Source organism: Dermacentor variabilis, chromosome 1 (assembly GCF_050947875.1).
Source record: "Dermacentor variabilis isolate Ectoservices chromosome 1, ASM5094787v1, whole genome shotgun sequence".
In the NCBI taxonomy this organism is placed as follows: domain Eukaryota; kingdom Metazoa; phylum Arthropoda; class Arachnida; order Ixodida; family Ixodidae; genus Dermacentor; species Dermacentor variabilis.
In genome coordinates, this window is record NC_134568.1 from 289,233,139 (window position 1) to 289,377,317 (window position 144,179).

At 45.3% G+C, this 144,179-nt stretch overlaps 4 protein-coding genes and 1 long non-coding RNA gene across 8 annotated transcripts in view; 2 read left to right on the forward strand and 3 right to left on the reverse strand.

The window, feature by feature from the left end:
- The first annotated feature begins 1,985 nt into the window (after nucleotides 1–1,985).
- Nucleotides 1,986–27,700, forward strand: Prim1 (DNA primase small subunit). The gene is made up of 10 exons (XM_075677806.1): nucleotides 1,986–2,328; nucleotides 2,410–2,564; nucleotides 2,657–2,828; nucleotides 6,202–6,338; nucleotides 11,643–11,701; nucleotides 11,772–11,884; nucleotides 15,365–15,456; nucleotides 17,015–17,211; nucleotides 21,717–21,898; nucleotides 27,582–27,700. The coding sequence occupies exons 1-10, from the start codon at nucleotides 2,217–2,219 to the stop codon at nucleotides 27,599–27,601; spliced, it is 1,239 nt and encodes a 412-aa protein (XP_075533921.1). The 5' UTR covers nucleotides 1,986–2,216; the 3' UTR covers nucleotides 27,602–27,700.
- On the reverse strand, nucleotides 9,180–33,499 carry LOC142567009 (uncharacterized). Its single transcript, XR_012825175.1, has 3 exons — nucleotides 33,382–33,499; nucleotides 24,112–24,226; nucleotides 9,180–9,917 (listed from the first exon to the last, which is right to left on the reverse strand). It is a non-coding gene; the product is annotated as an uncharacterized LOC142567009 (long non-coding RNA).
- Nucleotides 33,009–37,491, forward strand: LOC142566973 (uncharacterized). 3 transcript variants are annotated; one of them, XM_075677808.1, is made up of 6 exons: nucleotides 33,009–33,569; nucleotides 33,631–33,739; nucleotides 34,423–34,575; nucleotides 34,683–34,757; nucleotides 35,555–35,667; nucleotides 36,784–37,491. In XM_075677808.1, the coding sequence occupies exons 1-3, from the start codon at nucleotides 33,481–33,483 to the stop codon at nucleotides 34,570–34,572; spliced, it is 348 nt and encodes a 115-aa protein (XP_075533923.1). In that variant the 5' UTR covers nucleotides 33,009–33,480; the 3' UTR covers nucleotides 34,573–34,575; nucleotides 34,683–34,757; nucleotides 35,555–35,667; nucleotides 36,784–37,491. The 3 variants fall into 3 exon arrangements, with proteins under 3 accessions (XP_075533923.1, XP_075533922.1, XP_075533924.1); XM_075677807.1 differs by having other exon boundaries at nucleotides 34,683–35,667; XM_075677809.1 differs by lacking the exon at nucleotides 34,683–34,757.
- A 25,216-nt stretch (nucleotides 37,492–62,707) lies between these two features.
- LOC142567020 (uncharacterized) lies at nucleotides 62,708–84,314 on the reverse strand. Its single transcript, XM_075677810.1, has 5 exons — nucleotides 84,226–84,314; nucleotides 81,612–83,664; nucleotides 68,476–68,666; nucleotides 66,787–67,117; nucleotides 62,708–66,180 (listed from the first exon to the last, which is right to left on the reverse strand). Exons 2-5 carry the CDS (start codon nucleotides 83,223–83,225, stop codon nucleotides 65,122–65,124), a joined length of 3,195 nt encoding a protein of 1,064 aa, XP_075533925.1. The 5' UTR covers nucleotides 83,226–83,664; nucleotides 84,226–84,314; the 3' UTR covers nucleotides 62,708–65,121.
- A 50,322-nt stretch (nucleotides 84,315–134,636) lies between these two features.
- Nucleotides 134,637–144,179, reverse strand: part of rau (RA domain-containing protein rau) — an 80,769-nt gene continuing 71,226 nt past the window's right edge. For both annotated transcript variants that reach the window (XM_075677812.1, XM_075677811.1), the window contains 5 exons: nucleotides 142,937–143,199; nucleotides 142,005–142,068; nucleotides 140,353–140,485; nucleotides 137,950–138,068; nucleotides 134,637–137,428 (listed from right to left, as the gene is read on the reverse strand). In XM_075677812.1, coding sequence (XP_075533927.1) covers nucleotides 137,285–137,428; nucleotides 137,950–138,068; nucleotides 140,353–140,485; nucleotides 142,005–142,068; nucleotides 142,937–143,199 — 723 coding nt within the window. In that variant the 3' untranslated portion in view covers nucleotides 134,637–137,284. The remainder of the gene's footprint in view (nucleotides 137,429–137,949; nucleotides 138,069–140,352; nucleotides 140,486–142,004; nucleotides 142,069–142,936; nucleotides 143,200–144,179) is intronic.

Genomic DNA, 144,179 nt, shown 5'->3' on the forward strand with positions numbered 1-144,179 from the left:
CTTTTCTTCCTTTTTTTTTTAAAGCATGGACAAGACAAAAAACTTCACACGGCTTACCGGCCAAAGATTAGCATAATGGCTGCCAAAAACTGTTTCCCGCGCCCGAGGTCCGACCGCAATAAAGGAACCCGTACCAATTACTCCTCATTCTGTTACGTGAGGAAGACGGAAACGTGAATGGAATGTTGCACTGCAGTTTTTTTTTTTTCTACAAGAATACTTCCCGTAAATCTGAGTACAGGGTGCCGGATGGGGCAGTTACGTTTTTATTTGTTTGAACCGGCAAGCAGGAAGTTTGCATGTGTTTTTTCGTCTGCGTTTCGCAAGATCTACACATGGAAAACTATATATGCGCAAAACACACTCGAGAGATACATGCTGCTTGAAGAAGGAGAAAAATATTTGTTCTCCAAAGGGAACCGTACAATCCCATAGTAAAATAAAAGCCGACACCGCGGCCGCAGTACAAATGACCCTTCCGAGAAGTATCCCCAGCATTTTCCAACGGCGCGACCTTGATGCGGCCATGCCACTTCGATCGCAGCGCTGCCACAGTATTTTTCGTCGTCGCGCGACTCAAGCAAAAAACGCTGAAATTTGCAGCGGCGCTGCCATCGCCTTTTTCTGAAGTTCCGGCCAATCCGGTGCCTCGCGGCCCGGCGGAACCGCGCGTACCGGCGGCGCCGAGCTGTCGTCTGCTCGTCACGTCCTCGTCTTCTCGACACACCGTCGTGCTTGCGTTTTTTTCCCCGTAATTTTCGTTTGAGTTAATTTTTTGTACCTAGTACGTGCGAAAAAAAAGAACAAAATAAAATTGCTGCTTTGCCATGAATGGAGGTATGCCGCTTCCTTCAAACTGCTTCAAACGATGCCGTCAGCACGATGTATACGCGCGCAGACGGCCCGCGCAACTTTAGAAAAAAGGGGCGTTTACTCCTCCAAGGGGGATGCACATGAGCCTCCACCAATGGGCGCGCACTCTAGACTGACGTCACGAGCACCCCGAAGCTTACAAATCTTTTTGAAAGTTCAGGCGAAGCATGGCCAAGCTCTCGATCGCTAGGCGCTGCATGCGGGTGCGCAATCTTCACCGCACCGATCGGCCCTTTGGAAACCACCGACTCCATTTGTGAGCTGCACTTTGAGGCAAAATACATACTGAGGCATTATGTACATATCATTGAAGGCCAGGACGTATCTACACAGGGCGGAAAGCCTGTGCTTCAGTCTGATGCGGTACCCACATTCTTGCCGTATCTTCCAGAGTATGTCTACGAGCAGCCCACACGTACGCGAGCAGCCCACGCGAAAGACACAAGCAACAGATGAAGGCTGGTCATCAAAGAGAACGCCTCCGCTATCAGTTGAACCGTCATTGACATTGGAGACATGTGACAATGGAAACCTGCGCGAGCTCGAAGACATAGACAACCTATAACATGATTCCCAATTCTAGCAAATAACAATGTGTTTTGCTTTATTCACCCAGAGGACCTGGAAAACCAACTTCGTCTCAGGCGTATGATGCATAAATATAGAAAAAAAATATTTTTTCAAAACACACAATTCACCTACAAAAAAAAAAAATGCTGCACGTAACGTTCTCCCTAAAATTTCAAATTGCCGCCGTTATTAGGGCATCGGGAAAATTTTGTTAGTATTCAATACATCGCCTTGAGAATCTCTGAATTACGTTCCCTCACGACACAGTGAAAACACGCACATAAGGTTTAAAAAGGAAATACAAACGCGATCCATCTGATTGCATGGCTCCGGCTGCTCCAGGCACGGTCACGCTCGAACGCAACTGTAACGCTGCGTTCGAGAGCGACCGTGCGACCGTGCTACTGTTCGGCATGTTCCGACGCTGCCGGCCGGTGCCTCCGGCGCGCGCGATCGTGGCGCTCAGGACATGCGCTTAGGATAAGGCGACGGTGGCGCCACCTGGATTTTCAATAAAAAATGCCTCAGCGCGTAGCCCTTGTTGAATCCACTCACCCACTCTAGTACGCTCTACAAGAACCTTTTTACGCGCGCGAATTTCTGGCGGGAGATGCGCCAGATGCTCCCATGGATGTGAAGCTGGGCAAGAACTCTATATTGTAAAGTGCTCACTGTGGTTGTGTTACATTCATAGCTGCTCCTCACTCAAAGCTACTGGTCAAAGCGCCCTATCCTGCGGAGTTAATAGGTTTTGTCTCGGTGTAAAAACTGCCATGGCACCTATGAGTGGCGCCTACAATCCAGAATTGCTCGATGATTTCTTGCCGTTGTACTATGGAAAGTTGTTTCCTATTGACACGTTTTACAAGTGGATAACGTACGCTGGTAAGGCATCTTACTGCTGCTTACTTCATATTTTCTCTTTTCAAATTATTGCTTTATTTAATTGTTTCATTTGTTCTGCAGACAAGTCAAGGGGTGCAAACCGCGAAATATCCTTCACTTTGAGAGACGATGTTTACATCAGGTTTCAGTCCTTTTCAAGCATGCAAGAACTGCAAAGGGCATTGAAGGATAAACGCCCGCACAAGATTGATATTGGCGCTGTCTACAATTACAATGTAAGCTCTTGTTTGCACAGGTTTCGCATGCGAATACTCGTTTCGATAAGAGTTGCATAGAATTCTTATCTACTTCACGTTTCTCTTTGCAGCCGAAGAACCACCACGAGCCTTCGTTTGGACCAATTGAAAGGGAACTAGTGTTCGACATCGATATGACAGATTACGACGACGTGCGAACGTGCTGCCAAGGGGCTGAAATATGCAGAAGTTGCTGGGCCTTCATGACTTTAGCCATGAAGATTTTGGACAGGGTATTAAGAGGTATTTTATTTAATTTATTTTCACCTTAAAGGCCCGGAGGCATTACATAAGGGAGGGCTTTAATCCTTGTAACAATGTTAGAAGAAATGTACTGAACAGTAAACAAACAACAATAAACAAATACAAGCCAGGAACAATTGCGAAAAAAAAAAGGAACGTCGTGTTAGAGTAAAGGTAAGTGGGATCGGTAATTAAGCAATGTGGTTATTTAACATTTCGCGGAACGTTTTACGGTCAGTGCATGACACGATATCTTCGGGGAGATGGTTCCGATGGGTTATTGTGTCGGGAAAGAATGAAGTGTTCATGGCAGATGATCGGGTGTTAATGTTTGCTATGGGACGACTGTGGCTTAAGCGAGAGGATGTACGTAAGTGTGAATTTAACAGGGAATGCCTGGAGTGTGGATGGTAATAAAAGGTGTGAAGCAAGCAGAGACGAGAGATGATCCGGCGGGAAGCAAGTGATGGTAGTTCAAGTGTACGTTTTAGTGCGGTTATGCTGGTATCACGAGAGTAATTGGAGGTTATAAACCGAGCAGCGCGATTTTGTATTGCTTCTATGTCATTGGTTAGATATGATTGGGAAGGATGCCAGATAGATGAAGCATATTCTAACTGCGGACGTACGAATGTTAGATATGCTAGCTTTTTTTATTTCTGGTGATGCGGCTTTCAGGTTGCGTTTTAAATATCCAAGGGTGCGTGAAGCATTAGAACAGATGGTGTCAATATGAGTTGCCCATGATAGTGTCGATGTCATGGGAACGCCGAGATATTTGTAAGACGGGGCATGATTGATAGGAGCTGAATTTATTGTGTAGGTGTGACTGGTTAAGCTGTGGTTGCGGGTGAATGACAGAGCTTTGCATTTAGTAAGGTTAAGTGGCATGTACCATTTCTCGCACCATACTGCGATAGAATCGAGATCCTGTTGTAGTGCGGCGATTTCATTCGAGCCTTTTATTACGGAATATAGGACACAGTCACCCGCGAAAAGACGTAACTTATTCTTAATGTTAGCAGGTAAGTCATTGATGTAGATGAGGAAAAGTAGAGGTGATAAACCAGCGCCCTGTGGCACACCCAATGTTACGCTGATAAGAGATGAATTATGGTTATTTGCAGAGGTAAACTGTGTGCGCCCTTTTAAGAAATGTTCAAGCCAGGTAAGCAAGCTATTTTGGAATTCCGATAGATACGAGCTTTTGAAGTAGGTGATTATGGGAAACGCGGTCGAATGCTTTTGAGTAATCCAAGAAAATGGCATCAATCTGCAAATGAAGGTCCATGAAATGTAGAATGTCATGGGCGAACTCGGCGAGTTTCGTCTCGCATGATAATAGTTTTCTGAAGCCGTGCTGGTGAGGGTAAAAGAAGTTGATAGATTCCAGGTGAGACATTAGGTTGGATGAGATTATATGTTCTAGAAGTTTAGAAGGAATGCTGGTGAGAGAAATTGGGCGATAATTTATAGCACGGGAGTGGTCGCCAGTCTTGAAGATTGGTACAACATGGGCCTTTTTCCAGTCGGGCAAGCTTTCAGTTTTTAAGAATTGCGTAAATATTAGATGTAGTACCTGGCTAGAAATGTTACTGGTGTTAACTAGTATTTTGGCGTTAATTCCATCACACCCGGCTGAGGTGGTTAGTTTGAGTGAATTAATGAGGCTACATATGCCATCAGGGTTGATCTTGATGTCTTGCATTAATTTTTCTGGGAGTGGTGGTATTGGTTCAATGAGAGTGTCATTAGTGTTGGAGAAAACTGAGGTGAAGTAGTCGTTAAGAGGTGACGCGCATTTCTCAGAGTTAAAGAGATTACCATCCAGATCTGTTAGTTCAGTCTGTCTAGAATGTGTCTTTACTAAAAGTAAGCGCCAGAATTTGTTGGGGTTTGATCGTAGAATCGTCAGAAGGTCATGATTAAAGAAGTTATCTTTGGCTATTGTCAGCTCCTGAATATATTGGTTAGCGCACAGTTCATATTTTCCCCATGTTTCTGAGTTATTTGTAAGTTTAGCTTTTCGGTATAGCCTTTTCTTTTTAGTAAGGAGAGCTTTCAGTCATTTATTAAACCATTCATTGTTAGAGTCGGATTTCACGAGAACTGTTGGTATGTATCTAGCTTTCAGGTTGAGCAATATATTCTTATAAAGTTCCCAGTTGCTATCGACAGTTCTTGATAAGTAAGACTGCTGAAAATCATTAAAAAATTTATAGAGTTCGTTATTTATGGCGTCAAAGTCCGCCCTTTTGTAATCTTTTATTATTTTTGTTGTGGGTGACTTTTTCTTAAGCGCTATTGTCATGCAGATATGGATGAGGTTGTGATCGCTAAGACCGGGTAGTGTGGTAAAACTCTTTAAGCTATCAGGGCAAGATGTGAGCATAAGGTCAAGGGTGTTATCCCCTCTTGTAGGATATGATATCACCTGATGTAGGTTGAAGTCTAGAATAAGGTCAATAAATTGTTTAGCTTTGGATAACGGTGACCTGTTGGTTTATTGAATGAATCTATCCATTGTAACGCGGCCGCTTTTATTGATTTTACTGACACATTTTCTGTCAAACAAGTGCATAGCAGGACTGATGGGAACAAAGGCAAAGTCTACCTCTTTTGTAGTTAGCGGTGCAAATTTTTACTGAAGCATTCTTTTGAAGCACATGTGAAAATTTTAAAAGGATATAATAAAAAGGCTATTCGTGATGCACTTATATGTATTAGTAATGTTATAAATTTTCTGCAAATGTATTAGAGAATTGAAGATGGCTAAACATGCTTGTTATCACAGTGTTCAGTTGCTAAGTAAAACTGTTTCTACATTAGGTCCCCCAGATGTAGAAAGCAAGGTGAGAACCTGACATATTATTTAACTGTTCAGAGCTAGGTAATTGCACCTCTGTTCTGAAACTTTACTTATGCTACTGGCAAAGTCTATTTCGAAAACTGTTGGTTGTGAAATGAATGTTAATTACTTCAACTATCATGGCAATGCCAGCTCAGATGACTGCTTCCTGTAGCCAGTGGCAAGTGCGGCCACAATGCAAGCATGCGGCTTCCCTTCGCAGTACATCAGAAGCTGCACAAAACAATCTATATACGCTTGCCTAAGCAATGGAGTGGAGGTTGTTAAAATGCCACCTGCCAACCAGGTGTCGGCACATGCAGAAGCAGCAGCACTGTCATTTCCAGTGCAAGCCAGATGCTGCACTGTACGAAGCGGATAGTTGGGAGCCTTGCGCCTGTGTGGCTTTGCATTGCTCTGCTAGGAGTAAAACGTGCACTGGCATCATCAGATCTCATAACGTCTATCAAAACTGCTGAACCAACTTATCCCTTTTCTTTATGGTTGTGTACTTTATTGTTGCAGAGGATTTTGGTTTCAAGCACATTCTGTGGGTCTACTCGGGGCGCCGTGGAGTGCATTGCTGGGTGTGTGATGCAAGAGCAAGGAGACTTCGAGCAGCAGCACGGGCAGCCATTGCCAATTATATTAGTCTCTTAAAGGTCTGTATTGCCCGACATTACTACAGTGAGATAGCCAGTAAGCTTTGTAAATGAAATAATAAAGCTTTTATTTGATGAAGTTCTATTAGTAGCCAGAAACTTATGGGGCACTACACTTGCTGCCCTTTGAAATGTCAGATGATGCTATGGTATGTAACTGAATGTAGCATGCTAATGCTCTGCTGCACTGTAAAGTGTAGGAGCATTGCACACCTATAGCAAACTGCCTCAGCTTATGTACCATAACCAGAGGCAGTTTGGTACAGGTGCGTAATTCTTTCGTATTTTAACACACCTCAGCCCATTCTTCTTCTGATTATTTCAGTCTCATAATCCGGATCCGCGGTCACTACCTGCCCTAAGTAGATGTATTCCCTTACCACTTCCAGTGCCTCGCTACCTATCGTAAACTGCTGTTCTCTTCCGAGACTGTTAAACATTACTTTAGTTTTCTGCAGTATAATGTTTAGACCCACCCTTCTGCTTTGCCTGTCCAGGTCAGTGAGCATGCATTGCAATTAGTCCCCTGAGTTACTCATCAGCGAATATCATCAGCGAATCGCAAATTACTAAAGTACTCTCCAAGAAGCAAGTTATGAAAGGCTTAATAAACTGTCATTATTTCTCTCGGTACTACCAATTTTCTGTTTATTGCTTGCCCTATACTTTATCTGCTGATTGGCTCACTATAAAACCTCTCTCTCTCTCTGTTTTAGTTTGGACAGACAATTTTTTTTTTTTTTTTGACAGATGACACTTTGCTGCCTATCCAGGTGCATTTCTGGCAGATGCAGTAACAGCTTCTATAAAAAATATCACTGCCCAAGCACTCCGTACAGATGGTTAACCAGCTAAGCCAAAACATGCAGCCCCGGTGTTTGTCACTGGGTTAATCCCCACGGTTCATTAAATGACGGCTTGGTAGGCTGGCAGATCCTCGGTATGCTGTTGCTTCTTGCACTCGGCTGCACGAGCCTGCTCTTGTGCCCGGGCTGCAGCATTGGCACGGTGTAGACGAAATCATTCCCGGTTCTGCTCACGGTGTTGCTGATTGAAAGCTGCCTGCTCCTCAGGAATACATATGATGTGTGGCCTAGCCATTTCGGAGCCAGAGAGAAGCTGCTGTGCGTGTGCTCGCCTGCGGCGGAGAGCAATGACGCCACTACTGGCGCATCCAATCGCACGCGTCTTTCTTTCTCTCCCTTCTCTTTCTTTTTCGCGCATGCGCATGGGTTTGCGCCGGAGTTTTCGGCGTACAGGCGACAGATAGACGGACAAATTGGCTAGCCACGTACAGCTCTGTAAAAATTGTGTTGTCCATGTGGCTAATTAAAAAGATTTGCTAATGAACTTATTCACTTTATGGCACATACTACAATTGTTAAATTGAAGCCAAGCAGTAATAAAATCATGGTTGCTTAGAATAAATTGTAATTCACCACTTTAGAGATATCCAGCTTTAAAATGTGCATATTTAAGATATTGAGAGCAAATATCTCAAAGGTGGTGCCATTCGTAGGATTTCTGTTCACCATATGTGACTTTACTACTCCTTGGCTACAATTTTGCAATGGGAATGTGTGTCCTAAAGTAAATAATTAAAACATAAATTAATGAACCTCTTTAATTAGCCACCTGGACATTGCGATATGTCATGCAATTAATGCGTGCCTCTTAAAGGTGCCTCACCAGGTCACATACAAAATTTTGGTTATGCACAGGAAGTTGTTACATGCCCTCTCAGGAGTGTTCTGCACCAATTTTTCAAATGATTTCATAAATAGCAGAAATAGAAATATTTGAAGTGGCACAAACCCATGATTTCTGGACGCGAGCGTCATGGCCAACATAGACACTCTCTCCTCTTGCCCCATCTAGCCTCCTCAAGCAATATTCCTTCCCTACGTTCTCCCATACCGGAGCTGGAGGATCGCATGGCGAATACATCACACGCCACTCTCATCTTTCTTTTTTTTTTCCATCTCACATTTTTGTTGAGTGGCGCACATCCGGTGAGGGTCTCGCGCAAGCACGAGCAGTTGCATTTGGCTTGTTTCGTACAGTAGACAATTTTGCGTGCTCTGCACAAGAACATCTGATCGATGCCACAATCATAAGTAATGAGGCAGGCATGAGAGGATGAAAGAGCATGATCGCAGCGCTGTAACAGGGTAGAAAATGGGATAGTTCAGTTCTTTGTGCACGTGCCAAAACGGAAGTACATATTTCTTGCTACGGTAAGAAGTAAAACAAAAAGACGTGGTCATTTGGTTTGAACATTTCATTATTTCTGTAACTTTAATTAGTCTATTGAAGCCACAGATTAAACAAATAACTGATGTTGCTTTGAATAGCTCTCGAAGTCGCTTGTCACTATGAGTGATGTCACAGCATTGCCATGTGCGTATTTGGACTTGCACAATATATGTTGATTCTCCGACTGGAAGCACGGCAGCCGCGAGAAGAAGGGCAAATGGTGTTTGGTTTGTCATTTAAGCTGTTTCTGCGGTGCGTATGGGTGCAATACTTAGCAGATGCGATTGTTAGCGCACATTGTATGCACTGTGCTTGTCAGCTCAAAATGGCCTGAACTGACCAAATTGCTCTATATGCCCCATGTGGCCTCCCCCCCCCCTTTTTTTTTCGAACTAAAAGAAAAGAAACAGTTCGTATAGCTAAACCTCAACAAAGTAGTACTTGCAGCCAAAATCTTTGTTAAAGCGAGCTTTCTTTGTTTCATCAGTGCAAAATTCTTCACTGCCTCCTGGTGGTGGCTAAAGCCGTTTTTACATTTATGACTAAAGCAACATGGATAAACCAGTCATTAACTGCATGATTAGGTTCACCAGCAGTCCTTCTGTGTGTTACAAGCAAAGCTGAGGCGCACGCTGTGCCTAGTGCTCGAAACCACCATTAGGTCAGCATCATATACAGCATCTGTCACCGGGAGCGCTAGACTTCATTCTCTGCTGCAATTACAGCACTGTAGCAAAATATGCTATTCACATTTGTAGTAGCATTACAAGTCTGTGACACACATTGCATTGAATGACCGCTACTTATTGGTGCGAACAACAGCTTTTTAAAAATAGAAAGAAAAGGTTATTCCACCCACATTTCATTCAGAGAATTGTACCGCATAAGCTGCATTTAATAGACAGCTTTAGTTTGACGTTAAGGGAAATAGCGTTACCGTTCCACAAACAAACTTTGCAGGAAGCAAGTTTTAGTATAGCATGGCAGCATACTTTCCGTGCCAGACGCTGTTTAACTATGCTTTAAATTTCGCATACAAAGTCCACAAGTAATTTTATCTGTTTGCAAAGCCTTGCATACGCGTCCGAAAACTGCAAGAGAGCACAGCGACAGCTGGGAGCGCATTGTATTTGTACCTTCCATGTCTGCCTATCTGGAGCGAAATCAGTGCAAACCTTTTGTCCATGGCCTCCGAGATCTACTGATCTTAGAGACCATATGCCACCACGTCCATTTGTCGACTTCGCCAATAGGTAGTGCAACCATCCCGGAAGTTCCTCTCGTTGGACCTTGACACGCTCAAAACAAGCGATCTCGAAAAATCTGCAAGGTTATTCATAATACTCTGTGATCGAAGTGGCCTGAAACTAACCTAAAGCCGTTTACACATTCATTTGCTACGAATGAAGGGAATTCTACAAAAGCAATGCCAAATCAACTTCTAAGCAGGTGGCCGGGATTACCGCCATATTTGTATGTAAACCACACATAGGTGGTAATGTTAAATCTAAATAGCATGCATATGCTAAAAACTATGGCTTGTTAAGCATTGTACAGATGCGCATTTCAATCCTGCTAAAGCCCGCTGTTACGCTAAACTAATACTGTCTAACTTTTCGACAGCAGCTTAAACCTCGAAACAAGGTTTGCTGTGTCTGTCCTTTCTATTACATTGCCGATGGCAGTGTCAGGCCACCTAATCATTCTCAGCTTCACCCTTGACATTGAGCAAAAAAAAGTTAATAAATAAAACTGCCCACAATCACACTCATGTCCCTGCAACAATGTGCAGTTGGTAGTGCAGTTGGTAGATGAGCCCACTAACCACTGCACTATTGCAAAGTGGTTGAGGTTAACATGTGCATTGTAAAGAAGTTCTTCATAAGATGGTGCTGTTCACTGCGACAAAGACTTGCCCACCACCACTGCCTCTGGGATTAAAACTTGCACCCCTGCAGCAATGTGCAGTTGGAAACATGAATCGCTAACCACTGCGCTATTGTGCAGCTCTGGCACTTAGTATAATTTGTTCATGGTTTTGCACCTCGCACAAACTCGTGAGTTGTAGTGTCTGGGCCTGATGGTCCCAGTAGGCTACGCTGTAGCAGAAAACTATGTCTGCATTGCAAAGACATCCTTTAAAAGATGGCAGTGTCCACTGTAAGAGCCTGCTGCATTTGCAGTAAATAAGGTCACAGCTGCCAGAATTGCTGAATTCTGTTTTCTTTGTGTGTGCGTGTGTGTACGTGTGCGTGCACGCCGTTTCCTCTTAATTTTGTTGCCTTCCATGTCACTAAGGTGCTTGAGCGTGGGAATGAAACCTTGCAAAACAAATAAAAACAGAGCAATACAAAACGTCCTTGCGATAGATTTCTATTGAGATGACTATGACAATTCTCTCTGGTGTTTCACTTATGGTGTTTCACTTGAGTTGTTTGCCTGTGATTGGCAGCAGTGTTTGTTTTGAACTGGAAAAAAGACATTTTGAATGCTTAATGTGATGGCCAAGTCCTGTAAGTAAGTGTCTGTCACTTAGTGATCCTTTTATAGCCTTTCATTAATGCAATTACACTTTGAATGATATAGCCTCGTTGGCCCTCAGACACCTTAGGTGGGCCCTGGCAGCACTCTGGACCTAGTTTTCAGCATCAGAGTGGTTACTGAAAATTATGGTAGCAGCAGGCAAGCCAGATCATGCATTTTGCCTTTTAGCAGTGTCTTGCCTCCTGCTGGTAGTTCTTGCCGAGATGCCTGTGTTTTTGTTCATTGTGACACAGCTCGGAGTGAGGCAGTGGCCGTACGTCTTGGCACCCTGTTAGAGTAATTTGTTGTGACTGCTGTTGCATTTGGTAGTGGAATATTCAAGAGGAGTTTGTAATAATATCTATTTCTTTTTATGAGTCACATGAATTCATAATGTGGGACTTAATCATAGCGGTGTCTAGATGCTTAACGGGATCTTTTATATCTGCTTAATATGTATGTTGCAGTCTTATGCTCGGATATGCATTGTTTGCGGTGCTCTTTTATGCAACTTTTTTCTTACAGTCACAAGCTCAGAGCTCCAAGAAAGTATCTTTGTTCAAAAGTATTCATCCAAGTGTGAGGTAAGATGCTGCATGCAAAGGCAGTGGTTTCATGTGTTATGTATGTGGTGTGTGTCTACATTTATTTCAGGGAAACATTAAAGATTGTAAAGGACTACTTTCCAGCGATTGCCCTCCAGAACCAAAAGTTGCTTGAGGGTGACAAGTTTTGGCATGATCTGGTTAGCGCCTCCTCTGATAGCTGTATCCTTTTACATTTTTCTGGATTTGTTGGGCAGTAAGACAACTGTAAGTAAGTGCTTTATTTCCCACATACAACATATATTTGAATATGGACAGGTCTTGAGGAAAAAAGCTGCTGACGCAGCTTTTTTCATCACGATTTTTCAATCGCAATTGTATGGTAGTTATGTAAAATTTGTGTAGAACAGTGTTCTTATGCTTGCATGGTCAGGTTTCATGGGCTAAATGCACAATCTAAGCTGCAACATGATGTGAATGGACTGGTATTTTTTTATCCTTCTCACTAGTATGTAGCAGGTAAGATACAGTCTATGTATGTATGTTGTGCACTTAATGTGTTGCTTTTACGGAATTTATTTTAGAGATATTCATAGACTCGTATGGCAGCAGTGCACTTGTGTACCAGCTAATTGCTTTTCTGAGCAACTGCTGCACTCTGACTGACTTTTTGGTTCAGAGTGTCATGTTTTGCTATAAGGAAATGGCCAACATTTATCTATATAATGTCTTGTATATCAATATATGTCAGGCTTGATTTTAAAGAGCCCCTCACCAGATGTAGACATTGCAAACAAGTGCATTACTTAGACCACGTATCATAGCTCTCAACCACCAGGTTATGGTAGCTGCCTGCAGCACACAACTAGCCAGCAGCACTGCAATTAACACGGGCAACCCCATGAAACACGGAGCTCACAGAACTGCTCTTAGAAGTGGGTCGTCGTTACAAGTGCGGCATGCAGCAAAGAAAAATAGAGATGGAGGAAAAAAGGAGCAGCACTTGTGACATTGTCACATTGACCTTCTGTTCCGATTTAGAAGGCGGACGAGTGTTGATTATAGATTATGCTCAACACAATGGGAGAGAGCCTCTGCTACGGGGAGTGTATAGCTCATCTCCTAGCGCCATTGCCTTGCAACATGTCGTTTCTTTCTATCTCCAAAATTACTGAACCCTTTTTAAATATTATTGCAGTAAATTGCTGCCTGGAAAGTGCTCTAAACTTCCAATGTACAACTAAAATTTCTAATGGGGTCTGGTGAGATACTCTTCATGCCTATTTCTAAAATGCTGCGAGCTGCACACTTTATAATAGTGTCATAAGCATTCAATGGCATAATTTATCGGGATCTGTCTCTCTCTCTTTTGCTGTTAATAAATGTTAAGTTCAGCATGTTCATGTAAGGCAAGTGACATGGGGAGAACAATGAAAGAATTTTATAACTTTGCTTTGAAGAGGCAAAAAGGCTGTTTAATGGAAAGTAGTAGATGAGTATGCTGCCTTAAATTCTCATTGCAAACTGTTCACTGAAGGACTGAGATGCAGGCATTGAATCCCTTGAACAGACCAGTCTCTTTCAATGAGAGCAATCATACTTGATGTAATGGCATCAAAATAAGGCCATCTCTACTGCACTGGCTTGGCAGTGCTATAAAAAGAAAAGGTTTGAACTCGCAGGCAAGCTGCCTTTTTTTACATCAGTAGCTGCTTTCTATTTCACGATGACCTAGCAGTGTAGAGGACGCTACATGGTATGCTGAGCTATTGCCAAATCAGTCCTGTGGAAGAAGTTTCATGAAAGGGTAAATTCTCATCCACCCAACTGTAGCACAAAGCTACAAAGGAAACCCACACAAGTTTCTTGGAAAGAAAGCTTTGCATTAGAAAAATTCATCCTGGTTCGGGGATTGAACCCAAGACCAGCACCTTTCCAGGGCAGTCACTCTACTATCTGAGCTTACCAGGAGGATCACAAATCTCGGAGTGAGGCCAAATTAGTAGAGAAATTGAAGCGTAGAGATCTTGAATATGGCAAATTTTTACTGCAGGAGTCTGCAAGGTAGAAGTAGGCTCGTGAAAGGAAAATTGTTTGGAGCTTTGTGCTGTATTTGGGTGGATGACAATTTTCCCTTTAGGCTGGTTCACATGGCGTGATTTTCGGTCTGCGACAGTGATTTTCGTCGCAACTCTCCACAGCTGGGTTCCGTCAAGTCATAGCGATCGCCGTGATTTTGGGAAGGCCAACAGCAAACACCGTGGAAGTAGGGGCTTTTCTGCCATAGTCTATTTTATTATGTGCGGTGTCTCCGTAGTCACCAATGATGCAGTTGTAGTGGCACAACGCTATTAAAGATCTCAAAGCATTCTACATATTCTATTTTTAAATACTAAATTACAAAATCAAACCCATGAACAGTTTCCATGTTGTTTTATTCTGGTAATAGAAGGGTGAACATGTTCAGAGCAGGGGGCAACCTTGGGCATCACTTCGATGGAAGTCGCACCATCGCTGATGTGTGTGAAAGCTCTCAGCAAAAATCGCTTAGCGACGTGCATGGCAGCAATGATATTTTTTGCCCCAGTCGCTGCAAGTGAAACAGCCTTTTCATTAACCTTCCTCCACCACAAAAGCATTGGTCTTGGGTTCGATACCGGGACGAATTTTTCTTCATATGTTACGTTTTTTTCTGAAAAACCTATTTGGGTTTCCTTTGTAGCTTCATGCTAATTGGGTAGATGACAACCTTACCTTTCCTGTGCTATTGGAGGCTGCACTTGAGCAAGTACTGCTGACTGTGAACTCTTGTACAACTTGTTGCTTATTGCACTGCATTTATTTACGTGCAGCAGTGTCACCATATCGTCAGAACCAAGTTCTTTGCTCCTTGTCTTTTTCTCAACAGCATCACTTTCCATTTTCTTGACAGTGGCAACTTTCAGTGGATGCAGCCAAAGCTACAGAAAGAATGCGCACGTCTCTTTATTTGATCTTACACTATCACCATATCTATTACAAAGTTATATTGTCATCTGGAATTTATGGGGGGGAAAATCAAGTATGTGTTCACCTGTTTTTCAAGCCAGCCCAAACGTTCGGTTTGGGTGCATGTGCACACAAAACAAGTAGCATCTGGGAGTTACCACGAAACTGAGTCTCGGTCAGCCTTCCAGAAGCCAAAATGAAAGCATCTGGCAGTGTTCCTCAAGATGCAAACAATACACAAAGTGCACGTAGATCGCATGTGGTAAACACCTAATGCGTGATGACACGTACTCTCCAGCCATATTGTCAGCAGTATTGTAAATCTGTAAGGTTTTATGTGGCAACAACTTACCATGGTGGTAGTACTTTTAATGCTTTCCAAGTGGCCGAAAACAGGCATCTTTTTTTTTTCTGAATGTTCAGTCTCAAACCAGATGCAGGCAGCATTTTTTGGTAAAATGTCCAGCATTATGTGCTATGGCAGGCAAGTTGCATATTTGGAATGGGGCCTTTACAGGTGTTGTATATGGCCAACATAAACCATCAGAGGTTATGCAGTGTATAGTCATAGTTTTTCTCATTACTGCTGTTTTTTCATTTGTGGGGATTTATCATATCAGGTTTCAGCTCTCTTGTTAGGTTGCAAATTTAAGAACATTTTTGTGTCATGGAAGTGGCGCACACTGTGGAAATCAAGCTTGACATACTCTCCAGCTTTTAAGGACGACATCGAAAAGAATGTTTTGTCGCAAACATCATCCGAGAAGCGCTGGGAAGCTTTTGTGGCCATAGTTGAAAAGCAGAAGGTACTTCCTTTGCTTCATAGTTCTGATTCCACAATTAAAGGGTCCCTGAAACGGTTCGGACAAAGGTTACAGCTAAAGTTAATCATTCGCACCACAATTTGTGTGAAATGTCTCATATTAAGAGAGCTACGGACGATTACAAGTTACCCTCCTCCATAGTCATGCATTTTCTCCTCAACTCGTTCGCCGAGTTATCGGGGCTAAGCTTCACTTTCACTGGCTCTGTGTCACGATGGCACATCGTATCGTCGACTTCCGGTTCTCTAGGAGCGCGCGCGCTAAGCCTCTCCAAACTCTCATGCCAGCTGCTTGGCAGGTGACTCCGAGCGAGAGCTATCGATGCAGCATGCGTTGCGAGCATTCTGTCGCAGCGCTGAACGTGTCTGGTATCCCGGTAACCACAGGCAAGCTGGGCGTTTTGACGAAACGGTGGAGGCATAAACTCATGCTGATGAAGGAACTTTAGCGTAGACGTATGTGAGCTGCCTGATCGGTCTCCACGGTCCAGCCACCCGTTGGTGCAGAGCTTAACCAGCCAAACAAAGAGCTAATATTGCTCTAACCAAGTGTAAAACATTTTAAACGTTTACAAAAATGTGTTAACGATTACACTCCTGCAAAAAATTTACACCAGCAGCAAAGAAGAATACATTTCGTTACTGCCACTGTGTGTGGTTGAGCTCTGTGCCACCAGGTGGCTGCACCAAGCAGACCATTCACATTTGTGCTTCTGCTCATCCCGCGAAGTGACACGGTCAAACGGCCAGGCCCTGTCCCCTTGCGCCTGCGTTTACCCTAATACCGGACATGCGAAACGCTATTGCGTTAGTAATCTTCCGGTGTAAAGTGACGGCCGCAAATGCGCAAATCCTGGCGCCGATCGGATAGCAGCAGTCCGATGCGCTGCAGCCAGTCCGCTCGTCTGCTGCCTTGCAGAGGGACACGACGCCGCAGCTTGACATATTGCCAGTCGCTACGTTTGCAGTCCACAACACAACAAAGTCGAATCATAGTGCTCGCGAAAAGACTGAGGCTGACTCTGACTACGGAGCTCTCGTTGAAATGGAGCACGTTGTAACACAAGCAGATGACACTTTGATTAAGTGTAGTGAGAAATTGTTCTTGTGCATTCTCCTTCTGTTACTTTCTTTTTATAGAAACAAATTAACAAACATTCCAACTATTACGAACATCATTTGTTCACCATAAAGGTGGAAAAATTATTGGTGACGTGCCCTGGGCAGCCATTCGGATAGCTCGCCCTATTGACGTCAATTGGGTGATTTACGTCGTGGATAGGGGCGGCTGAAGATTCCGCCTAGCAGTATGCTGCGATTGGCAGCAATGTACATCTTTAAGTCCTTATAATAAATTACACGCCTTACGCGGAGCACTTAGATGCGTCAATTAATGATCAGAAAGACGTACTCTAAAGACTCGGTACGTTTGTAGAAAATCATCCAAATCGTTTCAGGATCCCTTTAACTGCTATGTAACAGCCAGATATTGGAATCTGCCACATTTCTTACTCCTATTTCCATGCTTTCGTCCATTTCAGAGTACTAAATATCAGTTTATTTTGGAAGAAGTAATGCTTGAACTATGCTACCCAAGGCTTGATGTGGCTGTTACAAAAGGCACTCAGCATCTGTTGAAAGCGCCATTCTCCGTGCATCCTAAGACTGGTCGAGTTTGTGTGCCCATAGACATCACAAATGTCACTGCATTTGACCCTTTTGCGGTGCCAACTGTCAGGTAAGCTTGATAATGGAGCATTTCTCTCAGAAAGCATAGATTAAGCCAGCAATTAAGCCAGTCCAGACCTTTCATTTCAATTTTATTATCTATTTATTTAGGTCAAGAAATACGGTGGGGTAAGGGGGACATTTATGGTAATAATGCAAGCTAACATTGAATGAAGAAACTGCATTTGTTGGCTTAGAATAGAGCCTTCCAGCACGGCAAAATCAACAAGTTGTTACCATGTTGCAAGGCATGCAATGTGGCATGGTAATGGATCACCCATCGCTCTATACTGAAACACCTGACAAGCATGGTGCCCTGCTCTGAGTGGCAAATCCGCAAGCATCAGGATGGCTACATTTGTGTAGTGAAGTTGCATCAATGTGCATCACTAGTGGATCAAGCCGTTGAATTTTAAGTTTCTAAATAAGCTTTCTTACTGTAATACTGCTGCTACTACACCTTAGCTCTCATTCCTCCTCGTCATGCCTCTGTCTGTTGCGAGGCTGGATTTCCTGCAGAGCTAAATCTTGTAGTTGAGCTTGCTGCATTTATACTGTGAGCATAATTTCTAATACAGTCAAAGGTTGTAACAAACTAATCATAATTGCCCATCAAATTCTCTTTTAAACTCATGCATTCATAGTCTCATTTTGGTGAACCAACCTTTTTTTTTTAGGTCCTAATGAAGATTTACTGATTGTTTAGTGCCGATTAGATTGAAGTCTGGTGGCACACAACACTGCTAGTAGCTTTTCTGATGTAGCATTCCCAAACTCCCATGCACCGTTGGCTGTCTGGCAACGCACCAAACCAGCAGTCACACGCACACTCAACCACTCCTGCCACTGCACTCTACCAACACCACTCACTCCCACACTCTTTTGCACTGTGCACACAACACACTATGCCACAGCTGAGGGTCATGTAGTATTATGCCAGAATGAAACATAAAGCGGTGCGCATGGTTTGCAGTTTGTGGAAGGAAGGGTGCTTTGGTATGTGCTGCTCTGCCTGACCACAGCCACGATAAACTCCTGTGCTCACTCAATCAAGGAGCTTTCCTGGTCATTAGACTGTATTATGATGATCCATTCTGTTTTCCATTCTTTTCACTCTGTCATTGACTTATGTTTAATTCTAATGGCGGAGTCGGAGCAGCCGACGAACTCTGCGAGCGAGCACTCGACTCTGGCATAGAGCAACACTTCCAAATCCGCGATTGGAACACAACCTGCGCTGCCGGAGCAAGGCGGAAGCGGAACTTCTATCACCGAGTTACCCAGGATACCTTGCATGTTGTCATTTCCTTCCGCTGTTTGCTCCCAGCACCGCCGCACCGGCCACTTGTCTCTTCAGCGCCGTGCACCTGTTGTTCTTTAAAAGTGCTGAATGGATATCTCGCCAAGCGTGCAGCAGCGTTTGCTTCCTCGCGAGTCGTGACCGGTGGCGCCTTCCAGCAGACAAACGCGGTAAAGGAAATACGTCACGCAGAGTTCCGGTCCACTCCGCCGATTTTGGCGGAGCAGCTTTTTCTGCTCCACGGAGCGACTCCCGCTCTGAATCCCCTCCGACTCTCTCATTGGAACACCTTACTCCCGCCCTCACTCTGTCATTGGAAAAAACTTGCTCCAAAACGAGCAGAAATACTTCCTCCGACTCCGCCATTGGAATTCAACATTAGAGCTATGCTGCTAGGATTGGCCACTCGGCACAGCAAATTATAAGAACAGAGCATGAAATGGATCATTATGAAGTACTTCTACTCTCATTTTCTTGGCACTTTCTCAGCTGATCGGTATTTCGTTAACAAGCTGGTGGATCTCCGCAATTCTCTGTTGAGGTCCTGGTGAGGCAGTAGTGCTACTCAAAGATTATCCCCGATAGTATGTTTTTAATTTATCATTACGTTACTATATGTTATCTATGTACACAGCAACACCTCGCTACAGCCAGCCACTGTCATAGTTAAAACTACAACATTTATATGTTTATACTATATATATATGTTTTATGCACTTACAATGTGACTGATTTTACACCTCTTTACAGTCACGTTACATCTACCCACCACAATTCATTGATCCATCGACTGCTCAGCACCATTTCTTGGCACCCTTTGGCCATACCTGGCCCTTGTGCCATCAAACCCCGTATATCATCATTATTTCTCTGATAAAATTACTGACTTTGTGCAATGCTCGTCGCTGAACGCCAGCGTTAAGGGAGTAATGACATATTTTAGAAGTTGTAGAAACTACTGCATGCTTGCTGCACACAGAAGGAAGACACTTCTCAACTACAGTCAAACCTCAATATAACCAACCTTGATTTAGCGAAATTCGCGATGTAACTGTACTATTTTCGTTTCCCGATCTTAGTTGCATTAAAAACCGTATAATTTTTTTTCCCCCCGCAATTTAGCGAAGTAATTTTGTGACACGGTTTCAATTTACCGAAGTTTTCGGCCAGTTCAAGCATGTACTTGGGAGCATGTATGGCTAGTAAATCTAGCAAAAAGCTATGCTAAAAGTTATTTTAAATGTCCTTCCACATGAAAATATTGAGTGGTAAAAACGCCATCAAAGTGGACACGGTGGGCAGGAAACACCACTGCACCATTTGTCGCATCCGTAAACAACTTCTGGAGGCTGTGGGGCGCACTACAGCTCGCAGCGCTTAGAGAAACACAAGAGCTAGCTATTCCTTCTTTGCAAAGGAGATGGGGAGGGAGTGGACGCATGGTAACGTGATCAAGCTATGGTGTCCAAGATGTACGGTGCCATGCAACGCAATACTCGCAAATCTTGAACGCTATGAGCCACATCGATGCATCAGTCTCTGCGCGATCTGCACTGCATGCGCTGGTGCTCATAACTGCTCTTATGGCCCGACCTCCTTGCCATTTGTTTATAAGTGCTTGCTGACAAGATACTATCCACCATTAATACTCTGAATTTGTGAGTGTGTTAATGCTGAAACCGTAAAACCTTGATTAAACAAAATTTGTAATTTAACAAAGTTTTTCGGTGCAAGTGCAACTTCGTTATATTTGAGGTTCGGCTGTATGACAGGAAATATATTTTAATTCGATACTAATGTTGGTCTCAAAATGCTGCACCTGGTGCCATTAACATTATCATAATGCAGAGCAAATTTTCTGGCGTCATGTAGCAATGAGGCAAGAAATGATCACGTTCATCAAAAAATAGAAGTGTTGCACGGATTCCTTCTGGGTGCATTCTCGTGTGGCAGCTGCAGCAATTGCAGGAACAGAGCGAGCCAATGTATCATGACGTCAAGACATACACCTCCTCGGTCCCAGAACTAAAACTGGTTCATAGAAATGCATATTATATGAAACTGTTTAGAGTTCCTTGGTAAATGCGAAAACACCCGTGTACTTAGATTTAGGTGCACGTTAAAGAACCCCAGGTGGTCGAAATTTCCGGAGTCCTCCACTACGGCGTGCCTCATAATCAGAAAGTGGTTTTGGCACGTAAAACCCCATAACTTAACTTAACTTAACTTAGAGTTCCTTGGTGCTTCGATATTCACCTCAAGAAGAAAAAAAATGTCAAGTCAAAAGTCTAGTATCCGTATTCTACTAACAAAGGAATTTGTTCTTCTTTACAAATATCCACTCGCATACAACAATGAGCGCTGTACGAAATCAGATAGTACTTGAAGTGCTTTCCCAGCACCCACAAAATGCTATGACCTGTTTCGCCACTGCTCTTGCACATACGACGGCAATGAAAACGGATTAGCGCCAACAGCTAAATTAGACAAGGCTGACTGGCTGACCAGTGAAAAGGAATGAAGTAATACACAGTATGACTGACTACTCATAGCTGACTGGTTATCACTGACACCTCAGGTGTCGCCAAACCTAATGAGTGCATTTGCAATGTTGAAAGGAGAGGAATTGTGATGGGACAGGCAAACACTTATGTCAATGATAGGTGTTGCAGAGCCTCGTTTAAACTATTATTTTTGCCACCCAGAATGAATTAATCACCAACACAACCACAAAGACATTTCATTCTGCAGTTTTATGCATGCTTCCTGCTTGCTTGGCAACCATTAAGAATTTCAGAGGTGTTTCTTTGCCCTTATTGATTAATAAACTGCTTTGGTATTTTTATACATAACAACGCTGCATGCCAGCTTTTCTCAATGATGAATAAAGCAAAGAAAGTCAAGGAGCATGTTTGCTATGTACACAAATTGATACTGCTGTCGTTGATTGGACGACTGATACTGCTGTCAGGCCACCAAACTGAGGTTCAGTCTTCTATTCCTGTACATGCAAGGCATATCATGCCTGTAATGCATGATGTGCACCTCTATTCTGGATGTTATCTCATGCAGAAATGAAAGTATTAAAGTATAATAGAGAAATAGCCTGTGTAGACAGTTTTTCACTTGTCCTTCAGTTGCCCCCTTGTATTCAGATTGTTAGACCCAATAGAAAATTGGTGCAATATTTTCTTTTCTGCGTGCTTCCTATGCAGCCAACTCTCCAATGAGATTGATGAGTATGATGCCCAGCACAAAGGGGGTGAGGCCATGGATGTTGGCAATCCAGCTGTTCAAGAATACAAGAAGACTGGCCTTGCATCTAGTGTTTCATTGTTTCAAGGCTTTGTGGACAAGATTTGTCTTGCAGAAGCAGATGTAGTCATTAAGAAAATAGGTAAGCACCTACTTTCTTTCATGTGTGGCCTTCTCATTAATTGCAGTGTGCAAGCTGCAACCATCATCTATGGCTAAAAACAAAAGCCCCTATTATAGAGAAGCTACCACTTCAATTGTTAGGGCAAACAGATACACCTCTGAGGTGCTGTCTTGTGCACATCTCGTGCATGCTTGTGCATGCATGCTCCCCTGTAAGCATACTTCAGTGGACTACTCGAAGTCAGCTCTGCTTGGTTACATGACCTACCATGCACTATGATTTGTACTTGTTTTTTTCCATCGAGCTCCATTCAAGATTTATTGATCAGATTGAATACAGCAGGATACTGTATACGATAAGATAATCACAGCGCATCTGTGTATTCTGATGATAGTTGTCTTGACAGGTGCACAAAGGAGATGGATCAGTAGTGGGGAATTGCTAGGGGTGGTGTGAATTGTAATTTTTGACACCAAATCAAATAGTGGTGGAAGCAAATAGTTTTTAAATAATGAACAGCCTTTTCTATTGTTCATATAAAACAATGTTCACCTAGTATTCACAGCATTATCAAGTTTGGTATTGTAGTGCATATTATAAATAATGGTTTATTAAATGCAAACTCAGCATTAGAAAAAAATATTGTTTGCACACTGAGGACTCCTTTAAGCATCAACATCATCAGTTTATTTATGTCCGCTACAGGATGAAGGCCTCTCCAGTTACCCCTGTCTTGCACTAGCTGACCCCATCTTATGCCTGCAAATTTCTTAGTTTCATCACACCACCTGATTCTCTGCCATCCTCGACTGTGCTTTCCTTGTCCAGCAGCTACTCTGTAACTCTAATAGAGCATCGGTTATCTACCCAACATATTGCATGGCCTGCCCAACTCAATTTCAATACATACATGGTCATAATTTATTAGAAGTTTAAACAGCAATCTTGTGGGCCAGTTACCATTTGTGTATACTAGGGCTGGTAATTGATTAAAAAATATAACCCTATTGATTAGAATCTTAATACATCGAGTGACATATCGAAAGGTGGGCATGCAAGAAGACGATACCCTGAAGCTCATACAGGCCTTGGTAATTAGTCGAATCACATATGGCTTGCCTTACCAAATTCTCAACATGGAAGAGGAAAGGCAGGCCAACACGATAATTCGAACTGCTTTCAAGGCGGCCCTGGGCCTGCCTAAATGTACCTCCACAGAGCGCATGCTAGCTTTGGGAGTACATAATACTTTAGATGAACTCAGGCAAGCCACTCTGATGTGACAGAGGGAACGCCTCAGCTTCACAAAAACTGGTAGGGCAATATTGGCTCAACTCAAAATTCCCGCATACCCCATTTATCTCACCAAACAGGTGGTACCTCTCCCTCCTTCAGTGAGATCCAAAATCACAGTAGCTCCAATTTCCAAGAACATGCATCCTGAGTACAACAAGGAAAGGTGCAAAGCATGTGCGCAACATATTCAGTCGATGTACTCTAATAATCCTAGGTACTATACATACTACACAGACGCAGCTGCATATGCAGAGGCGACCGGGCAGCGCTACCAAAAGAGGTACGCCATGGAAGTGGTGAACACGATCTGCCAGCAGCAAATAACTGCGTCGACCACGGCAGGATCCCTCACCTTGGCCGAAATGTTAGCAGTGGTGATCACCTTCGCTCACGCAGAGCGTTCGCAAAGGGACTCTGTCGTGGTCACCGACTCCCAGGAGACATGTCACATGTTTCTCAAGGGGCACGTGACTGCGGCTAGCTTCGCAATAATTCCCAAATCTTTCAACCACCGTCATCGCCTACTCTGGTACCCGGGACACCCGAGGGTACCAGGGAACAAACAGGCTAATGCGTTAGCTCGAGAGTGTACCAACCGAGCGACGGCATCCTCTTCTAACCCTAACCACTCGCACTATTCCTCTCAAAATCCCATCAATTTAAGTGCCAAAGATATCCTTGCTCATCAGCGCAAAGTCTGCAGAAAATACCCACCGCCTCACCCACAACTTAGCCGGGAAGAGGCTGCCGATTGGCACAAAATGCAGACTGGGGTATTCCCCCTTCTGAAATTGTTAAACGCCATGTATCCCACTCGCTAGCTGCCCTTGGTGCGGTAGCATACTTACCCTAATACATGTAACCTGGGAATGCACTAAGCGCCCTCATAGGACAAATAGCAATCACACAGCGGAGCAGTGGGAGGCACAACTCACCCGTTCCAACTTGGCAGGACAAAAGTCCTTAATTAGCCATGTCAGGCAGGCGGCAGAGACCACTGGGAGGGGCCTGGACTGGGGGGCTCCGACCACTCATCGTTCAAATGTCTTCCTGACAAATAAGTTTTATATGTACATATATATATATAATTAGTTTGTTGATTATTCGCAGTTATTTATATAGGTGGGTTAAAAATCAAAAGTGGGCAAATTATGTACATAAACTTAAAAAAAGAAATTACGCAGATCCAACCCATACGTTGGAATTTGAGAAGCTAAACTTCCCTGAAGCGGTTAAAGAAATGTGATTGAACTGATTATTTTCTGCAGAGCGTATTGCACCATAGCAATTTCCTGCCTGCCAATGAGAACAGCAAGACGCAGAGACCACCACATGGTCGTGCATTATACTGTCTCCAGGATTAACCCACTTTGCTATGACACTGTATCCAGGGTCAGCACACCAACTAGAGCGGGCCAATGCTGGAGATAGTGCAACAGTAAACTGCACTTTACTCTAAGGCAGAAGACCGACCAAGCAGATGAGCCAAACCCTAGGAAAGTAGGCAGGGAAAGATTTTCTCTGTTGAAGGAATTGTACTCTCGATGACCTGTATTTGTTGCAGTGAGGACATTTAGGTACCATTTGTTTTATCATTGAGTAATTTCATAAAGAACAAGGCCAGCAGCCAGGACACCTGTATGGGTAGTAAAGATGTTAGTGCAGTCCTGTGTGTGAGCTATTTGGCAAAAGCAGCAGCACCCAGCCGTGGTCAGGAAAGTCCAGAACGATCTGCAAGAACAGCTTCGCTTCAAAGAAATTGCACCACAAATCAACAGCAGTTGCCTTTAATATCACGTCTCAGTCTACCTGCAGAGGCAAGGTAGCATGTTAACATTCTCTAGCAGTCTCATCACAGAACGCTCAAGCCTTCTTAGCATGCCACTGGACCTTTATTCAAAGCCTACGCTTTGCAAGTGTTGCAGAGACTATTAATGCAACAGTGTTAAGGGTCCTGTGTCGCAGAAAATCCGGCGTTGGCGTCTCGTGTCCAGTGTTAACCTTCGTTTTGGCAAAAATTATTCTAAACCATGCTAACGCAACCATACCTACCTAACCACGCAGACCCTCCGTGTAGCGCAACGAAGTTACTGAAATAATTAAATTTCTCAAAGTAAAATATGTCAGAAAAATTGTAAAGTACAACTTAAAACCTACGGAATCATAACATTGGATTATAATTTGAATATGTGAGAAAACATAATTCTGTTACGCAGATACTCAAACACAAACCCCTTTTCCGACGTTTCTACTGTACATAGACCGGCCACGGAGTGGTGTGCCTGGTTCCTTGCAACACCTCCAGATGGCGCTCACCTCCACCGCATCACTGCCCATGCAAGAGGTTATGTTTCTGCCATAAAGCTCGCCTACGTGCGTAGCGTTCGCCACCAGTGTTTCCCGGTAAACATTACGGTTACATAAGCTGCAGTTGCCAGGAAGCGTGAGAAGCAGTCGGGGATCTTTGAATGCTATCGCGTTCCACTCTCAAAGGCAAACCTTGAGCGTCCTCCAAATTTTTTTCTCTCCACCGGCTCAGTGCCAATGCTTGCCAGATTTTGCTCCTGTGATCTCAACCGATTAATTGTGATAAAATATTCCATGATTAAAGCATTGATCAATTAATCAGAAGGTTAACTGATTAATCGCCCAGCCCTAGTGTATACCGCCGAGGTCAAATTGAATGTACGCATGATCTGCAGTGACAACAAATTGAAGAAAGGTGACTCTTTTGTTGGAATGGTTGCAGCAGATGGTGCCACTAATATGTCACATAATGTTGCAGCAAAGCGTATTCAGATCTGAAGAGAACATGTGCTGCAGCTGTAAACGGTACCAAACAATACCAACTACTGAATAAATTGCATTATCTGAACTAAATTTGTGCGCAAATGATCACAATTTAAGCTGAAAGGGTCTAGCTCCCTCCCAGTGTGATGTTGCGTGTTCTACTATCGTACTTTTTATGTCTATAGATGGGAGTATTATTAAAGTTGCTCTTTTCTTTTTTAAATCATTTTTACATTAATGATGTACAGTTCATTTGTAGAATGAAATTTACAAATAGAAACTGTGATTACTCAAGGACCGGTTCAAATAGGGAAATATGTTGCGACTAATCCACGAAAATGAAAACTCGTGTGATTAAAACGCTTATGAAAAAAAAAAAAATATTCCAGCATGTTGGTCCAAACTGAAAACTGTACCTGAGCCGGAGTGTTTGACTGGAATGGGACAAGCACATGTTCCAAATAAAAGGTGCAGTCAGTGCATTTAGCGCCCGCATCGTCCAAGACCAATTCTCGCATAAAGTTGTTGATCAGTGTATTGGTGCAGAAGCTAACTGAATTTCTTTTTTTATAAAGCTTCATAGATACAAATACAATGTAAGTATGCTTTCTGTGAAAGTGGAATGAAACAGTTGAACTGAATGTTGGCACAATGACTGCATCAACCTACTACTTACCCGCCGTGGTTGCTCAGTGGCTATGGTGTTGGGCTGCTGAGCACGAGGTCGTGGGATCGAATCCCGGCCACGACGGCTGCATTCCGATGGGGGCAAAATGCGAAAACACCCGTGTACTTAGATTTAGGTGCACGTTAAAGAACCCCAGGTGGTCGAAATTTCCGGAGTCCTCCACTACGGCGTGCCTCATAATCAAAGTGGTTTTGGCACGTAAAACCACATAATTTAATTTTTTAATCAACCTACTACTTGCATGTTAATGACTCATGGCTCACAGGGGTTCATGCCAATGAAATGGCCAGCTGTCTTCTTTTTGCATTTCGTAGTTGGAGTTGGAGGCCCGATGAGGATGGCACATTAGCGACCTATAAATTAAGATGGTTTACAACATACACTGAAAATTGAAACTCTCTTTACTAAACCTTTAACTGAAGTTTGGAACAAGTCTGTTAAAATAGGGATGTTATCATAGGAAGGATCTGTGTGCAGTAGCTAATGACAAAAGCCTCCTTGAAAGCAGCTGATGAATTGCAAATGTCTAAGTCGGCTACCCTGCAGAGCTGTAATCTAACCTGAAGATACAGATACAGTTTACATTAATGAAAGGGGAATGACGCCATATCTATGAGGCGTTTTCTCACCCATCACACTCTTTAAGCCCGTTATTGGCTGTTCAAAGGTTATGCACAAGGGTGGTGAAAGAGCTCTTGAAATTAGCAAATATACTTGCTATATCATTCTAAGGATATGTGCAGGAGAATGACAAATGCCAATTTAAATGAATGCCTTAATTTTCACCTGGGCACTTCGCACTTGGATAGAAACATAGCTTGCAGATGAATTTTTAGCTAGACTGAAGCTTTGCAAAGCAGCCTTCAGAATTTTGAAAATTGGCCATTTTGCCTACACCTTGAAAGTTCATGGTTCTCTCTTTTTCAGATCAGTCAATGGAGTTCTGAAGCCTTCGAAAATGAAATGTTTTCTTAACTTAACGCATGCTCATTATTTTGCCGTCTGCATTAAACCAGTGATACAGAAGTTTTGCTGCAACTTTTCCTCACTGGGCAGCAAGGCAATAGCTGTCCAGTGTAAGGCCGCTCTATACATGTTTTCACCGACCAGGTAAAGTACCGCCAACCTACTGCTCCTCTGCACTCATCTCCCCTCATCCCCTCAGCGTCCGACGTCAAGCACACTGTCGCAGCTTCTGGTTCCGAGCAGAAGCGATGTCACTGCCACCTGCTACTGCTGCATAGAGGAATGAGCGCACAAGCGAGAATTCAGGAACTGGAAATCTCGGAAGTGGGATTAACGAGAACCCCAGAAGCTGAATTGCGGAAGTGGAATTGGTGTGAGTGAAGAGACGGGAAACAGCTATGCACATCAGAGGTTGGCATTACCAGAGGCATAGAAGGACTCTGGCACTACTCAGCAAAGGTGGTGGTGGCACGTGAATACAGTCTTTGTCCAGTGAAGCTCTTTTGGTCTCTTGGGACCATTGGCATGGTCAGGCAGGGGGGGACCCTCCCTCCCCTTCTTTTTCCACGGAGCTGAATGTTTCAGGAGGTGGGCTTCGAAAGAGCGGCATGGATGAAAGGGAAAGCTTGAATGTAAAAACAAGTCGAGTGCTAGTTACAGTCTGATGGGGGTGGCAGGGGGCAAACCCCCTCTCCCATGCGCAGAACATTGCAACGCCACTCATGGCACGCCTCCCAAATCGTGTTAACCATAACTGCTGAGGAGGGGATCAGTGCTAAAAATTCCACATACAATTAAAGATGGGACGGGCAAGTGCATAAAACTTGGGAGGCATTGTTGCTCCCCGCCAGGCGTTTGTGTCGTCAAAGAGCTTCTCAATTCTGGTGCTTGATCGAACCGTCGACCACGCTGCGCGGAAGGAAAGCATTCCGAAAATATTGCCACTTGCTTGTCTGCGAAGTGCATAAGCACACACACGCCATTTCTTTATTCTTTTTCTTTCCCGTGTCTCTGACTTTCATTATGTTAATAAACTTGGGAAGAGCTTGCTGTTAGGCTAGTTTCTACATGCTGTGAAGAATGAAAACGGTGCAGGAAACGAGACAAGAAGACCTACAGAACACTGGTTTCCACATGGCAAAATATACAGAGGACGGGAGTAGTGGGCCAGGGAAGCTAAGATGCCGCCACTACAAACAGGTGGGAGGGCAGGTAGATGAACGGCCTTAAAGTCCACGCAGAGACAGAAATGTAGAAATGTTAGGGGCCGCCGCACCATTAAACAAACCAGTGAATATTTAAGAGTGCGACAGTGGTTAACGGAAAATGATTTTAAGAAGGCAAGTGGGGTGATGGTACGAGGAGGGGAGCAGGGGGGGGCATGCGTAAAAGCTGTCAAGAACGAAGTTCATAGATAATTATGGACATAGGGTCTCGGCCACTGCCTGAACTCTCAATACCAGAAAGCCGTGGCCAATCGCCTAACAGGATCGCCTACTCCATCGTAACATGTGCTGCTTAATTGCTGCGGAGAGTTAATGTCGCGGCAGCATTATTATAGCAGCCATAAAATATTTCAATTTTAAGAAATACTTAAGCAAGATTCACTGTTTATAAATGTGTTCTTCATACCAGATATGCAAGGAATGTTTTAAGTACACCAAGAAAATCCAGTATTCTCTGTGAACTGTAATGGGAGGTGAGTCATTCCAGAAATTTTCCTGGTGTAAATACTGTCAAAAAGGACAAAATAAAAGGTGCAGTATCACCACACAGGCACCTCCAGCAACCTCTGAAGCATATATCTTCACTTTTTTTTTAACACACTTGTAGCATATTAGACAGTGTTGCATTTGGGCACCTACTCCTCTTCTTGTCATTGCTCCTTAAATGCTCGTCTCTGTGTGGGACAATTCATTAATGCAAGAGACAGGCAGTGGCTATATTTATTATTATTTTTTTGTAAGATTCTAAAACCAAACAACCGCCACTATTGCTTAGTAGATGTGGCATTTCGCTGCTAAGCAACATGTCGCAGATTTCTTGGCTCCTGCGGCCACATTTAGATGAGGATGGAATGCAAAAATGCTGGTGTGCTGTGCTTCTGGTGTACATTAAAGAATTTGTGTTGATCAGACTACTCTCAACCCCCCGCTACAGTGTCTGTGACCCTTTGTGTTGCTTTGAGATAAACAGTTAAATCTCTTCAATTCATAAATGTGGGCCAAAAATGAAACCAAAACAAGTACCTCTGGCTGTCGGGCAGTTGGCACTTTTGCCCACCCCCGTTTCCCGAAAAACAACATCCTGGCTATGCCGCTGATGACCTTGAGGTGCACCTATGTGCACCGTTTGTCAATGTATTTGTTCATAAAGAATCACACTGCCAATCTATGCCTAGGTCGCAGCCGTGATAATACAAACACAGCATAAACCAACTACATATTGTGGCTACTCATTGATCTGTTTTGGTCTCTGCAACCTTGTCCACACCACAGTGTAATGAATTGGTCTGCCATTTTCATTTTATGATTTGAGACTACGCAGAGTAGTAAGGGTGTACAAATAGTAACTTTTAAGGCTGAAATGAATATGAATTGAATATAACCAAATAGTGATTTTTTTTTCACTGTTCAATTAAATGATGCTCACATCCCTATATACGTAATGTTGGAATGTTTGTGCCATTACACTTCATATTGTAAGTCATGGTTTACTCATAAACAAATGGAGCATTAGGAACAAATAAGCACTTTGCATACTCTGGACTTGGAGCATACTTATGCATTATCAGAACGGAGCTTAAAGCAGCAGCCTTCTGGGCTGGTTAGGACCTGTGCATACATTCAAGACAATAAGAAAGTGGCTCAACAATATGGCTCCTTGGGCAAGTTGGTACTCCATTTCTATTATGTGTCAGCATAACAGACAAAGGGGGAGATTTTTCCCCTTTCTTTTTTTTTTTTTCTGTCCTGTTTGCTGTGCTGACACAATTCGAAGTGGGCAACATTTCTGACAGTGGGAGTGCAAAAAATGGAGACATTATCTCAAATGGTCGTGACTACTGGTGCCACTATTATATCTAGGGTACAGAATTCAGTTTTAGCCTAAAATAATCAGTGAAAGCAAATTTATGAGCAAGCTAAGACAGCATTAATGGGGAGCTGTGAGCCGCCTTGTGCCCTGATGCAATGAGGCCCCATGCTGTCCAAGTAGTCATTACTTTTATTGTTTGCATCCGGTTTGTCATGGGAGGAAAGAAAAAATCAGTTTTGCCCAAAAAGTGAATCATTGATAGTGATAACTAATATTACAAAAATCCGTGATTTTAGCAAAGCATTGGACAACTACACGAAGTAAAGTTTGTGATCTTATCGTGCATATAAATTGCAGTAAACATTCGCTTGCTAATGAAATTAAGCATGGTGTTGTGCGCAGCAGGAAACATGAGCAGATCCCACTCGATGACTGCAAACATGCCGTCACAACGCTGGGGAGGTATTCTGTAAGAGTCCACCTAGTGGACATGTCCATTTCATCTGCCGTTGAAGTTCTGATTGGCTAGGCTTGGCTGTGCGTCCACAGCAGCGATGCGCCACAGCCAATAAGCACTTTAGTAGCAGACAAAATGGACATGTCTGCTAGGTGAACTCTTACAAAATACCTCCTGTGGTGTTATGAGCGCCGGCATACAATGGGGAGCGAATTTTTCACGCTGCCTCGCTTCAAGGCGTCTCCAAAACAAGGTTCGGGAATATGGCGCACGTGAAGCCATCTCCGCTCGTCCATCATTTGCACCCGCCACCTCCAAGGGACTTATTCTCAGGTGGTCGCGTTCGTTTCGATCACTTTCGAATCGGATTTCGATACAAGTTTGCGTGTATTCACGAGCTTCTCTCACGATTGGAAAAACACTTTTATGTAGCACGTATCGAGCAACAGAAAACTGTAGCGTCAGTTTTTCATGTTGCTCTACAATTGTCTTAGTGACACTTTTCATATAATTATAGTATTTGCGAAGTTGATTAATTAAGACTAGTATAATTAGGTGGAATGAAAATAATGTGGGGCTGAATCTTATAACGGTTCGGAAAACGAACCGTTCACTTCGCTGCTTATGTCACTAAATGGGCCACTCACAAGCCGGAAGTGGAAGACGGGGAGGACGCGACCATCATAGAGTTTGATACAATAATTATTGTATGAAAGTCTATGGCGACCAATATACGAGAGTGTCGCCTCCGAAGTGTACGTCATCATATGACAAGCTAATCGAGGAATGCAGAATGTTTCTCCTTGTTAATTAAACAAGTTAAATATACGGCAAGTGCGGTGCATTCATTTTAATTCTCAGCTGACTGGCGGTATCGCAAGCGTAAATGAGTTGGCAGAGCGTAACGTTATGTCGTCTGCTACCAGGAGCTTGCACAATGCACGTACCAGTAGCGGTTCGCTTTGGAACCGGTTCGGTCTGGCTGTTACGTCTGGATTACGTCACTCGGAAAAAGGGTGGAACGGTGCGGCGTGAGGGGAACCAATCAACGAGCGGCGGTCTGCCGGAAGATCACGTCATCATTTTTGTTTGTACTTGGGGGACGGTATAGCAATTGAAGGAAGTTGCTGGTTTGATAAAAAAAAAAACATTGGTTTGTATAGAACACTTGCAAATATAATTTTCAGTAATAAATGTGAGCTTGCGGCGCAGACAGCTACTGGGAGTTGTAATTTTATTTGTGTAGTTTTCTTATTTAGTCGCTAGGTGGTGTGCCATACGTTATGCAAACATGAGTAGGCTCGCTCTGGGAGCACATGGCAAGACACCAAATCTTGGAGTGCAGGGGGATCTGGGATGGTCTTCTTTCGAGGGCAGAGAGGCTAGTAGCAAGATAGTATTTGAGGAGCGATTGAGAAAAATGGGGGAAATTCGGTGGGCTAGGAAGGTTTTCAGTTACTTATACACGAGGAATGTTGACACGAGGTGGAGGAAGCGAACTAGAAAATTGACAAGCAAATACTTGGGCAGTAGCGGGGGAACAAGTAAGGAATCATCTGTCAAGAAAAAGGTTAAGGAGGCAGAGAGGGGTATGTGGAGTACAGAGATGCAAACCAAATCGGCATTGGAGACATACAGGACGTTTAAGCAAGAAATAGCCAAAGAAAATATTTACGATAACTCTAAGGGAAGCTCATTGTTGTTCGAAGCCAGGACAGGTGTACTGAGGACTAAAACGTACCGAGCCACATACCAGGAGATAGATTTGGTGTGCGAGGCGTGTAGAGAGGAGGAGGAAACGGCGGAACACCTGATACTTGCTTGTAAACAACTTCACCCTGCAGTTGAATCTAACGGGGAACTATTCAAAGCCTTGGGTTTTAAAGACAGTGAAAGTAGAATAGACTTTGAACAGGTAGAAATAACTAAACGGAGGCTATCTGATTGGTGGACAATATCAACGCAAAAGTAAAGGAGTAAATACATAGGTATGCATGCATATAGAACCATTAAAGGCTAGGTGGCGCGCGCCGCCGCCGCCTGATTCAAAGGGTTGAGCCACAATCATCCATCCATCCATCCAAACAACTTGCCTCGCTTTGTTTACGTTTTGGACTTGTTCGCGCGCCGAAACCGAAACGATGTCGTCGCACAAGGACAGGCGGATGGGTCCTCATGTTTCAGCGAGGCAGCGCGAAATACTCGTTTCATTTGTCGAGGAGCACCCAGCACCCAAAGTTGTTTCTTTATTCTATGGAGCACCCCTACCTTGCAAAGGCGTCGTGTGTGTTGAGCTAGCAGCTGACGGCGGCGAGCAAGGAGGACTGGCAGCAAGTCACGGCTTTGCTGAACGCTGAGGGTCCGGCGATGAAAACTGCAGCACAATGGCGCGGCGTATGGAAAAAGGACGTTTACAACGCCCGCTGCGATGCAGCCGCCTTGCACGCCGAAAGCAGGTAAGCACACTCGTTGACGGAGCTTTTGCGCACCATATTCTAACAAACGTGTTAATCACAGAGGAACTGGAGGAGGCAGCCTGCTCGGACCGCGAGGGCGCATCCTCTCGTTAGTTGGAAGGGCGAGCGCCATCGGCGTCTGCCCGCCGTTCTTCGAGCCCGACGAAGAGGTGAACAGGCGCATGGGTTTCAAAAGGTCAACGCCAAGTCGACGCGCTGTCGCGATTCGCTCAGTCACCGCCCTTATGGCTGATGTGTGGTCGCGCGCTAGTGTTGCCGCTCAGAAAATGGCCCGAGCTTGAGCGGAAATCGTCAAGCTATTTACTATCGCTTGCTTCTTTCTCTGAAACATGCGCACAAATGCTTGCTCAGTGCCTGTGGTTTTATGTAAAGGCAATGTTCTCTGCATTTTAATGAGGCATATAAGCCATGTTGGTGTAGTCCGTTTAATCATAATATAGTTAGCTTATGCATGTCTGCATGCAGTGATATGCTGTTCTGTTTGGTAAATAATTGGGGTTGAGCCGATGCAGATTTATAAAAGTGACATAATAGATAACTTCTTAGTGTAGAAACACCAGTAGCATGCCACCTTTTTACTCAATAGGTAAGCAAACACTTAGAATAGTTTGCAACAGGAACAAAAGAGCTTCATTTATTGAGCAGACGTGCACCAATCATTCGTCATTGATGGTCATATAAAAGAACATAGCGCAAGCTTTTATTAGTGTAGCCATTTCGAAATCCAACGGTTTGGGATGCCATTGAAATATGACTACAATATTTCCTGTACATGACAGGTATCACAACAACAAAACTGTTATCATTAATGATGCCAATTGCCTATGTGCAGAAGGAAAGTGCTGCTGACCGCGGTGCTGGCGACTCGGCAAGTTGTGCCGCGTCGCCAGCACCGATTGATGCCTTAGTCGCCAGGCTGATTGATGCCTTAGTGCTGAATCCCATGTGTCTGTCGGCACAGCGCCTGGGACAAGCGGCTTAAGAGGTAAGTTGGAAGGCATTTCTTTCGTTCATTTGTTATCACATCTCTACAGTCTTTTTCCAAACGTATTACATGTACTTATTTTCCTTATGCGTCGTATTCATTCTTAGCGAGACCACTCCAGCCCGCAACAGTGGAGAGGCATCGCGAGGACGGAAGTGGCCATAGCAGTCATACACTTAAATGTACAACAGACGTCTTCACAATTTTTTACTTACTTATTGTGACCACATACTCTTCAAAAACATAGTCATTACAGAACGTGGGTTGTAGAATCATAGCCATAAGTAGCATACTAAATTCACAAAACTAAAGAACAAACACGTAAACACATTCAAAATTCCCTAGAACAATAAAAAAATGGAAAGATTTAGGAGCACAAACACAAGTGATGTTGAACATGTAAATGAGCTGTATTACGCATTGACTACAAGGACTTGATTTGGATTGTGCTTGCTGATGGACAACACAAGGACGTAATTGTACAAGGGGAACAATGAATGTGTTAGTATGTGTATGTATATGCTGTATGATTAGTGAATGATCTCGCCGTCGTATGTTACGTACTTCAAGTAACTTTGGTAATAAAGAAGTTGCACAGAGGAAAAAGGTATTTCTCATCGTTACGCAAGAAGGGTTGTGAGAACGAACAGAGTGGCTAGGCAACAAATAGCACTACATTTTTGGTGCTATTTAGAAAAGGAAATTATGCAATGCCGCAAACACTGGTTTTGTTTGGTGCCAAAAGGTGCAATAATGCTTGGGATTGCTTTGAACAATAGTGGCCCGATGTGAAATGCCTCACTCATTAACACTGCATTTCCTTGATTTTCCTTAAAGAAAACATTTTGGTATATGTGATCTCTGATACAAACAGTAGTTGCAATGAGATGTAGTAAACAACTCACAATAACGCACAAAAAAAAGTTTTGCATTGCATGTGAGGGAATTAGTAATGGTCCCCCTTTTGCCCTACTTTTAGAGCCACGGCAGGCAGGGAGGAGCAGAAGGTCAGAACCGAGAGTGGACGACCTGCTGTCCTCTGTCGCTGGCAACTATGCCAAGTCTGTTGCACTCCCGCAACAGCACAACAATGTAAGCATTCCTACTAGGTTATTATTCTCATGATTTCACTCTATACATGGAAGGCATTCCTGAGTGAATGAAAATGCTTAGTGTTTCTTACAGCAGTTAGCCGATTTATGTTACTGCACTACTTCTAATAATACTGTTTCATAAATATTACTCATTAGATTACCTATGCAAACGTAATATTAGCAGGCGACATACGTCTTAGAACCTGCCGATGCGGCCATTGTATTGTATAATGACGTTATGCAACACTGCAAAAAAAATTGGGGTGGCTCTTGCGCCATCTGCTTGTGGCCTTGTAAGATACCGTATATGGGGGGTTAACCGAGGGGCCCGATTTTTATTACTCATATCATAAGAAGCCAACAAACACTGACACCAAGGACAACATAGGGGAAATTACTTGTGCTTAATAAATGAAGTAATGAAACGATAAATTAATGGAAATTAAGGTGGATGAAAAAACAACTTGCCGCAGGTGGGAACCGAACCCGCAACCTTCGCATTTCGCGTGCGATGCTCTACCAATTGAGCTACCGCGGCGCTGTTTTGCCATCCACTTTCTTGGGTATTTATGTGTCCTAGTAGAACCCTGGGAGTGTTAGCCAGCGCCACCATCACAGACCTTGGCGGCGGACGTGGAACGTCCTTCAAGTCGCCTGCGGCTTACTTCATTACTTCATTTATTAAGCACAAGTAATTTGCCCTATGTTGTCCTTGGTGTCAGTGTTTGTTGGCTTCTTATGATATGCGTATATGGGGGGGTTATTACATTTGACGAAGTTCTTCGGTGCTGTACTTGAAGCAGCCAAAAAGGGCAACTGTAAGGTCCCTGAAGAAGTTCGCGCAATCTAGAGAGAATGTTTTGCTTACCAGTCTTCACTGTTCAAAGTGTGGATTCTTGTGCACTTCATCTAAAAGTGCGTGCATATGCCACATAAAGTGCTTCTTCAGAGGAAATTTCTAAAGGACTTGTGCCATCTTGTTCATTGTGGTTGAGTTCAAATCTTAAGTGAGTGTGTTAAAAATTGAACCTCACTGTTGCATAGAAGGTACACTGCACAATAAAGAGTTAAGACGTTCTTAATCATTGTATGGTTATAACTTGTCCCTATACAGCAAATACAGGACCTCCTCCAGTCGGTTGAGCGGCTGAGAACGGCAGTAGAAAGTCAAGGCGCGACGACGTTGCGCCAAGCAGTAGCCACCGAGCGTCTCGCTTCTGCTGCTGAACAACAAGTGCAGCAAAACACTCAGCTGCTGCAGGAGCTCCAAAAAGTGCTTGACATGTCTCGTTTGTTGCTATTTGTTTCAATATGTGCTATACAGATTGCTCTGAACGACATTTCAGTTGCTGTGTAACTCATGCTGTGCTTGCATGTCACGCATGAACAGATATCTCTAGCTTTGGAACTATGCATACTGTAGAGTAAAATAGGCATTGCAAAGCAATATTCAACAATGCAAGATTACAAAGACGGCGCCGAATAAAACAACACACGAAGAAGGGGGACACGAGACAGCACGTAGGCTGTCAATGCAAGATTGGTTGCCGTTCACCTTTGAAATAACCTTTATTTAAAGAAAATTCCCTGGCGAGACAATTGTCAAAAGCACAGTGAACAAAGCAAAGGAGTAACATAATGACACATGGTTATTTGTCACTGCATGTGTATCTGTCATGCTCAACATAGACAAATTATGTGCTTTTCACTACTGCAGTATGCAGCATACTATGATTAGCCACATGTGAGCACGTGCAATGTGTTATGTTGAAGTGCACGGCCTATTTACTTTCATGAAAATAAAAATAAAACATTACACCTGCACATGTCCCCTCCTCATTTGCCAGCGAATGCGCCGGCGCACACTTTTCAGGTAGGCAACGCGCAAATTTCTGGGCAGCCGAAACACACCAACTATGGATTCGCGCACCGCACGGCCTCTTTGAAACAAAGCTCGAGAAGGCTGTACCGGGTGCCCCTGCGGTGGCACCTGTACTTGAAGCGGCACTTGTGCCTGGGCTGGCTCCTGTGCGCTGTCGCCATTGTTATGATTGGGGGCTCAATCCCATCGCTCGTGATCCGTTGTCAAGATTGGAGTCCGGCATGAATTGGAAGGTAGCTGGCCCATGCCGTCGTCCAACTTATCCACGCTGAGGGCGTTGATGAAGGGAAGGACTGCTTCTCATCGAGAACGAGGAATATGGGTTTATTTACAGTATTTATATCAGTCGAACATGACTGTTTGAGAAAGTAGATCAGTCTAACATGACTGCTTAAGAGAAGTGTGTCGAGCATCCGCACAACAGCAGTTTTTAAACACTCGGTCCTCCCGCGATACAAGGTGACGCGAACGTTCGTTTAGTCTTCGCAAACTAGCCGCCTCACCGCAGGACGGTTTACGCACACGTGTTCACGGTCCGAAATCGACACCACACGAATTTCGTAGAACTCGGAGCCGTCCCGGGTAGCGCGTTGTCTAGCGTCTAGGTCGGTGCGTGGGAAGGAGCCTCCGTCGGCGTTTCCGCGGCAACTCCCCCGCCCGTAGGAGGTCAGGTCCGCGTTGTCGTGTTGCGCACGACGCCTCCTTCGTCGAACTCCTTCAGTCACAACGCATCCTAGCTGAAGCGACGCAGAGTGGAGGATGCGCGTATTGTTACCGACATAAAGTCGACTTAGTCATGCCGTGGCTTGAGGTTGGCGGCGACGCTCCCGGAATGTTGCCTCCACAGTCGCAACTGGTTGGCAAAACTTGCACTGCAGCTGGCCGTTCTTAACAGCGCCTCCATGGCCCGGAAAATCTCGACTGTCTAGCGCTGACAACTGCTGGGCAGGAAGAGAACGGCTGGTGGCCAGGGGGTGATTGATGCCTTGGCTCACAGCGACCACTTGTGCAATGATGTCACCGCCCCAAAACATCCAACAAGGACAGGCAACTGCAAAATGAACCCCACAACACGGCTCTGCGCCGAGATGATGTACCTTGGCTCTCACTTTAGACTCGCTAGGCTTCCAGAAAAAAAAAAACATAAGTGCAGAAACAAAAAAGAAATGCTGCATTTCGCTATGCCAATTTCTGAAGCAATTTCGTGCTGACAAATTCAGCAATCATGAAGGGAATCCTGCTAAATGAGAGGGGATCTTCTTGGCTTAACAAAATTAACACTAGTAACCCTAAAATTTAGGCGGGACCCTCAAACGCAGAATTCAAATTAGTCTGCTCAAACCATCCGCATTGCTATGCAACTTTCCCTTCTTGTATCTAACGGAGAAGTTGTACTCTTGGAAAGAGAGGCTCCATCGGAGCAAGCGGCCATTTTTGTGTGGCATTTGATTGAGCCACGTCAGAGGACAGTGGTCGGTCTCGTACAAGTAACATACAAGTACAAGTAACACGACAACTCCGTACAAGTAACACGACAACTTCTGGGCTGCCCAAACCAAACAAGCACATTCCTTCTCTGAAGCGCTGTAGGCTTCATCTCTTACATTTAGTTTACGGCTGACATAGAGGATAGGATGTTCCTCTTATCGTCGCCGACCTGACTAAGTACCACCGCCCATACCCCTGTCGCTTGCGTCGCACTGGACTATGAATTCCTTTGTGTAGTCTGGCGCGCGGAGCACAGGACGAGAAACCAATAGCATTTTCAAACTTTGGAAAGCGTTGTCTTTGTCCTTATCCCAGTGCGCGCTATTCGGTGCTCCCTTTCGGAGGGCGTCCGTTGAAAGACTTGCTATTTGCGAGTAATTCGGAATATACCGTTGATAGTATCCCGCAAGTCCCAAAAGTGAACGAATGTCTGTTTTCGTGCGCGGCAGTGAAAAATCTCCAATCATAGCTGTTTTCAGCTCGGCCGACCATCTCGTGCCCTGGCCGACAACATGGCCCAAATGAGTAACCCGTGAATTCAGCCAAACCTACAATTTTCCGCCTTCATCGTTAATCCGGCTTCTCTCAACAGTGAGAACACCTGTTTGAGTTGCGATATGTGCTGTTCCCAGCTGTCCGAAAAAATCGCTACATCATCAAGATAGGGCAAGGCGAACTCCTTCAAGTCTTTTAGGACAATATCCATAAACCTAGAGAAGCTAAACGGCGCTTTCTTCAGCCCGAAGCTGAGTGCGAGAGGGCGAAAAGTGCCTACAGGTGAGTTGAATGCGTCATAGCGGCTGGTACTTTCTGAAAGGGGAACTTGCCAGTACCCCCGCACGAGATCTATAGGCTGCTGAGCACGAGGTGGCGGGATCGAATCCCGGCCACGGCGGCCGCATTTCGATGGGGGCGAAATGCGAAAACACCGGTGTACTTAGATTTAGGTACACGTTAAAGAACCCCAGGTGGTCGAAATTGCCGGAGTCCCCCACTACGGCGCGCCTCATAATCAGAAAGTGGTTTTGGCACGTAAAACCCCATAATTTAATTTTTATAGTTCAAATGTATTTAGCAGCGCTAACCCTTTCAATTCGTTCCTCAATGTTGGGTATCGGGTACAGCTGATCCCTAGTGATGGCATTTAACTTCCTGTAGTCAACACACGGACGAGGGTCCTTGTTAGTGGTTTCTACCAGTATTAGCGGTGACGTGTAGTCACTCTCAGCGGGCTCAATAACTCCCAACTCTAGCATGCGGTGTATCTCTGCCTCCATAATCTCTTTCTGTCTTGGAGACACCCTGTAAGGCTTTGATCTTACTGGTTCGGTTGATGTCAGCTCAATTTCATGCGTTATTAGTTCGGTTCTACCCGGCCGATCGCTGAATCTGTCGAGATATTCCCCTAACACCTCTTTTAGCTCATCTAGCTGCTCGGGTCTTAGAGCGTGCGAGCTTATCGAGTGTTCTAATACTTCTTCTAAGCCGATTTCAGAGGTGGAGGTCGCCCTATACTCCTTAAACTTGGTACTAGTGCTATCCTGCTCTTTGATGGTATAGTTAACGACTCCGCTCCGCTCTACATACGGCTTCATCAAATTACAGTGATATATCTTCACTTCCTTCCTGCGACCGGGCATTTTCAGAGCATAGTTAGTATCTGAAAGTTTGTGCAACACATTAACGGGCCCGTCCCAGTGAACTTCAAGCTTGTTCTTTCTTGAAGGTTTGAGGATCATTACCTGGTCTCCGGCGTTAAACGTACGAAGCCTCGCATTCTTGTCGTAATAGAATTTGGCGTTCTTTTGCGCTACTCCCATGTTCTTTCCGACTAGTTCTTGGGTTGCGCTTAGCCGTTCCAGCACATTTAGCACGCATTCAACCACTGTTGGGCTCTCCCCTCTTTCCTCCCACATCTCTCTTAACATTCTCAGTAGAGAACGGAGTGTCCTCCCATACACTAGTTCTGCTCGCGAGAACCCTGTCGCTTCATGTGGAACCGTTCGCAAAGCAAACAAAGTTGCCGGCAGACAGTTCTCCCAGTCCTCCTTGTGCTCGTAACAGAGTGCACGCAAAACTCGCTTAAGCACCGAATGCCACCTCTCTACACTGTTTGACTGAGAGTGATAGACAGAACTGTGTACTAAATTTACCCCGCACTTTTGCAAGAATGTGGAAGTCGGTGCGCTCGTGAATACTGACTCTTGATCTGCCTGAATTTCGGCTGGAAACCAACTCGTGCAAACACTGTCAAAAGCGCGTCTACTACTTCGGTGGAGCTGAGCTCTTTCAGATGGATGGCTTCTGGAAACTTTGTAGCCGGACACAGCATGGTACCTGTAGCCCGATTTTGTTTTGGATAGAGGCCCTGCTGTGTCTATCACAAGTCGTCTGAAAGGTTCTGTTATTAAGAGCAGTACCTTTAGTGGAGCTTTCCATGTCTCTCCTGGTTTACCCGAGCGCTGGCAGGCGTCGCATGATCTTACAAAGTTTTCTACATCTTTGTTTATGCCTAGGTGGCTGGAAGACTCATTTGCATGACAGAGACTCAAAAAGTCCTCCCTGTAATTAGTAAGTACGACTAACTGATCTAAAATCCTACCCTTTTGATCTCTGTAGTGCCGATACAACAATCCTCCTCTCTCATGTATCGTCACGTTGCGCCTAGCAATGCATTCTTTAGCTGTGTGATGTAACTTAGCTAAGCTCTCATCATTCTTTTGCTCGGCTGCCAATGACTCTCTATCCACACGTAAGAGCTGATCAAAGTTCTTTGAGGCCGGTGAAAATAACGACCCTGTCTCACTTGTGAGTGCGTCAGCTTGCTCTTCCTGCAGGCTTGAACTTTGACACTAGTGCTACGCTCTCATTGAACTGGTCAGCTGGCAGGCTTTCCTCAACTGTTTTTTTCATCACTCGAGCCTAGCTCGGATTCGGTTATTGCAATGAGCAGCTTGTGCATTTTCGGCCGAAAGCGACGCGATTTTACGAGCTTGGCCTCGCGTCAATGCCTGTACTACGCCCTCTCCCAGTTTAAGCCCTTTTTCACGCAGTAACTGATTTGAACGATTCGAAAAGATGTAAGGGTACTGCAGTGACAAAAATTTGGAAACTGCAGCCTCAGTCTCTAGCTCCCCGAATGGTCCACTGATTTTGACTTTGGCCATGGGCAGACACACGCTGTGTTCTTCTACAACCTGTTTGATCCATGCTACTTCTCCGGTGAAGTCACCTACCGTCACGTAAGACGGATGGACAATGCCCATCGTGGCGGCACTGTCTCTTAGCACTCGGCATGGTTTGCCATTAACTTGCAGGTCGTGAAGATATGGACAAAAGTTCCACATTCTCGTCTTTTTCCTCTATGTAGGAGAAAACTACGCTAGGCTTCACGCAGTTTACAGCTATATGCCCCAGTTTGTGACATTTGTAACAGCGAATTGGTCTAAGAGATTCGAATTTTCTTTTCTGTTCTTTTTGTGCGGTTTCTCCGTTAAGTTTCTCCTCGCTCTTTTCTGCGGGCTTTTCCTCCATGTCTACAGGCTCCGATCGTCTAGTCTGCGAACCCCTTTTGAACGGAAAGGGTTTCCGCGGTCCATTTCGACCGTCCCAGTTTCCGTCCTCGGCGTTCAACTTTCTACGCGTTGCGTACTCTTCGGCTAATTCAGCCGCCCTTTCCATAGTGTTTACATTTCCTCTGTCTTGCACCCACAGTTTCACAGCTTGGGGGATGGTTTTGTAAAACTGCTTTAGACACATGCATTCAATGATCATGTCTCTGCTGTCGTACGCTTCCGCGCTTTTCAGCCGCTCGACTAGGTTGGCCTTTAAGCTATATGCAAACTCCGGATATCCCTCGCTATCTTTCTTGCTTGTGCTCCTAAACCTTTGCCGAAAAGCTTCGGCTGAAAGGCGGTATTTCTTCAGGAGACTAGCCTTGACTTTTGCATAATCATATGCATCCTGTGCACTCAGTCTGGAGATTACTTCCGCCGCCTCACACGGCAACATAGACAGCAACCGCTGTGGCCATGTACTCTCGCCGAAGTTCATCTTCTCGCAAGTCCTTTCAAAATTGCTTAGGAACAAGCCTATGTCGGTCCCGACCTCAAATGGCTTTAATAGCCTGTCCATGCGGTACGATTCTGCCTCACTTGACCGTCCCAGAGCGCCTTCACTTCCTTGAGACAACTCCAAACGTTTGCTTTCAAGTTCCAGTTGCATTTTTCTTAACTAGCGATCTTTATCGCATTCCTCTCTCTCTCTCTCTCTCTCTCTCTCTCTCTCTCTCTCTCTCTAGTTTTTCTCTGTCCCGTTCTGCTCTTTCTCTTTCCCGTTTCTCTCTCTTTTTTAGAAGTTCCAATCCCATTTCAATTTCTTCTTCACTGGCCTGATCGGAAATTAGCTCCAATAACTCCGATTTTACCATTTCCTTGCGTACATCTAGGCCCAGTTCCTCACCAACAATCAACAACTCGTCTCTCAGCAGTGTCCTTAACTCCATGATTGCTGCTTTACTGCCTTGATCCTGCTCTCTAAATTTAGCTAGGAAAACACAACCTAGCTAACAATCAACAATCTAGCTTCCCTACTGTTCTAAACAGAACAACCACAATATGAAGCCTAGAGAGTCAAAGCAAGAACCAAGCACTCACCGCAGTCACAGCACCACGTCGCAAAGTCCATCTCACCGCTGTCAGCCAGTTGTTATGATTGGGAGCTCAATCCCATCGCTCGTGATCCGTTGTCAAGATTGGAGTCCGGCATGAATTAGAAGGTAGCTGGCCCATGCCGTCGTCCAACTTATCCACGCTGAGGGCGTTGATGAAGGGAAGGACTGCTTCTCATCGAGAACGAGGAATATGGGTTTATTTACAGTATTTATATCAGTCGAACATGACTGTTTGAGAAAGTAGATCAGTCTAACATGACTGCTTAAGAAAAGTATCTCCGTCCAACATGACTGCTTAAGAGAAGTGTGTCGAGCATCCGCACAACAGCAGTTTTTAAACACTCGGTCCTCTCGCAATACAAGGTGACGCGAATGTTCGTTTAGTCATCGCAAACTAGCCGCCTTACCGCAGGACGGTTTATACACACACATGCACACACACACGTGTTCACGGTCCGAAACCGACACCACACGAATTTCGTAGAACTCTGAGCCGTTCCGGGTAGCGCGTTGTCTTGCGTCTAGGTCGGTGCGTGGGAAGGAGCCTCCATCGGCGTTCCCGCGGCAACTCCCCCGCCCGTAGGAAATCAGGTCCGCGTTGTCGTGTTGCGCACAACGCCTCCTTCGTCGAACTCCTTCAGTCACAACGCATCCTAGCTGAAGTGAGGCAGAGTGGAGGATGCGCGTATTGTTACCGACATAAAGTCGACTTAGTCATGCCGTGGCTTGACGTTGGCGGCAACGCTCCCGGAATGTTGCCTCCACAGTCGCAACTGGTTGGCGAAACTTGCTCTGCAGCTGGCCGTTCTTAACACCATGTGCACCGTCGTCATCTGGGTCGTCTGGCAGAGGCACGCCTGCTGCAAGGCAGAGGTTGTGCAGCGTTGCACAAGCTGCAACAATAGTGGCTGCTTTCTGAGGCGAGTAGTGGAGCGCCCGATACCTCTGCAGGCATTGGAAGCGGCTCTTGACGACTCCTATGCACCGCTCGACGGCATTTCGCATTGATGCCTGTGCCTCATTATAGCGCCCCTCTGTCGTGAGGCGATTTGGGTGACCAGGCACAGGAGTAATGATCCATGGCTCCAACAGGTACCCAGAGTCCCCTGTAAAGTGTTCCATGTCAGTGAACGAACTCCAGTTCGTAGCGAGCCTGCAAAAGGTCTACTTAGAAAGCCGGCAGGGGCAGTGCAAATAATTATCCGTCGACGATCTCTTCGAACGCGTATTGCACTTACAGCTGTGGTCGAGACCGAAAGAGCAACGCCAAGCAGACGACACGGGCAAGTGATAGCCTCCGAAGTAACCAACGCACGCGCGCGGGACACCCGCGTGTCTGGGTCGTGCGACCGGCGCATGCCGCCAGGGTCGCAAGCCAACAGCCAATCCATAGCAACGGAACCCAAAGGGGACTACCTCTTCGCCGGTTCCGCTCTTCACCAACGACGGGTTCACTTTGAAGGTGACTGACAGATGCGGTGACGTGTCATAATTTGCGGTGCCGCCCCACTGCCTCTGACAGCCTCTGACGCAAGCAAAATTTTGACCAATCGGGTGAGGCCAAGTGAGCGGTTCCCCTTCCGAACCGTTATAAGATTCGGCCCCTGGGTATCTCCAAGCAAATGCAAACAACACAACTTGGTTCTGTGCAGCTACGTCTCATTCGCATATTTTTAATGTTTGGCTCAAGTTACGTGGACACCCTGCATAATGATCTTGCAATCTCTAGACTACACAAAAAATTCCATGGGCGTTATAATGATATCCGTACGTCCCACATCGAAATAACGTCCAGTACATCTCGCAGCGACTCGCTTCGGCAAGGTCCGGGAAACGCGTCATCACGCACATAATTAGGATGTGCCATCGGCATGCAAAATATTTGCTGTGAATGTGTACCAGGCGAGAGACTGCTTGGCAGGCGGCTACGTGTCAGCTTGCCAGACGGCGCTCTCTCAAAATTTACATAAAATTTTATGTTAGCTACTAAGGGCGTCTCAGGACATTGCACCCGGACTTTTTTTCGGCCCACACATGAATGGCCGACTTCCCATAGGTGCGATGTTTTAGTTTCCTAGAAAGAAACATTTCTTTTATTTTCAAATTATAACAATGCTGTAACGTCTCCAGCTCGTAAATGCACTGTAAGTGCTTCATGTATTTTCTTAAAGCATTGACCTTTAGTTGAATATCTCACCTGTGCCAAGCGGAAGGTCTTGAAGAAGGGAACTGCTCTGTGCACTTATATGCGGCCACGCGCGTGCGCCTTCGTTCGCACGCCACGTACTGGCGCTTCCTTGCACGCGGAATACAAACGCGCAATACAGCAAGAAAGTCTTCTTTTCGCGCTGCTTCCTTCCTTCCTCAAGAATGGAAATAGTCGCCTAAAACCATCGTATGCCACAACAGCCAAATAACGCCCCATGATATCATGAACCTCAGACGTTCGAGTGCTGCATCTCCTTGGTTGACGTTCCCCATATGTTTTATATAAAATTTTCACTGACGATTACAATATGTGGTCAACGAACGCATTGTTTCTGCGCTGGCCGCATGCCTGGTCGCCGCCGGCACTCCGCTTTCCCCATCACCCTTTCGTCATATCATCCTCCGCTTTTCTCCTCGCGCCTCGCGATCTTCACTCTCGTCGCTTTTTTCATCCCAGGCTTAGCGCCGCGCTCGCTCTCATCTTTCGCTACGTGCTCGTTCGCTCGCCGCAGGAACGGGCAGAGCTGTAAAAGGAACAGATTTTAACGTCCGATGAACGTCCCTTAGATGTTCTAGGGAGAAATTGAATTTTAAAACCCGGTGAACATCCGAATGTTCGAGAGCGACGTCTGTAGGACGTCCAGTCGGGAGCTTTTTCGCTTTCTCTCGCTTATTTTACGGACGGTTCAGGAGACATTTGCAATACGTCATCATTATTTGTAGGTATCTCCGTTGCACGTCGTAACGTCCGGAGCGGCAAGCGCACTTCCGCTACTACTAGATGGCGAGAGCTGCGCGGTGACCTCCGATGCAATGGTACATCCGGGCTGTGCACGAGTCGCCGGCTGTGCCTGCACTACGGTACCATTTTGACCAGACGGTTCGGACCCTTTGTAGGGCCCGTACCTCGTCAAAATTTTGGCAAAAAAAGTTCGGCCCTTACACGAGTCCATGTGCTATTGTAGCTTTCTTCTACTTATCTGCTGAGCATTCATTCACTTATTCTTCATTCACATTGTCTTTATTCTCTTCTTGATAATAACCTCTTTCAAAAGTTTCCCTTCAGTTAGTCTCACTGCTCGCCCGCATATAGTCTAGTAATTCCAGTGCCCCCCCCCCCTTTTTTTTCCTTTTAATTTGCGTTTCACCTCTTCAAGTAAGAATTCTCTTAAGCTACCTCCTGCTGCCCGATTCTTGACCTTACACCCCTTGTGGGGACGAGCCATAAAATAGGATAATCATCATGGTCTCTTTGGCTTGAAGTAAGGAACATGTTTTCTCGGATAATCAACAGGGCAGATGTCGACATAGCGTCAGAGGAGGCATCAAGTAGCGAGGAAAAAACGCCTCCGGATGTGCCGAATCTTTCAACGATGACGAAGCCACTTGTTTGCCGGATAATATACTGTTTCCACAGTTTCCTAAGGTCGCAGCTTTATGCAGACACAATCATGGGCAGATCCGTTGCCGACCTGAAGATGTGTCCAATATCAGAAGGTATGGTTGTCTTTTTAGGCATGAAATGCTTTTAGCTCCCGTTGTCGAGGACTTTCAAGTGACCTTGAGCCAAAAGCCAGAGCCGTTGTGCGGGCACTCAAACGAGAACATCCGGGCGAGTTGCGAGGACAAAATGAGATCACCCGAGCAACCATCAAAGCAAGAAAATAAGGTCGCTGGCCCCCAGCCTTTGTACAGGACCGCATTACATACGCTAGTTACTATCCAAACAAGTTACAAAAAGTATTGCTTCCGAGTTATTCCTAATGTTTGTTCACACTAACTCAAGCTGTAACTGCTAGTACGCTGAAGTTTTATTTGTAAGTTCCAATGGCGACGTTCAAAGGGCATATACAGGGCACCATACACTTCATTGTCATCTTCTGGCGCTGAGACAGGGTTGCCTGTGCTGTTTTGAACGCCAGCGGTCCGTGAGTTCCGCGGCGTGGGTTTTGCGTCGCCTCGAGAGATGGCGCCACGCGGCGTGGCGCCTCCTTCAGGCTATTCTAGCTGGGCAGTGCGGTCTGTCTCCCTGGCGTCTTTCGCTGCCTGTCGTGCCGCTTTAAGTTGGTTTTCTTCTAGCTGGGCAGCGTCCCTATGGACCAGTGCACAGTGATATAACCTCGACCAGGTGAGGCGGGCCTTCACCGCAGGAATCAGGAAACGACGACGAAGCCGGGCATAGTGAGGATGAAAAAAAAATAGAAAACATTGTATTCACTTCATAGGTACGTGGATGTGACTCTCATCTGAGTCTCGAGCGGTCTTATTAACACGTGGGCCCGCACAGCCTTAACCACTGGCGGTCCTGTCGTCGTCGCCGTCTTCTTCCGGAGCCTGTGAAATAGTAGTGCTTTTTACCGTCCACCCTTTTGTGTCAGCTTGTGGAGAGCGGGAGGGGGGGCTTTCTTGCCTTTTGGTTTGCCTTGCATCCTTTTGTGTCAGCTCGGGGAAAAGCGTGTCGTCGATTCGTAGAAGAGGGCAATCATGTCTACGTGGGGAAGCCCGCCTGGACGCCTCTCACACCCGACAGGTCGATCATAACAGCAGTATGGCGTGGTGTGGTGGGATGTGCCATTGCGAACATGCACTACACCCATTTTAAGATTGTGGGTAGTGCCATCTCCAACCAATCTGCGTTGCCGGTTGCCGTTTCATGTTTACATCTACTCTCGATTACAGGAAAGCCAGCATTTTTTTTTCGTAAATGTAGCGTACTGTACCACTAGCAGTCTTTCCTTTAGGGATGGCTGAATTAACGCCTAGGATCGATTGCGTTGTTGCTGAACGCTGTGTCTTGTTTTTGCTGCTAAGCTTTTTAGTTTCCACATGCACAGCTTCGCATGACAAGCGCCGTTGCTTGGGTTTATTTTCGTCTACACCTTTAGGACTTCAAAGGCTCCGTGAAATAACACGCGGGCTGCCACCACGATCGACTACACCACCCGATTTAGGTCCCTGTACTGTATAACACTGAGTCATCGTGCAACGTCCTGGTGGTGCGCGCGAACATGTCAGTGGTTACATGAGGCTATAAGCAACGTCTCCTCTCTGAGATTATAGGCAACTGGTCACAAGTTGACGATCGAGACACACTGCTCTTGGCTAACGGCTAGAGATACGTGTGGTCTCGGCTTGCTCGCACAGACCATCGATCCGCAGGACCCACAGGTCGCAGGAGCGGCGGTAGCATTGGCGTGCTTCCTTGCATCAATCTTTCAAGTTATTGTCTTGCTGTATGCGCTTTTCGAACACGGTATAGACGTTTTTTTTTTTTTGCATGGGCGCTGCCATATTACGTAGGTAGTGACGCCATCTATGGATAGTCTGCATGCTGGATTGGGCGAGCCATGGCCTCCGAGATAATTGCGCGCGCTGGGAGGTTTTGCTCCGATCATGCCAGTCGGCGTGCTCCCCAGGAAAAAGAAAAGGGTAATGCGCGGTGCGCGCCCGCCGGCTACAATGTGGCGCTTTTAGCCCAGGGCTCTGGCGGCTGCAGGGACGGCCGTAGAAGTCAGTCCGCGCAAGATTTCAACGTGCGCATTGCGTTTCTTTTCACGTTTTGCGGGAAAATGTTGACTTGATAAATCCCAGGGAATTTTTCAGCTCTGCCTCAAACATTTTGTCATCTCAACCGTCCGGTCCCTTTATTTTATCTTGTACCCGCCTGCACCTTTCAATATGCAATATCGAGCGATTTTGTAGTAGCTATAGTCCGCACTTATGGTATTATTTCATTTTTTGTAAAATAATGTGTGGGCTCACACCATTCATTGTCTGCGAACTTGTAGCTTATCGGAGATGGCAGAGTTTAATTACTGCCTGCTTACTTTTCTTTCTTCTTTCGCTTTACGTTCTGGCGATTGAGCAATCGATATGGCTATTCTCACGTTTGTACGGCAAATCTGTAGTGGAATGTTCTTCGTGTAGTAGTATCTTCCCGAGCGTACTTTTTCTGTTTTATTGCGATGGCAATTATACGGACACTCCAGGCGCATTTCTGCCGTCGGCATCGCCGTGAGGTTCCATACAAAATCCAACGGCGGTAAAATCGTCGCCGCGCGTCGTATGCTGTATATGTGCGAGTGAAAGCGTGCAAGGGTGCACGAGCCGGCGATCGTGGCTCAATCTCGCGTACGGAAGGGAGTAAAATGGAGAGAAAGCGCGCCGTCTTCCGTCGCACGCAAGGCTCCCGGGGGGGGGGGGGGGTAGAGGAACAGCGTTCTACTCCGGGCCGCTATATCTTGAACCTGCTCCGGGGACAGAGTCCCCCGCGTGCTGTGTTTTCGCGATTTCGCGTTGATGCGAGACGCAGCACGAAGGTCAAATTGGTCGCTGCTGCTGCTGCTGCCGTGCTTCCTCGCGTCAGCGTTCTGACAGCGAGTTTCCACGATCATCGAGTGAGATTTGTTCGTTTGCTTGTGCGCGCGTGACACCATGCTTGTTAATTTAGTTAGTATGCCTATGTTTACAAGTTTATCCGCCGTGGTGGTTAAGCGGCTATATATGGTGCTGCGCTGTTAAGCACGAGATCGCGGGATCGAGTCCCGGCATCGCCGGCCGCATTTCGATGGGAGCAAAATGCAGAAACGCCGGTGTCCCGTGCGTTGGTGTTTTCCAGGTGGTCGAAATTTTCGGAGTCCCCCACGACGACGTGCCTCATAACCATATCGTGCTTTTGGCACGTGAAAACCCTGAATTAAAATAAATTTTTACAAGTTTATGCGGCGGATAAAACTACGATCCCTAATTCGTATAGCTGTCCACTAATTTGCTATCGCAATTGATGCTTCGCCTCTGAGGCGAAAGTGCGACTTTTTTAGCTTTAATTAATTTGTACTTTATTGTATTCACTATTGATGTTGCGTGCTATTGCGTTGTGCGAATACAATGCTTTTGTTACGTTCATGCTTCTTTATTTTTTGGTTTGTTGAATAACGCTTGTCTTAACGTTGATGTAACCGAATTTTCCCCCTTAGTCATTGCCGTCCTGAATGCATGTAAGGTATTCATAAATAAGTGCATTAAAATAAATAAAATAAACGTGCCTAAGCAGACACGCGGAAAAGTGACTAGTATTTTTCAGTAAGGTGCAATTAACATATTAGTCATTACTGTTTATAGTTATGCAAATGCCTGCTTAGGTGGCATCTACATATAATTATTAGTAAACGAGTAAATATATTGCATAATTTATCATTTCACACTTCGCACATAATTTCTCGATCCACCGAGCCTTGAGGCTGCGACACTCAACAGACAATCACATGCACGCGAGGCGTGACGTAAGCGCGACGCGAGTAAAATGGCGCTGATGGCCCCGTTTTGCTTTCGTCATCACCAGCCTGGTTACGCCCACTGCAGGGCAAAGGCCTCTCCCATACTTCAACAACCCCGGTCATGTACTAATTGTGGCCATGCCATGCCTGCAAACTTCTTAATCTCATCCGCCCACCTAACTTTCTGCCGCCCCCTGCTACGCTTCCCTTCCCTTGGGATCCAGTCCGTAACCCTTAATGACCATCGGTTATCTTCCCTCCTCATTACATGTCCTGCCCATGCCCATTTCTTTTTCTTGATTTCAACTAAGATGTCATTAACTCGCGTTTGTTCCCTCACCCGATCTGCTCTTTTCTTATCCCTTAACGTTACACCTATCATTCTTCTTTCCATAGCTCGTTGCGTCGTCCTCAATTTCAGTAGAACCCTTTTCGTAAGCCTCCAGGTTTCTGCCCCGTAGGTGAGTACTGGTAAGACACAGCTATTATATACTTTTCTCTTGAGGGATAATGACAACCTGCTGTTCATGATCAGAGAATGCCTGCCAAACGCACCCCAGCCCATTCTTATTCTTCTGATTATTTCCGTCTCATGATCCGGATCCGCCGTCACTACCTGCCCTAAGTAGATGTATTCCCTTACGACTTCCAGTGCCTCGCTGCCTATTGTAAATTGCTGTTCTCTTCCGAGACTGTTAAGCATTACTTTAGTTTTCTGCAGATTAATTTTTAGACCCACTCTTCTGCTTTGCCTCTCCAGGTCAGTGAGCATGCATTGCAATTGGTCCCCTGAGTTACTAAGCAAGGCAATATATCATCAGCGAATCGCAAGTTACTAAGGTATTCTCCATTGACTTTTATCCCTAATTCTTCCCAATCCAGGTCTCTGAATACCTCCTGTAAACACGCTGTGAATAGCATTGGAGATATCGTATCTCCCTGCCTGACGCCTTTCTTTATTGGGATTTTGTTGCTTGCTTTATGGAGGACTACGGTGGCTGTGGAGCCGCTATAGATATATTTCAGTATTTTTACATACGGCTCGTCTACACCCTGATTCCGTAATGCCTCTATGACTGCTGAGGTTTCGACAGAATCAAACGCTTTCTCGTAATCAATGAAAGCTATATATAAGGGTTGGTTATATTCCGCACATTTCTCTATCACCTGATTGATAGTGTGAATATGATCTATTGTTGAGTAGCCTTTACGGAATCCTGCCTGGTCCTTTGCTTGACAGAAGTCTAAGGTGTTCCTGATTCTATTTGCGATTACCTTAGTAAATAGTTTGGAGGCAACGGACAGTAAGCTGATCGGTCTATAATTTTTCAAGTCTTTGGCGTCCCCTTTCTTATGGATTAGGATTATGTTAGCGTTCTTCCAAGATTCCGGTACGCTCGAGGTCATGAGGCATTACGTATACAGGGTGGCCAGTTTCTCTAGAACAATCTGTCCACCATCGTTCAACAAATCTGTTGTTACCTGATCCTCCCCAGCTGCCTTCCCCCTTTGCATATCTCTTTGCATGGAAGAGAAATTAGTCCAAAGGAATTCGAAATCCCAAAGGTAACGCCGGAAGAAGTAAAGAAAGCCTTGGGAGATATGCTTTCGTAACGTGACGCCAACTTGACGTTTTTCCTAAGAAACTGAAATGAAGGCACTGAACGTAAGGTTCTCGGTAAAGCAAAACAGTTTTCCTCCACAGTAAAAATAAAGCAGCTAGCTCAAAGCCTACGATTACTCCGTCAAAAACGCTTCTCGCTTCCGTCGTCTGCTGCGTACAAGCCATCGTCCGCTTGCCCGGCAAACGGAATGAGTCATCGTATGTTGGCGCCAACGCGCTTGTTTTCTTGCTTGAGACAACGTACGCGACCTACCAGTGGTGATGCGCGCACGTTCTAGGCCACGTTATCGCTACCTCGTGAAACGCAAGTGACTCAGCCCGACTGGGCTGGCTGAGAAACGGCCGAATATCACCGATAACATTGCGCGCGCCGGAGGTATCCACTTGCGCGACACAAGCGCCGGCGCTGCCATCTCTTGTTCACTTCGCTGGTTACTCGCACCGCGGGAGGAAACTTCAAGGCGCCGCTTTGCGCACATTTCTTTTTATAAATTAGAAAGACGCCGTTGTCATAATTTTTATTGCGCGATAAGGCATTGATTCTTGATTCAATATTCTGATTCTGATCATCAATCAATTCTGATCAATTCTGAAGCAGCAGAAGCTTGATGTGGCCGAGTTGGTTTTGCATAGTTGATGAAAAGAGCGCTACGAAGACGCGGACTAAAAGAACAACATGTACGACGGACAAGGCGCTACTTCCAACTAAATGTTTTTTTGAAGAAACAGGACTTTAAGTAGATGCAACCAAGAATGGCCCATCGTGACATCACGACCTCCCTATCTCATTAGAAAAGCTATCTCTTTTTCGGTAAGCGTCACTGAAGGGCAACTAATGAACGTGCCCTCGGCCTTTGCAATGTAAAAAGCTTCTAATATCTCCCGTTCTAGTCTATCTCTAGACCATGCCAGAAACCTGGTGTCGCGAAGATACGGACGACAATTGTGACGTTTACAGTGTTCTGCCAGATGGCCCCCCGCATTGTTATTTACGGCCCAATTGTGCTCACGCGCCCTTTCATTAAAACACCGTCCGGTTTGACCGATATAAACCTGTTGGCAACTTAGGGGTATCTCATATACGACATTACTTTTGCAAGCAGTGTATTGCACTGCATGTTTCTTAGAGCATGGTTCGGGTTTTGCTTTTGTCATCATAGGGCATACCTTGGCCAGCTTACATGGTGCACTGAAGAGAAGATTGATACTGTGCCTTTGTGCCACCTTCTTGAGGTTGTGGGACACCCTGTGCCAATAAGGAATCACATGTAATCTCTTCCTATCAAATGGCGTTCTTGTGTTAGTGCCCTCTCTTGCCTGTTTGGTCTTTTGAAGAAGCTTATCGCAAACGCTAGAGATCAAGACTGAAGGGAAACCGGCTAGGCGTAGCCTTGAAGCTTGGTTATTGAAACTGATTTCTATTTTGTGGTTGCAAGATTTGTTTAGCGCTTCTTTTAGACAAGTCATTGCAACTCCTCGTTTTACTACCTTGGAGTGCGCAGTGTTGTATGAAATTAGCTGCTTGTTCAACCTCGGCTGGTATTCGAAACAGACATGCGTGTTCATCAGAGTGAGATTGAGGTCCAGAAAGCGAATGCTGTTATCACAAGGCCTTTCGCACGTGAAGTTTAGAGCCTCCGATGCATTTCTAAATGTGTTAATTATCGATTCTACAGTGTCATCTAGCCTAGACCCTGGAACGTCGTTAACAACCACCAGGTAGTCATCGACGTACCTCATTATGGAAGGACCACATGATTGATTCAGCATGCTGTTTACACACTTGTCAAAGGCGCTGAGAAAGATGTCTGAAAGAATGGGAGCGAGCGACGATCCAATGCAAATGCCCTTGCGTTGTACACAGTGTTGGTTTTTGAAACTAACGACAGTGGAATGAAGATAAAAGCTTAACAGTTCTAAAAACTGGCCACTGTTCACTCCGGTTGCACAACTGAACCTAACTTCACCAAAGTCTTCGATTTTGTTCCTAATGGTACTGAGCACTCCGTCATGAGGAATCGCATAATACAGGTCTTCAACGTCCAATGAAAACGCGTACACATTGCTCCAAGTTCCTTGTTCTAAAGTCAGCACGACTTCTCTAGAGCTCCGCACAAGGAAAGGGTCATCCAGGGGTAACTGGCATAAATGGCGCTTCAGGTAGTGCATTTAGTTGGAAGTAGCGCCTTGTCCGTCGTACATGTTGTTCTTTTAGTCCGCGTCTTCGTAGCGATCAATTCTGATTCACCTTGATTACAATAGAAACGCAGCAGCGAAAAGTGGACAACGTTGCAGGAAGTTTGCTATGTTCAAGCAATATTATTCCGTATAAACGCGTTCTTTTAAAAAATGATGGCCCCGAACACAAATGCCAACACCCCCCGGGAGCGATGCAAAACTATGAGCACGCGTTATGAACAAAAGATTTTCATGGAGCCAAACGATGGGGAAAATGTGGCGATACGCATTCCTCTCGGCTGCCATTGCATATGGCAGCTCATTAGCATAATTCGCGCGGCTCGTCGCACCACAAATTATGGCGGAAAATCTCGGCAATGGCGGTCCAGCGCAACGTCAACCATCGTCAAAATGACGTTTACGAAACAGCCCTTCCTGTGACGCTCCTCACGGGAAATTCCTTCAGCCAATCAGCAAGCTGGCATGGCGCATACCTTGGATTGCCACCACATATTCGCGAAATTGCAGATGTATTGCACTGTCTTCTGTACGCTACCACTCACATTCTTTTTGAAGCGCTAACATCGCATAACTACCAAGGGCTAAAAAAATGTATTAGTCCATAAAATTTGAAGCTCCACGTCACGTTTCGTCATCTTGATGAAAACGCAAAATTGCATTTTGTAGAACTTCCGCTTCCCGGCTTTCAACAGTGTATTGCGTAATAAAGAATTAAATATCATTAAAAGTGCCAGACTTCAGGATTCGAACACAGGGACTCTAGCGAAGACGCCTGATATTGAAACCATTAAGCCACGGACGCATGCATCGACACACGAATGAAACGCCCTTGCGAATTGATCGCGGGCATGCCAGTGCCTTGAGACGCTTGGCGCGTTTCGATTTGACCACCTGGACAAGCTCAATCCTTGCAATTAATAGCAATGGTACGCGTTCCCGGCGTCTTCTGCACTTTGAAGAATATAGATTGCGCTGAAATATACGACAATAAGATTTATATAGTGTAATAAACAAAGCCACAAAAACATCTGAATCCACGAGCACGAAGATCAGACAAATCCATGTACTTCCCATCATTCCCATGGTAGGACAACGACTGCAGCGCCAGAGTTCCCTCTAGTAATTTTTGTATGAAACTCTATGGGAAACTCTATGGTATCACCGATAGCGTTGCGAGCACCACAGGCAGCCGCTTGCCCGATGCGAGCGCCGGCGCTGCCATCTCTTGTTAATTCTGCTGCATACTCGCACCGCGTGAGGAAACTTCAAGGCGCCGCACTGCGTACATTTAATTTTAAAAAGTCGCCGTTGTCATTACCTGTGATGATGTGAAAAGTCATTAATCTTGATTACAATACGAACGCAGTAGTGAAAATTGCATATAAGTCGAAGGTTTGTAATGTTCAACCAATGTTTCAAATTAATTCGTCTTTTTTTAAAATGATGGCTAAAACACAAATGTGAACACCAAGCGAGAGCGATCCAAATGGTATGAGCACACGTTATGAACAAAAGATTTTCATGGGCCCAAACGACGGGGAAAATGCAATACGCTTGCTTCTCGGCCTCCATTGCATATGGATGCTCAATACCATAATTCGCACGGCTCGTCGCACCACAAATTATGGCGGAAAATTTTTGCGATGGCGACCCTGCGCAACGTCATATATTTGACGTTTACGAAACCGCCCTTCCTTAACGCTCCTCACGGGACATCCCTTCATCCAATCAGCAAGCTGACTGCCACCACATATTCGCGACATCGCAGATGCTATGATACATTGCACGGGCTTCCGCATGCTACCGTTCGCTTTATTTTTGAAACGCTAAAGTCGCAATATAGCTGCTAAGGACCAGAAAAAGATCAGCGACGATTACGACACTCCCTAACGCGAAATTTAAGCGCAGCTCTATGCGTGTTTTCATTTCACGATATATTGGCTGGCGCGGTCAATGTCTCGTATAGCACATTCCAAACGGAGCGGTGTGGCGTGACTGCCTCGCTCATCAGGCGATCGCGAGGCAGCACATGGGTGCGATTCAAAGCAGCCGCCGCAGACAGACCAAACCAAGCGCTGCTCATGCAGCACTTTGTTTCCATATATGGTATCGGTGGACGCGCTCACCGCATGCCATAAGACGACGGCGCTAAAGTCCCTTGATAATTTGAAAGTAACGACACTCTTTGAACTCTGCCGCCGCCGCGCGACCTCCTCGCCTCCTCCTCGCCCCTTGTGCGTTCCCCCGCGGTAACCAGTTTTGCCCCCGTTTTTTCTACACGCCGATTGGTCTCCCTGCCGTTGCCCTTGGAAACGCGCGTATCTTGGGTTTTGCTTGTGTTTTTCTTTTTCGTTCGCGCCATTTTCCTCCTGAGCACGGCTGGCTCGGCGCTTTAGCTCGGCGTAGCGAACGTTCTACGCTGTGTTTCCTGCTCTCTGTGCTAGCGCTATGCCGGGCTGTTGCGCATATAACTGCAGCAAGAAGCCTCAAGATGGCTATGCCGTTTTTATGATACCACAAGGAAAGCGTGACCGCTTGCGCTGGAAGCAGTGGCTGCGTGACATTGGCCGAAATAACTTTATTCCGACAAGGAACAGCGTTGTTTACGAGCTGAGACGTCTTTCTTAGAGCTCGTAGCATAGCATCCCGTAAAGATGCATTTTTTTTTTCGTTCTTCCAGCCTGCTCACCAGCGCTTTTGTTGCGGTTGTCCTCAGTATGCTTAATATTCCCCTCGCACGTCGCTAACTGTTATTCAGTCGGAAGTGCAGCATTATAGATTCTGCTTTGCGCCCTGAAAAAATTAGTGGCAAATATACCCGTATATTGCAGGTGATAAGCGTTAGCTAGTCAACATAGGGTTGTTTTTTTTAGTTTTAAGCCGAAAGCCTTTAGATCTCTATATTTCAAGGTCGCGTTGTAAACTGGAAGTATCACGTGACCCAAGGAAGGCCAGAGGTGACCCAAATCATGTCCACCCCTGTATAAGAGAATGATCACCCAATTAATGGATCATTAGTGATTGACATAAGGTGGATTAGGGAGGATTAATGTGATTAGAGTATATTAAAGAAGATTAAGGTGGATTAGAGTGCGTTAAGAAGGATTAAGATGCATGAATAATGATTAAGGTGGTGGAGGATTAAGGCGGATTATGGTGGATTATCGTGAAGGGTTGATTAAAGGGTATTCGGACTGATTAGGGTGGAATAGGGTGCATGAACTAGGATTAGGGAGGATTAAGGTGGATAAAGTAAGATTAAGGTATATTAATGTGGATTAAGGTGAATTATGGTTGATAAAGGGGAATTAAGACCGATTAGGTTGGATTAGTGTAGATTAAGGTGGATTAGGGACCATGGAGCTGGATTATGCTTGATAGAGGTGGATTAAGGTGGTTTAAGGTAGATTGGGACTATTAGGCAGAACAACGTTGGATTAAGGTGTATGAATAAGGATTAAGGCGGATTATGATGGATGCGGATTGATAAAGAGAATTAAGACCGCATATGGTAGGCTAAGGTGCATTAGGGGCGATGTACGTTGATTAGGTTGTATTAAAGTGGATTGGGAGTACTAAGCTAGATTAAGGTGGATGAAAGAGCATTAAGGTGGATTAGGGTGGACTAAGGTGAAATAGGGTTCATTGAGTATTAAGACCGATTAGACTACCACAATCCTCCTAATGCACATTAATCCACTGAATCCACATTCATCGACCTTAATCCTCCTTCATTCACTTTAATCCTCCATAATCCACGAGAGTCCTCCTTAATGCACCCTAATCCACCTTCATCGACCTTAATCTACTCTAACCCTCTTTAATGCACTTTAATCCTCCTTAATCACCCCTACTGCTTCCTCATTCACTTTAATCCACCCTAATCCACTATAATCGTCCTTAATTCACCTTAATCCACATTCATTTACCTTAGTCCACCCTAATCCTCCTTCATTCACTTTAATTCACATTAGCCCACTATAATCGTCCTTAATGCACCTCAACGCACTTTCATCCACCCTAATACACCTTCATCGACCTTAATCCAACCTTGTCCTCCTTTATGCACCTTAATCCACTTCCATCAACTTTAATCTACCTTAACGCTCCTTAATACACCCGAATTCATCTTAATCCAATCACTAATCATGATTACTTTGCTAATCATTAATCATCTCCTATGCGCGGCTGCACATGCTTTGGTTCGCTTCCCGCCTTTCTTCGGTCACGTGATGTTTTCTGTAGCTCACAACGGGACCTTGAAACAGAAGTCTAAGGCTTTCGCTTAATAAACCACGCACAAAGGGATGTGTCACAAGCAATACTAGATCAGACGCACGAAGTAAAGCATCTGATCATGTGGCAGAAAAATTGTCTGGAGCATAGAACTCGCCCCAAAGCTCCCTTTACATCGGTATACCCCGTTCATACGGCTTTAAGAGAAAACCAACCTCCTCATAAACGTTGCCTTCAGCAATATAGATGCTTTCATTAGCATTTCTCAAAATTTTGAACCCCAGTGGGGCGCACAACTGGCCCAAAAGAACACGCCTCCATAGAATCCTGCGGCCCGTCCGCGGGAGCCCAGGAGGAATAGCGTGCCGTGCGCAGCCGGCGGGTGAGGAGAATCGAGGAGGAAAGCGCCGTGAGGAGGAGAGTGTCGCTACTTTCATATTATCAAGGGGCTTTAGACGGCGCGCTACTCTGGCGCCATCTCGTAGTGCTCGTCGCCGCAGAGCCCGTCTTGCACTGCTCTACACTTCACGCTCTCGCCAGGCTCCTCCTCGCGCTCTCTTCGCTATCGCCGTCTTTCATCCTTCGCTGTGCTAGTTCGCTTGGTTACGGCGAGGGACGCCATACGCAGGAGCGGGCGCCTAAAAGCTGCAATCTAAAAAGTATTAGTCTGTATAATTTGCAGCTCCACGTCACGTGTCATCTTGACTAGAAAGCAAAATTGTTTTGCAACAATTCAGCTTCCCGGCACAAATTTCAAAGCACGTGACCTATCGACCGCCAATCAGAGTAAAAAAAAATAATAAAAAAGTTCAATACAACGAACAGAGGCGGAAACCAGAGAGGCCTACTGCAACGGAACTGTGGCGCCATTTGTCACCACTACGGTCAAAACGACGCAAGGTAACAGATGGCGCCACCGTCGGCTACTAGAGATCGACGCCCTTTGAGCCATGTCGACATGCACTTGCCATAACTTTAGACTGGCGTTCCTTCAGGCAAGCACATAAATGTTCTGACGCGTCAAACCCGTATTATATTATTGCGGTAGTAATTATATGGACACCTCAGGCGCGTTTTTGCCGTCGGCGTGATGTTCCGTATAAAGTCCAAGGGCGATAACACCGTTGCCGCGCCGTATGCGCTAGTGAAAGCATGCAAGGGGAGCCGACGATCGCGACTCAGCATTGGCGCGCGCGAGCGAAGCGCAGAGCAAACGGGCAGTCTTCCGTCGCGCGAAAGGCCGTGGGGGATGGGAGGGAGAGGGCAGCGTTCGGCTCCGGCACCAACTGCGTATTTCGCAACCGGGCGAACGGGGAACTTAAGATCGCGGCTCAATCGTGCGCGAGAGCAAAATGGGGAGGCAGCGCGGGTGGGAGGGGAGAGCGGTTTCTACTCCGTCAGCAACAGCGTACTTGGCCAGAACCACCTAGTCTATGTGGTTCTGACTTGGCGCGGCGGCGCGCACGCCGTATCTTGAAAGCGCTCGGCAGCCGATTCATACCTTTGTACGTACTGTGTTCTCGCTGCTATTTACGTTGAAGCGATAGACGTCACGGAGGTCACTTCGCTCGCTGATGCTGCAGCGCTTGCTCAGGTCAGCGTTTTGACAGGTGTCCGCGGTCAAGTGTTATGTGTTTGCCTGGGCGCGCTGACACCGTGCTTGTGCTCTGACACCGTGCTTCTCACTGGTGCTGTACAAGTCGCGGGTCGCTTTTTTCGCCGCGACGATAGATCGGATTTTTTACAAGCACTGCTCCAGGAAGGCACATGTAACCGGCAAACGGAGGCCTCAGAAGAGCACCTGAGGTTATACTAAAGCAGGCGGCGCAGGATCTCCGGGGCACCCAAGCCAACCGTAGCAGTGGGATCAAAGCTGAAAGTAGAGCGGACCGTGGGTTGGGGCCTCTGCGAGCACCAACCCACGGACCAGTTAGACTTCTAGCTTTGATGTCCCCGTTGCCGCTTTGGTGTCCTGGAGGCGCCGCCAATAATGCGAAATAATGACACGTTGTTTTCATCAGTAAAAACATGATCGAATATAATTGCGTCGAGCCGCCAACTTGCGATGCCGCGCCCCGCGACTTCTGCCGGCACGCCTAGGGACAAGCGCACAACGCGCGCCAAACTCCTCCGTAGTACCTAGGCAGAGTCGTATTTTCAAGGAGCAAAACTCCCAATTTCTCTCTCGCACCCGCTCTTACACGCGCATGCGCGCAAACGTCCGTCGTCTCCGCAAGTCCCACGCCCCGCTGTACCTACTAGCAATTGGAAATACGCCCCCCCCCGGTGCCTTGCGCGCGACGGGAGACGGCGCGCTTCCTTCCAACTTTCCTCCCTTGCGCTCGCGATTGAGCCGCCATCGTCGGCTAAATCTCGTACGCTTTCACTCGCACAAACAGGATACGGCGCGCGGCCGCGATGTTATCGCACTTGGGACTTTATACGGGCCATCAGGGCGACGACGACGACGGTAAATGCGCCTGAGTGTCCTTATAATTGCTATCACAATAAAAAGACTTCCTGCCTCCATGCTCCCATGCACTAAGAAGTGACTGGGCAGGCTTTGCTAAAATACAGGAGGCTATTATTTCACGGAGACCAATGTGCATCAAATGTTTTGGCAGTTCAAGTAATCACTGATTACATTTTGCGGAGAGAAAAAAATAAAGCCAACAATGACGTTTTCCTCGGTTATTTATCTAATCAATTTGTTTAGTTTATAATAAATTGAGGTCCTGGGTTCCCGTGATTTTTCCTCCTAATTTTGTCAAGAGGAAGTGCCTAATCGCACTTCAGTTTTTGCAAGCTAAATTCCAGGAAAGTTACCCAACCGGAGGTTGATGACAATTATAGATATGAACTTTTGTGCTTGGGATTCCATGGGCACACCGTTTGTCATACGTCCAACAGCTTACACCACAGTTGGACTGACATATTCAGCACAATGCCAGTTTGTGTTAGTGTGGCATATATTCCTGCACATCTTCGATTTCTAAAGAGTTAAGGCACACAAGTGCTGATTATCATCATATCAGCACTCTGCAGCTTCTAACCTAGACAGTAGTCTCTTTGCAGATCATACCACAATATCATCTGTGGCGGACAGTTTTTCTTGCTTGGTGTTTCTGTCCCTACAAGTGGAATTGTTGCAAGCTGACTCGGGAGAGACTCTACACCAGCAAGAATTTGAGGATTGTGAGAATTGTTTGTTCTTATGTTTGCTACGAAGGTGCTAGGAGGTTGACAGCTCACTGACATGTGCCAAATGTGTAGCCAGGTTTAAAGCTTATGTTACAAAAAAGATGTAATGCAAAAGGATAGAAAGTTGGGTGAGTTGGTATGGTAATTTGTCCTGTCTGCTTCTAGTCTCTGTCCATGTCACTTCGTGCTACAATCCAAGATCATGTTACAAAAAAGATGTCACAAATTTAGGCTTTCATTTCAAGGGAAATATAAGTCTCGCAATGAAGTGTATATTTCATACAATTTGCTTGAACACCTCAGGACAAAAGTGATAAAACTGGTTCATTTGCAGCATAGCAATGCATTCAGGAAACATTTGCACTGACCTCCCTGCTTGCAGTGCTTCTTTCCATAGTGATATTTAGGGCAGTAAGCACATGAAACCAAGAAAATGAGGACACAATGACACATAAACACAAAGAATAACTTAAAACAGTCGTACATGGCCACAAAAATGGACACTTCCTTTTAAGGTAAAGGACTAATGCAATAAGTAACAAGCATGCTGAACTGAAAAAGCACAGTCATACATAATTATGCTTAGCACAACACTTGAGCTGTAATGCAATCCTACTGTGATCCAAAGTCCAGTCTGCCTTTAACAGCCCACTATGTTCACTGCTCGTGCATTGTTACTGTGAGTATTGAACTGATGATTTTTACAAAAATGTTCATAGCAAATGCTAGCTTGCGACCTCAGATTTTTGGAAAGCCTGTGCATTACATTTCATGCCATTTCACATATTACAGTGCTTGGTTCCAAGTCAGACCTAGAAGCAAGCATATTAAATAAAGCATGTTACACACTTGCCAAAGTACATATGAACAACATTCACATAGCAGTCTACTTATAAAGGCATGGAGGTTATCAGACAATTCAATCATTGAAGTATGTACACAGACTAATTTTACAGAGCTTCACTATACAATTAATTGCAGACAAAGCCCACTGCTACAACCTGTTATTGTAAGTGGTATCTTTATAAGTGGACTGCAACACATTTCATTTAATCACTCTAGCAATATGAATATGAATGTCTAAACAATTACCAATGTTAAAATTAGTCACAGCAAAAAACACATATGCTTTGCAATTTTTCTTACTGCTTTCAATGATCATAAATTAACAAAAAGTTAGTGTAGAAGGCATGAACCAAAGATGTATTTTCATTAAACACTAGGATGAAGACTGATGAAGTGACTGAAGGCAATGCACGCCCAAATAAGTTGGGAGGACGCTTAAGCTTTGCCTTTAAGAGTGGAAGGCGATTGTGTTATTGTGCCCTGTTCATCGCAACACTGACATGGGATGTTCTGCGACACAGGGCCCAATAGAAAACAATGGTGGGCCGATCCTGCCAGCAGTGCTGGGCAAAGCAATGGCTCACACCCCCATAAGTAAAAGAAGAAGGGAGTTTGTGTTTGAGTTTTTGCACAACAGAATTGTTTTCTCGCATATGCAAATTATTTTCTCATGTATTCAAATTACAATCAGATGCCATCATGTCTGTTGGTTGTGTGCAAGTCGAATTTTACAAATTTTCTGGCTCATGTTACTTTGAGAAATTCAATTCAGTAACACCTACGTGCCACATGGAGGGGGGGGGGGCTGCATGGTTGTGGTTTGGGATGATTTTTTTCTGATGCAGAACACCACAGACACAGGATTTTCTGCGACATGGGGCTTTGTACTTTCTATATGTTATCGTCCTGGTGGATACCATCATTGCGACTCAGTGTTTGTATTGTCTTTTGTTGAAATAAACTTTCTCTAAACATCGACACATCATGTTAAAATCGAAAGGTTCCGCAACACACAAAAATAAGTTTAAAAACACTGGGCTGATTTTTAGATGCTTTCATGCTGTTATAGCAATAAACATACAAGACATAAACTAAATATTTCATCTTGATCTCTCTAATAAACGAAACCTAAATAAGTGACAAACACTATGCTATATTGATACTTCTGTAAAAAGAAAAACATGCGCTTCGTAATGCCACATTGAGTTTCTCACATTTTAATGCTATATAATGCTTGCTATGGCTACGAAAATAAAAACATAGTATATATCAGGAAGCTAACTTTTGAATCGGAGGAGCACTTCTTCCTAGTAAATGTTATTTTTCCTATGGATGATAAAAATAAATGACAAGTAGGTCTATGCTTTGCATAAAAACTTCTACAAGTGGAAACACTTAGTGATGATAGATATAGTTAACACCTGCTATGGTCAGATATTCTAATGGTACTTTCAGCGATTTGCACGAAGAGGGCAAAACTGAAAAGGCTTAGCAAGTGCTAAAATTGAGAACACACAGAAATGGTTCACTTGAGTGTGTCTCATTGTTGCAAATACCCATTAAATCCTCGGTGGGTAACATCTTTTCCAATGTATTCTACATCTCAACAAAGTGACGTTTCAGCGTTACTTGTTTCCGAAAAAGGTGCAGCACAGCTCAGGTGAGAAATTTACTTGCATAAGCCTGTGAACTATACTTCACTTCCATCCTCAACCCAGTATGATTCATGCACAAAGCACACAGCACTCCTGATAGCAGTCCACAAGAGCAACAGTCCTGCCCAAGAAATTGCAGGCAAGTGATGGGAAAATGAAAAGTTTTCACAATAACATGAGTGAGTAAGTGTCTGTTTCCAAGTGTGGGATTTGTTGCATTTCAAAGAGATCCCGTTGCTGCTGTGCGTGCTGCCGGGGTGGCTGTAGGTGCTGCGGGTGCATCTGTGATGGCTGCAGCTGTAGCTGCTGCAAGTGCAGCTGCTGCAATTGTGCCTGCTGTTGCAGCTCAGGCCGTTCTACTGGAAGCTGTTGTGGCTGTTGTGGCTGTGGTCGCTGTGATGCATCCACCTGTGTCGGTGGGGGCACCAGAGGAAGTTGGGTGGCCACAGGGACAGTGGACACAGCAGCTGCTTTTGCCGTGTGGTGGCGTGGCCTCCTGGCCTGTGGCACGAGGGTGGAGCGATCAAGTTTAGCGGGCATGGGTATGATGACGGGCGGCTTTTGTACTGTCGTCGTGCGTGCAGGAGGATGCTGCACTGCAGTGGGGCCATCAGGCAACCGCTTCCGCTTACCAGGGCCTGACATTACAGCTTTGTGTGCACTCTTAAGATGCACCTTTAGGTAGGACCTCGAGACGAACCCTTTGTTGCATAGTGGACAGAAAAGCTTGAAGTCCTTCGTGTGACTTGTGACAACATGTCGTTTGAGGCTGTTCCAGACGCGGAAGGTTTTCCCACAATAGCTGCAGCGCATGGGGCGTTCCCGAGTGTGCATGCGTATGTGCATTGACAGCGTCAGCCGGCTGTTAAATTTCTTATTACAATAAGGACAAGTAGTAGTGGGGCCATTTCCATGCACACACACACGATGGGCCACCAGGCTAGAGCCATATTTGTAAAAGACATTACAAAGTTCACAGTAATACTCCCAACTACGGTTGCCACTGTAAGGCCGTGGCCGGGGTGTCCTCTGTTTGTCATGTGACAGGCGATGAAGGTTTAGTGATCGTGTCAAGGCAAAGCGCTTATTGCAAGTGGGGCACTCGTAAGGCAGGTCACTGGAATGTGCCTGCATGTGCTGCTCATAGTGACCCTGAGTCTCGTACATGTTTCCACATTCGGTACATGTGAAACCAAGCCCACGGTCATGGTGCTCCTTGTGTATCTGCACAGTACGAAAACATATGTAAGACTCACAAAAGAACAGAGAAGATGTGGATAATTTCTGAGTGCAAGCTAAGCCAAGGGCTAACACAGAAGTGATCAAGCAGATAATTCCACTAAACACATGACACACCTGGAGCACTAATGATAGTCTTATATCTCCTATATGATAGAGTATTGCAGATACCATAAGCAATGCAGAGCATGCACAAATATATAATAGCTGAAGATATGATGCCAAGCAAATAGTAATGTTCTGGAACAGCACACTACTAACATGCTCAAAAATCTGATGACTGATTAAAAGTAGCAATGCGGCTTGATAGCTTGTTCCTCTTTCCAATTAGTCAGGGGAGTAACTGCATTTACTTAACTCAGCGGTAGATTTGCATCACAGCAGTAGAGATCTGCGATGACTGTTAAAAGGATACATGCTGAGATGGAGCATGACACTAGTGTTAAAGACAAGGAAGCATAAACTTCATATTAGTTGCAACATCAAAATGTTGATGTTACATGGTGGAATGACAGAAAAGTACACAAAGGGCTTTGTACCTCAAGGAGATGTTACTTGTTTCAATTAAAGTGCACTGCATCTTTGGCTTACCTTGTAGGTTTCCTCAGCTGTAAAAGTACGCTTGCAGCTCTCGCAGCGGAAGAATTGGGCTTGGTGTACACAGCGCACGTGTTTGGTCAGTTCGAACCGGAATGTGAAGCCTTTGTTGCATTCACTGCATGTATGAGGATACTTTCCAGTGTGGGTAACTTCATGTTGCCTGAAGCTCTTGCTGCTGTATGTCACGTAGGAACACAGGCTACAGTGCAACTTTTTTACCAGCGTCATAGTTGCATAGTCGTCTTCAGTGAGCATACTGGCATGCATGAGTACCATGTGTTGTTGGAATCGTTTTTTCTCCAGGAACTTCTTTGGGCAATGGCTAAAAAACAAAAAACAGTGAAGCAACAAAAAATAAGCTCTTTATGTCAATATATTTGCTCACTGCACTCCCAGCTGAAAAAGAAAAGAAATTTATGGGGTTTTATGTGCCAAAACCACTTTCTGATTATGAAGCACACCGTAGTGGAGGACTGGAAATTTTGACCACCTGGGGTTCTTTAACGTGACCTAAATCTAAGTACACAGGTGTTTTCACATTTTCCCCCCATCAAAATGCGGCCACCGTGGCCGGGATTCGATCCTGCGACCTAGTGCTCAGCAGCCCAACACCATAGCCACTGAGCAACCATGGCGGGTTCCTAGCAGAAATATTTTCGTGCATGCTATAGTGGTTCTAAGACACTGCCCAAGAGATGTGCCCCTGGGAAAATCTTTCGTGAGGTAAAGTAAGGAGTCACAGAAATGTGAAGAATAACAACTCAGCTTCCTGCTCCCCAGTATGTCTTCCCTAAAAACTTAAATCACTACCATTGACCCAAGTCAATGCAGGCTTTTCAGATGACAGCTTAAGCAACAGGCTAAAATTGCAATCCTGCACATACTGAAACATGTCACCATAAGAGGCAGCAAAGTTTCTCCATGGTCTGCATGCATAGTGCTTGCCTGTGCAAAGCTTTTTACAACTACCACAATGTACTCTTGTGAGGGAGGGATGATTCCCAAATAGGGTTGCTAATGAAACAGAAGAGCTCTGTGGTCTCATGCTGCCATGAGCTTGAAGTAAATTACAAATGCAATTGAAAACATTTAATTTTGCTATATTTTGCTGAAGTGAACAAAATGATTCTCAATCACCGTGTGAAGCTAAAGTGACCTTCAGGAGAGGCTACTCACTTGCAGCAGTAAGATATAATTATCTTAGTACTATGGAAGGGCACAACTTCTCTGCTACCCCATTAAAGAAAGGCCTAACTGGACATTTAAAAGGAAACCTTTCTGTTGTCTCTGCTACTAATTTCAGCACAATGTTTAATGTCACAGCTATAAAATTACCCATGTTCATTGCTGAGTAATATAACATGTACACATAGTAAACAGTGAACTACACATAGTTAATTTACAGTCGATGCCTTTTGCAGTTACAGCAGCTCAAATCCACATGTTAAAACAGTAGAATTCTATTGACAACAGTACAAACAGACCAGATTTTTGCACTAGTCTAGCACTCACTGTGGGAAAAAAAGAAGTGACTACCATTTAATAAAAAACATTAGAAAAGCTTAAAACATGCATACATGAATATTGAGGAACATGCAGCATGCATTATCTTTCCAATCTGCTCTTACAAAAAGTGGCTTACACAACACAAAAAGTAACAACAATAACTGTACAACAAACCTGCAGCCATATTGGAAATCTCTTGTGTGCACACGCTTGATGTGCTTCAACTTGTAGTTATTCGTCGTGAACTCCTTTGGGCAATGGGGGCATTTGTACATGCGTGTTGTGTTATGTATTTTGCGATGCTTGCGTAGGTTACTTGCTGTAGTGTATTTTTCTTGGCAAATATCGCACTTGAATGACCGGACCTGTGCCAGAAAAGAATGAAATCATTATGTAAAATCAAAACCACATGCTAAGGGTTCTGCTTATGAACACTGCACTGCTTGCATGTCAAAGTGCTACAAAAGTGACTAAATATGGGCAAAATAATTCTGAGGCGTAGTGTAGCACTTATGCAAGGTGGGAACATGTGATAGGGCTTCTTCCTCCTTGCTTCATGAAGCCCATCAGTAATCACAGGAACAGGTCACCTTTTAGAGCAGTAGCTGTTATGGGTTCTTTCAGCTCTCAGCATGTCTGCAAACAGGCTACTCCACAATACTAGCTACAGTGCACAACCTCTGCAGCTACTTCCTTTAACTGCATGAAGGATGTCTGTTTTTCCAACTTCACATGGTTCTAACCGGCAGCGACCTCAAGTTGCTAAAAAGCATGCAGGCCATGTGGTGTTCCCCATTCTCTTTTTTGAAGCGCAATGTTGAACTTGGTCTGTGGACTAAGGCTTTTTATTGAAAACGAACATTTCAAGGAAACCAACATACCGTTTTTAGCAAATTATCCATTATGCAGGACTGCACACATGCACTAAAATTTTATGGCTAATGAGAAAGCAAGAGTGAAAAACATCACTTAGTTCATCACTGTTTGCATGTTATTACAAAGCTCATTACGAATAAACGTTTGCGACAAGGACTATGAGCATAAGGCTGAAAGTGCTCCTCACTGTGCCTCATCGGAAATGGTTACTAAAATTTGCAAAGCACCATTTGGCAGGCCTCTACCACATGAATTATTAAAGGATTTCTTAGTAGTAGCCATTAGTAGAAATGATGCAAGGAGGCAAAGTGCCCTCCTCACTCTTCTGCTGCCTTGGCCAGTGTCTGCAAATGACATTTCATGGTTACCTCGAAAAGGCCTGCCTTGCAAGATTACTTGCATAAGCACACTGCAAAAAGTGGAAAATAAAGGAGGAATAGGCAGAGCATTGTTAGCACACCATCCCAGTTGAAAGGAACCAATGAGTTGAAGGAGAAGGGGGAAAGTAAATATTGCACTCTTTATATCTCCATTCATATGAGGCCCTTTCCAAAAATTCATTTGGAACTATATTCCTTAAGGCACTATACTCATTTCACTATGTTGCTGAGGTTTCAAGAAAGGAGTGTTTCAGGGCCACCTTAAATTTCTGATATAACCAAAAGTAAAGAAAATGAAATTTCTGGATTATACAGTGGGGGCACAAAGAACTTTTGTCAAAAGTGCAGTCTTTTAGACATGAGTTCAAAAAACCCTGTTCTGTGTGCATGTGTTATTTTTGTCAACAGTATCTTAATGAGTCACATTATGTAATAACACTATAGGCCACTTTATTAAATGACCAGACACTGCTAAAGGACTCTACAAAGACAAATAATGATTGATGGTTTCTTGGTGAGCTCGCTAGTCAGCACTGATGCTTTGCAATGTTGCCTTGTCCTAATTCAAGAACAGTTTTAGGCACAATAGGTTTTAATCACACAAAAGAACACAACGATTCATGCAAAAACGTTTTTAAAGCTAAGAGACTTGGAAAATCCATAACATACCAAAATGGCCAAATGCCAGCATCTAAAATTGAACTTATGCCACTTACACATAAGCTACATGGCTCAGAAAGGATTCCCTTTTTTATTGTTGGGTTTATTCCCTTGTACTTTATTGAAACCAATATTTTATGAACCACTATAACAAACTACAAACAATAATAGGACTGATAATTTGAAGTTGGTCTTAAAATGGCAGACCTGGTATTATTGCCATTATGACGTCATGAAACGGACCAATATTTGCTTTGTACAGCAATAAGGCTACACAAGATGGTGTTGCTCGTCAAAACAATAAAGAGTACTGCGTGCATTTCTTATGATGCGCTTGTATCGGGTAGCCACTGCAATTGCAGAAACAACGCAACCCAGTGACGTATCATGGCACGATGCATCTATCAATTTACATGTACCAAAACTGAAACAGCTTTGCAGAAACAATACTATAGTAAATCATTTAGTGTGCTCTGATGCTTGCTAAGATATTATTCTAGGGTTGAGAGGGTTTGGACATTTAACACAAGTTGAAAATGCCACATCAGTACTCCTTTAATAGCAAATATTTCAAAAGTTGTTTTGAGAAATTTTCATGGGAAACTCAGTTTCATCTTCTGAAAACGTTATATGCAGAGCTGACAACCTCTAACATATAGGCACATACCTGCCAAATTTTACGTTTTTGCTTGCAATTATCACAATGGCACCAAAATTCTTCTTGCTTTTGCACCCAGTTTAGGGCAAAACTGACTTCAGAAGAAGGCAAACACAGTCACCAACTGATCTTTTCAGAGCCTAGTTTTTCAGACAATCTACTCGCATCACCACCATTCACTCCACAGATTCAAAGTACAATGGCAATCAAGAGTTATGCCCCCGTTACTTGAATATTTTATTAGTAAATTTCATATTTTCGTTTGTGTCGCAGGTAATTCTAGGTGCAAATGTAGAACATCACTACACAGGGTGTCCCAGCTAACGTAAGCCAAGTGTTTGTTTAATTTGTCTATTATTTTTTTTCTAATTAGTCAAGTAATTAGTACATAAGAACTACACAGGTCACATAACCGTATATTGTACCATTTTTTTTTTATTTTAAGCTTGGCTAACATTAGCTAGGACAACCAGTACAACAAAGAGTGTTATCTTTAATTAATAGTCAACATTAACACATTCAAAACTTTTGAATAACACAAATATTTTTTCAATATTTAAAACTACAACAGGGGTGTTCGCCTAGCAGCACTAGTTCTAGGTTTGCAGTGGTAGGCCGAAACAAGTCGGTGCTATAGCGAAACGGGCAAGTAAGCGCTTCTCGTCATCGTCTTCTTTTTCACCAGCACCATGCCCACTGCCCAGTGCCTTCAGTACAAAACCTTCAACTGTACTCCAAAAACACAAAACTGGAGCAACAGTATGGTTAATTTCTTCCCCGCGGGAAGAATACAGGCACAAAACATGAGAAATTGTATTTGCAAGTTCCGTCGCTTTATAGGTGGCATGCAAAGTGGCTCAATATGGAGTCCACAGAGAGTATAGGAACCCCCGAGCACATGTGCATCCTTCATGTCGGCTCATATTTGGCTTAGTGCTTCAAGATGGCTCTACCTTTTTTGCAATCACTGTCGCTAAGTGACATCATGCACCACATAGACGCCTCACAAACGTGGATACAGTGCCTCATTGAAGGGGAGGAGGTCTTCAACCCCAATAGCATTGTTTGCTGCGGCGCGAAGGCCTGCAGCGCATCCTGTGTTGCTGTGGAAGGGCTTTGCCTGCAGACATCACACACCCGGCAGAAGCTGCACAAGCTGGAATTTATGACCAGGAAGGTTCTATCAAGGAATGTTAGCTTGTCTTCTATCTTTTTCTTTGCGCTAATCGCGACGGTCCACAAAGCCTGCCTTTCGTGCATTGCCGTTTCGCGACAAAGAGTAATTTTACTGTTCTGTGATGTTTTCGAGCTCCTTTCATGGATTGGGTTGTTATGAGGATATTTATATTTGATAATTAAAGGAAAGATGTCACTAAGGTTATCACAACTGTGATTCTTCAGACGTCTCTTTTGTACGTTGCTATGCTAGCGCATGCAGATCTAAAGAAAGACATGCCAGTTGTTTTATTTTTCGCTGGTACAGTTGTATTATCGTTCGGGTGACAAGGAGTCACGACAGAAGCTTGTTGTGCTCACGTCGCGAATTCGGTGCCTGTGCTTTATGCTCTACCAATCTTGTTTTCGGGGCCACTGTAGCCACAAAGCTTGGCTACGCATTGGCACACAGGGTACAGCCCAGAATGTAAACACACGCGTTTCTGGTGGGACGATACAACGGTGACACCACTGTGGGTTGTTGCCGGCAAAACATGGTCAAAAACTTACTATGCCCGCCCATGTAGATCTACTGTAGCATTTCTCTAGAGCTGCGACAAAGTGCTACAAACATGTCAGTTTTTATGTTCAATGCCCAGGTGTTCTCGTTGCGCTGGCCACAAGTGCACAGCTCGAGCTTGGCCGCGCAGAGGACCCCGGGATGCAGCGAGAACTTGCGTTTCTGGCGAAACGAGACACCGCAGCAACCACACACCATGAGTTAATGCATGTGAAACCTGAGCAAATACTTCCGACGCTCGCCCACATACTACATATACTCGGAATCAAAGCCACGCCGTCGTTCGCACTGCTGCAATACACTGTCGCAAGCTCTATTTCTTCTAACGTACTGATTCTCCATAGAAAAACAAATAAAAGAATGCACATAAGCAAAGAACTTTCGTTTCCTTAACTACGTTGCTTCAGAAAAAGTCACTGCCTATGAAATGCGCACTGCACCCTTTCATCGCTAGTGTGCCTGCCTTGCCAATTCGCAACTTGACAACCCATTCTTTCTTTTTTTGCCGCATCTTTGGGGAACGATTGGAGACTCGGTTCACTTGCCAGAACTGTGTTGGTGCTTTGCAGCATGCAGCACATGCGATTGCTTTTGAATTTCATTTTGCACAAACGATGCGTAAAAACAGATAATCAAGCCTACTGGCCGCAGTGAAGAAAGCAAGCAAATGCGCTAGTGCCGCGCTGGCTGCGGTTACTCCGATACTCTTTGAAAAAAAAAATTTGCCAATGGCTTCGTGGTGGCATGACAGTCTACGGAACTTGCGAATAATAATAATAATATTTGGGGTTTTACGTGCCAAAACCACTTTCTGATTATGAGGCACGCCGTAGTGGAGGACTCCGGAAATTTTGACCACCTGGGGTTCTTTAACGTGCACCTAAATCTAAGCACACGGGTGTTTTTCGCATTTCGCCCCCATCGAAATGCGGCCGCCGTGGCTGGGATTCGATCCCGCGACCTCGTGCTCAGCAGCCCAGCACCATAGCCACTGAGCAACCACGGCGGGTGGAACTTGCGAATAGAAGAGCAGGCTATGTTGCTTAGGGAGCCATACTTTATCAGCTATACAGAGATAATTCACACTCCCTGAAGAGTTATGTGCATGCAAAGAAGCTGCTTGTTTGTTCATAATGATCCATTTGCGCTTTTAATAAACAGTGCTTCATAACATGCTATGTCATGATAGAAACATGCAGACTTTAAGGATTTAAATAATCATTTTACATTAATTGCAAAAATGGCTTTTCATTATTTGAAAAGTATTTGTATTCAATTTGGTCTTAAAAATCACTATTTTCACACCCCTAGTCAACATTGTGAGTAACCAAACTTTTTGGTATTTTCAAACAAAATGTATTATGGTTTGGCCATGATTGTACTACTTAAATTTTGAGGTTCACAGGTCTGCATGCACTAGATCTGCATCCCATGGCCCACATACTCTTTTATCATGGTGCCACATCAGAATGTTCAAATGTTCTAAAAAAGTTTGAGTTTCGTTCTAAAGGCAAACCACTGATTCGATAGCAAATTAAAAAATGTGGGGTTTTACTTGCCAAAACCACTTTCTGATTATGAGGCACGTCATAGTGGGGGACTCCGGAAATTTAGACCACCTCGGGATCTTTAACGTGCACCTAAATCTAAGTACACCGGTGCTTTCGCATTTCGCATTTCGCCCCCATCTAAATGTGGTCGCCGTGGCCAGGATTTGATCCCTCGACCTTGTGCTTAGCAACCCAACACCAGACAGCAAATTATTAGGCAGCTATACGAAGTAAGCATAATGGTTTTATTGGCCATATAATCTTGTAAGCATTCGCTTACGAACGAATTTAACAAGCACGGTATCATGCACGCACAAGCAAACACGAACACATCTCTATCGATCATTGTGGACAGTCGCTGTCATAATGTTGGCGTGAGGAAGCGCTGCAGCAGCCAGCAAATTGACGTTCATGCTGCCTCTCACTTTATGCAAACTAAGCGACAGCCCTATACAGTGCGACAGTGCGAGCCCAGACAGTGCGAGCCCTATCTCGCACGGCCGCGCCACATGCAGCAGCCGCCGCCGGAGTAGACCCCCCTCACGTGGTGCTTGGAAGAATGCTAACATAATCCTAATCCATAAGAAAGGGGACGCCAAAGACTTGAAAAATTATAGACCGATCAGCTTACTGTCTGTTGTCTACAAAGTATTTACTAAGGCAATCGCAAATAAAATCAGGAGCACCTTAGACTTCTGTCAACCAAAGGGCCAGGCAGGATTCCGTAAAGGCTACTCAACAATAGACCATATTCACACTATCAATCAGGTGAGAGAGAAATGTGTGGAATATAACCGACCCCTATATATAGCTTTCATTGATTATGAGAAAGCATTTGATTCAGTCGAAACCTCAGCAGTCATGGAGGCATTACAGAATCAGGGTGTAGACGAGCCGTATGTAAATATACTGAAAGATATCTATAGCACCTCCACAGCCACCGTAGTCCTCCATAAAGAAAACAACAAAATCCCAATAAAGAAAGGCGTCAGGCAGGGAGATACGATCTCTCCTATGCTATTCACAGCGTGTTTACAGGAGGTATTCAGAGACCTGGATTGGGAAGAAATGGGGATAAAAGTTAATGGAGAATACCTTAGTAACTTGCGATTCGCTGATGATATATTGCCTTGCTTAGTAACTCAGGGGACCAATCGCAATGCATGCTCACTGACCTGGAGAGGCAAAGCAGAAGAGTGGGTCTAAAAATTAATCTGCAGAAAACTAAAGTAATGCTAAACAGTCTCGGAAGAGAACAGCAATTTACAATAGGCAGCGAGGCACTGGAAGTCGTAAGGGAATACATCTACTTAGGGCAGGTAGTGACGGCGGATCCGGATCATGAGACGGAAATAATCAGAAGAATAAGAATGGGCTGGGGTGCGTTTGGCAGGCATTCTCAGATCATGAACAGCAGGTTGTCATTATCCCTCAAGAGAAAAGTATATAATAGCTGTGTCTTACCAGTACTCACCTACGGGGCAGAAACCTGGAGGCTTACGAAAAGGGTTCTACTGAAATTGAGGACGACGCAACGAGCTATGGAAAGAAGAATGATAGGTGTAACGGTAAGGGATAAGAAAAGAGCACATCGGGTGAGGGAACAAACGCGAGTTAATGACATCTTAGTTGAAATCAAGAAAAAGAAATGGGCATGGGCAGGACATGTAATGAGGAGGGAAGATAACCGATGGTCATTAAGGGTTACAGACTGGATTCCAAGGGAAGGGAAGCGCAGCAGGGGACGGCAGAAAGTTAGGTGGGCGGATGAGCTAAGAAGTTTGCAGGGACAACATGGCCACAATTAGTACATGACCGGGGTAGTTGGAGAAGTATGGGAGAGGCCTTTGCCCTGCAGTGGGCGTAACCAGGATGATGATGATGATGACTCAGTGCCTCATGTGCAATGGAAGACGGCGCGTTTCCTCCGTTGTGCATGCTAGATCAAACCACTATTAATCGGCTTACCCTCGCACGCCTTCACTCGCACCTACAGCATACGCCGCATGGCGGCGATGTTATCATACTTGGAATTTGTACGGAACATCACGGCGACAATGACGATGGAAATTCGCCTGAAGTGTCCATATATTTGCTATCGAAATAAAAAGTACCATCGGCTTGGCTCAAACTTCTAGACGTTCATGTATGTGGCTTCTTTGTAGCTCAACTGTTGCATTGCCAATCGAGGGGTATTCCCAATGGCAAGTATTCCCACCTGCTCGAACTTGTATTGCTGTTAACAATTTTGTTGTTGAATAATGTAGCTAGCAATGGTCCACGATTGGTCAAAATGGCTTGGGTCCAGGGCTGAACCCAAGCCATTTTGACTTATTCAGAGGGCGAACAGCAGATTTGGAATAAAAACAGACTGGAATAGTTTTATGTTATCTCTGCCCTTCTCTGAAGCTTTTCATCCATGCATCGCCTGCACTTGTGGCTCAACCATGATACCTCATTTGTAAATGCAAACGATTTTGCTGTCAATTTAGATGTGTTAGCACTGTTATCATGGTTTTCAACATGGTGCATCAAGAGGCAGGTATGATAGTATAATACACTTAGAACCATGGAAAGTAGAGCTATAGTTGGTAGGGATTCATCGTGAATGAATGTAAGGGTGTGCAGACATGGACACAAGAGAAGAGAGCCAGGGAAGGTACTGCATACGTGTTGTCTGGTTCTCTTCTCTCGTGCCCATGTCTGCACACCTTACCTTCTTTCACAATATATAACATACTCATATGAGTGTTTGAAATTAGTGACCATCATATAGCTCTCTGGTGGAAGACCTATATTACCCTTTGTCATAAAATTTCCAGGACTGATTTTTTATTTCTTTTTCTATAATATTAAAACACAAGAAATCAGTGTTATTGAGTCACTTTGCTTGTGTCCAGAGCAGACGTAGCCTTGTAAGGGCTTCCACATTAAAAGGTGACATTAGGAATGCGAATTCAAAGCAAAAAGTTGGCATCAAGTTCTGTGTTAGGCTAGGCAAATCCCCTAACGAAACATCGAACATGACTCGTCACGTATATGGTGATGGAGCATCATCGAGAAGCTGTGTCTTTGTATGGTACCAAAGGTTTTGGGAGGGCAGAGATTCGATCCAAGATGATTCCAGAATCAGCCACTCATCAATGTCATACACTGCGGCGAATATGAAATGTGTGACGCAGTTACTGCATGAAAATCACCATGTTGCTGTGCACATGATATCAGAAGATCTGAAATCGAACAGGGATGTGTGTCACTAGACCTTTTGCAATGATACAGGGAAACAAAAACTGACTGCAACAATCGTCTCTCGCATACTGACAAACAGATAGAAACCAGACGAACAATTGCAGCTGAACTTTTGGAAAGGGCCAAAAGTGATTGCATATTTAGTTTAACATCACTACTGGAGATGAAAGTTAGTGCTACCAGTACAACCCTCAAATGAAGCGACGAAGCACTAAATGACAAAGTCACTGCTTACTTTTCTCTAAATAAGTTAAGCAACAACCTTTGGAAAAAAAAATTTGGAGGACGCTTAAGCTTCGCCTTTAAGAGTGGAATGCGATAGCATTCAAAGATCCCTGACTGCTTCTCACACTTCCTGGCAACTGGAACGTATATAACCGTAATGTTTTCCGGGAAACGCTGGCTGCGAACGCTGTGCATGAAGGCGGGTTTTGTGGTAGAAATGCGGCCTCACGGGGGGGGGGGATGCGGTGGAGGCGAGCGCCAGCTGTAGGCATTGCAAGGAATCAGGCGTGCCACTGCGTGGCCCCCAAGAGACCCACTCGCGCACCAGTGCGCGCAAATGGCAGACGCCGCGGCTGGTCTGTGAATTGTAGAAACGCTGGAAAAGGGGTTTCTTCAAATTTTCGCGTAACAGAATTGTTTTCTCGTACAGTCAAATTAGAATCCGAGAGCTATCATGTCTGTAGGTTGTGTGTAAGTCATAGTTTACGATTTTTCCACGTATTTTAGCTTGAGAAATTCAATTAATTCAGTAAATTCCTAGCATCACATGGAGGGCCTGGGTATGTGTGGTTCAAAAATCTTTTTGCCGAAACGTCTGACGCCGACACCGGATTTTCTGTGACATGGGCTCCTTAACGCTATCGCATTAAAACAATGTTGATCCTATTTTTGATTCCAGAGGCTTGCTGCACCATGAATACCCATCTGCACAAAAAAATTAAACAAAACTTATACATCGGCATGCTAAAATGCTTTTCTTTTGTGAAGCGATTCGTTGGTGGCAGCCTGATTTATCATTGTCTGGACAGCGGTACTTGTTGCATGACAACTCGAGGCCCCAGACTGCTGTATTATTCCAGGAAGACCTAGCCAAACACCATATCCGTGTTCTGCCACATCCCCCATATTCACCCTACCTGTCGCCGTGTGATTACCTTTTTTTCCCCCATCTGGAATTGCCTCTGAACGTGAAGCGTCATGAAGATGTAGCAATCCAAGCTGCTGTGGCTAATGGCCTGAAAAGTGTCCGGGATGAAGCTTTCTCTAGTTGGTTCGGTGACATCCAGAAATGGTGGCAGCAGTGCATAAATAGCAGTGAGGGCTACTTTGAAAAGACCTAGAGTCTTTAGTTTGTAAGTTAATATAGTCCTGGAACTTTTCTGACAAACACTGTATAACTGCTGGAATAAAAGAGCACTTCCTAGCTGAGTGGTCAATTTTTATCGAACTGGTATGTGAAGTGAAGTAGGTGCAATAGAAGTGACACAGTGCTTCCGACGTGCATCCACATTATAATTTTTTTAACTACTCGTGGCCTGCAGAATAGCATGTGTAGTTTTTCTTTCAGTCTTTCCGTGCAGCTCAGGAGCAGGAGCATTGTCGAATTTTGTGCAAAATAAATTTATGCCGTTTTCCTGTAGTTATTGTTAGGTTATGCAAACGAACCTAAAAACAAATTAAACCTGGTTTCAATCTTCTTTTTCCTTTTCACTACAGAGTTAAATGGGACCTGAACCATCCTAACTGAGCTAGAACAAAAGTCAATTTGACACTTTGCTTCTAATCCTCTCAAGGAATGCTGGTTTCCATTTCCAGAATATAAAAATGCATGCAGTTTATGTTAGCAACTAACATAATGGCCATGGCAGCTTACTGTACTACGTGCACGCACATACTCCAGTCAACTATTGTTATACTTGTAGAAAAATGTACAAAAATGTTTAAACATATCCCACAATTCAGATAAGTCCAAATTAGAAACATTTGGATGACAAAGTCTGGTCTGGTTGACGAAAGCTTCTTATTAGTTAAATATCCCTTGCTCGAAGAATGAGCAAGCAAATTAGTGTATAACAGAGCTTTCTCATAGTCAACATTGTTGTTCAATGACAGTTGGCCCAGTAGTTCCAGTGGCACTATTTCTTGCTATGGTAGTCATAGGGCATTTTATCGGCTCATTGTGGTTGCATTACAGAAACAGGCATATAGGTCTTTATTCTGCAGCTGCACTATATTCAGAAAAAAATAACTCCTAGTACACTGGCAATAGTGTATATTCAAAATATTGCATGCCTTGTTTTTTCATATAGCAAATGTTTTTCTGCCTTTACACAGAGAAGTGTTAAACTTTATAAATATGTTCAATATACAAAATCAATATGCAGAGCTTACTGTATCATAATAAAATTGTAGTGGGCTGCAACAACTTCGCAATTTCTTTGTCAGCACCCAAAAAAGTGCTAGGCATTTCATGTTCCTTGGCTGGAACCAGCAACAAAAAACACTTGCTTAGAAGAGTCGGAAAGGGTTTCTACCTTAGTGACAAGGATCACAGGCAAGTGAGGCTTCCCTCAGTTCATTGTTTTCTCTGGTTACAATTAATAGATTTCATTACCGAAATTAAAAACCAGTGCATGTAGTGAAAAGTGACATGCGATGCAACCAAGCAGAAAGCATCTGCAATGCTGTCACTCGCATACAACAAGCTTGCACGGCCTATTTTATATCTGTGCACACAGTCTGTTATTGGAGTGCTGATATTTGCAGTGTTCTTTATATTTGGCCATGATAGCTACACAGGGCAGATGATATGGCTGTAAGTTCTATGCTGGCTGTTTGCTTTGTGAGGATGGTGCGACAATGCATTACCTGCACAACACATCCGGTAAGCAAGCAGGCCACGATTCATCCTTAGTTCTAAACGGTTTCACACTTGTCTTCCCATTCCGCTTGGTTTACAATTTGCCAGGGTGACATGCATGGTGCTTAAGAACCATCCCTCTAATTACCTCACCACTGCCGAAACCCTACATTACATGCACAAGATCAACTTTTCTTGATACACACACACGTGCCTAGTGGCAAATACTGACAATGACATTCCTCATTTGTATTACTGAAAAGAAAGACTTCCTTGGACTTCAATTATTTAAGAAGCCTGTTCAAGTAGATGTAATGATGCAAAATTTTGGGAAATCTTACAAGCCTGGAAAAATAACTTCTTTCTTCAAAACATTTTGAAGCTTTATACAAAAATAAGTTAGTTGTAAAAATCCCACATTCATTTTTCTGAATGTGAGAAAACTTATGCACTGAACTGTAGTAGATAATAAGAATAACGTTAATTTAACAAAATGATTGTCCTATTCTACATGCAAAAAATAGTCACTTGGTGTCAAGGGTAACCATCAGTGGCGAAAGCAATACCCATAATAAAGAGCTATACATCATTTGAAGCTCTCTCCATGTTTAGGATACACTGCTTGTAGATGTCTGATAAGTTATAACACCTCTGAACAAAAGCATGAAAAAACAGCAAACATAGTCTATAACACAGCACATAACACACAGCAATGTCTGTCGATGTTTGACTACAGAGTAAGCAGTCCTAGAATCTCTGAAATATTATCAAGCAGCAGTCATGTGCAACTGCGTGAAAGTTGCCGTAAGACAATGACATTGATGAACATTAGCCAGTGTTTCAGTAAGGCAGAGTTAATTGTGAAAATTAAACAGCGCAGTGGGCATCAAAAAGTAAAATTTCATAGCAACTTTATATGCAGTCTGGAATTGCGAAGTGCAGTGTGGTAGCTGCACACGGACTGCACTTTTCAGTTCTGGGATAGACGTTTGCTACAAGGGCAATAATTTTCAGCTCTCTTGCTTAAAAATCTTGGGCAGTCAGGTATATGTTATTGGTACTTTTCAAAACAATTGACACAAAAAATATGTGGGGTATCAGAAAATTTCAAGTTTTGTTCTTTTGTGACAAAAACATTTTCTATTTATTTTAGCATTTACATCTCTGGTTGTGCCCCATTATGTAAATGCTTTGTTTTACCTTGAAATAGCATCATTAATTTGTGAAGACATCTAAGCAAATACAAGCAAATAATTTTAATCATGTCAGTACACAGCATAAGCATGGCAAGCAACAAAAGATAACTGCAAGAAAGAACTTGGATGTCAGTACTAACCTTGTTGTGAGACTGTACATGAACACGAAGAGTTGACAGGGACTTCAGCTCCTTGTCACAGATGTTACAAAGATAAGTCTGCTCACTTGAGTTTTCTCCAGTCTTAATCTGCATGTGCTTGCGCAAATGTGTCTGAAGCATGTCACGATCTGTGAACACCTTGCGGCAAGTTTCACAGGGAAAGACTTGCTGATCTGGATGAGATTCCATATAGTGTGCTGCTAATGCGTCCTCACTGTCACACCCAAGGTCACATGTAACACACTTGTGTTCCTTCTGACCAGCACCATTCTCAGACTCGCCCTTGCCTGTCGCTCCATCTTCCTTTGCGGCGCCACTGCTTTGCTGTTTCTGTAACATCTCATTTTTGTGAAACTGTGTGTAATGTTTTCGAAGCCCTCGATAGCTCAAGTAGAGCTGGGAGCAACATTCACATCGATAGTCCTTGTGAGTCTCTTCATGTTTGGCCAAATCCTCTGGGGTTGCAAATCCTTTTCTGCATTTTTCACAGCAGTTAGGCATGCCTTTGCAGTGAGCAGCCTGATGTCGCTCAAGTGTGAATGCGGTTGCAAAGAGCTTGTCACACACATCACACCTGTGTGGATGCTCACTCTTTGGCTTGTGTGTCCATGAATGCTTTTTATACTTTAGCCTTGAACTGAAGGTTTGACCACATTCCTCGCATGTAAATGTTTCATCTGATTTTGCTTTGATGCTCGCTTTCAGGGCTTGCCTCTCCTCAGACTGTTGTTTCAGTGCCTTTATGTTTAAAGGTGCAATTTTGGGAGTTGAGGTCTCTTTCACAGGACTTGAAACCTTTGCAATAGCAGAAGCCTTTTTTAACGGGGTTGTAGATTTCCGCATAGGCGCGGATGATTTTTTTGCAGGTGTTGATACTTTCCTGGCCGGTAACGATTTTCTTGATGACGTCGCTTTTCTCCCAACAGTTGACGCCCTTCTTACTGGTGCCGAGGCCCTCCTAGTCCGCTTGAGTTTTGGAGCTTTTTCGAACGATTCATCGGACCCGCTCCAATCCGAGTCCCCACTGTCACGATTAAAATCATCATCTGAACTACTGCTTACGTAACGAACGGTAGCTGCATTGCGTGTGCGGTTCGACCTTCGTGTGGCATCGGGTAACGGTGAAAGAGGTACGGTCCTTAACCGTATTTTCATAGGATTCTTTTGTTTCCGCCGGTCACTGGAAAGCTCATTTGCTGACACGGCATGCGACTGGGCTTCTGAGAGTTCATTCGGCTCCTCCGGATCAGGTACCTGAGGTGCAAGCTCCTCGCAGACTTCCTTCGGTTCCTCCGGCTCCTCCCCCCCAACGCAATCGTCATTCAAGTCATCGGGCAAAGCTGCCGTCTTTAATGTGCATAAAGGTTCCCCGTCAACAGATGGTGATCGTACGAATACTTTGTCATTGACAGCTGTCGCACCATCACTTTCACAATCGGCTGCACCATCATTTGCAACTCTGTACTTCGAGCAAGTTTTAGCAAAATCTCCAAAAATAATCCGAACATAGCCAGCTGCTGGGACACCAACGGGAAAAATAAGTTTGGTACAAAACGGCTCCACATCGATGTTTATGAATACGCGGGTTTCCATGACCGCGTTTTAGTAGTACAAAGAGATGCTACAAGCCAGATGATGGCGCTGAGGAATCGCGCGCTTTGCGCTAGCTTGCTTACATCGCACAAAACCACTGCGGTCTAAAAATAACGAGACCTTTCAGTTTTGCATCGTTCTGTCCGGTGACTCAGACGATCGTATAACATGCAACACGAAACACGGCGGTCCATAGTGCCGTCAGTGATTATTTCATCACCATTGTTTTCCCAGTGAAGAGTAGTGGCCGAAGTCAATCGTCAAATTATACCACTCTTGCAGAAACCGTAGTACAGTTCCAGTAATCGCTGGGAAGAGCGCATAACCACGGATATGGCATTCCACAATACAACGAAAGGAAGCGCAGTTTGTGAAGAAGTGTTCACGGTTTACATCGCGACCAGCACACACTGGGATAACCGCTAGTGGCGTCGAGAAGCTTAGGCTACGTTCACACTTGGGAAACCGCAAGCGGACGGAAAAGCCAAAGCGGCCGGATAATCTCTTTCGCGCATGCACAAAACGTTCACATTTGCTTCGCCACTGCAGAGGAAACGACTTCCGCTTTCGCCCACATCTATCTAGTTTGCGTACGTTTGTCCGTGTGGTGGCACTGTTCATTACACTATTTCAAGACATACGTTCATTCATTGACCCATCAGTTACTAAAAGCTACCATTTCGCGCAACTGCGCGTGTCGTTTTTAACTTTCGTCTACCATGGAAGATAAACAAGACGTAGTTTCGATAGCTTTAGCTAGTTGCTTTTCCTTAAGATAGACAACGAGCAACGGAAAATATAAAATTTTACGACCGGATGTTTACATGCGATTGCAGCTTCCGGTAAAGCGGAACGTCTTTCCGCTTCGCCTGGGCGAAAAAATCGGTGCGAGACCGATTTTTTCGCCGCCTGGTTTTCCGCCCGTTTCTCCGCCTAGGCGGGCGGATTTTGTCAAATTTCTTCCGCTTCCGCCTGCTCCGTGACCAAGTGTGAACGCAGCCTTAGTCAGTCAGGCACCCCAGTAGTCAGTGGTGGCGGGGGTGGTGGGTGGCGGAGGAAACTCCATGCATGGTGGTACTAGCAAACACATCCTAGCAACGCTGTGTTAGGCACGTGTTTTTCTACCAGTTTCGCTAGATGGCGGCACATTCACAGTATGAAACAGTGGGGCTATAGAAGCTAGAAAGAGAAGTTTTCTAACCTCTATAGTAGGGGTATTTTTTTTACGTACACTTGGTGCAGGCTCTTTATTCTATATGGGTTCCATTAGATGAGTAGCATGGAGGAAGGAAACTGAGGAGAGGCCCTACCCACTCCTCGCGCTAGGAGAAAAGTGTGGAGGAAGTGACGTAGTACATTCTCCTCTTTTTTGCTGATTTTTTATTTCTTTGCCGTAGCGGCCACGCCTTTCGGGCCACAATGGCGGCTTTGTTTTGGTTCTGTGCGCTCACACGTGTTGCTCAGTAGGTTTCGTACCGTGGCAAAGGCGCCGTGCGGGCAGGTTTGCGTTGGTCTTCGTGTTTTGTTGCGTGGACCGTGCTCTCCCGTATGTTGCTGTGGCCAGGTGGGATAGGAGGAACTAAAATTCGTGAAATGAACGCGCATGCAACGCTGTACGCAATGTACCGCGACACGGCAATGGCTACGGACTAAGGAATATCCGCGGGAAATTTCGCCCTTTTTCGAGGAATCATGCTAACGTGCTTACGATTACTTGGTATTGCTGCGGAGCGCGCGGGTCCGAGCAGCACGGTTGCGTGCAGCGTGGTGTGGTTTCGCGAGAAATGTAAACAAGAGAGGAGAGCTGGCCCGACAGGCGGAGCAACGCCTTGAGCAACGCCCACTTCCGGCTTCACTTTAGCTTCACAAAGAGTGACGTCAGGGCCTCTCCTTAGTTTCCTTCCTCCGTGATGAGTGGAGTGTCGGGCAGAGTCTATGACGTCGTCCATTGGCTGCACTTGGCTCGCTGGGCTGTGGCCAATCAGAGCAGACAGCGCGTCGTCTTTATTTATTTTATTTATTTATACATACTGCAGCGCAATTTGCGCTATAGCAGGAGTGGGTTAAGAAAAGGTACAGAAAATACATTGGAGTATACAGCGGTAGGCACAAGTGAACACTTTTAAAGAGCACTGATGAAAGGAAAATACACAAATAAACACAAGTGAACACTTTTACAAAAAGAGCACTGATGAAAGAAAATGAAAGAAAAATACACAAGAAGTTATACAAACGCTGCCAGACATGGGTGAGCACGATTATGCATCTGGGATGGCGGTTGCAAAACTTTGGGATGAGCATGAGCGAATGGACCCAGGTAATGAATTCCAGTCTTCAATTGAGCAGGGAAAAAAGCTGAATTTGAACATGTTAGTACGTGCGTAGTAGGGTATCAAGTTTAGGTCATGATGTCTTCTCGTTGATGATCCCGGCGCGAAGTTAATGTAATTATCATTTGAGAGCCTAACTAAAGAATTGACAATGCAATGCAAGAATTTTAATGATTCGACACGGCGACGAGAAGAGAGCGTGTTTAGATTCAAGGAAGAAAGTGTTGAACATCAGCAGACGAAAAGCGTGACTCCGCCCGTCGCCTGACTTCGCACTTACTGGCTGCGCATATGCCCTTGCCTGAAACTAAGCGCCAATGTGCGAGTTTTATGCCATTACGAATCTAGACAAAATGCAGCGAAATACATCGCGTATGCACAGTGCACGAAGACAACTTCTCAATGCGTATAATACAGCGCGGAGTCTGAAACAGCCCGCAACATTCGTGAGTAAGATAATTTTATATTCTCGGAAGATTAGCTCACCTTCCTCTTTGACACATGGTCACACCAGCACATCGCTATCGTCCTTGCAGCAAATATTCACTATCGTCTCCTTATAAGCGCCGACAGTCACACACATAATGGCGCCACACATTGAGAACGCGGATAAAACTGTCGGACACTGTGCAGAGGTAGGTTTTACTGAGAAGGGGCACTGAGCTCAGAACATTTACAACCAAGGCAGGCTTCTCACGCTGGGTCCCGTGTTTTCATCTACGTTAGTTTAAGCTGGGGAAGAGAAAACATAAACACCTTATTCATCATCATCACCATCATCATCATCATCATCATCATATTTTATGTCCACTGCAGGAAGAAGTCCTCTCCCTGCGATCTCCAATTACCCCTGTCCTGCGCGAACCGATTCCAGCTAGCATCTGCGAATTTCTTAATTTCATCACCCCATCTAGACTTTTGCCGTCCTCGACTGCGCTTCCCTTCTCTTGCCACCCATTCTGTAACCCTAATGGTCCGCCGGTTATCTAACCTACGCATTACATGGTCTGCCCAGCTCCATTTCTTTCTCTTAATGTCAATTAACATATCGGTCATCCCTGTTTGCTCTCTGATCCACACCGCTCTCTTCCTGTCTCTTAACGTTACGCCTAACATTTCTTTCCTTCGATCGCTCATTGTGCAGTCCTTAACTTGTTCTTGAGCTTCTTTATTAACCACGAAGTTTCCGCCCCATATGACAGGACCGGTAGAATGCATTGATTGTACACTTTTCTTTTTAATGTTAATGGTAACCTTCCAGTCAGGATCTGACAATGCCGAATGCGCTCCAACCCATTTTTATTTTTTTTTTGTGAATTTCCTTCTTATGATCAGGGCTTCCTATGAGTAATTGACCTAGGACAGGCACGTACCCAAGGGGGGGGGGGCCCGGGGGGGCCCCCCCCCCGAAATTAAGACGCATACCCCCCCCCCCCCACACACACACACACCCGCACCACCATTTCTCACACATATTCCTAAAGCGCCGCCAAATCAATGTTGAGACTTGACAGCTCTTCGGCGGTCAACATTTTGCTGCCTTTTTCACTTCTTTTGGATGGCGGTAGTTATCGGCGTCTCCTGGGATGTGATGGCCACTTTCCTCATCAATTCGGTGCCCGCGCGATTAACTCGAGATGCATTCAGTTGTTGCTGTCTATTCAACGGTCACGCCCATCGTTGTTGGTTCGTAAATTCAACCTTATTCGTTTAGACTGATCCAGGGACCAGGAAAGGGATTCACTTCGTGGTCAGCTGGCCTGTATGCACGTGGAACGAGTTGCGGCCCGAGAAAATGCCAATTGCGTTTAACTTTTCTTTTTGTTTCATTATTTCTTCGAGTGACGTCTCTCCGCGACGCTGACAGATCCTCAGGACCATATACCCGTGATATGGGTTAGAGAAGGTGGAAAATAAAATAATGCGAGATAGCATCCATCATCAATCCCTGCAATAACCTTGAAACTCATAGGCAATATGACTTTCGCTTGTTAACTTGCCTGGCTTTTCCCTAATTGTAAAGCTCTTTTCGTGCAATATTGCCAACTGGAAACAAGAGTAGCAAGGATTTCAGAAATTAAGCGATCTAAAAAGGGAGAGAGCCAAGGCAACATCCAAACAGGAAGGAACAGCGAAAATTAACAAATGTAACCGTTGTTTATGAAAATATTCATGGATCAACATCCTTTTATTTAAAAAGGAAGTAGAGAAAACGCCGCCGGAAGTGGAGGACAATTCCGTGTGTTCTGAATGACGCTTCTGCAGTTATCATTCGAGCCTCTTAACGTTGCCACTTCTCTGCTGTGCTTATGTAGATGTTTTTCTAACCTTCCGCGGTGGGCGCAGTACGTGTAGAGTCGCAGCTTCCTGCGCCGTACGCGGTTGTACGCGACTGGCGGCCACGCATCGTTACGTAACTTCCCAAATAACAATAAGAGTCGGTTGTGGCACTTGTTAGAGCAGTAAACGAGGGGTCCAAAAGAACTGTGATTGCTTTGCAAATATATATTTCTGTATATTTCTTCCAGAGATAATTCAAAAAACGCTACTATAGTCGGATACAATTTAAGAGGAAGCTTAACTCGGGCCCTACTCCGAGGCGACCTATTCAAATACACGTAAAACGCAAAAACGTTTTTCTGAGATAACCCCTGAACCGATTTTAATGCCATTTGTTGCATTTGAGAGAAACAGTTAAATTCTAGTGACTGTTTGAAGCGGAATTTTGATTTAGTGCCTGAAGTTTGTTAAAAATATTTTCAAATATTCGACAGTTTGAAAAAAGTAGAAGCACGAAGTTTACAAATCCACAGCTCTGCATCAAGAACAGATGTCGCGGTTCTGTAAACGGCATCCATTAGACCATTCAAAGCGGACAAATTCGATATGTCATTTTAAGTCTTATGTGAATTCGTCACGTTGCTTACAAGGGTTCTGCAAAAGGTGTATTTCCATATTACTAATTTTTTTTTAGACTCGATCATATGTAACATATCACTTTTGCCCGCTTTAAATGTACTATTAGATGCAATTCAAAGAATTGTGATATCATTTTTGTTGCCGAAAGACGGAGTTGTAAACTTAATAGTCTCGTTTTCTGAAAATTTTCGATTTTTGATAATTTTCAATAAAAAATTGACAATATAAAGCAAAAATTCGAAACCAACAGTCACTAGAGTTTATGTTTTTCTTTTAAATGCAACAAACCTCGTCAAATTTGGTGCAGTTGCTGCTGAGAAAAACGAATTCTCCTTTTACATGTATTTATATAGGAGATAACCGCTAGCCACTGTTCCTCCGCGAGGCTGCAAATAATTTGTACTTCAAACCTCTTCTGTTACCCAAATAAGGCGGTAACTACAAGAATAAAATTATTAGCGCGTAATTTTATACCTTTCCCCTCGCCTATTATAGTGGAATAGCGAATGCCTAGTTAATTATTGAACTGGAATAACATGCTTTCTTCGCTACAACTATTTGTTGTGAAGTTTCACTTCAGTTGGCAGTGAAGTTTCATGAGTAAAACGGGTTCAGCAGTGAAATTAACCGCACAGCAGACTTTTGAAGAGTGAAATGCTCAGACTCGATACATTTTGTCCATGTCTGTTGCACACATCATTGTTTCCGCCGATGAAAAGACTTGAAGAACAGCAGACCCTCCGGAGGGATCAAGTACGACGCCATTTTGAAAAGGCCGCATGAGAACGATTTTGTTTGCTTCTGTCATTGGTTGACGGAGTAACACAACTCCGCGCGGTCCGTGTGCCTTTGTTGCCAACTACTGTTTTTAAAGTTCTATTCTACTAAAGTAATCTTTATTTTACACTTTCGCTTCTTGTTCTTGGCAGTTTTCTTCCTGCGCTTCTTTCCTGCGCGAGTCCATTTGGCGTGGTTCTTTGTTTGCCAAGTAAAGGAGAGGTGTATCGCACAGGCGTACCTGTAAAATACACCTTATTTCATTTCTCTTTTGTGTGTTTACGCATTTTTATGGCGAATAGTGGGCGTTATTCACATTTGTACAAGTAAAGGTACTCCCTCTCATTTGCATAGAAAAGTTACCTTGGGTTGCCGCCCCCCGAAAAAAAATCCTGGGTACGTGCCTGACCTAGGATATTCACAGACTCTAGAGGATGACTGGCGATCCTGAACTCTTGTTCCCTTGCCTGGCTATTGATAATTGTCTTTGTCTTTTACATATTGTTACGGATGAGATGGATTTATTTACAAGATGATCGAAGGGGCCTAAAGACGAGATCGCAGGCAGTCGGGCATTTTCTGCGCCGCGCGCAGTTCTATTTCCTTTTCTTCGCCTCCGCCACGCAGCGTAACATCTTCCTCCGGTACAGACGAAGCTCGCCGAGCGAGTTAGGGAACCACATAATTGGTAGTTCTTGATTCGGGAACCTTATGAGAGTAGTGCTTCAGGCGGGCCACATGAACCACTTGAGTCTTCCGCGACCGGCGATTATTGGCGGTCACTTTTGCGATGACGTAGTTGACGTCACTTAATCGGCTGAGTATCACGAATTGACCGCTGTACGTTGAGATGAACTTGCGGTACAAGCCTTTCTTCCGTAGAGGTGTCCAGAGTATAACACATGATCGCCAGGAGCGAAAGTGACGTACATGTATATGACGGGCGTCACAGCGTGCCTTGGTTGAAACTTGCGAAGGCAGCGTTCTTAAGCGACCTAGCCGACGCGCTTCTCCGGCACGACACGTCTGCGAAATGGATTTGTCTTCGTTTAGTGTCGATGACAAAATTGTGTCCAAGAACGCGTTTGGGGACTGCGAGCGTACAACAGATAGAAAGGCGCATACCCGGTTACTTCGTGCTTGGCTGTATTGTATGCGTACGTGACAAAGGGCAACACAGCATCCCAATTCCTGTAATCAGCTGAGACATACAGAGACAACATGTTGGTAAGCGTACGCTTCGTGCTTTCGGTTAGGCCATTTGTTTGTGGGTGGTACGGCGTTGAATGGCGATAAGTAGAACCGCAAAGGCGCAGCTTTCTTCAACAACGTCGGTGGTGAATTGCCGTTCACGGTCACTACACGTGGAGCGCCGTGACGCAGGATGACAGAATGAAGCAGAAAGCACGACACATCGGTGGCGGTAGTAGAGGTAAGCGCCGCAGTCTCAGTATAGCGCGTCAAGTAGTCGACGCACACAATAATCCAGCGACGGCCGGTAGAGCGCTTGGGAAGGGGTCCGAGCAAATCGATACCAACTTTTAGAGCGCAGCGCTTTGGCGTCCGTTCCTGGGTTTCGCGTCGTCGTCGGCGTTGTCGTCGGCCTCGTAACCAGCTCCGCCCCCCTTTCATCCCCCCAGCGCTAGCAGCGACCGACTGATACCGCTGGATGCCGCTGACGCCGCTAGAGAGTCAAGATAACGTGACTGCATAGAACACCGTCGCCGCCATGCAGAAAGAGGAGGAATCGCTGCTATCTCTTCCCTCCTCCCTTTATCGTGTTGTCCGCTTGCTGCGCGCGCTTCTGCCCCCATCGTTTGCCGCTGGGTGTACACGCCGCCCCCCTCCGCTTCCGCTTACTGCTGGTTGCTCTCGACGGCGGCGATGAGCCTCCGCTTCGGCGGCGCGAACTGCAGGGTCTTCTCGGCGGCGGCGATGAGCTTCTGCTTCAGCCTCGCTTACTGCTGGTTGCTCTCGACGGCGGCGATGAGCCTCCGCTTCGGCGGCGCGAACGGCAGGGTCTTCTCGGCGGCGGCGCTTAGCCTCTGCTTCCCCCACGGCTGTGACAACCTCGCGAGCCACTTGTATAGATCTCGTCTTTGAGAATCAAGCATTGGTGTACCAAGTCGAACATATATCAGTCTATTTCTCCGACCACAAAGCTTCCTTCATGACTGTCAAGAACTGTTAGTGGAGTCTTTGTTAAAGGAATACGTGTGAAAAAAAAAAAATTCTGTGATAGCGCATACATGTGTTGCTCGATTTCTTTGCCTCAATCTATCCAAAAGGTGAAACAGCTTATTTGCTGCGCTCAAATTTCGCATTAGGAAGTAACGTAATCGTCGGTAATTTTTTTTCAAATGGTAAGGTAGGTGGTTTCACTGGTTGCAAAACGCCTGCAGGAGGCGGCGCCGGCTTCTTATGACATTGGCAACCTGAACTGCCTGAACTTGCAACGTACTGTCTTGTGCTCTTCCATAGCTTCGGCCAATAAAAGCGCTGGCGTAATCGATGAAGCGTGCGAGTAAAGCCAAGGTGAGATGTGATGTCATCATGCATGGCGCGAAGAATAGCAGTACGCAGGCGTTCGGGAACGACTAGGAGCAAGGAAGCGCTTTCGGCAGAGTCATTCTTTTCGCAACGCAGGCCTCACACAGCATGAAGGGCGTTGTCTGACCCGACGTGCGGGCAGCATCCAATAGGGGTATGAGTGTAGGATCACGACGTTGTTCACATTTAAGGGTGCTGAGGTCAGGAAACTCGGTAATGCTGGCAACATAGTCGTCGAAGTCGTCATCGTTAGCGGTTGAGTTTGGCGAGGGGAAACGAGACAAGCAGTCTGCATCGGTGTGACACCGACCGCTCCTGCAGCCAACAGAAGAGGTATATTCTTGAAGGCGCAACGCCCAACGTGCCAGCCGTCAAGAAGGATCCTGCGGTCCAACAAGCCAGCAAAGGGAATGATGATCCATCACTATCTTGAAATGACGACCGTACAGCTATGGCCGAAACTTTAGGATGGCGAAGACTATACTGCCAGTCATTCCAATTCGGTGACAGTGTAATCTCGCTCCGCTCTCGTCTGCACTGTCCGACTTGCGTACGCAACGACGTGCTGGCGCCCATATGGAGTTGAACGAGGACGGCGCCAACGCTACACCAACGCGTCAGTGCGTAGCCCAGTCATGGTGTCGGGATCGAAATGGCGCAAGACAGGCCCAGAAGTTAGTAGATACTTCAGCTGACGGAACGCCTCCTCGCACCCTGTAGTCCATACGTAGGGATCAGGGGCGTAGCCAGGGGGGAGGTGGGGGGCTTATGGGGCTCCTCCGAAATTTTTTCGTGCTGTCATGCACCGCCGACCAAAACAAACTCCGGCGCTGGAAACAATTCTGGATTTTGTCTAGAATGGGGGTGGGGGGGGGTGGGGAGGCCTTTTCCCGTTCGAAAAGAAATTTCAGCGAGAACATTGCGAAATCGGGCTGGATTTCGCGGCAGCGCCCATGTACCGGGAGTCGCACAACGCCAAGGAGCCCCATCCGAGCACAGTTTCCAGGGGCGTTTTGTGGGCGAGCGGGCTCGTCGCGGCATCTCGTGGAGGCCACGGAATCTACGGAACACATGAATCTTAATTCTGTCACTTTATGGGTGTAACATTCTCATGAACTTTTGGTGCGAAAGGTGCATTGGATATTTCCAAAGTCATGCTTTAGATTTTCAATTCCGGAACATTGTGGGTTTAACGTTGTTTAAACGTTTGACGCCAAAGGTGCATTGACTTTTCTTTACCTTTAAGGCACCAATACACTCCGACGTAACGCGCGCGCGCTCGTCATGGCGACGTTACGTTGGCGAAAACACGACCTCCTACAGTCCGGCGGCATCTGGCGCCGACGCGGTCGGCGGCATTTGGCGCGCTCGGACGTCGTCCGGCGCCGAATGCAACCGACTGCATTTCGCGCCGACCGCGCCGAGCAAGTTAAAGAGCAAGTTAGCGCCTAGCGCCCTCTGTCGTCGAGGTAGAGACACGCTACTCGGCAGGCTGAGCCAGAACGAGATGGCCTCTTCGCAAGAAAGCGTGCCCGACCCATGCGGCTCCGAAATCGAAAGGTTTCTGGAGGCCGTCCAGCAACATCCTTGTGTCTACGACACCAAATGAATGGACTACTGGGATGCGGAGCGGGAAAACAACGCGTGGGAGCAGATACGCATGTACTCCGGCCTCTCAACACGAGCGTCAATGCTACTACGCACGTCTGTGTGTACGTCTCCGGACATGCTATGCACTCAGCGCCTGTTTGTTTGTCTTGTTTTCCCTGTTTCAGTCGAAGAGTGCCTGAAACTATGGAAGCGGCTGAGGGACCGCCATACTCTTGAATTGAAAGCTATTGAAGCTACGAAGAGGACTGGCAGCGGCTACGTGTCTGTGTTATGTAGAAAGAGAGACCTGTTAAAGCGGGAGACACGGTCCGATTCGGTGTCCGATCCGGTGTCCGATCCGGCGTCCGACGAGCCGGAACGGCAGCCGGAATCGAGGTGTTTTGCCGTGCCGAAGCGCCGGATCGGACGCCCGGCGTGCGGCAAACCGGGCAGACTTTCATCGTCCAACGCGACCGGCGACCGTACCGTCGTCAGGCCACAGCCAATGACAGCGCGGCTGACATGTGACGTTCTCCGACGTTCCCTCCACGGAGGCGGCGCTGGCTGGCCGGTGTTTCGCAGTGTTTTTTTTTTTTTTCCTTGCCTGCTGCAGTTTGTTTCCGACAAGAAATAGTTACCAGTTCAGTGAAATTATCTCGAACGTGTGCCTGTTATGCAAAGCAGCGCCCAGTACACTAGCACTAAGCTACTGGCGAGATCGGGAGCCGCGATGCGAGAGCATTTCGCGGGCAGACATCCCACACCGACCGTCTGAGCGACGCTGTTCGCTTCGCTTGCACGTTTGCCCTTCGCAACGACTGCGTCGAGTAAACCAACTGTATTTAATTACGCGCTACCTGCGTGTACAGTGTTAATTGTTTTGGCAAACATAAGCGCTCTTCGACGAGCTCGGGTTGGATCGTAAGCGTCGTCTGTCTAGCTAGGCCTACCGGCCCTATCGCTGGCTGTTAGGGCCGATTTACGCTCAAACCGCCCATGGCCGCACGCCGCACCGCAAACCAGCGGCCCGCCAGTAATGGCCGACGTGACGTCACGAGAGGCGGTCGTGAACTTTTGCCTCCGTGCATATCCGTACGGCGACCGCACAAACATGGCGCTGGTTCGAAGCGAAGCGGGGCGCAAGCCCTAGACCCCTAGGCTTCAGCGGCCGTTTGTTTTTTGTGCGGTTTATTGTGATGATTGCAAGAGCTATTCAGCACCTGCAAAGCTATTTGTCTAACGTAACAAGCAGCTGTACTCTTCCTGACAGTCTTCAGTACGTGCGATCGCCAAAGGAAACAGACGGATGTGCGTTGTGTTTACGCGAGGATCGGAAGGAATGAAGCCGCCGATTTCGTGTGTTTTAGGCAGTTTTTTGCATGTGCATTACAAACGTGAAGGCCATCGCACACACCTGCATTCTAAGCATGACACTAGTTCGGTACGCGCCAAAATGAAAAGATTTGCGATCGCCCACATCAGCATATAGTGTTCGTAGGTGTTGTGTGTGCGCGCTTCATCGATACGAAGATTGCACGTTTGTGCAGTGCTGGCTTGTGTTTCAGAAGTGATGCCACGATGTGTAGCGATGAGCTTCGTTGTCGTCTCATTGCAGGCATTCGTAATGTGCTGTTTGTGTCTTGCTTCGTGTGAGCTGTTTTGCCGGCTGCGATGCGCATTGGTGACCGCGAACACGTACAGAATGTTCGGGCGCTAGGGTTCTTACTTTTACGAAGCGTAAGTGTACTGTGATATGCACGTGCAATGTGTCGCAGTGGTGCTAGGCGTATAAGTGTTCGTTTCATGCAATATGCATATGTTCTGAAGTGAACAGTGCATAAGCGTTGCGGGCGAGTTTTGGTTCCGGCCCTTTCTGCCTCGTTCACGTATCTTGTGGGTTTTTCAGAAGTTATTTCTGTGCTATGAAGGTGTTTATAGTCGCTGAGGGCAATATAAGGAACAGCTTAAAAGTTACATGAGTACATGCGCGCTATCGTGAAATGTGGAAGCGCGTGTGCACTGTTCTCATGAACGCAAATTTCGGGCACTCTTCAGTTTTGTCATGGGGACATTGGTGTAAACAGCAGAAATCCTGAGGCGTATTTCTAGATTAAGCAAAGTATACATTTTTATACTGAGAGATTTGAGCGCCTTGCATGTGCAAGAAATTCAGCTGGTTGTTTCTTGTTTCTGAGTACACACTGTTAGTGCCAACACCAGTGGCACAGCATGATAAGCATATAATGTGTGAAAACTGGATCCTTCATTTTGATTCTTGACAATTTGCATTTTTTGATAAAAAGCTGTATGCATGTTTTAACAATGCATGAAGATGACAACACAACTGGTTCGAGGATTGTAGCAGAAAAACTTAAAGAATGCGGGCACAGAAGGAACAATTATAGTCGGATACAACTTTAGAAAAAAGGGGAGGCCTCGCCCAGATGACCAAAGCACGATGTCCGATTGCCTCCGTGACTAAAATAATTCCACTCAAAAAATCATGCTTCTAAAACGCACAATTCTAGGTATAAATAAAGACTTTCGTATTTTGATAACTGGTTTAGTAGAGCTCTCATGTGCTACAGCACATGCCGGATCGCGACCGAAAAATAACCCCTTGCCTTCCACAACACTGCCCGTCGTCTGCTCATTAGCTTCATGCAAGTGACAAAAGTAGAAAGAGCAGCTCTGGCTTTTGTGCTTGTTTGCATGTGCACGGCACATTTACTACTCCTGTTCCGAGCTTCAAATGAATCAGTTTCTATTGAACAAGTACTTATATAAAACAATGCATTTATTGCAACCATTACAAACTCAAGATGCTCGGTGTTAGCAAAAGCACGGTGTTCAAGGTGAGGAGGGAGGTCGAAGCTTTGCATATTTCGGGTGGCAAACTATCGACGCCCTCGCGAAAGTGCCCACAAAATGCGGAGAAAAGAAGACACAGCACGAAGTATGACACCTTGTGCACACCGAGGTCGTGTGCACGATTTCTTTCGCCGCAATGAGATATCGACGATCGAGAAGATCACTAACGAGTTCTCGAAGCGTATATGGTGTTATGTTTGTGCCCTGGAATTTGTCTGACGGAAGGCCAGTGCTATGGTGTGTCGACTGTGGAGGCAGCATTCATCCCCGCATGGTCCCTGCTTCGGGCACACGACTACGTGCATGGCTCGGGTTTCCCCGTGGCTGCACGGCGTCCACGACAGAAGCGGCCACCGGATCACGGACTGCTATTCGGCCCCTCCCCGTGCCAGCAGCAATGCAACCCCCCTTCCTTTGTCCAGCAGTGCCCGCACCACGAACGACTCCCACTGTGTTTGGGACGGTTTCCAAAGGAGGGCTGTGTTTCGACCCTGTACAGTTGGTTCCCTTTGTCCTATGCGGGCCATAAAACTACCCCGGCGCACCATTCTGACCGACCGCCAGATCGGCCCGACGCCGCAGCGCGGTTTGAGGAAGTGCCGGCCACCAAGAGCGGCGTTAGGACCACGGAGGCTGCCCAGACCCTCTCTCTCTCTATCTTGTTTTGTCCTTAGGGACTGTCTGGCGAATCTGTGGACTGAGGGGTGTTATTTAAGCAGCTTGCAGCTACTCTGTTGGTCTCTCTCCTGATCACGACAACAACATGTAAACATTATATAAAGAATTCTTCACCGAGAAAGCTCTCCTCATCTCTGACTCTGCGTGAAGTGGGGTCCAGACCTCCTGCCAGCCACACATACCTAGACACATGCAACAATGGATCTCCCATCACTGAAGCGGTGTACTGTGCATTGCCGGCTTGTTGAGATCTGATTCAAGCACGAGAAGAGGAGCCACAATTCGCTGCTGACCAATCAGGATGACATCGCTGAATGGCAGAATCGCTACCTTCGTGAAGTGGAGCGCTACAAGCAGAAGGCCGAAAGATCTTTTTCCTGGACGAGACATGGGTGACGGCGGTACACACTGGGTCAATCGTGTGGACAGACATCGTGGTGCAGAAGCGCGGACACCTATACGCTCGAGCAAATGGCCTGTCAACGGGTCTGAAACAACCTTCTGGAAAAGGCCAGCGCCTGATTGTGACGCACATTGGCAGCGAGGATGGCTTCGTCGATGGCTGCTTAGTTATATTCTGAGGCCAAAAAACAAGTGACTACCACGAAGAAATGGATGGCAATCACTTCAAGGGATGGTTTAATGACGTTCTGCAGAAGTTGCCTGCTGGTAGCGTCATTATTTTGGGCAATGCACCTTACCATTCCCGGCGAGAAGAGAAATTGCTGTCAACAGCTTGGAAGAAGGAAAAAATACAGGAGTGACTCAAAAGCAAAAACATCACCTACAGCGAAAGGGTGGTTAAAAAGCAGCTGCTTGAGTTGGTAGCATCTGTAAAGCCACGCTTTCTGAGCTACATCATAGACAATGCAGCTGAAAGGGCCGGTTGCATCGTACGCGGGCTCCCACCGTACCACTGCGAGTTTAATCCTATGGAGCTCGTGTGGGCAAAGGTAAAAAATGGCATAGCTGAGGACAACAGAGGCGTCAAGCTGTCCACGGTCAGAGACGTCTTGAGGGAAAAAATCAAGCACGTAACGGCGGAAGACTGGAGGAAAAAACTTCACCATGTGATGGACCTGGAGGCAAAGTTCAGGCTTGATATGTCTGGAAGTGACCACATGCAACCCATCATCATCCAACTGGGTGAAAATGACAGTCAAGAAAGCGACTCCGACTGCGAGCTGTCCGGCATTGAGCCACTCGATGAAGCATAACAGCTTCTTTTTAATGAAAGAACAGCCCTTATTAGGGCTACCAAAATATTGCCGGTGGGTTCGCAGCAGCCAAGCATTCTGCCGTGACCTCTCAAATAAATAAGCAGTTCATTTGGTGACACATTCCTTTTAATGGAAGCCCAATTCTGAAAAAGCAACGTCCTGCACAGATCATGCTCAATATAAGTATTGGCATGGAAACGTGCTGAAATGCTGGAAAACCTGAATGCAAATACAGTTGTTAACCCTGAATAACTATGTGGGGCCCAAAATGCTCATTTGGGCAGCCACTATCCAGCTTCACACGAAAAAGCAGTAGTCAATGTGAAAGTGACAACCACACCAATGTGCACGCCAAAGCACATTGTGCTTTGCGTGCAGTTCTGCTGCCCCTACTGTTATTTCCAGCCCATTGAGATGACTAATGCCAATGTCAGAAGGCCCAAAATACTCTATTGGGCAACCACCTACGAGCATGACGGGCCCTGTGATGAGAGAACAGTCTTCTGGGCATGCTTGAAAGGCACCTTTAGCATCTGCACTTCAAAGCGCAACCATGTCGTGGACATTGTAGGTGAAACAGCAGCAGTCAATGCGAAATTGACCGTCACTTTAGCAGTTTGCATGCAAAAGCACATTCATGTGGTCGGGTCGCATTCTTTATTTTGGTTATATGGCTCAGGCAAGTAATATGGACAAGAGAACAATTATCAAACATCATTAGCTTAGTTAGGCCCAAAATATTCAGTCGGGTAACTATTAATAGCAGTAGTCGAGGGCACGCTTGAAAGGCACCATTAGCAGTCTGCACGTCAAAGCACGTCGCCACTGTCAGTGAAATGGCAGCAATCAACGCAAAAAGGACAGCCACTGTTGGCAGCTTGCATGCAAACACACATTAATGTGGTGGCATTGTTCATTTTGGCTACCTGGCCCAGGCAAGTAATGCGGATAAGAGAACAATTATCAAACATCAATAGCTTAGTTAGGCCCAAAATACTCAGTCGGGTAGCTATTAATAGCTGTAGTCGAGGGCACGCTTGAAAGGCACCATTTGCAATCTGCACATCAAATCACAGTCATGCCGCAGCCTTTGTTATATTTGTTTATCTGACCGTGCAAGTAACACCAATGTAAGCACAATTATTCACACTAAATAGCTCTGCTAACATTGTTTGTACTAAAAAATGCTGAGTGAAGTTGAATGTGTTTTATTGAGGCAATTATTTAATTCACAAGCCATCGGCATAGCGATCGATGGCCAGGTTCAGACAATGACATTCGTGAAGTAATAAATGGTGAAAGTTGCAAAAGCTCTCAGTCGACTGCTTCGCCGGGCTCCATTCACTGAAAAATGTCTTTGCAACAACGAAAGCATCAGACAGGAAATGATACCCCACTGCACAATGTTATTCATGTTGAATATATTTACCATCATATGTGATGGGCAGTGAAACCGTCTGTTTACTAAGACTGAATGCATGAAAAATGCAACAGCATAGCAAGGTGTTGTTTTGCAATATTCAGCCTTTCATGTGCACTTTTGGCGAGCTGCCACATGCACTGATGCATAAGCATGAACAGAGGTAAGAGGCAAAGTACTGTGCAACCCACATGACGCTTTTAAGAAAATGTATGTCTAAACCTTTCTGTTTTCATAGGCGACCAAAATTTGTTTTGAGCAAGTTGGTTAATCACATTGCAGCAACAACACAAGAAGCAAGGACAGAAAACACAGCGAGTAGGCAGATTGAAAAGACGAGGTAGACCAGCGAGACAGGTTTTAATAAGATGGAAGAGACCAGCCCTGCAGTGTACAGGAGTTAGTGCTTTGAATGAGATTGGTTAATGAAAATGTGTAAAGACTTTGCTAAAAGAAAACTAGCAAAAACAAATGCTAATATAAAATAAAAGGACAGAAATAAGAGTAAGCGCAAACATGCATGGTAGCAGGCACGTGTTCACACACAAATGCAAAAACTAAGAAAAACTCGAAAGAAATGTGGTAAATTAAAAAAAATCTACAAACGCAAGAAAACACACATTTACAAACAGACGCAGGTAGAGGTATTATAGGAGTGGGTTCACAAGCTGCTTTACCTACCTTCTTGTATGTTTTTTTTTAACTGCTCTCTTAACACTGTCTTGGTAATGTTTAATTGCAACATATCACGAGAATCGAAAAGCAGCGTGAAGCTATGTTGTGGGAAACCATATCGAGCGCTGGCAACACAACTTATGCGTGACTGTGCCATAGCACACATTCTACAGCTTGCGCGTCTGGTGAGCACTGGTGGAAAGCAATCAATCGACGGTGCTACACAATGCTCGAACACCACCGTTAGACGCTCGGCTATCTCACTGCTGACAATGATCGTTCACGCTAAGTTGATGGCGAGAAATCTTTGCGTTGGAGGCTTCTTTTGCAAATATTTTCTGTTGAGACGCTCGTAAGTTTGTTTCATGCGCGCATGCTTTTCTCATTTCTCCTGAGAATGGTCTTGCTCCATCGCTTCACCCCGTCCAACGAGAAACGCAGAGACACTACACGAACACAAGCCGCTGACAGTAGGCACCAGACTTTGGCAAACTTTTCTTGTCGTAACTCGTAATTTCATGAAGTACAAGTCCTGAAAAGGAATGACGATAGGCTAACTCGGGAGATCCTTGAGGCATTCGAGATAAGTAAAACAGGAGCGTAATGTGTAAGCACACCGTCAGTGGCCTTGACAAGAAAGGAAGTCACCTTTTTGAGACAGCCTCGGATGTATAAGAGAAGAGATATGGCGATGAAATAAATAGTGGGAATTTCAATCAAGAAATCAGTTGACAGTGCAGCTGCGTACTCGTCTAGTCGTTCCTTCTATGCCCGTGTTCCTTAAGTTCTGCTGCTACAACCCTCGAAGAATAACCAAGTAGCCCAGTTAAACACCCTTTTGTCAATATATGATATTCTGTTGGCTGCTGGAGCATGTAGTGTGTATGTAAGTGTCGAAACCATTATTTTAAGCTGTTATATTGCATAAGGATGTGTGAATATTTGCAACTTTGTAATTATGCATCGAATAGTGCCCTATTCGATTCGCTGGTCACCTTTTGTAAATGTGAATATTCTTTTTATACGTTTCGGATATTTCAAAATGCCAACTGCACCCACATAAACACTAAATTGCAGAAAAGTACGGTAAATTTTCACCATGACAGGTGTGCTATAGCCATAAAACATGAGAACTTGCGTAGAGGAGCAGGCTAGGTTACTCAGGCAGCCACACTTTGCAGGCTCTACAGTGATCATTTGCATCCTCTGAAGAGCCCTGTGCATTCGAATAAAGTACTTGTTTGCTCGTATGCTCAGTTTGTGTTTTTCAAGTACAATACTTAGTAAGGTACTATACTATTACAGAAATTTGCTAACTTCAAAAATACAGGGATATAAACATCAGTTTATGTTAATTACGATAATGGCTCTTCATTTTTAGAGAAGTGTTCGATTCAATTTGCTTCTGGCACTACACTATTCGGTCCCAAAAATCCTTATTTGCTCACCTCTAATATTACATCTTTTTTGTGCTGTCTTTCACATGTGCATTGCAAACAAGACTGACATAAATGTGCACTCAGAGCATATTACATATAATTAAAAAAAAATTCCCAGTTCGACATAACACTGTTGCACAAAGTGACGAAGGGGCAGGACTTAAGAGAGAAAAACAATGCATGACACCCAAGTGACTGTTTTATTTTTCGGAAAATGAGACCTTCATATAGCCTACTCGCATGTTCAAGAATGTTCTTCCCAGTCTAACCATGCCATCTATTGTCAGTCATTATGCTAATCTCTTTGCTGACTGATGTAGATGGCACATGGGGTCATCTTGATGTTGTAGGCTTCCATGACTTCTTTTTCTTTGGTTACTATATTTGAGCAAGATCCCCATCCTGTGGAAGTTACGGCATGAAGCGCAGTGTATGGCAAGGTCTCTGGGTGCTTGTATCAGACTGCAGTTGTATAGGTGGTCGCACAGTCAATGGTTTACGCACCTGCCTGTTTGGCCCATGTAATCAGCCCTACGTGTCAAAGGTATCTTGTAGACCATGTCTATCGTGCATTCATGTCAATCCTTTAACGTGGTTTATAGTGCATGCATTCAGGGTATTCCTTTCGCTGGTCATTCCATTTACTTTTGAGCACATTTCCTTTAGCTTTTGTCATGCTGTGAGGACCACTCGTTCGCTCGGTTAAACTGAGCGAACAAGTTCAGCAAAAGATGAGAGCGAAGGCAGCATGCAGTGGGAGATTAAAAAATCGGCAAGTGAGAAGAGGCATGAGGAGGAAAGTGGATAGGAAGGTGCAGCATAACCATGAGGCAGAAAGGAGAGGAGTGTATGGCAAAAGTGTGCAAATAAAAGCGAAATGCAGTGACGGTAGCTATGAGATGGTGCCAGAGTAGCACGCAATGTCTGGGAGGTTTGTTGGCGGTGGCTTCTGTGAACCATGCCCATGCGTCGCCGATGCGCTGGCTCACGCAATCTCCAGATTGGCAAGGCACTGGCGCCATACTTCGCTCCGTTTGCAACATGCGACACGAGACCGATTGTCCTTGCCAACGAAATGACAACACATGTAGAGCTGCACTCAAATTTCATATTAGGGAGTATCGTAATCATCTGTGATTTTTTTCTGTCAATTGCATGTGCTCTGCTGTAATAAACATTGCAGAAGCATCACTGATCTTTTATGCTCTTATGTCTCTCAATATAGGTATTGTATCAAAGCAGATTCCTTGCTTTGTACATGTTTGTTTCCAGAGCTGTCTCTGCACATTTTACACTTTATGAAGAGGGGAGGCTAGGGAACAGCTTAGAAGTTATAGCACTGTTCCACGTGTTGCAATTCATTTTGTGCTAGGTGTCATGTGCTGTAATGTAAGCTATGCAAATGCTCCTTATGCAATTTTTTGCACATGTGGCGACACAGCAAAACACCCTCTCTGCCACTGCCCAACTGTCGCATATCTGTACACGTGTACATGTGTGATAGCGTTTCCCTTTCTGTCACGCCGGTCATATTGCAATTGCATCACCCTCGCCCACTATGTGTATATAATCGTTGGCAGCCAAGCTGCGGTGTACTTTTTGTCCTTATATTCCTTGGCTGTCATTCTGCCACATTAAGTTGCTGCCATGCAATAAAACATGTTTCAAGTTCAGTCTGCCTCTTCGTTCACGGAAGCCCTGGAACACAACACCAACCTTTCACGCTAACAATGTGTTCTGTGAGATTTACTCCATCTCAGTAGTTCCTTGCAGCACTAGAGAAGCTGCTGGGCTCTTTAGCTAATAGGAAGGCTGAATGGCCCTCAAGATGTGTTCATCGCGCTGCGCTGTCTGCTCGGTGTCTGCTTTCCTTCCTGTCAGTACGTGCTCCATGGTTGGAGGATTGACGCAAAAAATGTTTCGATGCCATAACCATAAGCATTGTTTACGTGCATGCGACAGCGGAGCTTTACTTCCCCTGTACACTTTCCCTCCATTTACCTTGCAGCCACCTTAATAAACAGCAAGGATGAATTCCCTCATAAATGTTCACTTGTGGCACAGCGTCTGCTCGGCGTCTACTTGCTGGAATGAAAGCAGTTTAGGAAATAATCTAAAGCTCTATTTTACTGACTGCAGTATTTATCGTGGGTGCGAAAAGTGTGTTGCGACAGAAAGCCTGCGTGAAAATACAAAGAAATGTACTAGGATGCTGATCAAAAGTTTTATAGGTATATTGTGTAAAACCACAATTACATACAGAAATGACATGACACTGGTCATAACTTAAAGCAACGGTTCATGGGATACACATATACGGGCACATAAACATGGTGCTCAATGCAACTTTGACTTGAAATGATAGTCACTTTTCAGATAGAAGTGACATGATGACATACTGGTAATCAATGCCTGTTATTTCTTTATTCCCACAACGATCAGTTGTATAATACTTGTGCTCAGATACAATAACGCATCTTTGAATCACAGATATCGCATCCCATATGCCCTATGCAACTTTGCCACATGAAATGGGAAACTCGTTGATATAATCAGTTACAGATTATGCCAAAGTGTTATGCTGTTTCTTGCAGTTTGCTCTCATGAGTATTTGTGTAATGTGAAAAATAGTACCCTGATGTTCTAAATGTTATGTATACTATATGACAATACTATTCTTTTTCCGTGATCAGAGGAGGCATTTGTGTCAATATATAAATTGGAAGTTTTTTAACAACGAATATGTGACAAGTACTTGCATGTGAACAAGCCTATGCAGCCTTCCAAAGGCAAGCACGGTAACGAATGTATCTTTTAGCCATATTGGCACAAAACTTTTCCATAGGCTTTTTTTTGCCTAAAGCCAACCACCCATCTCGATCTAGCAGATTTATCTTTTATGTGAAAAGTCTCTACTGTTTTCCTTGCAACAAGTCCTTTTACATGTGTCCGCAAAACATTGACCCTTCATTATGTTTATTTTTTCTACAACTTTCATGTTTTTTTGGAAACAATTTATTTTGCATTTTTGGAAGCTCTTCATACAGCAGCCATTATTTCTTGGAAAGCTTCTTTGCAACGAGGCTCTAAAGTTGTTGATACACTATTCAAGTATTTTTTTTAATATATAACATTAGTAGCCTTGAATTTAAAACTTGTCCTTTGTCCCCAATAGTTAGCTCTATTTCGCATTAGTTGGTTAAGATGCAGTACCTAAATATACGGAAATAAATATTGCTACTACAAGTACTCACGTCGTCGTGTCACTATTCAATATTTAACACTTACTATTTTTGTTCAATTTCTGTTTGAAAAAAATTAACATTCGCCCACCTCACAATGCATGAAGAGGCCCCCAAGCCATATTTGTGATGCAAAAAAAAGATGAGGCATGCAGGCAGGACACAAGAGTAGAGAAGCGGACTTCTCTACTCTTGTTTCCTGTCTGCACACCTCACCTCTTTTTTGCATAATGAATCCTTACCAACTAGCTCAGCTTTCTGTCGTTCTAAGCCATATTTGCGCTTCCTGAAGTCTTACTTTGCTGCATATAATAGTGGCAAAAAGCAGCTTTTCAGAGAGAACTTGATTTTGTTGTTCTGTGTATTCTGTTCTTCTACCATAAGTATAGTGAATTAATAACTATGTTGCACACAAATACACAGCCTCTCAATGGAACAGACATTTATTTGATACACATGAATTCGCACCCTGTTCATCTAGATTTCAAAATTATGCTGATTGTGGCCAGCCTCTAGTATGTACAAAAGCATGTCTATGATGTAGTCTGAGGGTACATGTGCAGTGCTACTGGGAAGCTAGTTATAGTTCTCACCGCAATGCACCAAGTAAGGTTGTTGCTTAATTGTTATAAAGAAAGGCAGCATCAGCTAGGTTGTAAGGGCGACAAAAATGATTTGTGCAATTCACCAAACATACAAACAGAATATAATATGACTATAATGCCTTGTGCTAGTCAGTATTTCAAGTGATTAAGAGAATGATATAAGGGCTGTTGGATTAATTTGGTTTATTTGTCGTGTTAAAACACAGGCTGTGAAGTTAAATTCAGCATGTCTAGGTTGTTAACATGTCTAAGTATTTACGAAATTGGGTGGCAGTGAGACTCCCTGGGGAAGCAATACCTCAGTTGTACTGATGGTATGGCTTGATTATATAATTTCATCATTGCTTGTTTAGAAATACGACGGTGGGTTAGAACCTATGAAATCCCACAACAGCAAGGCTGAACATCCATCCTTGCTTCTAAGAGGCTTAAAGAATGATGAACAGTTATGCTTTACAGCATATTTTGGTAACAAATATATGCCATCTTCATTTCAGTGGAACGGAATGAGGTGATTGAGCACAGCCATGGTATTGTAGCATGCATGAAGGGATACAGGAGAGCCTGGGGGCTAATATATGTTAATGGAGTGAACAAGTAGCTGTGACTGGCAAGATTATTTTACTCCACAGGGGATGCTGCAGTAAGGTTCGTGCAACTGTAAGCAATACGAGAATGAGTAAAAGATTACTTGTAATATATGGATTTGTATGGCAGATGAGAATGTGCACCCAATTTGCCACTACGCATTTTTTCTATTTTATGTTCAGCACAGAGTGTGAGTTACTATGGCTTCTTAACTGGAAATTTCTGCGTTCCGTTTCACAGTGTTTATGGGGCTATCTGCATTCATTTGACTACTTATGAAGTGATTGCATAATAGAACATGCCCACATCACAGATTTACACAGAACATAATATGAATTCATCATAAAGCTCCACCCAAGAAACTGTCTGTTGGTTATGAAAATAAAAAATGGCAACAAACATTCCCTTACTCTCTTGTGCTGCCCCATACATGCTGCTAATTAACTAATGTCTACAATGCAGACATTCTGTTCTTTCATTAGGGTTAGTTGCAAGTTGCTCTGACACAATGAACATGCATTCATTGCCCACAAGCTACTGCATGTTGGAATCGGTGTTACAGCAGGCATGGCAAATGTTCTCCCCTACTTGTGTCTTGTGCACCATATGAGCCAGCATTTCATTTCATTGTCATGTACCTGTTTAAGCTGTTACTGATTCAGAAAGGCAAATACAAAATGACTTACTACGTCAACCATTTTGCATGCAAGATCCTTGCACTCATTGCAATGCTTATTAGAGAGTTTTAGATCAGGGGGATGCAATCGTTGAGGCTCGAAGTACTAGGGGGCCTCAATGCTTGCGTCCCCTTAATCTAGATCTCTATATAGTCGCTTGATAATCTTGCTTTGCTATGAGATGAAGTACACGTACTGTGCACCTGTTTGTTAGCCTATGCACTTCTCTTTCTTTTTAATGTGGCTGTGCATCAGCTAGCTAGGTTGTCACTACATGAATGATGTTTGGGCCAAGCCCAACGCAATCAAGTAACATTACTTTGCTATAGCTCACTGACTGTGCAAGCTTCTTTTTTGTCTAGGGAAAAGAATAAAAAGAGAATGCATGCATAAATGATGTTGACAGCAGCAAACGGTCTCAAGGCAGTCATCCTTGATTGTCGCCATTGCTGAGAGAGCAAGCATGCCTGTATTCACTTTGACCACAGGCTGTACATTGTTTAAATGCTGATAGAAGTATGGATAAATAGTGAAGGGCAGCAGATTGGCCACCCAAGCCTTTATGCATGGGCATTGCTGCCTTGTGTGCCCTGTAAAGCTCTGTTATCTCTTAAGGCATGAATGACATAACACTACTTCTATTGGCAGGGACATTTTTAGCACCAACAAGAAATGTAAACATTAGGTGAATTCACGCCTATATGTGGTACCTTTTCAGCAATATGAATTAATATTTGTTTTTATGTTAACATTCTTCTCTTGAAAACATATCCGACAAGCATCTCTGCCTGAAGAAGTAACTGTGATATGTACATATCACTTTTATGTATGTCATAATCGTAATCAATTGCTCAAGACGTACTGATGGCTAGTTGTTTAGTTATGACTTAACATGGCAGTGCACTTTGAAATAATGACGTAACATAGAATCAACAAATGCTAGCTCTGTGCGCCCCTGTGTGTTCATTCGGTGTAACATCATTGTTCAGAAGTGCAATGCCATATTACATCATGTAAGCAATTGTAGGCTCACTATTAACTTGACAGCTACTAAAGAGACCTCAGCAGCAAAGTGCAACTAAATCAACAAGCCACTGTTGATGATTCACATGCGTGCTCGGTGATGAAGTGACTTGTCAATCAACACAGCTGTATTCCGTGCTAATAGAACATCTGTATAGGAGTATGTTAATAGATAATGCTGCGGCGCTTCAGCGTGCTACGCTGTTGCTGTGACACATCCCTTGCTCATTGGCTTAGATACACCTGTGTGTTCGTGTATGCGTGTTATTCCAAGCTGTTACGTACAGGGTCTGGCCCCATCCGTGAAAGGAATTCGCATTGGTTGGTGACAGAAAACAGACCGAGTTTATTTTCTACAACGGATGCAGAAGAGAGCCGCATGTATTTGAGGGGGCAAACTCTCGGTCCCTGTCTAGTGGCCGAGACGCTGAGGGTGATGGAGAATTCTTGGAACTCGACTCGGGGCGGGGTGGCTTCCTGTTTCGTCTGCACTGGTGCCTCATCCAGCCGAGGAGTGGTGGTGCATCGCTTGTACAAAACACTTGCCTCCCTTCTCAGATGGAGTCGCCGTAGTGATCCGGAGGGTGTCGTTCCCGCTGCGGACATGACTCTGCAGTTGTGTTTGGCACGGTCTCAGGGGCAGTGCCAATCTCTGGTTTGGTCACCGATGATTGCGAAGGCTCCAGCATTCCTGAGAGAGTGGCCTCTGACGACGTGGAGTTATCTGCTTTTATCCCAAGCATAAATGGGAGCGGGACACTGTTCGCGGTTAGTGTACAGCCCTTATCCTGTGTCGCCGAATCTTCTGTGGGGTGTCTCAATATACCAGGCTTGATGTGGTCACATTGTCATCGCACTAACCTGTTGGGGCGTTTAATGAGCCACAATCTGTGGCCTAGCTTTTCCAAAATCGTTCCCTCCGTCCAGATCAGATTCCATCCGAAGTTTCAAAAGAAAACTGCTTGTCCTACAGCGAGTACTCTCGACTTTGTGTCCCTGTTGCAGTTGGTATGGATTTTGTTCGCTTTTGCTTGGCGCTGAATGCACGTGAGAGCTGTATCCAGCTCACGCCCAAACATAAGTGCAGCTGGCATTTCACCCGTTGATGTGCAGATTGTGGTGTGTTGCTTTAGAAAAAGTGGGCCAGCCTACACGCGAATGTTTCGTCCTTGTTTTTGGCTAATGCTCGTTTTGTTTCAAAAGCCATCCTTTCTGCTTGGCCATTTGTTGTAGGATGGTACGGTGTGCTTGTTACATGGACCACCCCATTCTTCTTTAGGAAGCTCTCAACTTCTACTGAAACGAAGGATGGCCCGTTATGCCTGCCTGCCCAACAAAAGTTAATGCCTGCCCAACAAAAGTACCTTCTTGCACATGCCTTCATGACCACAATTATATGGTGGTTTGCAGGTGCGAGTTTAAGAAGGTAGTTTCTTGCCTTTGTTGGAGTTTCCATCCGGAAGCCTCTAACAAGGCACCCTTCCTGCGCTGAAAGCTCAGTCTTCAGTTTCCGGCACGATGAAAACTGTTCTTTTGGCAGTTTATGAACTTCACCATTTGAAACAGCCTCCAGCACTTGGGACAGAAGTGAGTCTTCTCGAGTCATTCGTGCTAGTTGACGCGGTGAAAGCTCGAAGCTGGGAATGGTAGCCAACATGAGCACGTCTCTTAGGGGATAAGGTTTATCTTGTGCCGGTAGTGGAGGTCAGCTTAGAGTGTCCGCATTTTGGTGCAGTAGGCCAGGCCTGTACAGCAACTTGTAATCGTACATTGCTAGTTTAAGGCACCATTGCGTAATCCTTGATGAAAAGACCCGGGGTACTTGCTTTGTTGCACTCACGATTACAATCAATGCCTGGTGATCTGTTATGGTCACATGCCGGCCAGCTATGTACTTATGAAAATGACTGATGCTGTAGATTACTGCTGCACTTTCTTTGTTGAGCTGGAAGTAGCTCTTTTCGGCACTTCCCAGTGTTCATGAACTGAATGCAATGGGCGCCTCTCAGCAAATAGCATCTTCCCGAGCGAGGAAGGCATCAATGCCGTACGGCGATGCGTCCACAGACAAAAGAAGGGGATCCGTCCCGTCGTAGTGAGCTAGCACTGTAGATGCACGAATCATCTCCTTAAGTGCCTCAAAATTGGCTTGATGCTTGCTCTTCCACTTCCAGTGCGTGTTTTTCTCTAGGAGCCTATACAATTCCACCACGACCATTGCTCTGTTCTCCAAAATGAGGTCGTCAAATGAAATAAGGCCCAGAAAAGCCCTTAGGGATGTCTTGTCAGATGGTTTGGGTGCTTGAAGCATAGCCTCAACCTTTTTCTCGGTGTTGCAAACACCATTGCCATCAATTCGATGTCTCAGAAACTAAACTGACGTAATTCCGAACCTGCACTTTTCTTTCTTGAGGCGTAAGCCTTTCTCAGTCTCGACAGAACCTGATTCAGACGCTGTGCATGCTCATTTGCACTATTCCCGTTGACAATGATGTCGTCAAGGGGAACACTCACCCCTGGAAGTCCAGGTATCTATATCTCCCTCACGCACTGGAAGATAGCTGGTGCAGCGGAAATTCAGAACGGGAGGCATTCCACCCTGAATAGTCATTTTGTGGTGTTCACTGTGAGCAGTGCTGCTGTTTTTTCATCAACTTTCAGTTGTTGATATGCTTGATAAAGATCCAACATTGAGAAGAGGGTTCCACCATGCAGGTTTGCAAACACTTCATCTATAGTTGGTAGCGGGTAAGATGCCTTCTTCGCTGCTGCATTAACAGTAACAGTTTTAACAGTACTCCTGTAGTCACCACAGACATTGAGTGTACCGTCGGTCTTCTGAACAAGTACCAATGGGGTTGCCCCTTTGGTATGCTGCATTGGTTTTAGGATGCCTTGGCGCTGCAGATGGTCAAGCTTATGTTCCATAAGCGCCTGCAGCGCCACTGAAATCGGACGAGCCTTGCAAAACATTGCTGTCGCACCGTCTTCAAGTTCCAGGTGAACTAAAGGACCTGTATAGCTTCCAATGTCTTCCTTGAAGACATCTGGGTGTCATCCCATGACCTCTGTAATTTCTAGTGCTGGCTCTCCAACGTGGTTGATCCCCTTCACCTGAATTTGAAGTGCCAAAAACCAATCTCTGCCTAGGAGGTTGCACCCGGTGCCTGTCATAACCAACAACGGCAGCAGATAGTCCTGTGATCTCAACATCACATGAACTTGTGCGGAGCCCAGGACATGTAATTGTTTACCTGACCATGTGCACAAATCGAGCGGCTCGCATGAAAGCCACGGAGTGTTTTTCTTCCACCTTCTGTAGGCTGTGTCTTCGCTTATCAGGGAGCATGCTGTATATGTGTCCACCTCAAACTGGACTGGCTTTCCCTCCACTATCAAGTCCACGAGCAACTTGGGGCAGTGTGTACGTACACTATCTGTGTGCAGCTTGCAGCAGGATTTGCTGACAGGTGGTGGTTTGACACTGTGTGCCCATAGCTGTTAATTGTCGGAGCGTGGTTCCGTGTTTTTCTTTTTCTTTGAGATGCAGGCATGCTCGATGTGACCTTCCTTGGAGCAGAAACGGCACTCGGCTGTCTTGAATTTGCATGTTTCAGGGTCGTGCAAGCCGTCGCATCGATAGCAATGTCACGCTGACGTATGCTTGCCCCCTGGCTTGATTTGCGACGTCCTGTTAATTTCCTCCGAGTTTGCCACTCCCTTGATATCTCGCTGATGCCTTGACGCACTTTCCGCTGACAAGGCTAAGTCCACAGCGCACTGAAATGTCAGGCTTTTTCTGCGAACAGTGTCTGCGGAAGATGTTCGTGCCAGACGCCGCGGACGAACTTGTTCCGCAGCATCACATCTTGGGGCGGCATAGTTGGGTCCGTCGCTGAAGCGGTCGTTTGGGTGTCAGGTTACGTCGTCGATATTGTAGCCGAAGGCAGCGCTCCGAAGTTGCAGTCGGCTGTCAACGTTCCGAGGGCCGCAGCTTAGCTGCTGATCGACTCGTCTGGCCGTTGGTCGGGTCTTTGAAACACGTACCGGCTCTAAAGCTCGGATGTCCTGGTGTCGAAGTGCCGCCTTAGAAGTGTCACTAAATCATTTAAGTTTACTTCTGCCGGGATCTTCGGCGTATATCAGCGCGCACACGGTGTTCGAAAGTGTCGGCTCCACAAAGCGTGAGGAGAAGTGCCCGCTTCTTCGCTGACGTCGCTCGCCACGAAGTAAAACTCGAGGCGCTGGATCCACGATTCCCATAACTTGCCCGAGAAAGGCTCGACAGGGCCGTACATTCGTCCTATAGCCATGGCCTTAACTTCGAAAACTTACAGATCCGCTTCGCAACTCCTGCCTCATCGCCAGTGTTACGTACGGGGTCTGGCCCCATCCGTGAAAGGAGTGCGCATCGGTTGGTGGCAGAAAACAGACTGCGTTTATTTTCTACAAAAGACGCAGGCGAGAGCTGCATGTGTTCAAGGGGGCAAACTCTCGGTCCCTGTCCGGTAGCCGAGACGCTGAGGGCGACGGAGGATTCTCGGAACTCGACTCGGGATGGGGTCGCTTCCCGTTTCTCCGCGCTGGTGCTTCGTCCAGCCGAGGAGCGATGGTGCGTCGCTTGTCCATAACACAAGCTTTCGCTAGCACAGCTACAGAAAGTTCGCCAGCACGCCGTACACAACCGAGCACGTAGTGACGTATGTTGTCGCAACATTATGCGGTAGCCATAAACAAATAACAAAAAAGCGGCACAGGTAAGACGACTGCACAGTGTTCCAAAGGTGGGTCACCACGTCAATGCCACACATGCAGCACAGAATGTGACAGTCCAGGAGTCGCGTTTTCACCATGACGCGGAAGCTTCTACCTACATCGACAAAAATATGCTAGTGTCGTCTGCTGTTTTGCCGACTTCGAACAGTGTTGCTCTGCGCACTGCCGAATGTTTGCCAGCTTTCAACAGACGTCGCGTCCCCGAACCGAAGTGCGGATGCAGGCGCATTCGAACCGCTCGAGCTAACTAATAAAAAAATAACTAATAATACACAAACGTAATAAAAAAATCCTGGCACGGTGCGAAATATCGCTGATCGCCAGCACTCGAGGCTGCCAACTCGCTGATGCATGTTGCCAGTTGCTGGTTACCTATTTGGACAACCAGAGGGCGCATGCGAACCGCACCGCATCATGCGGACTCAGCGTAAATGCAATTTTGTGACCGATCGCGGCGACGGCCCGTTTTTCACGAACCGCATGCATGCGGTGCGGCGTGCGGCGATGGGCGGTTTGAGCGTAAATCGGCCCTTAGTGGAGTCTTCAGTGGACAACGCGCCGTCGTGAAGTGTTCTGTCACTTGCAGGGGCATGACTTTATTGACAGTGTTCGTGTAAAGCGAAGCAGTGTTGTGCAGAGTTGTTTATATTGCGTTTCTCGACGTGGCTATGAAGTCGAGCTGGGGGGCTGGATATGGGCGGAGCTTACGCGCCGCTCAATCTTTCGGATGCATGCACCGTGTGCCCCGAATCGTCGTATGCCGCACGTCGGATCGGGCGCCGAATCGTACCGTGTGTCTCCTGCTTAATGTTTCGTCTTGCGGAATGTGCCTGCGTCCATGCCATCGCCGAGCAACAGTCCGGTCCGCGGAGGCAATCGCTACCGACAGAGAAAGCGCGCGAAAAGATTTGTTTCGATGTTCCACGACAGGCGCCACGGAGCGGCGTGGTGTTCTGCGCATGCGCTACTCCAGCTGCGGCAGGTGCGCGGCGTTGTAGTGTAGGAGGACGGATCTACGCCTGACGCGGCGTAGCCGACCTGGCGTGACGTAGCGCAACCACCGCGCGCGCGTGCGCCGGGTCACGTCGAAGTGTATTGGCGCCATAAGTAGCGCATCGGAACACACGACGAGACAAGCCAAATCAACACACTATCAGACAAGTTGACAAAGCGCGCAAGAAGGTCCAATGAGACAAAGCTTTGTGGTGGTTCGTTTTTGCCGTCATGTCACAGAAAATATCAACATTTTTTTTCACCTGTGCCATAGAAACCAATGTCGAGACACTAAAGCCAGCAAAAGTAACTACATTCATATTTATTTTTCTACTTTGACTTTTATTCGCGAGGACACTTGAGCCTCTTCAATTTTTTTTTTTTCATCGCTTCTCGGCCTATCTGCTAAGATCGACATTTTTTTTTTCTCCTTACCCACGGGCTGCTGCAGCCCGCCAGAGCGCATGCGTTTTTCTCGTGTTGCTCCGACCATCACGCGGCGCACTTCGATGCGCGTTCGTTTTTCTCTGGCTGAGTGGATTTTCGCCTGGCAATGTTTTGGACGCTTTATGGCTAGCAGACGAGAAAGACAAACAATGCATGGTCGCTCGCCGTCATCACTGTAGGCAGGGTTAACAGATTTGGCGATTTCTCGCCAAATTGGCTACTTTTAGAAGCTCCTGGCAGCCGAAAATCGTGTTTACGGACATGGCTACTTTATGGCTCCTTTTGGGGGTGGTAATTGGTATATGTAATGGCCGAATCACACTCCCCCCGACGGCCCCCTCGAAGCAACAACCCCAAACGTGACATCTTCAAGGCCATGCTTTTGAGTCTTGCAAGCTCCGGAAGCAAATTCAGCAAATGAAGATATATCATAGCCACCACATGTTCGGTAGGCCTCTTCGATTTGTCACCCTGGGCTCCCCAGGACTGCCCGAGATGCATCATATGCAACGCTCATTGGCTGAAATCAACGTCTCGGACAGTCTCACTGACGGATAATTGAAGAGGCCCAAGCAGCTCCTCCCGAGTAAAAAGAATTGACCAATCTTATAGGCAATGATTTTGCGTCCTCCGAAGGACGGAAGCAATAGGCGGTGTCCTAATATCACCCCAGCGACGATTACCTCTATATAGAATCTCGAAGACCATGGTTCTTCGCGTCAGGAATGACTGCAACACCAAAAACACGTCATCGCAGCCATGATATTACAGGTGCCAATGCCTATCTGACTATGCGACTGCGTACCGGGGAGCGGAGAACGTGTGTGACGGCATACAGTTCGCACGGGAACGTTTAAAATGAAGTCATAGTAGCATAGAGTTAATATAACCATCTGCGCAAGGACCGCGTTCAGCAAGTTTATTCTATTGAAACTGGCGATACCACTTCGGCTATGAGAAAGCACGCACGTGTGCGGCAGAAATTATCGAAGAAAATCAGTTGGGGTCAGACATTCTGCTAAGTTACAGATACAATATTATGTAATAAGTACTGTTTTGTTCTGTTCTTTTTGTTTGTCATCAGCGCAGCAGGAAACTACAGGTATTTCTCGCCTGTTCTTTATTTTCGTGTTGAAAATGGGCAAATGTTCATTTGTCGCACCGTGGCTAGATTTTAGGCTAGCAATTAAAGCTTTTGCCGCAGTTGGCGACTTTTTTGGCGACTTTTTGGAATTTTCCGCCTACTTTTTTTTTTCGATGACCTGGCAACCCTGTTGCGGGGACTCGACGGATTGCAACGTGTTCGGTTATGCTCAACCTCTCTGGAAAATTTTGTCTCGCCGGTGTAGGATAACGAGCAGTATGCGTATGGTTCTTTGTGGACCAATTAAGCGTCTCACGTTTCCTTCGATATTGTTTCGGTAGCCACATTAGGTGCCCAAAGTAGATATCCGGCTGTGGCCAACATACTTTCCTTTGCGTTTTTTTTCATTTCCGTGACCCCGCCCCACAACAGAAAAAAAAAGACATTGTTGCGGGGCAGCAAATTGTCACATGGTGAAAGTTCGATTGCGTTACTACTTCTTTTGCGGAAAGTAATGGGCCATGGGACGCTTCACTTGCCGGATACTCTTATTATATCATTGTGGCAGCTATTATATGGACACTCCAGGCGCATTATATACTGCCATCGCCGTCGCCCTCATGTTCCGCATAAAGTCCAAGGGCGATAACATTGTGACCACGCGCCGCGTGTTGTATGTGCAAGTGAAAGCGTAGGCTGGTGGGGGTGGCATGGGTTAGCCGACGATGGTGGCTCAGTATTGTGTGCGCAAGGGAGAAAAGCGGGCAGGAAGAGCGCCGCCTTCCGTCGCGCGCGATACATCGGGGCGGGGAGGGTGGAAGGACGGGGGGCTGTGATTTCTGAATCTGTGGTTGCGCAATATGTTTATTTGCCTTGCTTTGCGCATTATATACCGTGACTTTTTCTTAGATACGTAGGTTTATTGCAGACGTATACGTATATTTAATCTTGTTGCGAGGTTTTGTGCGTACGTGCAGTGAACTTTTGTTTCCAGTGACACTTTTTTTTTATCTTTATCAAGCTGTATCTTGGAATTTGTATCTTCCATTGTATCATCACATTTGTAATGTACAAGGGCGAGTCAAATGAAAGTGAGCCAACCAACCCGGAGCAATAATGGTTCTTTTCCTTATCTGCGAGGCATGCGCGTAGCACACAGGTATCTCTCATTTACAAGTGACACGCAGGCGTGATGATAAATGTTCTTTAATGCTCTCATACACTCGGTTGAACATCGTTGCGTGGCATAATGGACACTCTAAAAGTTGAACAGCGTGGTGTCGTGAGGTCTTTGACAGCTAAAGGTGTTTCCCAAAGAGAAATTAGTCGCCGTATGGCTGTCGTGTACGTTGAACATTTCATTTTAATGGACACTGTGAAGCGTTGGAGCAAATGGTTAAAAGAAGGACGTGAAAAATGCAAAGACAATACAAGACCGCGCCAAAGCCACCATGCAATCAGCCCCAACACAATTGCAAAGGCTGATGAGCTGATTAGAGAAGAACGGAGGATAAGCATCGATGAATTGGTAGGTGTAAACATCAGTCATGGTTCGGGTCACACCATAATTCATGAACATCTCGCTTATCGGCTCTTGTGTGCGCAATGGATGCCCAAGATGTTGAACCACCGCCAGAAGACGGAGAGGTTCGGCGCTGCCTTGACTCATCTAATTCGATAGCACAATGAGGGTGACGACTTTTTGTCTGCAGTTGTGACCTGGGACGAATCATGGTGCCACTACTACGAGCCTGAAACACGACGGCAAAGCTTACAGTGGAAACATTCGAATTCACCAGCCCCCCATAGAAAGCAAAGGCCATCATTTCTCTCAGAAAGGTATTGTTGACTTTTCTTTTTCGATCGTCAGGGGCCATCATTGGTCGAATTTACTAAACCTGGAGAGACTATCAATTGTTTCCGATATTGTGGAACGCCAGATCGTCTACGTGTCGCAATCAAGAACAAACGAAGTGGAAAATTGACGAATGGCGTCATCTTGCTCCACGACAATGGCCGTCCCTATGTCGCTGATGTGGTTAATACAAAACTGGCAAAGTTCAAGTGGGAAACGCCGCAACATTCGCCATACATTCCAGACCTGTCGCCTTGCGGCTTTTATATTTTGGGCCAATTGAAAAAACAGCTCAAGGGAACCAGATTCGTGTCGGACGATGACGTGAAAGAGTCAGTTACAGATTTTTTTGAAGCAGCAACCCAAGGAGTTTTATGAGACGGGAATCACGCGACTCGTTAATCAGTGGGGCAAATGTCTAAATGCTCATAGGCACCACATATAAATAAGGTATCCCGTTTGCCATATATTCGCATTCGCACATTTTCATTTGACTCGCCCTCGTATATTTTGCATAACGGCTTTTTATATGTGCTCTCTGTTGCGACCATAACATCGGTACAATTACAATACACTACCATTGACAGTATTGGTGACAATACATTTGAACAAAGGACAGCATCACTGAGATTTTTCCCTGGCCGTTGCATATGTACATGAATGAATATAATTTATTGATAGGAAAGACAGAGAGGTCGACCTGAGCTAGTGCGCTCTAGTCTGCTACTCTGCACTGGGGAAGAGGGAAGGGGAGTGAAAGTATTGGAATGGATGATGATGATAAGAGAAGTGGTGAGTGCTTATGTACATGAGACAGTTGCCTCGCTAGAGCCGCTCGTCGAGCTTGGTGTCCTGCAGGAACTTCAACAATACTTTTGTTGCACGCATTGAAATTGCAGTGTCAGGCCATGGGCCGAGGATAGCTTCCTCCGACAGTAGTTGCCTGCCAACGGTTCTTGAATGACAAAGTTTCGTTAAAATATTTGTCCTCAACTTGTTCATTTCATGGCCTTTACATTTTTCATATCAGCGGCATGCACTGCTTTGCTGGTTTCAATCTGATATAGTTCTAAAGTTCGTGTGATGTTTTCTTTATTTATTAAATAGAGAGAAAACATGGAAGCTTTATGTCGGTTACTTCGGGCACAATTTTTGAGACATACGAGTATGTTCTTTTATGAAAAAAATACATATTTCACTTGTCTTGACATTGCGTGGCGTACAAGAATTCGTTTGCAGCATCTTTGGCAATGGCAGTGCAGGTATTATTCATGTATTTGATGTTTCGACAAATTCTGTAAGAAGGAGGCCGAGCTGGAACGTGAGCCTCCCCCCTCCCCGAACGAAATTTCTGGCTACGCCACTAGTAGGGATTGTCTTTGTGAAGGAGGCACGTGAGTGGGTGAGCAAGTTGGGCGAAGTTCTTAATAAACCGGCGGAAGTACGAACACAGGCTAAGGAAACTAAGGAGGTCTTACGCTGTCTTCGTATGGCTAAACTCGCGCACTGCAGCAGTGTTCTCAGGGTCAGGTCGAATACCATCTTTGTCGACGAGAAAACCGAGCACGAGAGCCTGGCGCTCACTGAAGTGACAATTCTCTGAGTTTAAAATCTTCAACCCCACTCTTATACTCTCTCTGTTAAGGCCCTCAATCATTTGTTGTAACTCATCCTCAGGCGCTCTTTGGCCATACTTGGCCCTTGCGCCAATAAACACCATTCATTCATTCATTCATTCATTCATTCATTCATTCATTCATTCATTCATTCATTCATTCATTCATTCATTCAGGACGATGTCATCTGCAAATCGAAGGTTGCTGATATATTCGCCGTTGACCCAAGCCTTCCCAGGTTAATAGCTTGAGTACTTCTAAGCACGCAGTGAATAGCATTGGAGAGATTATCTGACCTTGTCTGACCCTCCTTGTATGACCCTTCTCTTTACAGGTATTTCCATACTTTTCTTGTGGAGATCGAATCAGGGTAGCTGTGGAATCTCTATAGATACTTTCCAAGATATGTAAGTAAGCATCCTGTACTCCTTGATTACGTAATGCCTCTATGACCGCTGGTATCTCTACTAAATCAAGAGCATTTTCGTAATCTATGAAAGCCATGATATAGAGAGGTTGATTGTACTCTGCGGATTTCTCGATTACCTGATTGATGACATGGATGTGATCCATTGTAGAGTGTCCCTTCCTGAAACTTGCCTGTTCCCTTGGTTGACTAAAGTCCAGTGTTGCCCTTAGTCTATTGGAGATTATCTTGGTGAATATTTTATATAGTACTGGAAGTAAGCTAATGAGACTATAATTTTTCAATTCTTTAACGTCTCCCTTTTTGTGGATTAGTATAATGTTGGCATTCTTCCAGTTCTCTGGGACCCTTGAAGTCGATAGACAGTTCGTATAAAGGGCCACTAGTTTTTCAAGCGTTATGTCTCCTCCATCTTTGATTAAATCGACTGGTAGTCCATCTTCTCCTGCCGCTTTAGCGTTTCATGTCTTGCAAGGCCCTTCTAACTTCATCGCTAGTTATAGAAGTAGCCTCTGTAACCTGTTCATTACAACTTCGAATGGAGGTATCGTGGCTGCTTTGGTTACTGTACAGGTCAGTACAAGTCAGTAGACTTCTTCTGCGGCTTTTACAATATCTTCGAGATTGATGATGATATTACCCTGCTATGGCGAAAGGGTGAGAAAAAATTATGCAGATTCCACGCACTGTGGGAATCGATGTAAGCGAAGCTTTCTGTGCTGGTTGCTTTGATTGACGATAATTAACGGTGATATTGACAGCGAAAACTTGATTTCTTCAATGTTTAGTCTAGCACGTTAAACGTTACCTTGCGAGCACGACTACTGTTTGTCTGCGTGCTACACAGGACACACAGGAAGAGGGGCTTGCTTGAGGCGCTGTTGTTGTGCGCCATATTTCATAACCTCTGAGAGGGTTGAGCATTGTCGTTGCCTCACATGGCACATCGCATCGTGGCAGAAGTATTAAACTTGAATTGGATTATACGGCTGTACGTGCCAAAATCGCAATCGGATTATGAGGCACGCCGTGGTGGCGGACTCCGGATTAATTTTGACACCGTGGTGTTCTTTCTTTTTATTGAAATGAATATAAGGAGAGGTTGGCGCCTTTATGGTGGCACCGGCTACTCCTTGTCACTTTGCAAAGGAACCTCACCCTCACCAGCGAACGGGACTGGGACGAGGCCATATCTAGCATGCAACTTAAGCTCCAGTCCATGGCCGTCCAGAGGGCCCGTGAAAGAGCGGAGAGGCTTGGCCTCCCGATTCCGACATGGGAGCAGCCAGCGGCAAGCCGGGGGCCCCAACGGGTCTCCACCGGCTAGTCCCTCAGGACCTGAATAAAAGTTCATTGTCTGTCTGTCTGTCTGTCTGTCTGTCTGTCTGTCTGTCTGTCTGTCTGTCCAACAGTACATGAGTCGCAAAGTTCTGTGCATTAGTTCAGTCCACATACGCTTATAGAAAGTCAGAGGTTTTGAACAGCCAAAACACAACACATGTAATGCACTGCAAGTACAGAACAGAATTATACATATTGCGTAAAAGTTGCGATCACCACATAAACCAATTATGAACCACGAACAACGTTTGTGTTACTCATTTAGCGTATTCGGATCATCTGATACCTAATATTTTCCCAAAATGTTGGTGTCCTCTAAAAACTTTTTTAAGCAAGAAACGCTATTTTTTGAAGACCCGCAGTTGGCCATGGGCCAAGTATCTTTTTTAGAGTGAATGGTCTTCTGTCTAATATAAACAAATTAGCTTGCAGTACCGTTCTTTGCGTATCCTATTTCGTGCACTCGAGAAGAAGATGATGCACATCTTCGTCTGGATGGCCACAAGAACACTGCGGACTAGAGACACGTTTTATCCTGTACAAGAAGTGTTTCGTAAATGCAGTACCAAGACGCAGGCGGTGTACCAATGTTTCAAATTTTCTGTTGTCTCTTAGATTTTCCGGCATTGATAAGTTTATACATGGGTCTATAAAGTATAACTCCGAGTTTTTAGTTTGCTGATCAAACCAGGTAGTTTTGCTGACGCAACAAGAAAGCTGTCTCAGGAGCAGACGGACCTCACTACGCAATAGAGGAAGATTGGTTGTCTCCACGTTATTGTGCGCCTGATTCGCAGCTGCGTCCGCTGCAGTATTATCAGGAATATTGCAGTGCCCAGGTAGTCACTGGAATGCAATTACGTGGTGTTCTTTAAACGCGTCCCAAAATCTAAATGCAGGTGCGTTTTCTATTTCGCCCCCGTTGAAATGCGGCTGCCGCGGTCGGGATCAAACCCGTGACCCCGAGCAATGCCATTGCCACCCAGCTACCACAGCGGGCACAGGGGCGTTGATTTGACATGTGGCCGCTTCCGTAGTGTCGCCTGGACCCTGCGTGCGCTTTAATTAGTGTGGTTCTGCGTCTGCACGCGCTGGGTAAGTTGTCCGCTTGCCATATTTGCATGGTGTTTATTTTTCAGAAATAACAGAAACGTACTGGGCCGTGTACCTTGAGCTGAAGTTTATCCAGTTTCCCCGCAACCGCAGTAGCCTTTCCTTGCCTTCTCACGTCACCTTTTCCCCCTCCTCACTTGTATGGGAACTGCCTCTCCCCCTCCTCTCTACGTCCCCTCTGGACTCGCAAATTAGTGGAAAGGTAAGCGAAGCAGTTTCTGCAGTGTTTTTTAGGGGAGTCATGAATAATGACAGCTGTCAAGAGGCTAATGTGGTGACGCCCAGGGAGCTGCAGAGGGCATTGAGCACATTAGACGCGATGGGATCCAAACGTGTCTCTCGCGTCGCCTTTCCCCTCTGCCTCGCTTTTGTCATGCATACACACGCTCTGAACCACCCTTCGACGCGATGTGCCAGACAGCAGCAGCAACAGCAGCTGTGGGAAAGTCGAAGGGAGAGGCAAATAAAGTATTTTAAAGAAGGCAGAGAGGTCGGCCTGAGCTAACGCGCTCTAGCCTGCTACTTCCCGCGGGGGCGTCTGCGTCAGCAGGCGTTTGGTGTGTTGCGACACCAAGTACCCGAGCACATGAGGGTTGGATCCGCAAACGCAAACGCGCGGCCAGAAACAGAGCCAAGACAGAGCCGACAGCAGCGCGAAAGCGGGACTATGGTGGCTAGCGGAAGGGAAAGCGCACGACGATAAGCTGGTTCTTCATTTTATGACGCCAACTTCGATGCTCGTTGCAATGGACGACCCTGACAACGACACATTGGCTGGCGATGCTGTGCTCGAGTTCAGCGATTTAAGCACTGGTGAACGTGACCTGCTGCTGAGGGCTCGCGCTGCCGGCGTCATTGCGTACTACTACGACGGCGGCCTGCGTTGAAAGGCACTCCACGCGACTTCAGTAACTCGGCGTTGAACCCGTAGTCCTCTGGACGAAAGTGCAGCGAGCACCATACGTGATTTTTTGGCTTTTTGCCAGCGCGCTGTGGCAGAAGTACGGCACTTAACCACTTCTAACGGAGAGGTTCACTCGTTGGCACACAGTGATAAGTAACGTTGGATTCGCCGCTGCAACTGCCCTTGGCCAAGTTCCGCGGACCGTTCGCGCATCCCACGACATCACATGGACGTGGCATTCTCGCTGCTTGTCCCAAATGCAAGTTTCGCGAGCCAGCAGGACCACCGCAGCACGACGCGATGAGGAAACAACTGAAACTCCAAAGCGCGCGCGGCGCAAGGTCGAGCGCGCAGAGTCGAGCGAGAACGAAACCTTTCGTTCACCCATACTACTCAAGGGTAACGTCAAAATGTTATTTTTTCTTAGAATCAAATAGAAGTAGACAAGTAGCATTTTCTTCCGTCTTATAATCTAATGAAATGATCTTTTTAATACGAGTAGTTGAGTACTAGTGACATAAATTATGATGAGGAGTGCCTTCGTCATTGGGCCAGTACCGGAATGTCGCTGGGGGGTCTCAAATCGTGTCATGCATTTACCTCAATTTCTCGGTTACTAAAGGTCTGTTCGCGATTATATTGACGCCTTTCACGTTCTAGAGCATTGCTTTATCACTTTAACTTGACTTTCTGGTAACCTTTAGTGTCCATTTAAGCAGCCGTTGTCGGCTCTTCGGTGTGCATTCTTTTTCAGTCATGATAGACTGATGAAATGTAACGTTCTCCACCCTCATGTAGATACTGTAAATAAATCCCATATTCCGCGTTCTCGATGAGAACAAGTCCCTCCCTTCAACAACGTCCTTAGCATGGATGAGTCGGACGACGGCATGGGCCAGCTACCATCTATTTCATGCCCGACCCCAACTCTTACAGTAGTCGTTCCATAGACGTCATTCCTTCTTGGTCATTCCATCGTAACCATGCTGTCGACATTCAATCGTGATTATGACGCCGTTGTCATACGCCATCGTGGCCATTGCGTCGTGGTCGTTCCATCGTCGTCATTTTAGTTTTGTCATCCGATTATTGGCATGCCATCGTCGCGCCGTCTCGCGCTATCGTCATCACATAGTCATCGTCATGCTATTGTCCTCATACACTCGTCGCCGTCCCATTGTCCTCATGACGTCGTTGTCACGTATCATCTTTATGCTATCATCATCATTTCAGAATCGTCATTGCGTCGTCGTCATACAGGTGTCATGCATTCGTTGCCATACCGTAGTCGTTGTGCATCTTCCAGCTTCGTCATCCGGTTCTCGTCATGGCGTCGTATTCACGCCATCGTCGTCATCCCATTGTCCCCATGCTGTTGTCGTTATACCATCGTCATTATTTCAGAATCGTCGTCCCATTGTTGTAATGCCGTCGTCTTCATACCACATATGCTTAGAAAGCCGCAAAACACTCGATCGGAGAGGAGCGTAGTAGTTTAAACAAGGACGCTATAAAGCATAATTTTTACGCTTAAATGTCATAGAGGAAGAAGGAACTAAATTCATAATCTCAAGCGATTCGACGAGCCCGAGGTCGGGAACGAGAACGCCTAACCCACACTACAGCTAACGCTTGAACATTCATTCGCGTTGCACACGCGTAAGCGCCCTGCGAGTTATTAAAAATTTAAAACCGCGTATCACGTCAGAAATGACGTCAAAGTGACGGCGCTAATTTCATGGCGTTTTCGTGTATTTTGGTTCTCTACATTGCGATAGCAATTATATGACTACTCCAGGCGAATTTGCGCCGTCGCCATTATGTTGAGGTTAATATGGCCTCGAGGACATACCATGGCGTCATGTGTTGGAATTTATCCGTGATGTAAAAAGGGACATCATGTGATACCGGCTGCGAAGTCTTCGGCATCTCCGCGTTGTGTGTGTGTCATCTTGGCTGCAAAACAACCTAGCGTATACATTCCAGTCCGGTGTGCAAAGCAGCAAATGTACTTAGCGAGCGAGCAACCTGATGATGCTTTCATATTGGTTATTCGGTTCGCATGACCTTCTATAAATGTAGCGTTACGCACGCAGTTTTGCGGCAATAAGAGTACTGTTCAGAGCATTCGTCGAGGGGAGTACGGCTTGCCACTTTTTCCAGAGTTGTCGCGGGATGATGATTTATCACCGGTCTATTATAGTACGTGGAGTTTCAACCACTTGTAATTTTATCTCCTCAATCGGCGCTTCAGTCGCGTGTGCGCGCATGTGCATCTCTGCGCAGGTTTTGACAGATGTCTTATCAAGTGATGACAAGCCCTGTGTGCATCGCTTGCTCAACTCTCGCTTTCACCATATTATTTCGTTTTCAATGACTTTATCAGCCAACCATTTCGCTGCCTCTTCGTTTTGGGGTACACGTGAAAACTCACATCGGGCTCGGCCGAATACGTCCGGCACTGCGGCACCGAGCAGTGAACCATGCTGCAAAAAGTGGGTAACTGAAACACGTTAAATTAGAAGAACTGGTGAGGCCTATACAGTGCTGACTAACGGCCATGTCCTCTGCTCCCAGATGTCTCCTGTTGCGTACTCCAGGGTAGCGTACCGTACTGCTGCCGAGTAGTAGCGACGCCTGCCTATCAAAGCTCGACCGACATTACTTATTGGGTAGCGTGGCGTTGTCGGCGGGCTGCAGGCATCCGGTAGACCATGGCGACCGAGCAAGGGTGAGACGATTTGCTAGTGCGAAACTTGCACTGTTTATTCAAAGGTAGTTGAAAGAAAATAAGAAGAGCATGAAGTATATGAAGTATCACAAGTACATTTCGGAGCCCCTTAAATAGGCTCTCTACAAGTGTGGGCGGGATCTTGCTTCCGTCGATGACACGTGACAGGCACAGAGAGAGGGCCCCTCCTCCTGCATTACCGAGCACGGGTAGGAGAAGTCGATCCTCTTTTCGACGAATTCGGGGAGAAGGTCGGGTAAATGACCTCTTCGGAGCCGTGGGGTCCGACCAAGTAGAGGGTAGGGGGATGACGTATCGCCCGTGGTGTCCGACGCCAACCCTAACACTCCCAAATAAGAAGCAATACGGGGTTGGATTCCTAATTCATAAGGACATAGCGGGCAACATTGACGAATTCTACAGCAATAATGACAGGGTAGCAGTAGTCGTAATCAAACTTAATAAGAGGTATAGATTAAAGGTAGGAAAAACCTACGCTCCAACGTCCAGTCACGACGATGAGGAAGTAGATCAGTTTTATGAAAAAGTTAAATTAACGATGAGAAAAGTGCAAACTCAGCATACTGTAGCAATGGGCGACTTCAATGCAATAGTGGGGGAAAAACAGATGGGTGAACAGGCAATTTGCAACTACGGCGTCGATTCTAGAAATGCTAGAGGAAAGATGCTGGTAGAATTCCCAGAAAAGAATAGGCTGAGAACAACGAACACCTTTTTCAGGAAACTTAGCGACAGAAAGTGGACCTGGAAAAGCCCTATTGGTGAAACAAGAAATGAAATTGATTCCATGCTTTCTGCCGATCCAAGATTAGTGCAGGATGTAGAAGTGATAGATAGGGTAAAGTGCAGTGATCATAGGTTAGTGAGGGCTAGGACTCACCTCAATTTGAACAGAGAAAGAGCAAAATTGGTCAAGAAGAAAGAGGTCAACTTAGAGGCAGTAAGGTTAAAGCAGACAAATTTAGGCTGGTACTTACAAACAAATATGCAGCCTTAGAACAGAAAGATGAAGATGACATAGAGGTAATGAATGAAACCGTAACTGGGCTGGCTTCAGAAGCAGTAATTGAAGTGGGAACTAAGGCACCAAGGCAACCAGTAGGCAAGCACTCCCATGCAAAAAAAAGGACCTAATAAAGAAACGACAAAGAGTGAAAGTGTCCAACTGAAGAGATAATATCTGGAACTGTCAAAAACGATAAACAAGCCGAAAATAAGGAATATTTGAAATTATAACGTGAGAAAGACTGAGGAAGGCCGTAAAAAATGGACGCAGCATGACATCAGTGAGAAGGAAACTTGGTATAGGACAAACCAAGATGTATGCACTGAAAGATAAGCAGGGTATTATCATAAGCAATCTCGAAGGTGTAGTAAAAGCAGCGGAAGAATTCTATACGGACCTGTACAGTACCCAGAGGAGCCACGATACCTCCATTCAAAACAGTAATGAACAGGTTGCAGAGACTCCTTCTATAACTAGCGATGAGGTTAGAAGACCCTTGAAAGCCACGAAACAAGGAAAAGCGGCAGGAGAAGATGGAATAACAGTCGATTTAATCAATTATGGAGGAGACATAATACCTAAAGAAACTGGCGGCTCTATATACGAAGTGACTATCGACTTTAAGGGTCCCAAAAAACTATAAGAATGCAAACATTGTACTAATCCACAAAAAGGGAGACGCTGAAGAGTTGAAAAATTATAGGCCCATTAGCTTGCTCCCAGTATTATATAAAATATTCAACAAGATAATTTGAAATAGAATAAGGGCAACACTGGACTTTAGTCAACCAAGGGAACAGGCTGGCGCTTCAGGAAGGGATACTCTAGAATGGATCACATACAAGTCATTAATCAGGTAATCGATAAATCCGCAGAGTACAGTCAGCCTCTCTATATGGCTTTCATAGATTACGAGAAGGCATTTGATTCAGTAGAGATAGCAGCAGTCATAGAGGCATTACGTAATCAAGAGTACTTGCCGCTTAGGTAAATATCTTGGAAAATATCTACAGAGATTCCACAGCTACCTAAATTCTACGCAAGAGAAGTACGAAGATACCTATAAAGAAAGGGGTCAGACAAGGAGACGCAATCTCGCCAATGTTATTCACTGCGTACTTGGAAGAAGTATTCAAGCTATTAAAGTGGAAAGGCTTAGGAGCAAGGATCGACGGCGAATATCTCAGCAACCTTTGGTTTTCACACGAGATTGTCCTGTTCAGCAACACTGGATAAGAGTTACAACAAATGATTGAGGACCTTAACAGATAGAGTGTAATAGTGGGGTTGAAGATTAATATGCAGAAGACAAAGATAATCATGAATAGCCGGGCAAGGGAACAAGAATTCAGGATTGCCAGTCTACCTCTGGAGTCTGTGAAGGAGTACGTTTACCTAGGTCAATTACTCACAGGGAACCCTGATCATGAGGAAGAAATTCACAGAAGAAGAAAAATGGGTTGGAGCGCATACGGCAGACATTGTCAGCTCCTTACTGGAAGGTTACCATTATCATTGAAAAGCAAGGTGTAAAATCACCCAGGTAGCGCAAAAAGTCTTAAAAACGTTGATTTCCGGGATACAACAGATAAAACGGATTTCTTACCTTTTTAGACGTTTTAAAGACGCCTCAGACTAGTCAGATTATATCTCATCGTGAAAATTGCTTACAAAACGTTTTCAAAAAGACTATTTGTATCATCGTCTTCTCGAAACCATATTAAGGCCATGTTTTTGGCGAGAAAGCTCGCTTTTCTTTTTTTCCTTTTCGCGGCGGAGTCACGCTTTCTCCGCAGCCGTTAGGTGTCGCGGTCGACAAGGCAGTTGCAGAGCGGGAGGCCGAGTGGCGAGCTGCGTGAGTGCTGCCCGCCATATTGCGGATTGCGTCAAGCGGACAAAGGAACTTGGAATAGCGTGTTGATTCTCCGCTTTCTGTGAACCTTTTGGCTGGTACGTGCTGAATTCGTTGTTGCTATAGTTATTGTTAGCAAGTATATTAATTTCGAAGCAGTCGCCAGAGATGGAGTTGCTCGTGATTATAGCGTAGCGTAAATGATGAAAAGTGGCGCGAACGGTCGCATTTATCTCTGACCAGTGCCACCCCAGTATCGGCAGCGTTGATGTTCGCATTTGTTTCAGACGTCTATTTAGCTATTGTACTGTGAACACTTGAAGTAGAAGTAACTCTTGAATGGTGTTAATGTCGCTAATATTAGGTTGTGAGCAAGTCTTTGAAGTGGCATCCACGTGCACGCTGCTGTACGATCGCTGACAGGCCCTGAGTTATTCCGACGCCTTCTCGTATCTGTGGGAGACAGAACACGTCCTTTCGAAGCCGATAATCAGGGGAAACGGGCACAAAAGGCTTCTGTGAGGAGCTTCTTGAAGGGATTAGCGTTTATGCAACTGTCTATGGGCTTGCTTTTTGTTTCTGAGTTACGAATTAAGAATAGCGATATAAATGCGCCTTTTATGAATTTGTTGACATACGCGTTAAAGGAGTGGGTGATCTCCATTAACTTTCTGCTGAAGTATGTCATGTTTACGAAAGCTCTTATGTAAGTTTTTAAAGCAAACAGCTTTATTTGGCTCTTTTGGCCGTTTTCGTGGTAGGTCGATGGTACGACGGTAAGTCGGCTCCTCGGTCGGACTTGTGAGAGAGAAGGCGAGGAAACGCGCAAAGGGAAAGGGCGCGTGCTCTGTCGCTCGTTCGTCGCTGGAAGGCGAGGTAAAGAGATCGTGCTCTTTGGCAAGCAAGTGGTGGAGAGGAACCGGAAAGAAGAGAAAGGGATGCTGTCGCGCGCTCGTTTATCGCACGTCTCGCTGACCGTCCGGCGGTGATCCGCCGATCGTGGACGAAAGGGGTTGACGAGAATCCCTAGCGTATTCTCACCCACAATAAATACACCGCAGGCGCAGGCGAGCGTTTCGTCGAACTCTGATGGCGTTGACGTCGACAAACTATGTACAGAAATAAGTGGACGCGTTCGCGCTTCACGGCTGTCACGAATGAACTATGGGAAGGCGCCGAGGGAAAGGGCGCGTGACGGTGTTAGGGGGATGGCGGCAAGGAGGAAGGTAGGGGGAGCTATCGCTCAATGCGTTGGCGGGCTAGTTGGTGCGAATCCATGAATACTTTGTTTAGCGCAAAACGACAGGCACAAGAAACACGACCAGGACCATGAGCTATCGCTCGCTCGCTCGTTCTTTCGGGCTGTTCGCTTACATTGACAATCATTGTCGATGGTCTACATAATGCTTATTAGAATGTATAGAACAACATTCCAGATGATGCACTAACAATATATTTATTTGCGATGTTTCCTAGCTTAAATATAACTCAATTGACAGTAGCGCGCAATCCGCGTTGTCATTTTTACGTTACAAGTGATAAATTTGCATATGCAAAAGAAAAACAAATAACCAGAAGTGCTGCTAGTATTAATGCAGTTACATGTTGTACTGCTACCAATACATGCAGTTACATGTTGTACTGCTGTACCAATACTGCTAACCACTAGGTTTCCTTTCACATTACTGCAAAGCAGTAAAACTACGGCAATTGCTGAAAGACTTGCATTGAGGTATCTGTTGTGCCACTAGTAGTTTGGGTCTGTGGTTCATCATTCAGCTTTCTTGTATAGTCTTATGAATATACAGGTATTGTTACGATCGGCCTGCAGGGGTACTGAACTGCAAACCTTTCACAGCCCGCTGCAGTTGTTTCGATCAACCTGCAGGGGTGGCGATCTTCGGAGAAGCGACCTTCGAACCCTTCCCGGCCCGCTGCTACGAGTCCTTTTGTAAAGTCAACAATGCGCCTTCTCGAACAGCCCAACGGCGCCGGCAAGTCTAGCCACGTTCGGCGGACCGAGTATTGTTAGTTGGTTCGCTGTCGCCTTCACGGTCTACTTGGAACAAGAGAACTCCTGGAAAAGGGTGTTTTGCGGTGCTTTCTCACTGGCCCCAGAAATCGTAACAGTCAATGGACAGACGCGGCGTCTAACTGTGGTGTCAGCTCCGAAATCAAGAGGCGCCTGCTTGGGTCAAGCATATCAAACCCTGTCTACGGGAACCCTCTCACCTCGGTTTGTTCAGTGAAACCAAAGTGCGGAAGTGAGTGTGCGAACCCTCCCCCGCAAAGGCGGGTCGACTACGATGACTTTGGACGCTCCCATTGTACGAAGGTTGAACGGCAATTTTCCCTCACCTAGGGATCTAGGGAGGACAGAGGGTTTTTAAGCAGCCGTTTCCGGCTGTTCGGTGGGCTTGGCTTTATTTTTCAGTCATACTAGACTGATGAAATGTAACTTTCTCCACCCTTCATGTAGATTTTGTAAATAAATCCCATATTCCTCGTTCTTGATAAGAACAAGTCCCTCCCTTCAAGAACGTCCTTAGCGTGGATGAGTCGGACGACGGCATGGGCCAGCTACCATCTATTTCATGCCCGACCCCAACTCTTACAGTATCAAGTGATCCTTTTACTTGTTCAATGAAAAGGACGTGCGTTTGTCCCCGGAAAGACCAGGTCCTGTCCACCTGACAATGTTATTACTGCGCGAAGAAAAAACGGGGACAAGGGAGTGAGCACACACCACATGCTCAGATTCGCAACTGTTTTATTTTGAAAGTTGCTACAAATAAACATTTGACAAAGGTACATGTGCCATCATATCTAAGGCGGAAGGGACGGGCTAACAAGAAATCGCTATACGTCACAAAACAATATTTTTCATGTATTTCATGTATTTTTCATTCAAGATACCGTGCTACCGAGTCACGAAAACTCCTAATCTGTGAGGGCTATTGTCGGTTGGCTTATGGATTCCTTGTAATTCTTTAATATAAAACGCTTCTGCTATCTCGTGGTTCAATTGTTCTCTTCTTTTAGCTAGGGTCCGTGCTCTCGAAAACGTTGGGGGTGCATCCGCACTGTCGGAAAATCTACAGCCAGGTGGGACAGAGCTGCGTTTTTCAGGGACACTTGATGTTCTCGGAGGCATTAATCGCATCTTCTACTTTGCCACGCGTAATATTTTCGCGACACGACAAGGGTATCCGGTAAACTATGCCTGCATTACAAGGAACGTAGGAATATAAGCGTCCTTCACTTGGCGTACACTTTGACGTGCGGAAGAAGCAGTTTCGCCCCTTTTTCACGCCTGGGTGCAGGCTTTTGAAAGTTTTTTTCCGGGGCCGAAAATACAGTTTGCACTCCGTACCGCAAGGCTCTATCCTTTAGCCCGTGTAATAACAGGTGCACGTAATGAAAGCGATCTTTTTCGTGGGTCGTTCGATGGTTTGCGCAACTTATTACCCTTGACGCTTGCTATTAGTCTGTTACAAGCGCTGATAATAACAAGACTGTAGGGCACGTTCTCTGAGCAGATTATCAGGCTAGGGAAAAGCAACATTCCAGAGGTGCACCCATTATCGCACCGACTAAAGAATGTAGGCTAGCGGTACGGAGTGTAAACTGCACTCTCGTCTCCGAAAAACTTTCGAAAGCCTGCACGCAGGTAGGACGAAGGAGCGGAAATACCTATTCCGCACGTCAACGCGTATGCCAAGTGAAGCACACTTGTTCCTACGTTTCTTGTAATGCAGATACCCTGGTCGTGCAGTTATCGTTACCGTATTTGGTATCGTTTCCCAGGTACCCTTGTCGTGCCGAAAATCTTGCGTAGGGCAATGTGGAAGGTGCGTCAAGACATGGCTTCTAGAACATGAACTGTCCCTGAAAAAATGACAACCATTCCGCTTTGTGAAGATGGAATGGCAGCGAAAGCTGGCGATAGTCAAAGCTCTCAAACGAAAAGCAAAGTGCTTTCGCTGCCATTCCATCTTCACGGAGTGGAATGGTTGTCCTTTTTTGCGAGTCTGGCGTAGTTGCTCCTTCGGAGGTGCCCGGGTTCGCGATTGTCGTTTTCGTTCAGCATCGCGGAAAAGCTCTTTGTCGGTGGTCGTTTCGCGCCGGCGCCGTTTACATTTTCGTTGCTGTTCCCTCCGTCGCTCCTCGTACGCATGTTGTTCTTTCGGTGTACGAACCATACGTGTCCGCCCCACCGATAACGCAGCTGTTTTTAGCACCGATACCTCTCCTGCTTATATACTGGGATAACCTTGAAGTCACGCTATTGTTCACGGCGAGCGTTCTAATCTCTTCCGCTTTTGACATCTGCGCCGCCGCACTGCACCCATATGGGTTTGTTAGGAATCGTCAAGTTGGTTTCTGTTGCCGGACCCCGAAAAAAACTACGGAAGGTTAGTCATACACGGCTTTCGCTGTAAAGAGCAGCTATGTCACACCTGGCGGCACACTGCCGAGAGTGCGGATGCACCCCAAGGTTTTCCAGCGCTCGCACCCTCACGAGAAAAGGGAACAACTGAAGCCTGGGATAGCGGAAACGTTTTGTATTAGAAAACTAAAAGAATGCATAATCCAACCATCAATAGCACTCGCATATCAGTTTTTGTATCTGTGCAGCACGATACATTGAATGCCGACGTATGAAAAATATTTTGTCACACATACTATTTTTTTTCCCATTCGTTCAGCCTTAAAACATTTATGAAGAAACGCGTACCTCAGTCAACTGTTTATTTGTATCCAGAATAAACTGCGAATAACTGCGCATGTGCTGTGTGCCTCAATCTTCCGTTGCACCCGTTTTTCTTCGCGCAGTAGAAACAAATTCCTACCAACTCGCCCGACTTCCAGTCCTTCTAATCCACTTGGCCATGTCTTAGGAGTGTGCTACAGTGACTGTAGCGATTTCAATATTTGTGCTCCTGGTGCAGTGTTCCATTCTATCGGGTGTTCAAAATTATAAGCTTTATGGTTCTTTTAAAGTTAGGCACTGGGAGGCACGTGAAGACCACCTGTGCAAATAAGGTATATGGCCAGCGGGACACAAAGTGAGATGATAATTATAGCTGTCTGCAGCCCAATTTACTAAAATTGAATAATTAACTTTTCATTGGCTGCAGTAAGTGTGTATGTTTGTATTCAAAAGTTAGAGGCCAGTCGTGTTTCTACAGACTCTCACTTGGAAGAATTCTACTAGCATGTCTGTGCTCCGAGATAACCGACTCCAAATTTTAATTGTCATTCGCATGATTATGCATGCAAGAGAGAGAGGATCGGCGCAAAGCTCCTCCCTGATGTGACCCGGCTGTTGGGTGCGAAGTTTAGTCTGACAACAGGGCGGAGGCATAGGCAAAGATGATAACTGTTCCCCTTCCCCTCTCGGCTGGCGAAATCAAGATATGACAGCGTGGTGTGCTGTGCAGTTGTTGCTCTTGATTTCAATAAAACTTGCAGTATTTGGAGTTCCTTCTTCCAGCAAAGTTGTGGTCCTGTGCAGAATCGTTTAGAAAATGCTTTAGGACCGTGTTTATTTCCTTCCTCGATGTTTAAGACGGAGCTGGGATGCGTGACCTGTCGTCAGCAATCCAGGCCTATGGCGCTGTAAGTATATGTAATACGGGCACCACCGACCGCCAAAGCCGCAGTCACCAAAGTCATGGCGCTAATAAGGAACCTTGTCGGGTACGATTTCCAGCATAAATCAACGAGTTTGTATACCTGTGTACAAAAACGAAGCTAGCGGCTTGATGCGACTAAGCCCCACTATCCACGTGCCATAGCCGCGGTAACGTCTGGAGGGGCCTTTGGTATGACAGCATTCGTGGCGCCGCATGCCGATTATGTCTACACTCTGGTGGAAGGAATAAGGGCCGTTGTGCTGTCGCTCTACTGCCCAGCCATGTCCCAGTTCTGCTCTTCCATCTCCTCTCAGTCGCGTCGGTAAGGTGGTACCGTTAGCCCGAGAATGCGAGCGGACGCCGAGTAACGCGTTAGCGCTCGGCTGCTTTTGGTAACGCTACCTGCAGGTTAGGATGGCCCTCAGCATCAAGGAAGCCGCATGGTTCTCCTTTCTTTTTCCCCGGTGCATGGGACAGCTAGAGGCTCCTTGCACCATCAATGCTACTGTTTGGTGACTACATTGTGAGACGGCGCGCAGGAACCCGGACGGCAATTGTTTCACTATGAACAAATACCAGCTCATCCAAATTTCAATCTTTTATGCGGGTGAACGCTCGAGTACGGGTTTGCCTATTTTCTAGCTCTGGGAATTCCAACCGACTGTAACAGAGTATGCCTAGGAATATGGAAACAAGCGACACCGATTGAAATTGGTAACAACAATCAATGCGAGCGAAATTTAAAAAAGAAGAGAGTAAGCTTTGCTTAGTCATTTCACTTCTTCAAGCAATAAAACGCTGTATTCTGCAGGAAACTTACCAGATTTCCACAGATCCCTGTGATCTCTTTCTGTGCCCTACAACTTGAACAAAATTTATGCATACTCTGCTTTTTTTTATTTTACACTTAAATATAATACAAACTTCTGAAGGTTTCTTTGATCTAGCATTAGTTTTCATTTAAATGTAGCACATGAGTACAGAAAACAGAAGTCATACAAGTTTCATAGAAACAATAATTTTATTGTTGCTGTATTTTACAATAATATGTATGTACAGAAATAAAATAGTCTATACTCTGCTTTGGTCATTGTAATGTGCCTCAAAAATAGAATTAAATAGAACATTGCAATATATATTCAACTTCATACTTCACATTCCTGTCCTGTACAGCATCAGATGAGTAAGGTTCGTGTAACGACACTGAAAACACAGTCAATACCAAAATGCCATCAATGCAACAAACAAATCAAGACCACTCTGGCCCCTGAGTACAGGGCTGGATTTTAAGGATTTTAAGAACATTGTCCTGATAACATGTGACATGGCTGTTGCGATTGCAGGACAACATCGAGAAGTGGCTCTTCAAAGTGCTGTAAAGGTCACCGATATGGCATCCTTGCATGTGAAATGTAAACGCAATACACAGCAACATTCATGACATTGCGTATCGTCCCCACATGCACAGGCCACTTAGAGCAGATTACAAATCTTTCTGGTATCAGGCAATACACCACATGAGAGACTGTGAGGCCATAGAGTGGCTGCACATACTATTTCAATCGGTCACATGCAAGATTTTTTTCTGTCATAGTTGAGGCACACTGCCAGGAGGTCCATCACTCAAGTGTGAACATAGTGCACACCAGTCGACCCTGCACACGTATGGAGATACCCTATAAATATCGGAGGCTGCACCTATGTTCTTCCTGTGTCTTATCTGGGGAGGCGCATTCTTTTTCAACAGTGAGTAGGCAGACAACTGCTGCAACAAAATATACAAACTGAGCCAAAATTAAGCAGGCAAGTTTTGTGTGGCCAAACTGCAGTGATATGCAAGGTAGAAAAGTTCGAAGGGCCAGTATGCCCATGTTCTCAGGCTTGAGTGAGGTCCGACTACTCGATAATTGAACCATGCTTAGCGTACTTTTGGCTTCAAACTCACACGGGTAGCGAAAATGAATATGAGTAACACCGGAATAGTTGTCTTGAGCTTCGTAGCCAATTATCATGAAAGCTGCACGCATGTGCAGGAGTACCAATTCAGTCATACATTTTACAGTGAAGCTGTGCTAGCTATGTTAATGATGGCACATTGCTCTTCACCCCCACTGGATAGAGAGTGCCGTGGCAGTTATCATCCATAAAATTATGAAAAAGGTGTCCCATTTCGCACTGTCAAGTACATAGCTTTGGAGACGTTGTGGTGAGAAAAAGTGTGGTAAAGTTTCTGAGTTTGCTATTTGTTTAGGGAGGGAAAAGCAATGCCATCAAATGAAGCACTGACCAGGGAAGCATTGCCATGTCAGTACTTGAGATGCCAATTTACACAGGAAATTGTCATGGGCTTCATTTTTTTGTGTGTGTGCTCTGCCAATGACCATGCCAAATAAAAATGAGAAAATGAAAGTAGAAAACACAACTACTTTGCATTAAAAGCTTATCTGTACGAAAGCATACAGCCTTCTAATTCCTTGTTTTTAATGTTTTCTGGTTCTGTATTACAGGTTTGACAAATGTAGCTTGCAATCACACAAAATCTGCAACTGAACAACCACAGCAAAAGGGAATACACATATCCAAATCTTTTTTGAGAGCCACATTCTAGCATCTGTTGGAACAAAAACTATTGGAAAGCGAATACAACAGCATGTTACAAAGTGTTGAAATTTCACACTGTGTCGAGCCTTCATTATTATCGCTTTCTTGCATGACTAGTATGTTAGGCGCTGATGACATACATGATGACCTGTGGGTTGAGTAATGTGTAGCCCTTATTTGCAATTTTCATTTATCTACAAAGCAATCAAGACACTGTGTGATATATTACATGAATGTGATAAAAACTATATAAATGCTCTGGCAACAGTGAGCAAATATTTCTGGGGATGCATCATTCACTGGCATATATGTCAATGTGACCATGTTGTAGCAGGAAGACTCCTATGTACAACTTGTTAATAAAAATTCGTAAAAGTTCAAATGACAATTCTTTTCAATGCTACACTGAGCAATGTGCCAGTGAATCGTTGAATGTAACCTTTTACCAGAATGCTTTGCGCATGTCTTTGGTCAATGATATTATACAAGCAAAATGAACATATCCTTTAAACAGCAGACCATGCTGTCAAGGAATTAATTGCACACATCTACATTTCAAGCTGTTCAATGCAAAATAAAGCTGCATTGCTCAGATGAAGAATACCGCTACATCCTTTCAGACAATAGTGGTCCCCTTCTGTCACTAAACATATTCAGAAAGTGCAGTTTAAGTTTGAAAACCAATTTATATGTGAGACAGCCCTTGTGCCTACACATAGAATTCGGTATGAAAATCTCGCACCTCAGAGCATGTGCACTTGTTAAAGGTGTGGAAAATGAGAATATCCAATGCTCTTTCTGCAGCATGATGGATGCACATTGGTACAGAAATAATGTCTGTCATGGCTTTTGGACTTGTGAACAGGTGCCATAGACTACATGAAACAATTTCTTGTGCCTCTTTCCACAAGATCAACAATGCTGGCCAAGCACACATTTGGTGAAAAAGCACATGATTCGACATTTGCTGCTTGCACACATCTTATGCAGGGCACCGAATTCAAGGAGCGTGCATTTTTTTTCATAACCACACATCACACTACTGCATTTCAGATGTAAAAGCAGTTCTCGTAATTGTTGTACGATGGCTTCAATGTGGGTGAATGAATAGCTGCTGGACTTAACTCGTTCCTTGAAACATTCAGGCGGAAGTTGAGATGACCAGTCATGTCTGTTTGGCATGTCCAAGGTAGCTGCAATGAATCCAAACAAAGACATTTACACATATATTTATTAAATAAGACCAGTGAAATGTAGATGGTAATTTCCTGAAGCCATCCCTTCTCATTTACCCATTCTCTATTTCAACATGCATTATATACAGATAAAATGTGCCTAGAAATAACATATATATGTATCATAAGAATGTTAGAGATTTACTTCCAACAGAACAGCAAGATTTGGTTTTATGACTGTGAATGCTGAAAAGAAGTGCTATAAGCATGCCAAGAAAATGTAAGTTGCAAAATGGAGGAAGAAAAAAGTGACATGGCTTTTGTCACAGTCATAAAGCAGGTGCAGTTGCAGTCTCTGTATGGGTATTTGTAATCGAATACTTGTCCTTCGTTTCTCTCTCTCTTTTTATAATTTTTGTGATTATTAGTAGCCATGCAATAAGTCCAAAAAAAGGGCTTCACATGCAGTCTAACAAAAAGTAAGAAAATAAACTATGTTAGTTTCTGTCATACGGCTTGAAAATAACGGTGGAACTAACCTGGCGTTTTTGATGTGTGCCCTCCTGATTCCTTCTGAGGTGGAAGGCAAAATGCTCTGGAGATGGCCAGCTCTGTTGGATCCTCAGGGGCAGCTCATTAGAATGGAGCGCTCTTTCATCTGCATTTAAATAGACACATAAATTTGATTCAGCACATATAAGAAAAGCACAAGTGAGGAGAATAAACAAAAGTGCTTGATCTCACATGATTTGAATAATACAAAATGACATGTTCCTTCAATGTCAAGTGATATAATTTGGAGGTCACAAATTGAAGCACATATATACGTTGGCAGTGCAGGTAAATTGTTAAAGAGTGTCTGATTACACTAATTATGCTAAGCTGCTGATGTATGCAATTATGCACTTTTAGTTGCAATACAATATGTAACAATACAACATTGGTGATGTGCAGATTACTAGGTAGTCAAAAGCGACAAATCGTTTGTTTCGCCGTCAACGAAGTTGGCAGTGCCACCATTGAGAAGAGAGTGCGAAAGGAAGGAGACGAGGGGGAACGAAGGAGGAGATGTTGCTCCCGAGTACTTTAGTAAGTTTGAGGGGCTTTAAGCAGCACAAACAGGCCTACACAGTTGGGGGACTTTGACATTGCATAAAGAACGTCCTCATCTTCGCTCCAAGACTTAAGGCCTATCCAGCACCATTTCACTGCTCAGCAAAGGCAATTAGGATTGTAAGAAGGAAGGAGAGAAAGCAATTATTTTAATGAAGGTGGATTTGCCGCTGCGTGCTTAACATGACACATGTTTTACGATTTCCGGAAAGTATCGTACTTAAGGAGGGTGACCCCATATAGTTTATACACGTATCGTGGTTTCAGAATTTGTAAATAAAAATTATTCGCAGGAGTATGTCAGTCTGACACATCAAAGACAGGGGCGAAGCTGTATAAGCAACTGCTCACGCCCTTCGTAAGTATCAGCTGTCTGCTGCAGAGCTGCGTTACTGTTGTGTTCCGACCGTGGTCGTGGCTGACTGTTCTAGTGACGGCTGCTACGCAGGCTCCGTCGTACCACCACGCTGTCAGATTTCACTACGCAGCCCTCGTCGGAGTCGTCACAAAGAACAGTCAGCCATGACCATCCTCGAACGCAGCAGTAAAGCTGCGTTGCAGCACCAATCCGGCAGATTTCACCGCCGCAGCCATACGAAAACTCCAAGCTGACCTCCAAACAGTAAACGCGACTTGAGAAAAAAAATGGCTAAAAACCGCACAAATAAGTAGTCTATTCGAGTGGAAGTTCGCGTAGGGCAACCTTTACTTTATAATAACTGATAAAGTCGCAGTTTCGCCCGAAAGGCGAAGCATTGATTGCGATAGCAAATTATTAGACAGCTATACGCAGTAAGGTTAGGAGTTTTATTAACTGTATAAAGTGCTGGAAACATTCGCTTACTAACTAAATTAACAAGCACGGTGTCACATGCGCACAGGCAAACATGAACACATTTTTCTCGATGACCGCGGACACTGGCTATCGGAACGCTGGCGTGAAGGGCGGTAGCAGCGGCGAGCGAATTCGCCTTCGTGCTGTCTCTCGCTTCAACGCGAACTAGTAGCGTGAGTACACAGCGCACACGAAGCCATCAGCTATCTCGGGTCGGCGAGCCTTCGAACCCAGCGCAGATTACCTCCAAGGTAAGACGCGCGCGGCTGCACTCAGCCATGTCATGCGCAGCCGGAGTGGAGCGGATACTCGCTCTACCTGGCCCCCCCCTGCCCCCACCTCCTAGCGCGCGCACGGCAGGGTAGAGCGAGTATCCGCTCCACTCCGGCCGCGGCTCCCTGCCTTCCTCCGCTGCGCACGCGAGAAGACGCGGCCGCACCACCGCCGTCCTTCTCGATTCACCCTCGCATGATTTCACTCGCACATGCAGCAGACGGCACGCAGCCGCGATCTTATCACTTTTGGGCTTTTACTGCACCTCACGGCGACACCGACGCCGAAAATTTCACTAGAATGTCCATATATTTACTATCGCAATAATACGTTTCAGAGCAAAAATCCGTGACTCTGGCTGTTCTTTGGATAAAATTTGATACCGCTCACGCCGTCACACGCCGGCCTTCACCGCCGCACGAAAACGGCTTTGGAGTTCCCCTTGACAGCGCTTCTCTGTAAAACTTGATTAATGTCTTAAGTAGGGTGATGTGACAAACTAAAGGTGAACCCACCACAGGGCCCATGCGATCGCAAAGGTTCCTTCATGAACTGCAAAAGAAAAGTTCCGTATTTTCTGAAAATAAACTTATTCGGACGTGTCCATGCAGAACAGTGCTGAGCGTGATATGCGAAATGCGAAACAAAGGAAGAAAAAGAAGAAGGAAAGAACGCTGAAGCACGCTGGCCGATAGATAAGGTAAAACCGTCGAATGCTTACAATTTTTGATGGGGCACACTTCGTAGAGAGAGTACTTGGATCCTCGGTCACTGGAGTTGTAGCAGTGAAGGACAAGCTGAACCACTTCTTCCGCTGTTGTCCGTTCTGATACCAGCAGGCTCTTGTACAGAGACTAAGGCAGGTGGGAAGAGAATGAGATAGAAAAGAATTTCATGAGAACCTTCACACACGCAGACACGTTCACATGCACCAATGTTCAAGAAACGCATTCGTCTAATTCTACATCAAATTTATATTCTGAATAGCAAACTAAGACAGAACAAAACTATTTTTGGCCAAAGTTTGCCTTAGCGACTAAACTATACAATAGGGGCGGCAGAAGTATTTGTTGAAACGGGCAAGGGGCTTGGATGGTGTGCAGTGGCCAGAAAGAGGTCACCTTCCCAGTCCCCCTACTTGTGACACCACACGTGTGCATGCATTTAAAGTGCAGCAGATCCGGGTATGGTATGTTCCCTCACAGAGATGCCAAAGAAGAAGATGTACGTTTTGAAAAACTGTTCTTGCAGCATTTCCAGACAAATACTAAAATTCAAACATTGTGCGCGCCCAATTTAAGCACGCTCTACATAGTGTAGTACCTGCCAGCCGAAGCGCACAAGGCTGACCTACTGACGTGTCATACATTGGTAATTTGGGTAAACGAAACTTAATTTCGCATACGTCCTTCCACAGCGCATCGCTTTCATGCAAGCAAGGACAATGTTCTAAAGATGGCGTTGGGGTGCCTCGATAACAAGCCCGGCTATTGAGCCACCCTAGGTGACGATGATTTATTTGCATCTCCTTTTGAACGGGGCGGTCACAAATAGTCATCTAGCCTGCTTGAGCTAATCGGTATGCTATACATGCTTTTCATTCTAGTCTTTTTGTATACATATCCTCAATCTTTCTCTTTCTTTTCTCGCTTAACCTCAAAAATTCTCTATCTACCTTGTACCATTACCTATATGCCTGTCGCATCAGTCTAATACCAAGATGACTCTTTGTATAAGCGCCCCAAGCGGAGCAGAACTCTTAACATAGATAAACAAAACAAATTGATCCATTTGGGGAAATGGGAAATGAGTCGGCCAAGCGTGCGCCCTTCGCCACGCGCTGCCAACGCACGCGCAACACGAAACGCGCGTTTGCGTTTTTAACGAAGCTTAAAACACACGGCGTCTCATATAAGGCTAGCAGCCGAAACACGAAACACGCTGCATGTACGACACATGCGTCATTTTAGTTTCGTTTCGGTCCTTAGAGGCGCCTTCGAAATGAAACACGCAGCGCGTGGTACGTGACACGATGTTAACGCCCTTGTGAGACTCCGATCGCGTAGATGCGATCGTTTTTGATGCTTACAAATCGGCCGCAGGGATAACGATTAGGTCATTATCTAGTTATACCTCCAAATAACGCCCGCGCTTGCGGCTCATGACGGCGGCATCAACACGTCGTCCCGCCCTTATCGGCTTGCGTCACGCTTAAATTTTTTGCGATCTCAAGATACTGGATCCAGTTTGAGCGCTAGCATGCCTATACTTAAAACGCCACGCGCTGAATCGTCTTCATTTTTGCGAAAAACGTTGCACCAAGACGGATCACGTTACCTTCGAGTCAGAAAATAAGTATAAGGAGATACTTACACCTGCCATTAAACAGCTGTCGTAAACTTTGACCAGACCTCCTCGTCTCATCTGAAGGAGAAATCTGAAACAGGTTTAAAGGAAGAAAGAGAGGCAACCAGGAATTGTTTTGAATGCATAAAACGCACGCACACAATAGTCAGCAACAACTTTGAAATATTTTCAATGCTGCACATCAGCATTGCTGCCAACTTAACGGTGGTTATGTTAAATATGGTTCAACTGACTCTTTTGATCTCCTACGCCGTCTGGGGGAACTGCAATAGTGACTCGACTGCATTCTGGCATTCAAATTCCCCACTAGTCTTTTTTTTTTTTTTCAATCTTGAAACAACAATCAATCACACTTACGAACCTATATAAATTATTTTTTTCGCAATAAAGCGCAACTAGGCCGGCCCTTGCAACGACTACCATGGTAGTTCGTTTGCTGTCTTATGTCAGTGCGTATAAAGCGACCTTTCAGCAGAAGAGTAGCCCCCTATATTCTGAATGGATTTACGCCATTCGTCGAGACACTAGTAGGAACAACAAAGTATCAGCACACGTTCAGTAGTGTATGTGCTCAAAATTGCGCAGTTCTTCATTATTATAATCGGAGAAGAAAGCACTGAAAGAATGGAATAGGGCTTCATGGCACTGTCCTCCAAGGAGATTAACTATAATCCCTTGGCAAGCCTTCAACGTCGGACTGTCATGGCCGCGCAAATTAGAAAGTGAGTGTAACACATTGCACGCTCAAACGCTGCGTAACCATGCGCAATTGTGCGCGCAATTGTACTTTAACTAATACCAGTAGAACAAGCCAAGCGAATGCTACTCAACAGTAAATTTCATCTATGGCGTAACCAGTTCACTGGGTGTGCTCGCCATTCTCGTGCGTAATACGCGGTGTGCGACACGCCTGGGCAGACACTCCAACGGGCACTTACTTGGAATCGCCCTTCGGGTGGCACGACTGGAGCTCCACAGGCCGCGCCTCGTCGTCCAAAACCATGATAGTTCGGATGGGGATGCCAGTTTTGCGCACCCACACCTCCATGGTGAGGTAGAAGAGATTCGGGTCCCGGTGCTTCATCTTGAACTTGCTTAGTAGCAGGCGCACCACGTCGGAGCTGGAGGCGTTCGCGTCGATGCACAGCGTCTTGTACTCCATGTCAGCGCACAGTACGCGCGCATACACCTTCACCATTGTCTGCGCATACAAGGAGAGCACAACGGAGGGCGTCACAGAGGGCCATGGGCAACAATGAAACGCCAATACAGCCAGTCAGCTGCGTTCTGTCGCTCTCTAGAAGTCGGCCTGATTTCGTGATTCGGCGCAAGCGGTAATGTTTACAGCTGTAGTGGTCTCACTCTGTAGTGCACTCTAGGCTCTTCCAATGCCTGTTAACCGACTGCGCGTCGATATCGACGTCATCACTATACACTTTTTTTTAATTGCCTTCAAGTTTTCTTTGTGCATCATCTGCTCCTGCGAACAGCGTACTTGTGCTCCTGGTGACAGAGGCTCGAATATACAGGCTAGGTATGTAGACAAAGCCTGTATATATACCTACCTACATGGCATGTAGCCTCCTAAAAGCTACATATCCTGACAAAAGCATTCTGCTCGTGTTACAGGCTGGCACACAGGCCGATGAACACAATTACAAAACAACAGAGTATTGTACCTCCAACGTTTCGAAGCAGGCCGATGAACAGAATTAAAAAACAACAACATATTGCACCTCTATAAACATTTCGAAGAAAATACACTATATTTCAGGCAGCGAAAAAGCTCTGACATAAGTCGTGGTACATTACCATGCACGCTTTACAAAAATATGTGAACAAAAGAAAGGACGTTCCTGACCGGTGTATCAGGACTGTCAGGCATGCTCGTCTTTATAGCCTGGCTACTACAGTGCGTCGGCAAGTAAACGGTTCCAATATAAATAAAATTATCGGGTAGGCTGTGTCGGGGACGCAGCCGCAATGAGGTACGTGAAACGTCTTGTACGTGCTGCCGAGTACACGCCGGGGCACTATAGAGTACAGAAATGACGTCACCAAATACGCAAGTGAGATCTGTTCACGTATTAGAAAGCTTACACGCTTACCTTATATGATACAGATATAGTGGGGGTCCTACGGTCTTATCATGCAATAGCGCTCGCACCCTATTCGTATAGT

Excerpts from the sequence above, each read along its gene's own strand:
- Prim1 (XM_075677806.1), top strand. The coding sequence starts at position 2,217 with ATGGCACCTATGAGTGGCGCCTACAATCCAGAATTGCTCGATGATTTC. Across the intron at positions 2,829-6,201 it reads TTTGGACAGGGTATTAAGAG|AGGATTTTGGTTTCAAGCAC; the intron begins GTATTTTATTTA and ends TTATTGTTGCAG. Across the intron at positions 17,212-21,716 it reads TTTGCGGTGCCAACTGTCAG|CCAACTCTCCAATGAGATTG; the intron begins GTAAGCTTGATA and ends CTTCCTATGCAG.
- LOC142566973 (XM_075677807.1), top strand. The coding sequence starts at position 33,481 with ATGAAAACTGCAGCACAATGGCGCGGCGTATGGAAAAAGGACGTTTAC. Across the intron at positions 33,570-33,630 it reads GCCTTGCACGCCGAAAGCAG|AGGAACTGGAGGAGGCAGCC; the intron begins GTAAGCACACTC and ends TGTTAATCACAG. Across the intron at positions 33,740-34,422 it reads TCTTCGAGCCCGACGAAGAG|AAGGAAAGTGCTGCTGACCG; the intron begins GTGAACAGGCGC and ends GCCTATGTGCAG.
- LOC142567020 (XM_075677810.1), bottom strand. The coding sequence starts at position 83,225 with ATGGAAACCCGCGTATTCATAAACATCGATGTGGAGCCGTTTTGTACC. Across the intron at positions 68,667-81,611 it reads ATGTACAGTCTCACAACAAG|GTCCGGTCATTCAAGTGCGA; the intron begins GTTAGTACTGAC and ends TTTCTGGCACAG. Across the intron at positions 67,118-68,475 it reads GATTTCCAATATGGCTGCAG|CCATTGCCCAAAGAAGTTCC; the intron begins GTTTGTTGTACA and ends TTTGTTTTTTAG.